Here is a 137,439-nt window from a genome sequence, read left to right as displayed (position 1 = left end):
AAGGTGGCCATGAAGGTGGGGTTGGGTGGGGAGCTTGAGTTGGGGTGGCCCAAAGCCATCCGAAGGTGGCCATCGAGGTGGGATGGGGCCAGAGCTTGAGTTTCGGTGGCCATGAAGGTGGGGTTGGGTGGGGAGCTTGAGTTGGGGTGGCCCAAAGCCATCCAAAGGTGGCCATGAAGGTGGGGTTGGGTGGGGAGCTTGAGTTGGGGTGGCCCAAAGCCATCTCAAGGTGGCCATCGAGGTGGGATGGGGCCAGAGCTTGAGTTTCGGTGGCCATGAAGGTGGGGTTGGGTGGGGAGCTTGAGTTGGGGTGGCCCAAAGCCATCCGAAGGTGGCCATGAAGGTGGGGTTGGGTGGGGAGCTTGAGTTGGGGTGGCCCAAAGCCACCCGAAGGTGGCCATTGAGGTGGGATGGGGGCAGAGCTTGAGTTTCGGTGGCCATGAAGGTGGGGTTGGGTGGGGAGCTTGAGTTGGGGTGGCCCAAAGCCACCTGAAGGTGGCCGTCGAGGTGGGATGGGGGCAGAGCTTGAGTTTCAGTGGCCATCAAGGTGGGGTTGGGTGGGGAGCTTGAGTTGGGGTGGCCCAAAGCCACCTGAAGGTGGCCGTGGTGGTGAGATGGGGGATGATCTTGAGTTTTGGTGGCCCGGGGGTGGCCGCGGTGGTGAGATGGGGGTGGCCCTTGAGTTTTGGTGGCCCGGGGGTGGCCGTGGTGGTGAGATGGGGGGTGGCCCTTGAGTTTTGGTGGCCCGGGGGTGGCCGTGGTGGTGAGATGGGGGTGGCCCTTGAGTTTTGGTGGCCCGAGGGTGGCCGCGGTGGTGAGATGGGGGTGGCCCTTGAGTTTTGGTGGCCCGGGGGTGGCCGTGGTGGTGAGATGGGGGTGGCCCTTGAGTTTTGGTGGCCCGAGGGTGGCCGCGGTGGTGAGATGTGGGTGGCCCTTGAGTTTTGGTGTCCCGGGGGTGGCCGTGGTGGTGAGGTGGGGGTGGCCCTTGAGTTTTGGTGGCCCTGAGGTGGCCGTGGTGGTGAGATGGGGGTGGCCCTTGAGTTTTGGTGGCCCTGACGTGGCCGTGGTGGTGAGATGGGGGTGGCCCTTGAGTTTTGGTGGCCCGGAGGTGGCCGTGGTGGTGAGATAGGGGATGATCTTGAGTTTTGGTGGCCCGGGGGTGACATTTGGGGGTGTCCCCGCCCCCGCCCCCCCCCGGCTACCTGGCAGGAGTCGATGCGCTGGTCGCGGACGCCGGCGCAGAGCATGTTGGGGGTGACGCGGCGGGGGTAGGCGGCGCGGCAGGTGGAGGCCGGGATGATGTCGACGTAGGCGCAGATGAGGTGACGCGGCAGGGTCACTGCGGGGGTCAAGGGTCGGGGGTCACATCGGGGCCGGGGGGGGAGTGGGGGACACCGGGATGCTCCGCACCCTACTCGGGGGTTACTCGGAGGTTGGGGGGAGGTTACTCGGAGGTTACTCGGAGGTTAAGTGTAGGTTTACGCGTCGGTTACTCGTGGACTACGCGTAGGTTGCGCGGAGGTTACTCGTGGATTGCGCATAGGTTACTCGTGGATTATGTGTAGGTTGCTCGTAGGTTACTCGTGGACTACGTGTAGGTTACTCGTGGACTACGCGTAGGTTGCGCGGAGGTTACTCGTGGATTAAGCGGAGGTTACTCATAGGTTAAGTGTAGGTTACTCCTGGATTGCGCATAGGTTACTCATGGGTTATGTGTAGGTTGCGCGTAGGTTACTCATGGATTACGCGTAGGTTACTCAAGGATCACGTGGAGGTTACTCGGAGGTTACTCAGGGATTACGTGGAGGTTGCTCGTGGGTTACGCATAGGTTACTCATGGATTATGCGTAGGTTACACATGGATTATGTGTAGGTGACTCGTAGGTTACTCGTGGATTACGCGTAGGTTACTCGTGGATTACGCGTAGGCTACTCGTGGATTACGCATAGGTTACGTGTAGGTTGCACCTGGATTACGCGTAGGTTACTCGTGGATTATGTGTAGGTGGCTCGTAGGTTACTCGTGGATTACGCATAGGTTACTCATGGATTACGCATAGGTTACTCAGAGATTATGTGTAGGTTACTTGTAGGTTACTAATGGATTGCTTGTAGGATACTCAAGGATTACGTGTAGGCTACTCTAGGTTACTTGTAGGTTACTCATTGATTACGTGTAGGTTACTCATGGATTATGTGGAAGTTACTTATAAATTACTCATGGATTACATGTAGGTTACCTGTAGGTTATGCATGGGTTACGTGTAGGTTACTTGTAGGTTACTCATGGATTACTGGTAGGTTACTCATAGGTTACTTGTGGGTTACTCAAGGATTACGCGTAGGTTACTCATGGATTACTCCTATGTTAGTCAAGGATTACGTGTGGGTTACTCATGGATTACTGGTAGGTTACTCATGGATTATGCGTAGGTTACTCATAGGTTACTTGGGGGTTTCTCAAGGATTGCACATGGGTTACTCAAGGGTTACTGGTAGGTTACTCATGGATTATGTGCAGGTTACTCGTAGGTTACTTGGGGGTTTCTCAAGGATTACGTGTGGGTTACTCAATGATTACACGTAGGTTACTCATGGATTACTCCTAGGTTAGTCAAGTATTACACGTGGGTTACTTGTATGTTACTCATGGATTACTGGTAGGTTACTCGTGGTTTACTCAAGAATTACGCGTAGGTTACTCAAGGATTATGCATGGGTTACTAATGGATTACTCGTAGGTTGCTCAAGGATTACGTGTGGGTTACTCATAGCTTTCTCATGGATTATACGTAGATTACTCATGGATTACAAGTAGGTTACTCAAGGGGTACTCGTACCTTAGGTGTAGGTTACTCGAAGCTTACCCATAGGTTACTCCAAGCCTAGTCATAGGTTACTCAAAGATTAAGTGTAGGTTACTTGTCGCTTACTCATAGGTTATGCGTAGGTTACTTAAAAGTTAGGCACAGGTTACTCATAGGTTACTTGAAGGCTAGGCATAGGTTCCTTGAAGGTTACTGCAAGGTTACTCGAAGGTTGGGCATAGATTACTCAAAGGTTAGTCATAGGTTACTCAAAGGTTAGGCATAGGTTACTCCAAGGTTACGCCAAGGTTAGTCATAGATCAGGCATAGGTTCCTTGAAGGTTACTCCAAGGTTACTCGAAGGTTGGGCATAGGTTACTCAAAGGTTAGTCATAGGTTACTCGAAGGTTAGGTGAAGGTTACTCCAAGGTTACTCAAAGGTTAGGCATAGGTTACTCAAAGGTTAGGCATAGGTTACTCAAAGGTTACTCCAAGGTTACTTGAAGGTTAGGCATAGATTACTCCAAGGTTAGTCCAAGGTTGCTTGAAGGTTAGGCATAGGTTACTCCAAGGTTACTCCAAGGTTAGTCATAGGTTACTTGAAGGTTACTCGTAGGTTACTCCAAGGTTACTCAAAGGTTAGGCATAGGTTACTCAAAGGTTAGGCATAGGTTCCTCAAAGGTTACTCCAAGGTTACTTGAAGGTTAGGCATAGGTTACTCCAAGGTTACTCCAAGGTTGCTTGAAGGTTAGGCATAGGTTACTCCAAGGTTACTCCAAGGTTAGTCATAGGTTACTTGAAGGTTACTCCAAGGTTACTCGAAGGTTAGGCATAGGTTACTCCAAGGTTACTCGAAGGTTACGCCAAGGTTAGTCATAGATCAGGCATAGGTTCCTTGAAGGTTACTCCAAGGTTACTCGAAGGTTGGGCATAGGTTACTCAAAGGTTAGGCATAGATTACTCAAAGGTTACTCCAAGGTTACTTGAAGGTTAGGCATAGGTTACTCTAAGGTTACTCCAAGGTTAGGCATAGGTTACTTGAAGGTTACTCCAAGGTTACTCGAAGGTTAGGCATAGGTTACTCGAAGGTTACTCGAAGGTTAGGCATAGGTTACTCGAAGGTTACTCAAAGGTTACTCGAAGGTTAGGCATAGGTTACTCCAAGGTTACTCGAAGGTTAGGCATAGGTTACTCGAAGGTTACTTATAGGTTACTCAAAGGTTAGGCGTAGGTTACCCATAGTTTAGGCGTAGGTTACTCAATGGTGGGGTGTAGGTTACTCCAAGGTTACGTCTAGGTTGCGCCAAGGTTCGGCGTAGGTTAGGGGAAGGTTACTCACGGGTTACTCACGGGTTACTCACGGGTTACTCACACGTTACTCAACGCTTAAGTGGAGGTTACCCAGAGGCCCCCCCATAGGTTTGGCGGAGGTTACTCGAAGGTTACTCGAAGGTTACTCAAAGGTTACTCAAAGGTTACTGATAGGGACAAGGCGGGGGGGGGGGGTGACAGGGCAGCGTGTCCCCCCCACCATGGGGGGTGACGAGGGGGGTGACAGGGCCGTGTGTCGTCCCCCCCCCCAGGGCACTGTGTCCCCTCCATGGGGGGGACAGGGGAGGTGACAGGGACGTGTGGGTCCCCCCCCCCCCGGCCATGGGGCGCCGTCTCTCCTCCCCCCGGGGGCGTCCTCTCACCTTGGGGGGTGGTGACGGTCCCCCAGCCCGAGACCAGGCAGGTGGCGCCGGGGGGGGCGCAGGCGCGGGGCAGGGGGATGGGGCGCACGGCCTGGCCCAGGGCCACCGGCCGGTCCAGCTTGAGGAGCATCAGGTCGTTGTCCAGGGTGGTGGGGTCGAAGGCCGGGTGGGGGATGGCCACCGTCACCCGCCGGTCCTGCTCCGTCCCCTCCCGCCGCTGCAGGTCGTTCTCCCCCAGGCGCAGCCGCAGGCCTCTGCGTCGCCACCCGGGGCCGGGGCGGGGGGGGGGGTGGGGACGGGACGCGGGTGGGACGTGGGGATGGGCGTGGAGGGACCGTGGGGACATGGGGACATGGAGGGGACACGGCGGGGACGTTGGTGGGACGTGGGGATGGGCGTGGAGGGACCGTGGGGACATGGGGACACGGTAGGGGACATGGTGGGGACGTTGGTGGGACGTGGGGATGGGTGTGGGGGGACCATGGGGACATGGAGGGGGAGAGGTGGGACGTGGGGACATGGAGGGGACGTTGGTGGGACGTGGGGATGGGCGTGGAGGGACCATGGGGACATGGGGACACGGTAGGGGACATGGTGGGGACGTTGGTGGGACGTGGGGATGGGTGTGGAGAGACCATGGGGACATGGAGGGGGAGAGGTGGGACGTGGGGACATGGAGGGGACGTTGGTGGGACGTGGGGATGGGCGTGGAGGGACCGTGGGGACATGGGGACACGGTAGGGGACATGGTGGGGATGTTGGTGGTACGTGGGGATGGGCATGGAGGGACCGTGGGGACATGGGGACACGGTAGGGGACATGGTGGGGACGTTGGTGGGACGTGGGGATGGGTGTGGGGGGACCATGGGGACATGGAGGGGGAGAGGTGGGACGTGGGGACATGGAGGGGACGTTGGTGGGACGTGGGGATGGGCGTGGAGGGACCGTGGGGACATGGGGACACGGTAGGGGACATGGTGGGGATGTTGGTGGGACGTGGGGATGGGTGTGGAGGGACCGTGGGGACATGGGGACACGGTAGGGGACATGGTGGGGACGTTGGTGGGACGTGGGGATGGGTGTGGGGGGACCATGGGGACATGGAGGGGGAGAGGTGGGACGTGGGGACATGGAGGGGGACAAGGATGGGACACGGAGGGGACATTGGTGGGACGTGGGGATGGGTGTGGAGGGACCGTGGGGACATGGGGACACGGAGGGGACATGGCAGGGACATTGGTGGGACGTGGGGATGGGTGTGGAGGGACCATGGGGACATGGGGACGTTGGTGGGACGTGGGGATGGGTGTGGAGAGGGATGGGGACATGGGGACACGGAGGGGACATGGTGGGGACGTTGGTGGGACGTGGGGATGGGTGTGGAGGGACCATGGGGACATGGAGGGGGAGAGGTGGGACGTGGGGACAAGGAAGGGACATTGGTGGGACGTGGGGATGGGTGTGGAGGGACCATGGGGACACGGAGGGGACGTTGGTGGGACGTGGGGATGGGTGTGGAGGGACCGTGGGGACATGGGGACACGGAGGGGACATGGCAGGGACATTGGTGGGACGTGGGGATGGGTGTGGAGGGACCATGGGGACATGGAGGGGACGTTGGTGGGACGTGGGGATGGGTGTGGAGGGACCATGGGGACATGGAGGGGACGTTGGTGGGACGTGGCGATGGGTGTGGAGAGGGATGGGGACATGGGGACACGGAGGGGACATGGCAGGGACATTGGTGGGACGTGGGGATGGGTGTGGAGGGACCATGGGGACATGGAGGGGACGTTGGTGGGACGTGGGGATGGGTGTGGAGGGACCATGGGGACACGGAGGGAACGTTGGTGGGACGTGGGGATGGGTGTGGAGGGACCATGGGGACATGGGTGGGACGTTGGTGGGACGTGGGGATGGGTGTGGAGGGACCATGGGGACATGGGGACGTTGGTGGGACGTGGGGATGGGTGTGGAGGGACCATGGGGACATGGAGGGGGAGAGGTGGGACGTGGGGACATGGAGGGGGACAAGGATGGGACACGGAGGGGACATGGGTGGGACGTGGGGATGGGTGTGGAGGGACAATGGGGACATGGGCACACGGAGGGGGACACGGGTGGGACACGTGGGGGTGGAGAGTCCCTCGTCCCCCGGCCGTGTCCCTCCAGCCACGCGTGTCCCCTCGTCACGTCCCTGTTGTCTATGTCCCCTTCCCCGTGGGGTGTCCCCTTCCCCTTGGGACGTCTCCTTCTCCATGGGGTGTCCCCGTCCCCGTGGGGTGTCCCCGTGGGGTGTCCCCTTCCCCATCAGGTGTCCCCTTCCCCTTGGGATGTCCCCTTCTCCCTGGAGTGTCCCCATGGGTTGTCCCCTTCCCTTTGAGCTGTCCCCTTCCCGTTGGGATGTCCCCGTGAGGTGTCCCCTTCCCCTTGAGATATCTCCTTCCCCATGGGTTGTCCCTGTCCCCGTGGGGTGTCCCCTTCCCCTTGGGACGTCTCCTTCTCCATGGGTTGTCCCCGTCCCCGTGGGGTGTCCCCTTCCCCTTGGGACGTCTCCTCCATGGGGTGTCCCCTTCCCCGTGGGGTGTCCCCATCCCCATGAGGTGTCCCCTTCCCCTTGGGACATCTCCTTCTCCATGGGGTGTCCCCATGGGGTGTCCCCTTCCCCTTGAGATATCTCCTTCCCCATGGGTTGTCCCTGTCCCCGTGGGGTGTCCCCTTCCCCTTGGGACGTCTCCTCCATGGGGTGTTCCCGTCCCCATGGGATGTCCCCTTCCCCTTGGGACGTCTCCTTCTCCATGGGGTGTCCCCGTCCCCGTGGGGTGTCCCCGTGGGGTGTCCCTTTCCCCATCAGGTGTCCCCTTCCCCATCAGGTGTCCCCTTCCCCTTGAGTTGTCCCCTTCCCGTTGGGATGTCCCCATGGGTTGTCCCCTTCCCCTTGAGATATCTCCTTCCCCATGGGTTGTCCCTGTCTTCATGGGGTGTCCCCCTCCCCGTGGGGTGTCCCCGTCCCCGTGGGGTGTCCCCCGGCGGGGTGTCCCCACCTGCTGTTGCAGTGGGCGGCCGTGAGCACCCAGTTGGCCCTCAGCAGGATGCCACCGCAGAGGACGGGCCGGTAGATGTAGACCTGCCATGGCTGGGAGAAGGGGCGGCAGGGGTAGCCCCCGATGATCCTGTCCTCGTCCCTCGTGGCCCGCGCCTCCGGCAGGGACACGGGGACGCAGATCGGCTCCGTCCCTTCCCCGACGTCCTTCTGGTCATGAGGACAAGGGCCACCAGATGGGGTCTGGCCCCAGGCTTCTCCTGCCGGGAGGACGTGGGTCACCAGACGTCCTCACCCCTGGGTTCCTTCCGTGGGGACGTGGGCCACCAGACGTGTCCCCTCCCCAGGTTCCTTCCATGGGGACAGGAGCCACCAGACGTGTCCCCTCCCCAGGTTCCTTCCATGGGGACGTGGGCCACCAGACGCGTCCCCACCCCAGGTTCCTTCCATGGGGACAGGAGCCACCAGACGCGTCCCCTCCCCAGGTTCCTTCCATGGGGACGTGGGCCACCAGATGTGTCCCCTCCCCAGGTTCCTTCCATGGGGACGTGGGCCACCAGAAGTGTCTCCTCCCCAGGTTCCCTCCATGGGGACGTGGGCCACCAGACGTGTCCCCTCCCCAGGTTCCTTCCATGGGGACAGGGGCCACCAGATGCGTCCCCTGACCAGGTTCCTTCCATGGGGACGTGGGCCACCAGACGTGTCCCCTCCCCAGGTTCCTTCCATGGGGACGTGGGCCACCAGATGTGTCCCCTCCCCAGGTTCCTTCCATGGGGACAGGAGCCACCAGACGCGTCCCCACCCCAGGTTCCTTCCATGGGGACAGGAGCCACCAGAAGTGTCCCCTCCCCAGGTTCCTTCCATGGGGACGTGGGCCACCAGACGCGTCCCCACCCCAGGTTCCTTCCATGGGGACAGGAGCCACCAGAAGTGTCCCCTCCCCAGGTTCCTTCCATGGAGATGTGGGCCACCAGACGCGTCCCCTCCCCAGGTTCCTTCCGTGGGGACAGGGGCCACCAGACGCGTCCCCTCCCCAGGTTCCTTCCGTGGGGACAGGGGCCACCAGATGCGTCCCCTCCCCAGGTTCCTTCCATGGAGACGTGGGCCACCAGATGCGTCCCCTGCCCAGGTTCCTTCCGTGGGGACAGGGGCCACCAGATGCGTCCCCTCCCCAGGTTCCCTCCATGGGGACAGGAGCCACCAGATGTGTCCCCTCCCCAGGTGCCCTCTATGGGGACGTGGGGAAGGCATGGAGGGGACACGGGGGGACGTGAGGGGACACATGGGGACGTGGGCCACCAGACGCGTCCCTTCCCCAGGTTCCTTCCGTGGGGACAGGGGCCACCAGACGCGTCCCCTCCCCAGGTTCCTTCCATGGAGACATGGGCCATCAGACGCGTCCCTTCCCCAGGTTTCCTCCATGGGGACAGGAGCCACCAGACGCGTCCCCTCCCCAGGTTCCTCCCGTGGGGACAGGAGCCACCAGATGTGTCCCCTCCCCAGGTTCCTTCCATGGGGACAGGAGCCACCAGATGTGTCCCCTCCCCAGGTTCCTTCCATGGAGACATGGGCCATCAGACGCGTCCCTTCCCCAGGTTTCCTCCATGGGGACAGGGGCCACCAGAAGTGTCCCCTCCCCAGGTTCCCTCCATGGGGACGTGGGCCACCAGACGCGTCCCCTCCCCAGGTTCCTTCCATGGGGACGTGGGCCACCAGACGTGTCCCCTCCCCAGGTTCCTTCCATGGAGATGTGGGCCACCAGACGTGTCCCCTCCCCAGGTTCCTTCCATGGGGACGTGGGCCACCAGATGTGTCCCCTCCCCAGGTTCCTTCCATGGGGACAGGAGCCACCAGATGCGTCCCCTCCCCAGGTTCCTTCCATGGAGATGTGGGCCACCAGACGTGTCCCCTCCCCAGGTTCCTTCCATGGGGACAGGAGCCACCAGACGCGTCCCCTCCCCAGGTTCCCTCCATGGGGACGTGGGCCACCAGATGCGTCCCCTCCCCAGGTTCCTTCCGTGGGGACAGGGGCCACCAGACGCGTCCCCTCCCCAGGTTCCTTCCGTGGGGACGTGGGCCACCAGACGTGTCCCCTCCCCAGGTTCCTTCCGTGGGGACAGGGGCCACCAGACGCGTCCCCTCCCCAGGTTTCCTCCATGGGGACAGGGGCCACCAGAAGTGTCCCCTCCCCAGGTTCCTTCCATGGGGACAGGAGCCATCAGAAGTGTCCCCTCCCCAGGTTCCTTCCATGGGGACAGGGGCCACCAGATGCGTCCCCTGCCCAGGTTCCTTCCATGGAGATGTGGGCCACCAGACGTGTCCCCTCCCCAGGTTTCCTCCATGGGGACGTGGGCCACCAGACGCGTCCCCTCCCCAGGTTCCTTCCATGGGGACGTGGGCCACCAGACGCGTCCCCTCCCCAGGTTCCTTCCATGGGGACGTGGGCCACCAGACGCATCCCCTCCCCAGGTTCCTTCCATGGGGACGTGGGCCACCAGACGCGTCCCTTCCCCAGGTTTCCTCCATGGGGACGTGGGCCACCAGACGCGTCCCCTTGCCAGTCTCCTTCCACAGGGACATGGGGAGGTCACTGAGGGGACACGGGGGGGACGCGGGGGGAGGTGGAACCCCACATACCCGTCAGCAGGAGGAGCACCGTGATGGGCAGCAGCTCCATGGCCCTGAGGGGGACGCGGAGGAGGGTCAGTGGGGCCACCGGCCTGTCCCTGTCCCCTCCCTCTGTCCCCGCGTCCCCCCTTCCCTCCCATCTTCCTTCCCTCCTCCCTCCGTCCCCCTTCCTTCCTCCTTCCCATCCCTTCTTCCGTCCTTCCTCCTCCTCCTCCCCTCCTTCCCTCCTCCTTCCCTCCGTCTTTCCTCCTTCCATCCCCCTTCCTTCCCCCTTCCCTCCCTCCATCCCCCCCTTCCATCTCCCCTTCCGTCCCCCTCCTTCCGTCCCCCTTCCGTCTCTCCTTCCTTCCTCCTTCCGTCCTCTTCCCTCCTGCCATCCTCCTTCCATCCCCCCGTCCCCCTCCTCCCAGCTCCCGCCTTCCATCCACCTTCCGTGTCTTTCCTCCTTCCACCCTCCTCCTGTCTCTCCTTCCATCCTCCTTCCATCTCTCCTCCTTCTATCCCTCCTTCCATCCACCTTCCGTGTCTTTCCTTCTTCCATCCCTCCTTCCACCTTCTTCCATCCCTCCTTCCATCTCCCTCCTTCCATCCTCCTCCCATCTCCCTCTTTCCGTCTCCCCTTTCATCCCTCCTTCCATCTCTTCCCCCTCCTTCCATCTCCCTCCTTCCATCTCCCTCCTTCCATGTCTCCTTCCATCCCTCCTTCCATCTCCCTCCTTCCATCCTCCTCCCATCCCCTTCCTTCCATCTCTCTTTCCTCCTTCCATCTCCTCCCTTCCATCTCCCTCCTTCCATCTCGCTCCTTCCATCTCCCGCCTTCCATCCACCTTCCGTGTCTTTCCTCCTTCCATCATCTTCCTGTCTCTCCTTCCATCCCCCCTTCCATCTCCCCCCTTCCATCTCCCCCTTCCATCTCTCTTCCCTCCTTCCATCCCTCCTTCCATCTCCCTCCTTCCATCTCTCCCTCTTTCCTCCTTCCATCCCCTTCCCTCCATCCTTCCCCTCTTCCATCCCCCTCCATCATTCCCCTCTTCCATCCCCCTCCTTCCATCCCCCCTTCCGTCCCTCCTCCCGTCTCTCCTCCCATCCCCTTCCCTCCCTCCTTCCCCTCTTCCATCTCCCCTCCGTCTCCCCCCCCGTGTCCCCCGCTGTCCCCTGCCTGTCGTTGCGCGTCCGTCCCTCCGTCCGTCCGTCCGTGCGTCCGTCCCCGCCCGTGGGTGCGTGTGGCTGTGGGCGCCCAGGGGTGCGGTTGGGGCATGGAGGGCGGGGGTGGATTTGGCGGATTTTGGGAAGGGTTGGGAGGGGCCGGGTCACCGAAAAGGTGGGGGGAAAGGGTGGGGGGGACAGGAGGGAGGGAGGGAGGGACGGGGGGATGGAAAGAGGGATGGAGGGAGGGATGGGGGGATGGAAAGAGGGATGGAGGGACGGGGGGATGGATGGGGGGATGGAGGGAGGGACGGGGGGATGGAAAGAGGGATGGAGGGATGGAGGGACGGGGGGATGGAAAGGGGGATGGAGGGATGGGGGGATGGAGGGATGGGGGGATGGAAAGGGGGATGGAGGGACGGGGGGATGGATGGGGGGATGGAGGGAGGGACGGGGGGATGGAAAGAGGGATGGGTGGGGAGATGGAAAGGGGGATGGAGGGATGGGGGGATGGAAAGGGGGATGGAGGGATGGATGAGGGGATGGAAAGGGGGATGGAGGGACGGGGGGATGGATGGGGGGATGGAGGGATGGATGGGGGGATGGAAAGGGGGATGGGGGAGGGAGAGGGAGGGATGGGGGATGGGAAGAGGGATGGATGGGGGGGATGGAGGGGGATGGGGGAGGGATGGAAGGAGCGATGGGGGGCGGGAAGGAGAGAGGGGTTGGAAGGAGGGTTGGGGCAGGGATGAGGGACGGGGGGGGGGGGGGACGGAAGGAGAGGTGGCCGTGGGGAGGAGATGCTCCCAGGGGTCTGGTGTCCCCGCCCTGTGTCACCCCAGATGCTCCCAGGGGTCTGGTGTCCCCGCCCTGTGTCACCCCAGATGCTCCCGGGGTCCATGTCCCCCCTGTGTCACCCCAGATGCTCCCAGGGGACCCAGGGGTCCGTGTCCCCCCCCATGTCACCCCAGATGCTCCTAGGGGTCCCTGTCCCCCCCGTGTCACCCCAGATGCTCCTAGGGGTCCATGTCCCCCCTGTGTCACCCCAGATGCTCCCAGGGGTCTGGTGTCCCCCCCCTGTGTCACCCCAGATGCTCCCAGGGGACCCAGGTGTCTGGGGTCCCCCCCCATGTCACCCCAGGTGCTCCCAGGGGACCTGGGATCCCCCCCGCCTCCCCCGGCCCCCGACGCCACCCCGGATGCTCCCAGTATCCCCCAGTTGGACTCGAAGGCATCTCCCCAGTTTAAGACCGGCCGGGACGGGGGGAGGATGCGATTCGCGGGCGCCCGGGGGGAGACGCCGCCCTGCGTTTGTGGGTGCCGGGACGCCGGGGCTCCCCTCCCTCCCTCCCGCTGCGGTTTGGCAAAGCTCAACCCCGGCTCCTCCACCGCGACCTCCCTTCACCCCCCCCCCAACCCCCCCCCCACCGCCTCTCCGCCATTCCCTGCTCCGGCCTCAGTTTCCCTCCGGCCTCGTTATCTGCCCTAATTACCCCCTCCCCGTAACGCGGCCGGGGCGGGGTGGCGATTCGCCCCGTGACTCACCGCCGCCTTTCCCTCCCGCTGACTCAACCGTCGCGGGGTTGGTTTTTTTTTTTTTTTGGGGTGCTCCCCAAAAAAAGCGGGAGGAAGGCGGGGGGGGGCGGGAGGGGGGGGAAGGGGTGTCCATCCCTCCCGTCCCCGCAAAAAAACCCCAAAAAACCAAACCAAACCAAACAAAATCGGCCCGCTTTTTAGCTTGCTTTTGCCCGGTTCCGCCCCCTCATCCAGGCTCGCTTCTGCTCGGTTTTGCCCGTTTTCGCCCGCTTTGGCTTCGTTCCTGCCCGATTTGGCCCATTTTCGCCTGCCTTCGCCCAGTTCTGCCCCAGTTAACCCGCTTCGGCCCAATAGCACCCATTTTTGCCCCGTTTTTCACTCCCTTCTGCCTGATTTTGTCCATTTCTGCCCATTTCTGCCTCACTTCTGCCCAATTTTGCCCATTTCTGCCTGATTTTTGCCCGGTTCTCCTCAGTATGACCGACTTCGGCCCAATATCACCGATTTTTGCCCCGTTTTTCGCTCCCTTCTGCCTGATTTTGTCCATTTCTGCCCATTTCTGCCTGATTTTTGCCCGGTTCTGCTCAGTATGACCCGCTTCGGCCCAATATCACCCATTTTTGCCCCGTTTTTCACTCCCTTCTGCCTGATTTTGTCCATTTCTGCCCATTTCTGCCTCACTTCTGCCCAATTTTGCCCATTTCTGCCTGATTTTTGCCCGGTTCTGCTCAGTATGACCCGCTTTGGCTCAATATCACCCATTTTTGCCCCATTTTTCGCTCCCTTCTGCCTGATTTTGTCCATTTCTGCCCATTTCTGCCTCACTTCTGCCCAATTTTGCCCATTTCTGCCTGATTTTTGCCCGGTTCTCCTCAGTATGACCGACTTTGGCCCAATATCACCCGTTTTTGCCCCGTTTTTCACTCCCTTCTGCCTGATTTTGTCCATTTCTGCCCATTTCTGCCTGATTTTTGCCCGGTTCTCCTCAGTATGACCGACTTTGGCCCAACATCACCCATTTTTGCCCCGTTTTTCGCTCCCTTCTGCCTGATTTTGTCCATTTCTGCCCATTTCTGCCTGATTTTTGCTCGGTTCTGCTCAGTATGACCCGCTTTGGCCCAATATCACCCATTTTTGCCCGTTTTTTTGCTCCCTTCTGCCTAATTTTGTCCATTTCTGCCTCACTTCTGCCCGATTTTGCCCATTTCTGCCTGATTTTTGCCCGGTTCTCCCCAGTATGACCCGCTTTGCCCCAACATCACCCACTTCTGCCCAATTTCGGCTCAATTCCGACTGTTTTTGTCTTACTTCCGCCTGATGTTGCCCCAGTTTTCTCCGCCTTTGCCCAGTTCGGCCCAGTTTGGCCCAGTTCTGCCCAATTTGACCAGCTTTTGCCCGACTTTGACCCAGTTCTGCTCCGTTTGACCCCGCTTGGCACCTCCCCAGGTGGCCCCCAAGAGGTCAAGAGATGCCGTGGAGATGCGAGGGGGGGGTTTATTGAGGGTTGAAGGTGGGTCTGGGGTGGGGTTGGAGGTCTGGGGTGGGCTCGGTCCATCCATGGTGGGATCTCTGGTGGGCTCGGTCCATCCACGGTGGGCTTGGTCCATCCATGGTGGGATCTCTGATGGGGTCGGTCCATCCACGGTGGGCTTGGTCCATCCATGGTGGGATCTCTGGTGGGCTCGGTCCATCCACGGTGGGCTTGGTCCATCCATGGTGGGATCTCTGATGGGGTCGGTCCATCCACGGTGGGCTTGGTCCATCCATGGTGGGATCTCTGGTGGGCTCGGTCCATCCACGGTGGGCTTGGTCCATCCATGGTGGGATCTCTGATGGGGTCAGTCCATCCACGGTGGGCTTGGTCCATCCATGGTGGGATCTCTGATGGGGTCGGTCCATCCACGGTGGGCTCGGTCCATCCATGGTGGGATCTCTGGTGGGGTCAGTCCATCCACGGTGGGCTCGGTCCATCCATGGTAGGGTCAGACCATCCATGGTGGGGTCGGTCCATCCGTGGTGGGATCTCTGGTGGGGTCGGTCCATCCACGGTGGGCTCGGTCCACCCATGGTGGGGTCGGTCCATCCGTGGTGGGGTCGGTCCATCCACGATGGGATCGGTTCACTCATGGTGGGGTCTGTGGTGGGGTCAGTCCGGTCATTGTGGGGTTGGGGGTAGGTTCAGTCCATTCATGGTGGCATCAGGTTGTCCATGATGGGATTCATGATGGATCCGAGTGTCCATGGTGGGGGTCAATCCAGCCGTGGTGGGGTCAGCCCAGCTGTGGTGGGGTCAGCCCGTCCACAATGGGGTCAGACCAGTCATGGGGGGGGTCCATGGTGGGTTTGGAGTGTCGGTGGTGAGGTCAACCCAACCACGGTGGAGTCCATGGTTGGGCCAACCCGCCCATGTCAGAGTCAACCCAACCACGGTGGGGGTCCACGGTGGGGTAGGTGAGTCCATGGTGGGGTTCTTTGGTCCTTGATGGGGTCAACCCAACCATGGTGGGATCCATGGCGGGGGTCAGTCCATCCATGATGGTGTTGGTGGATCTGCGGTGGGGTTGATCCTTTCTCGGTGGGGTCGGGGGGGGGGTCCTCGGTGGGTTCCATGGTGGGGTTGGCGGGGCTGTGGTGGGGTCGGCGGGTCCGTGGTGGGCCAAGGAAGACTCAGTCCTTCCCCATTGTCTCCAGGATCCAGGGCAGGTAGTTGTAGACCTGGCTGTAGACCCCCGGCTTCCCCGCCTGCCCACAGGGGTGGTCGCCCCACGAGACGATGCCTTGCAGGACCCCGTTGCAGATGAGGGGTCCCCCTGAGTCACCCTGGGGACAAAAGGGACCATGACAGGACCCGGGGCAAGGGAGGACACCAGGACGGAGGTGGCCACGGCGGGGGGGGCGAAACGTGGCCATCGATGGGGATGGCGGCTCTTGGGACCCAGAGCTGTGGGACCAGGCGCGGCGAGGGTGGGGTGGCAGGGACTGAAGAGAGGTGGCCACGGGAGACGAGGAGGTGGCCATGGGGCGTGGTCATGTCTCGAATCCCAGGGGACAAGGGGAGCAAAGGGACGCGGTGGCAAAGGGGGACACGGGGACAGAGCCACATCTCAAAGCCGAGGGGACGGGGGGACAAAGGCACGTGGCCACGGGAGATGGGTACGTAGGGACGGGACATGGAGATGTGTCCACATTCCAAAGCCCAAGGGACAAGGGGGAGGTGGCTGTGGGACACGGGGACAAGGCGACGGGACGTGGGGACAAGGCGACGGGAGACAGGGGCAAGGCGACGGGACGCGGGGACAAGGCGACGGGACAGGGGGACACAGCTACATCTCAAAGGCCAGGAGATGAGGAGGACCAGCCATGGTGGGACACGGGGGCACGGTTGCGTGACATAAGGACGAGGTGATGGGACATGGGGACAGAGCTACACCTCAAAGGCCACGGGATAAAGGGGACCAAAAGGACGTGGCTGTGGGACAGGGGGACGAGGCGGTGGGACACGGAGTTGTGACCCTTCAAAGCCTGGGGACGAAGAGGACCGAAAAGAGGGGACGGTGGGACAAAGGGATGAGGCCGCAGGACACGGGGTGGTCGCCCCACCATGGGACAGGAGGAGGTGACCCCGGGGACGAAGTGATGGGACACGGGGACGCAAAGCCAATGGGACAAGGGGGGGACCAAAGGGATGGGGCTGTGGGACGTGGTGGTGGGACAGGAGGCCGTGGGGAGGGGACAGGAGGCCGTGGGGAGGGGACGTGGGGACGTGGGGAGGGGACGTGGGGACCTGGAGGTACCTGGCAGGAGTCCTTGCCCCCCGCAGCCACGCCGGCGCACAACATGTCCTCGGTGACTTTGCTGCCGTAGACCTTCTGGCAGTCGTTGTCCCCCACCACGGTGACGTTCACGCACTGGGGGGTGTCAGGGTAGGTCTCTGGCGGGGGGGGAAGGGGCGACATGTGTCCAACGGAGCCCTGGACATCTGGGACCCTTCTCTGCAGAGATGCCACCACCCAACCCAACCCAACCCAAGGCAGGTGGAGGTGTCCACCCCTTAGACACCTGGGTCCTGTCGTCTGAGATGCCACCACCCAACCCAGCACAGGTGGAGGTGTCCATCCCTTGGACATCTGGGTCCTGTTGTCCGAGATGCCACCACCCAACCCAACCCAACGCAGGTGGAGGTGTCCATCCCTTGGACACCTGAGTCTTGTCTTCAGAGATTCCACCACCCAACCCAATGCAGGTGGAGGTGTCCATCCCTTGGACACCTGGGTCCTGTTGTCCGAGATGCCACCACCCAACCCAACCCAAGGCAGGTGGAGGCGTCCATCCCTTGGACATCTGGGTCCTGTCATCAGAGATGCCACCACCCAACCCAACCCAACCCAACGCAGGTGGAGGTGTCCACCCCTTGGACATCTGGGTCCTGTTGTCCGAGATGCCACCACCCAACCCAACGCAGGCGGAGGTGTCCATCCCTTGGACATCTGGGTCCTGTTGTCCGAGATGCCACCACCCAACCCAACCCAACGCAGGTGGAGGTGTCCATCCCTTGGACATCTGGGTCCTGTTGTCCGAGATGCCACCACCCAACCCAACCCAACGCAGGTGGAGGTGTCCATCCCTTGGACATCTGGGTCCTGTCATCCGAGATGCCACCACCCAACCCAATGCAGGTGGAGGTGTCCATCCCTTGGACACCTCAGTCTTGTCGTCAGAGATGCCACCACCCAACCCAACCCAAGGCAGGTGGAGGTGTCCATCCCTTGGACATCTGGGTCCCTTCTCTGCAGAGGTGCCACCACCCAACCCAACCCAACGCAGGTGGAGGTGTCCATCCCTTGGACATCTGGGTCCGTTCTCTGCAGAGATGCCACCACCCAACCCAACCCAACCCAACGCAGGTGGAGGTGTCCATCCCTTGGACATCTGGGTCCTGTTGTCCGAGATGCCACCACCCAACCCAACCCAACGCAGGTGGAGGTGTCCATCCCTTGGACACCTGAGTCTTGTCTTCAGAGATGCCACCACCCAACCCAACCCAACGCAGGTGGAGGCGTCCATCCCTTGGACACCTGGGTCCTGTTGTCCGAGATGCCACCACCCAACCCAATGCAGGTGGAGGTGTCCATCCCTTGGACATCTGGGTCCTGTTGTCTGAGATGCCACCACCCAACCCAACCCAACCCAACGCAGGTGGAGGTGTCCATCCCTTGGACATCTGGGTCCTGTTTGAGATGCCACCACCCAACCCAACCCAACCCAACGGAGGTGGAGGTGTCCACCCCTTGGACATCTGGGTCCCTTCTCTGCAGAGATGCCACCACCCAACCCAACCCAACCCAACCCAACCCAATGCAGGTGGAGGTGTCCATCCCTTGGACATCTGGGTCCCTTCTCTGCAGAGATGCCACCACCCAACCCAACCCAACCCAACCCAACCCAACGCAGGTGGAGGCGTCCATCCCTTGGACATCTGGGTCCTGTCTTCAGAGATGCCACCACCCAACCCAACCCAACCCAACCCAACCCAAGGCAGGTGGAGGTGTCCATCCCTTGGACATCTGGGTCCTGTTGTCCGAGATGCCACCACCCAACCCAATGCAGGTGGAGGTGTCCATCCCTTGGACATCTGGGTCCTGTTGTCCGAGATGCCACCACCCAACCCAATGCAGGTGGAGGTGTCCATCCCTTGGACATCTGGGTCCTGTTGTCTGAGATGCCACCACCCAACCCAACCCAAGGCAGGTGGAGGTGTCCATCCCTTGGACATCTGGGTCCCTTCTCTGCAGAGATGCCACCACCCAACCCAACCCAAGGCAGGTGGAGGCGTCCACCCCTTGGACACCTGGGTCCTGTTGTCCGAGATGCCACCACCCAACCCAACCCAAGGCAGGTGGAGGTGTCCATCCCTTGGACATCTGGGTCCCTTCTCTGCAGAGATGCCACCACCCAACCCAACGGAGGTGGAGGCGTCCATCCCTTGGACATCTGGGTCCTGTCGTCCGAGATGCCACCACCCAACCCAATGCAGGTGGAGGTGTCCATCCCTTGGACACCTGAGTCTTGTCTTCAGAGATGCCACCACCCAACCCAAGGCAGGTGGAGGTGTCCATCCCTTGGACATCTGGGTCCTGTCGTCCGAGATGCCACCACCCAACCCAACCCAACCCAACGCAGGTGGAGGCGTCCACCCCTTGGACATCTGGGTCCTGTCATCTGAGATGCCACCACCCAACCCAACCCAACGCAGGTGGAGGTGTCCATCCCTTGGACACCTGAGTCTTGTCTTCAGAGATGCCACCACCCAACCCAACCCAATGCAGGTGGAGGCGTCCATCCCTTGGACATTGGGGTCCTGTCGTCTGAGATGCCACCACCCAACCCAACGGAGGTGGAGGCGTCCATCCCTTGGACATCTGGGTCCTGTTGTCCGAGATGCCACCACCCAACCCAACCCAAGGCAGGTGGAGGTGTCCATCCCTTGGACATCTGGGTCCTGTCATCTGAGATGCCACCACCCAACCCAACCCAACCCAACGCAGGTGGAGGTGTCCATCCCTTGGACATCTGGGTCCTGTCGTCCGAGATGCCACCACCCAACCTAACGCAGGTGGAGGTGTCCATCCCTTGGACACCTGAGTCTTGTCATCAGAGATGCCACCACCCAGCCCAATGCAGGTGGAGGTGTCCATCCCTTGGACACCTGAGTCTTGTCATCAGAGATGCCACCACCCAACCCAACCCAATGCAGGTGGAGGTGTCCATCCCTTGGACATCTGGGTCCTGTTGTCCGAGATGCCACCACCCAACCCAACCCAAGGCAGGTGGAGGTGTCCATCCCTTGGACATCTGGGTCCGTTCTCTGCAGAGATGCCACCACCCAACCCAACCCAACCCAACGGAGGTGGAGGTGTCCATCCCTTGGACATCTGGGTCCTGTTGTCCGAGATGCCACCACCCAACCCAACCCAACGCAGGTGGAGGTGTCCATCCCTTGGACACCTGAGTCTTGTCTTCAGAGATGCCACCACCCAACCCAACCCAACGCAGGTGGAGGCGTCCATCCCTTGGACACCTGGGTCCTGTTGTCCGAGATGCCACCACCCAACCCAACCCAACGCAGGTGGAGGTGTCCATCCCTTGGACATCTGGGTCCTGTTGTCTGAGATGCCACCACCCAACCCAACCCAACCCAACGCAGGTGGAGGTGTCCATCCCTTGGACATCTGGGTCCTGTTTGAGATGCCACCACCCAACCCAACCCAACCCAACGGAGGTGGAGGTGTCCATCCCTTGGACATCTGGGTCCCTTCTCTGCAGAGATGCCACCACCCAACCCAACCCAACCCAACCCAACCCAATGCAGGTGGAGGTGTCCATCCCTTGGACATCTGGGTCCCTTCTCTGCAGAGATGCCACCACCCAACCCAACCCAACCCAACCCAACGCAGGTGGAGGCGTCCATCCCTTGGACATCTGGGTCCTGTCATCAGAGATGCCACCACCCAACCCAACCCAACCCAACCCAACCCAACCCAACCCAACCCAACCCAAGGCAGGTGGAGGTGTCCATCCCTTGGACACCTGAGTCTTGTCTTCAGATATGCCACCACCCAACCCAACCCAACCCAACGCAGGTGGAGGCGTCCATCCCTTGGACATCTGGGTCCTGTTGTCCGAGATGCCACCACCCAACCCAATGCAGGTGGAGGTGTCCATCCCTTGGACATCTGGGTCCTGTTGTCTGAGATGCCACCACCCAACCCAACCCAAGGCAGGTGGAGGTGTCCATCCCTTGGACATCTGGGTCCCTTCTCTGCAGAGATGCCACCACCCAACCCAACCCAAGGCAGGTGGAGGCGTCCACCCCTTGGACACCTGGGTCCTGTTGTCCGAGATGCCACCACCCAACCCAACCCAAGGCAGGTGGAGGTGTCCATCCCTTGGACATCTGGGTCCCTTCTCTGCAGAGATGCCACCACCCAACCCAACGGAGGTGGAGGCGTCCATCCCTTGGACATCTGGGTCCTGTCGTCCGAGATGCCACCACCCAACCCAATGCAGGTGGAGGTGTCCATCCCTTGGACACCTGAGTCTTGTCTTCAGAGATGCCACCACCCAACCCGAGGCAGGTGGAGGTGTCCATCCCTTGGACATCTGGGTCCTGTCGTCCGAGATGCCACCACCCAACCCAACCCAACCCAAGGCAGGTGGAGGCGTCCACCCCTTGGACATCTGGGTCCTGTCATCTGAGATGCCACCACCCAACCCAACCCAACCCAACGCAGGTGGAGGCGTCCACCCCTTGGACACCTGGGTCCTGTTGTCCGAGATGCCACCACCCAACCCAACCCAAGGCAGGTGGAGGTGTCCATCCCTTGGACATCTGGGTCCCTTCTCTGCAGAGATGCCACCACCCAACCCAACCCAACCCAACGCAGGTGGAGGTGTCCATCCCTTGGACATCTGGGTCCTGTCATCAGAGATGCCACCACCCAACCCAACCCAACCCAACGCAGGTGGAGGTGTCCATCCCTTGGACATCTGGGTCCTGTCATCAGAGATGCCACCACCCAACCCAACGCAGGTGGAGGTGTCCATCCCTTGGATACCTGAGTCTTGTCTTCAGAGATGCCACCACCCAGCCCAATGCAGGTGGAGGTGTCCATCCCTTGGACACCTTGCCCAGCGCCCCCCAACCCAGCCCGAACGTCTGGGTCCCCCCCTTACCCTGGGGGCTGGTGGTGGTGCCCCATCCCATGACGGTGCAGTTGGTGCCGGTGGCCGGGGGACTTTTGGGCAGGGCCAAGGGCTGGACGTAGGGGGTGACTTTGAAGGGGGGTTCAACGCGCAGCAGCATGAGGTCGTGGGCGTAGGAGCCGTCCCCGTCCCCGCCGTCGAAGTCGGGGTGGACCACGATGTCCACGGCCGTGGCGAACTGCTCCTGCCCCGTCACCTCCGCCAGGCTGCGCTCCCCGGCCCGTACCTGGATGTGTCTGGGGGACAAGGAGGGGAGGGGGGGACACGTGTGGGGACGGGGCACCACCTCGGGGACGCGGTCAGGGTGGGACACGCCCGTGGAGGGGCACTGTCACGAGGGACAAGGGCGTGGTGGGACGTGGCCATGGTGAAGGCGCGGTCATGGTGGGATGGGGTTGGGGACACGGGGGACGTGGCCGTGGTGGGACGTGGTCATGGAGAAGGCGCGGTCATGGTGGGATGGGGTTGGGGACACGGGGGACGTGGCCATGGGGGGACATGGCCAGGAGGGGACGCCACCATGGAGGGACACGGTCATGGTGGGACGGGGACGTTGGAGGGCGTGGTTGGGGACACGGGGGACGTGGCCATGGGGGACATGGCCAGAAGGGGACGCCACCATGGAGGGACATGGTCATGGTGGGACGGGGATGTTGGAGGGCGTGGTTGGGGACACGGGGGACACGGCCATGGAGGGGTGGGGACAAAAGGGATGGGGACAAGAAGGATGGGGACACGAGGGACACGGCCATGGAGGGGTGGGGACACAAGGGATGGGGACACGGGGGACACGGCCATGGAGGGGTGGGGACACAAGGGATGGGGACAAGAAGGATGGGGACACGAGGGACAAGGCCATGGAGGGGTGGGACAGGACGGATGGGGACAAGAGGGATGGGGACACGAGTGACACGGCCATGGAGGGGTGGGGACACAAGGGATGGGGACAAGAAGGATGGGGACAGGAGGGACATGGCCATGGAGGGGTGGGGACAGGAGGGACGTGGCCATGGAGGGGTGGGGACATGAGTGACACGGTCATGGAGGGGTGGGGACACAAGGGATGGGGACAGGAGGGACACGGCCATGGAGGGGTGGGGACAAAAGGGATGGGGACAAGAAGGATGGGGACAGGAGGGACACGGCCATGGAGGGGTGGGACAGGACGGATGGGGACAAGAGGGATGGGGACACGAGTGACATGGCCATGGAGGGGTGGGGACACAAGGGATGGGGACAGGAGGGACACGGCCATGGAGGGGTGGGGACACAAGGGATGGGGACAAGAAGGATGGGGACAGGAGGGACATGGCCATGGAGGGGTGGGGACAGGACGGATGGGGACAGGAGGGACATGGCCATGGAGGGGTGGGGACATGAGTGACACGGCCATGGAGGGGTGGGGACAAAAGGGATGGGGACAAGAAGGATGGGGACAGGAGGGACACGGCCATGGAGGGGTGGGGACATGAGTGTCATGGTCTTGGAGGGATGGGGACACGAGTGACATGGCCATGGAGGGGTGGGGACAGGAGTGACACGGTCATGGAGGGGTGGGGACACAAGGGATGGGGACACGAGTGACATGGCCATGGAGGGGTGGGGACAGGAGGGACGTGGCCATGGAGGGGTGGGGACACAAGGGATGGGGACAGGAGGGACACGGCCAGGGAGGGGTGGGGACAGGAGGGACGGGACGTGAGGGACGTGACCGGGGAGGGAGGGATGTGACACAGGTCGTGATGACCCAGTTCTCTTCCCAGTTCCCCTCCCAGTTCCTCCCAGTTCCCCTCCCAGTGCTTCCGACTTCTCCTCCCAGTTCCTCCCAGTACTTCCTGGAGCCTCTCCCAGTGCCTTCCAGGAACGACCGGCAGCTGTGCCCCATCCAGTGTCCCCAGTGTCCCCAGTAACCCTCCCAGTGTCCCCAGTGCCCATCCCAGTCCTCCCAGTGCCCGTCCCAGTGTCCCCAGTCTCCCTCCCAGTGCTCCCAGTGCCCATCCCAGTGCCCATCCCAGTGCCCATCCCAGTGCTCCCAGTGCCCCCAGTGCCCGTCCCAGTGCCCCCAGTGCCCATCCCAGTGCTCCCAGTGCTCCCAGTGCCTGTCCCAGTGCCCATCCCAGTGCTCCCAGTGCCCCCAGTGCCCGTCCCAGTGCCCCCAGTGCCCATCCCAGTGTCCCCAGTGCCCATCCCAGTGCTCCCAGTGCCCGTCCCAGTGTCCCCAGTCTCCCTCCCAGTGCTCCCAGTGCCTGTCCTAGTGCCGATCCCAGTGCTCCCAGTGCCCGTCCCAGTGCCCCCAGTGCCCATCCCAGTGCCCCCAGTGCCCCCAGTGCCCATCCCAGTGCCTCCCAGTGCCTTCCAGTGTTCCCAGTCTCCCCAGCAGCCCCAGTCCCCCTCCCAGTGTGTCCCAGTGCCCCCAGTGCCCCTCCCAGTGCCCATCCCAGCGTCCCCAGTGCCCCTCCCAGTTCCACCAGTTTCCCTCCCAGTGCTCCCAGTGCCCCCAGTCTCCCTCCCAGTGCCACCAGTCCCCCTCCCAGTGCATCCCAGTCACCCCAGTCTCCCTCCCAGTGCCCCAAGTGCCCATCCCAGTGCCTCCCAGTGCCTTCCAGTGTTTCCAGTGCCCCTCCCAGTGCCTTAAGTGCCCATCCCAGTGCCTCCCAGTGTCCATCCCAGTGCCTTCCAGTGCCTCCCAGTGTTCCAAGTCCCCCTCCCAGTCCCCCAGTGCCCCTCCCAGTGTTCCCAGTCTCCCTCCCAGTGCCTCCCAGTGCCCCCAGTCTCCCTCCCAGTGCCCCCAGTGCCCCTCCCAGTGTCCCCAGTGCCCCCAGTGCCCCTCCCAGTGCCTTCCAGTGCCCCCAGTCTCCCTCCCAGTGCCCCCTGTGCCCCTCCCAGTGCCTCCCAGTGCCCCCAGTCTCCCTCCCAGTGCCCCCTGTGCCCCTCCCAGTGCCTTCCATTGCCCCCAGTCCCCCTCCCAGTGCCCCCTGTGCCCCTCCCAGTACCTTCCAGTGCCCCCAGTCCCCCTCCCAGTGCCCCCAGTGCCCCTCCCAGTGCCCCCAGTCTCCCTCCCAGTGCCCCCTGTGCCCCTCCCAGTGCCCCCTGTGCCCCTCCCAGTGCCTCCCAGTGCCCCCAGTCTCCCTCCCAGTGCCTCCCAGTGCCCCTCCCAGTGCCTCCCAGTGCCCCCAGTGCCCCTCCCAGTGCCTTCCAGTGCCCCCAGTCTCCTTCCCAGTGCCCCCAGTGCCCCTCCCAGTGCCCCCAGTGCCCCTCCCAGTGCCTCCCAGTGCCCCTCCCAGTGACTTCCAGTGCCCCCAGTCTCCCTCCCAGTGCCCCCTGTGCCCCTCCCAGTGCCTTCCAGTGCCCCCAGTCTCCCTCCCAGTGCCCCCTGTGCCCCTCCCAGTGCCTCCCAGTGTCCCCAGTGCCCCTCCCAGTGCCTTCCAGTGTCCCCAGTCTCCCTCCCAGTGCCCCCTGTGCCCCTCTCAGTGCCTTCCAGTGCCCCCAGTCTCCCTCCCAGTGCCCCCAGTGCCCCTCCCAGTGCCTTCCAGTGCCCCCAGTCTCCCTCCCAGTGCCCCCTGTGCCCCTCCCAGTGCCTCCCAGTGCCCCCAGTGCCCCTCCCAGTGCCTTCCAGTGCCCCCTGTCTCCCTCCCAGTGCCCCCAGTGTCCCCCCCAGTGCCTCCCAGTGCCCCCAGTCTCCCTCCCAGTGCCCCCTGTGCCCCTCCCAGTGCCTTCCAGTGCCCCCAGTCTCCCTCCCAGTGCCCCCTGTGCCCCTCCCAGTGCCTTCCAGTGCCCCCAGTCTCCCTCCCAGTGCCCCAGTGCCCCTCCCAGTGCCCCCAGTCTCCCTCCCAGTGCCCCCAGTGCCCCTCCCAGTGCCTCCCAGTGCCCCTCCCAGTGACTTCCAGTGCCCCCAGTCTCCTTCCCAGTGCCCCCAGTGCCCCTCCCAGTGCCCCCAGTCCCCCTCCCAGTGCCTCCCAGTGCCCCTCCCAGTGACTTCCAGTGCCCCCAGTCCCCCTCCCAGTGCCCCCTGTGCCCCTCCCAGTGCCTTCCAGTGCCCCCAGTCTCCCTCCCAGTGCCCCCTGTGCCCCTCCCAGTGCCTCCCAGTGTCCCCAGTGCCCCTCCCAGTGCCTTCCAGTGCCCCCAGTCTCCCTCCCAGTGCCCCCTGTGCCCCTCCCAGTGCCTTCCATTGCCCCCAGTCCCCCTCCCAGTGCCCCCTGTGCCCCTCCCAGTGCCTTCCAGTGCCCCCAGTCTCCCTCCCAGTGCCCCCTGTGCCCCTCCCAGTGCCTCCCAGTGCCCCCAGTCTCCCTCCCAGTGCCCCCTGTGCCCCTCCCAGTGCCTCCCAGTGTCCCCAGTGCCCCTCCCAGTGCCTTCCAGTGCCCCCAGTCTCCCTCCCAGTGCCCCCAGTGCCCCTCCCAGTGCCTTCCAGTGCCCCCAGTCTCCCTCCCAGTGCCCCCTGTGCCCCTCCCAGTGCCTCCCAGTGCCCCCAGTGCCCCTCCCAGTGCCTTCCAGTGCCCCCAGTCTCCCTCCCAGTGCCCCCAGTGTCCCCCCCAGTGCCTCCCAGTGCCCCCAGTCTCCCTCCCAGTGCCCCCTGTGCCCCTCCCAGTGCCTTCCAGTGCCCCCAGTCCCCCTCCCAGTGCCCCCTGTGCCCCTCTCAGTGCCTTCCAGTGCCCCCAGTCTCCCTCCCAGTGCCCCCTGTGCCCCTCCCAGTGCCCCAGTCCCCCTCCCAGTGCCCCCAGTCTCCCTCCCAGTGCCCCCTGTGCCCCTCCCAGTGCCCCAGTCCCCCTCCCAGTGCCCCCAGTCCCCCTCCCAGTGCCCCCTGTGCCCCTCCCAGTGCCTTCCAGTGCCCCCAGTCCCCCTCCCAGTGCCCCCTGTGCCCCTCCCAGTGCCTTCCAGTGCCCCCAGTCTCCCTCCCAGTGCCCCAGTCCCCCTCCCAGTGCCCCCAGTCTCCCTCCCAGTGCCTCCCAGTGCCCCCAGTGCCCCTCCCAGTGCCTTCCAGTGCCCCCAGTCTCCCTCCCAGTGCCCCCAGTGTCCCCCCCAGTGCCTTCCAGTGCCCCCAGTCCCCCTCCCAGTGCCCCCTGTGCCCCTCCCAGTGCCTTCTAGTGCCCCCAGTCTCCCTCCCAGTGCCCCCAGTGCCCCTCCCAGTGCCTTCCATTGCCCCCAGTCTCCCTCCCAGTGCCCCAGTCCCCCTCCCAGTGCCCCCTGTGCCCCTCCCAGTGCCTCCCAGTGCCCCCAGTGCCCCTCCCAGTGCCTTCCATTGCCCCCAGTCTCCCTCCCAGTGCCTCCCAGTGCTCCCCCCCCAGTCCCGACCTGGTCTGGCAGTGGGCGGCCGTGAGCACCCACTGGGTGCTGAGCAGGGCCCCCCCGCACTGGTGCTGGTCGAAGTAGAAGAGGAGGACGAGGCCGGGGTGGGCCGACGTGGGGCACTCGCGGCCCCCCAGGATCCGCTCGCCCCACGGCGAGCCTTGGGGGGGGGGAGGGGAGGGGGGGGGAGAAGAAGAGGGGGGGGGTGGTATGTTGGGGGCTACCCCCTTGTACCACCCCTTGGGACCCCCCCCCTCCCCACACCCCGACCCCCACCTTGGGGACCACCCCCCCCCACCTCCAGACCCCCATGTCCGTGTCGCTCCCCCTCCCTCCCCGAGCTGTCCCCCCCCCAGCAACCCCCCGACCCCCACCTTGGGGACACCCCCCCCCCCCCGGACCCCCTTGTCCCCACCCTGCCCCCCCATGGACACCCCCCCCCCCCGCACCTTGGACCCCCAGAACCCCCTCCCCAGACCCCCTTGTACCACCCCTTGGGACCCCCCCGTACCCCCCCTCCCCGACCCCCTTCACCTCCCCCCCCCCACCCCGGCACCCTGACCCCCACCTTGCCCCCCCCCCCCCCCCCGACCCCTTTCTCCCCATCCTGGGCACCCCCCACCCCCTCCCGAGAATCCCCCCACCCCGCACCCCGACCCCCACCTTAGGACCCCCCCCCCCCCAGCCCCCCATGTCCGTGTCCCCCCTCCCCCCCGAGAGCCCCCCTGCCATGTCCCCCCCCCCCCCAGCAACCCCCCTGCCCCCCCCCCCCCCCGACCCCCATCTTGGAGACCTCCCCCAGACCCCCTTGTTCCCCCCCCGCCTCCAAGAGCGCCCCCCCCCCCCCCCCGCCCCCCCCGGCCCCTCACCGGGGGTCGCCAGCGCCAGGAGGACGAGGAGAAAGCGAGGGGCCGCCATGGTTGCGGGGTGGGGGGGCGGGGGGGGGTCCTGGGCTGTTGTGGGGTGGGTGGGGGGGCTGGGGTGGGGGGGCCCCCTGGTTATCAAAGCTCTTCGTTAATTATTAACGAGGCCTCATTAACCCGCCCCCCCCCCCCCCGGCCCCCCCCGCAAACGACCTTGTTTGCTCCTGACGGGCAGGTGCCACGTTCACACCCCACCCCCCCCAAACACCCCCCCCCCCCCCCCAAGGCTGTGGGGCGGCCGTGGGGCTGAGTTGGGGAGGTGGGGGTTGGGGGGGGGGGGGGGGCCGGATGCCTGGGTGCACTCCCCCCACCCCCCCGGGCGCCGTGGGGCTGAGTCAGGCAGTCACGTTGGGGTGATTGTGTGGGGTGACGTGGGGCAGCCAGGATGCCTGGGTTCCCCGATGGTATCTATGGGGTGATGTGGGTCCCCTACGGTCTCTATGGGGTGAGGTGGGCCCCCTATGCTATATCTATGGGGTGAGGTGGGTCCCCTATGGTCCCTATGGGGTGAAGTTGGTCCCCTATGGTCTCTATGGGGTGGTGTGGGCCCCCTATGCTATATCTATGGGGTGATGTGGGCCCCCTACGCTTTATCTATGGGGTGAGGTGGGTCCCCTATGGTCTCTATGGGGTGATGTGGGCCCCCTACGCTCTCTATGGGGTGATGTGGGCCCCCTACGCTTTATCTATGGGGTGATGTGGGTCCCCTATGCTATACCTATGGGGTGATGTGGGCCCCCTACGCTTTATCTATGGGGTGAGGTGGGTCCCCTGTGGTCTCTATGGGGTGAAGTTGGTCCCCTACAGCCCCTATGGGGTGATGTGGGCCCCCTATGCTTTATCTATGGGGTGAGGTGGGCCCCCTACACTTTATCTATGGGGTGAGGTGGGTCCCTATGGGGTGATGTGGGCCCCCTACGCTTTATCTATGGGGTGAGGTGGGTCCCCTGTGGTCTCTATGGGGTGAAGTTGGTCCCCTACAGCCCCTATGGGGTGATGTGGGCCCCCTATGCTTTATCTATGGGGTGAGGTGGGCCCCCTACGCTTTATCTATGGGGTGAGGTGGGTCCCTATGGGGTGATGTGGGCCCCCTACGCTTTATCTATGGGGTGAGGTGGGTCCCCTATGGTCTCTATGGGGTGATGTGGGCCCCCTACGCTTTATCTATGGGGTGATGTGGGTCCCCTAAGCTATACCTATGGGGTGATGTGGGCCCCCTACGCTTTATCTATGGGGTGAGGTGGGTCCCCTGTGGTCTCTATGGGGTGAAGTTGGTCCCCTACAGCCCCTATGGGGTGATGTGGGCCCCCTATGCTTTATCTATGGGGTGATGTGGGCCCCCTACGCTTTATCTATGGGGTGAGGTGGGTCCCTATGGGGTGATGTGGGCCCCCTACGCTTTATCTATGGGGTGAGGTGGGTCCCCTACGGTCTCTACGGGGCGAGGCGGGTCCCCTGTGCTCTACCTATGGGGCGATGTGGGGCGGGGTGCCCCCCTGCCGGCTTACCGTGGGATTAAAGCAAATCCCGGCGCGACGCGGTGGGAGCGGGGCCGCGCCCTGGGCGTGGGGCGGGCGCCCGAGGTCGTCGGATGGGTCGGCCCTCGTTAACGCTAATTACCCTCCTAAACGATTTTAAGGGCCATAAACGAGGCAACACAACAGCCCGGTTCGCCCGGATTGGGCCCGGGGCTGCCGATTGGTTGCCGGCGGCGGCCACGCCCCATTAGGGGGAGGTGGTGCCCCCTCGTGCAGGCCTCCCGACCAATGGTGTGACCCCATTTTGGGGGTGGGCGGGACTTGGGAAGAGCCCAACCAATGGGATGTCCCCCCTCGAGGGTGGGCGGGACTTGGGAAGAGCCCAACCGATGGGATGTCCCCCCTCGAGGGTGGGCGGGACTTGGGAAGAGCCCAACCAATGGGATGTCCCCCCTCGAGGGTGGGCGGGACTTGGGAAGAGCCCAACCAATGGGATGTCCCCCCTCGAGGGTGGGCGGGACTTGGGAAGAGCCCAACCAATGGGATGTCCCCCCTCGAGGGTGGGCGGGACTTGGGAAGAGCCCAACCAATGGGATGTCCCCCCTCGAGGGTGGGCGGGACTTGGGAAGAGCCCAACCAATGGAGCTTCCCCAACCTGAGGACCCCCAACCAATCGCGTTGCCCCACTTCGGGGTGGGCGGGTCTCGGGAAGAGCCCAACCAATGGGATGTCCCCCCTCGAGGGTGGGCGGGACTTGGGAAGAGCCCAACCAATGGAGCTTCCCCAACCTGAGGACCTCCAACCAATCGCGTTGCCCCACTTCGGGGTGGGTGGGTCTCGGGAAGAGCCCAACCAATGGGATGTCCCCCCTCGAGGGTGGGCGGGACTTGGGAAGAGCCCAACCAATGGGATGTCCCCCCTCGAGGGTGGGCGGGACTTGGGAAGAGCCCAACCAATGGGATGTCCCCCCTCGAGGGTGGGCGGGACTTGGGAAGAGCCCAACCAATGGGATGTCCCCCCTCGAGGGTGGGCGGGACTTGGGAAGAGCCCAACCAATGGAGCTTCCCCAACCTGAGGACCCCCAACCAATCGCGTTGCCCCACTTCGGGGTGGGCGGGTCTCGGGAAGAGCCCAACCAATGGGACGTCCCCCCTCGAGGGTGGGCGGGACTTGGGAAGAGCCCAACCAATGGGATGTCCCCCCTCGAGGGTGGGCGGGACTTGGGAAGAGCCCAACCAATGGGATGTCCCCCCTCGAGGGGGGGTGGGACTTGGGAAGAGCCCAACCAATGGGATGTCCCCCCTTGAGGGTGGGCAGGACTTGGGAAGAGCCCAACCAATGGGATGTCCCCCCTCGAGGGTGGGAGGGACTTGGGAAGAGCCCAACCAATGGGATGTCCCCCCTCGAGGGTGGGCGGGACTTCGGAAGAGCCCAACCAATGGGATGTCCCCCCTTGAGGGTGGGCGGGACTTGGGAAGAGCCCAACCAATGGGATGTCCCCCCTCGAGGGTGGGCGGGTCTCGGGAAGAGCCCAACCAATGGGACGTCCCCCCTCGAGGGTGGGCGGGACTTGGGAAGAGCCCGACCAATGGTTGACCCTGCTTGGGTTGGGTTGGCCAACCAGCGGTGGTTGGGCGACCCCGGTTGGGTTGGCCAACGACCAGCGGCTCGGTTGACCCTTGGGTTGGCCAACCCAACCACGGGTGAAGGGGTGACCTCCGTCGATTGGGCGCCCCTTCGCTTGCGTTGGCTGATGCTCCCGGGCTCCTTCACTCCTATTGGCCGTCGCCTATCGGCGAGGCCATCGCTGGATGCCGACCTCCAGGGTTGTCCCTGGACAACCTCCAGGCGTTGTCCACCAACGTCCTTGACGTCATCGAGAGGCCACCGGGGCCACGGGTCTCGGTCCTCGGGAGGCGACGGGGAGAAGCGAGCGACGGGAAACCGGGTTTCTCTTCGAATAAAACCCATTTCTCCTCCCGGAAAATCAGACGTTTTGGGGAGGGGGGGGGAAATCTGACCTCAAAAATGAAGCCCGTGACCACCAGCGGCCACCGGGCCGGTGGACAACCCTGGAGGAGAGGAGATGTTTGGGTTTCATCTCGACGTCTATTTTTTTTTTTTTTTTTTTTGGGGGGGGGGCAGGTTGAAAGGACCAAATTTCCCACCGAACGTCACAAGGCTTTAATTTCGCGTGTCTTCTTCCCCCCCCCCTCCCCCTCCCCCCCCCACCGTCTCACCGGCTTCACCAGGTGACCCTGGTTCCACCCCCCCCCAACCTCGTCATAGCCTCTCTTCTCCCACCATCCTGCCCCGGCGAGGGGTGGTGGCGGCGCGTGGACGTGGTCCTCTGACCTCCCCCCCGCCCCCCCCTCCCCAGCGGCCCCCCCTCGGCCACTTGGAGGTAGCTGGAGCGTCACTAGTTGTCCTTCATGGTCTTCTGGATCCACTGGGCGTATCTACAGACCTTGGTGTAGACACCAGGTCTCTTGGGTTGCCCACATTTCTCCATGCCCCAGGACACGATACCTTGGAGGGTCCCGTTGCACACCAGAGGTCCTCCGGAGTCACCCTGCGGAAAGACGTGGTGCGAACCCAACGTTCTCCACGGGGTCAACCCAACCCTTCTCGGCTTGGCCAACTCTCCGCCGTTTCCCCCGCCATTGTCGGGCCTCTTTGGGGCGGGCGGCCTCCTCGGGTTGGGTGACCTCCTTGGGTTGGGCGGTCTCTGTGGGTTGGGTGACCTCACTGGGTTGGGTGGTCTCTTTGGGTTGGGTGACCTCACTGGGTTGGGTGGTCTCTTTGGGTTGGGTGACCTCCTTGGGTTGGGTGGTCTCTGTGGGTTGGGTGACCTCCTTGGGTTGGGTGGTCTCTGTGGGTTGGGTGACCTCACTGGGTTGAGTGGTCTCTGTGGGTTGGGTGACCTCCTTGGGTTGGGTGGTCTCTTTGGGTTGGGTGACCTCACTGGGTTGGGTGGTCTCTGTGGGTTGGGTGACCTCCTTGGGTTGGGTGGTCTCTTTGGGTTGGGTGACCTCACTGGGTTGGGTGGTCTCTTTGGGTTGGGTGACCTCCTTGGGTTGGGTGGTCTCTTTGGGTTGGGTGACCTCCTTGGGTTGGGTGGTCTCTGTAGGTTGGGTGACCTCACTGGGTTGGGTGGTCTCTTTGGGTTGGGTGACCTCTTTGGGTTGGGTGGTCTCTTTGGGTTGGGTGACCTCCTTGGGTTGGGTGGTCTCTTTGGGTTGGGTGACCTCACTGGGTTGGGTGGTCTCTTTGGGTTGGGTGACCTCACTGGGTTGAGTGGTCTCTGTGGGTTGGGTGACCTCCTTGGGTTGGGTGACCTCACTGGGTTGGCCATCACTGAGTTGGCCAAACGCCATTGGGTTGGTCACCTCCAACTGGTTTGGTCACCTCTAACTGGTTTGGTCAACCCCCAGTTTTGGGGGGGGGTGGAGGTGGGGGGGGGGGGTGTTGATGATCTACGACTGGGTTCACCAACCCGTGACATTGGCCTGTCCAACCCTTGAGTTGTTCCACCATCGTTGCGTTGGGCGACCACCTCCCCTTGGGTCACCTACTGCTTGGTGGCTTCTTGAACCGCCACTGGGTTGGCCGCCCACCCCAGTAGGTTGCCCACCCACCCCCGGTAGGTTGCCCAAATCTCTCTTTGGCTTTTCCAGCCCTCGCCGCCGTTGGCCAAGTCTACTTGCGTTGGCCAACCCTCGTTGGGTTGAAGAACCAAAATGGGGTTATCCAACTCCTGTCGAGTGGCCTCCTGTTGTTGAATCGGCCAACCTTGGCCAACCCTTGTTGGGTTGAAGAACATCACTGGGTTGGCCGGCCACCCACCCCAGTACGTTGCCCACCCACCCCCGGTAGGTTGCCCAAATCTCTCTTTGGCTTTTCCAGCCCTCGCCGCCATTGGCCAAGTCTACTTGTGTTGGCCAACCCTCGTTGGGTTGAAGAACCGACACCGCGTTGGCCAACCCTCATCGGGTCCGTGAGCCAACCCGAGGCTGGCCAACAGAGGAAGACCCCCCCCACCCCCCCACCCCCCCCCCACCATGGCGACGCCAAGGGGGACACGTCCCCCTTCTGTCCCCGAGCTCCACCTGGGAGCCAACCCGCCCCCCACCGGTGGGAAAAAAAAGGCTGAAGAGGACATTTTTGGCCCTACCTGGCAGGAGTCCCTACCGCCTTGGAGACTCCCGGCGCACAACATGTTGTCGGTGATGGAACCAGGGTACAACCGCTGGCACTCGGCTGCCGAGAAGATGGTGACGTTGACGCACTGCAAGACGTCCGGGTAAGTGACTGAGACGGGACAACGCAGGGATGGGGCCGGGGTTGAGGGGGGGGGGAAAAAGAAAGAAACCAGAGCAATCGACCCAGGAACCGACAGAAATTCGGGTGCGTGTCCCCGCCCCCCCCTCCCCCCCCCCCTCAATACCCCACCCCCACCCCCAAAAAAACCTCCCCGCCCCCCCCAACCCCACCCCCCCCGCAGAAGAGGGTGTTGTGTCTCCCCCTTCGAATTCCCGCCGGGGCTGTGTCTCCGGCTCGGTTTGGGGGTTTGGGGGGAGAAAAAAAAAAAAGAGCTTTTTTTTTTTCTCTTTTTTTTTGGGGGGGGTGGGGGGGGGTGGGGGGGGGTGTGTGTGTGCGGTGTTTCTAACTCTCCGGCGGAAAAAATCACCCGCGGGAGACACAGCCCCCGGCGGTGGTGGTAGGGGGAAACCTCCTCCCGGGTGGAGGACCCCAGAAATCGCCTCTTTTTTTTTTTTTGGGGGGGGGGGGGAGGGGGGGGGTGCCTTCTCCTAAATTCCGTCTTGTTTCACGTCGCTGCATTTCTCCTTCCCTTTCCCCCCGTTTAATTTCAGGATATCGTTACTTTCATCCAATTTCGACTCTTTTCTTTGTCTCCCGGGGTTTTTTCCCTTTCTCCTTTACTCCGTTATTCGGTTTCGAGGACTTTAGATGTTCCTCCTTATGGCTTTTCGCCGTATTCGCTATAAAATAACCTAATTTCATGATATTCTCTTCCCTTTCCTTCTCTGATGCCCTTTTTTTTTGGTTCCCATTGCTTAGGAGAGGACCCAGGTATCCAGGAGAGGATCCAGGTGTCCAGGAGACCACCCGGATGTCCAGGAGACCATCCAGATGTCCAGGAGAGGACCCAGATGTCCAGGAGACCGTTCAGGCCCGTGAGGGAGGATCCAGGCACTCCTGAGAGGACGCCAGGGCCCAGAAGGGGACTTGAGTGTTCAGGAGAAGACCCAGGTGTCCAGGAGAGGACCCAGGTGTCCACGAGGGGACCAGGATGTCCAGGAGAGGACCTGGGTGTTCAAGAGAAGACCCAGATGATGTCCAGGAGAGGACCTGGGTGTTCAGGAGAAGACCCAGGTGTCCAGGAGAGGACCCAGGTGTCCACGAGGGGACCAGGATGTCCAGGAGAGGACCCAGGTGTTCAAGAGAAGACCCAGATGATGTCCAGGAGAGGACCTGGGTGCTCAGGAGAAGACCCAGGTGTCCAGGAGAGGACCCAGGTGTCCACGAGGGGACGAGGATGTCCAGGAGAGGACCTGGGTGTTCAAGAGAAGACCCAGATGATGTCCAGGAGAGGACCTGGGTGTTCAGGAGAAGACCCAGGTGTCCAGGAGAGGACCCAGGTGTCCACGAGGGGACCAGGATGTCCAGGAGAGGACCTGGGTGTTCAAGAGAAGACCCAGATGATGTCCAGGAGAGGACCTTGGTGCTCAGGAGAAGACCCAGATGATGTCCAGGAGAGGACCTGGGTGCTCAGAAGAAGACCCAGGTGTCCAGGAGAGGACCCAGGTGTCCACGAGGGGACCAGGATGTCCAGGAGAGGACCTGGGTGTTCAAGAGAAGACCCAGATGATGTCCAGGAGAGGACCTGGGTGCTCAGGAGAAGACCCAGGTGTCCAGGAGAGGACCCAGGTGTCCACGAGGGGACCAGGATGTCCAGGAGAGGACCTGGGTGTTCAAGAGAAGACCCAGATGATGTCCAGGAGAGGACCTGGGTGTTCAGGAGAAGACCCAGGTGTCCAGGAGAGGACCCAGGTGTCCACGAGGGGACCAGGATGTCCAGGAGAGGACCCGGGTGTTCAAGAGAAGACCCAGATGATGTCCAGGAGAGGACCTGGGTGTTCAGGAGAAGACCCAGGTGTCCAGGAGAGGACCCAGGTGTCCACAAGGGTACCCAGATGTCCGGGAGAGGATGTAGGTATCCAAGAGGGCACCTGGGTGTCCAGGAGAGGACCCAGATGTCTGTGTGGGGGCCCAGATGCCCAGAAGAGGACAGAGGTGCCCGGGAGGGGACTTGGGTGTTCGGGAGAAGACCCAGGTGTCCAGGAGAGGACCCAGGTGTCCACGAGGGGACCCAGATATCCATGAGGGGACCCAGAAGTTCAGAAGAGGACGTAGGTGCCCAGGAGGGGACTCGGGTGTTGAGGTGACCCAGGCATTTGGGAGGGGACCCAGGTGTCCAGAAGAGGACCCAGGTGTCCAAGAGAGGACCCAGGCGTCCAAGAGAGGACCCAGGCACTCATGAGAGGACCAAGGTGCCAAGGACATGACCCAGATGTCCAGGGCGGGGGGAAACTCAGACCTCCAGGAGAGCACCCACACCTCCAGGAGGGGACCTAGACCTTCAGGAGAGGTTCCAGACCTCCAGAAGGGGACCCAGACCTCCAGAAGAGGCCACGGGTACTGGGTACCTTCTGGGGAGGTGGTGGCCCCCCATCCCGAGGTGATGCAGGTGGTGCCTGGCTCTGGGAGGCAGGAGGCCACGGGGACGGGCTGGATCCTGCTGGTGAGGGTGACGGGCGTCAGGAGCTTGATCATCATGATGTCGTTGTCCTTGGTGGTGGGGTTGTAGTCGGGGTGGGACACCAACTTCTGCACCATCTTCTGCACCTCGCCCCGCTCCCGCGTGTAGAGGTTGTGCTTGCCCAGGCGGATGGTGGTGACCCTACCGCAGGCAGGAGGGGGCGCGTGGGACACGTGGCAAAGGCGGCCGAGGTCACGCGCGGGGCTTGGAGGCCGCGGCGCGGCCGGGCCACTCGTGGGGCACGGCGTGGCTGGGACGCAAGGGGAGAGGGGCGCCCTGGGACAGCTATGGGACGTAGAGACCGGGACGTGGCCACGGCTCCTGTGGGACGTGGCACGGCCAGGACACGTGTGGCACGTGGGGACTGCAGCGTGGCCATGGCATACGTGGGTGGTGGCCAGGACGCCCGTGAGACACGGCCCGGCCCGCGAGGGGAACGCGGAGACCGTGGCGCAGCCATGGCGCGTGGTGAGACACAGCGTGTCCGGGACACGGGTGGGACACGGAGGGCGTAGTCCCACGGGCGGGATTCGGAGGCTGCGACGTGGCCACAGCACTCGTAGGACACGGGTGGGACGTGGGGTCTGCAGGGCGGCCGGGACACGCGTGGGAGGTGACACAGGGACGTCGGGGAAGGGCGCCTGCGTGCCACGCGTGGGGCACGGCCTAGCCAGGACATGCCTAGACCCACGGAGACCACGACCCGTGGGACCGGGGCGCAAGGCAGCAAGGTGGGGTGATCCACCAGGGCGCCCGAGCCCGTGTGGGGCAGGGGACAAAGGGACGAACGTGGGGCTTCAAGCCGTCACCCTTACCCCGGCGTGGTGCAGTGGGCCGCCGTCACCACCCACTGTCTGGCCACCAGGACGCCGCCGCAGTAGAGCTTGTACATGTCCAAGATGGCCACCTGCCAGGGCTGCGAGTGGGGCTCGCAGTCCATGCCCCCCACCACGCGCGTGTCACCCGCCACCGCGGTTGCTGCAAGGGATGAAGGACGGGGTGGGGGGGGGGGAAGCGCGTTAGTGCCACCGCCGTGCGTGTCTTCACCACCCCTGGTGGGACCCTCCACCCTCCTGCTCACCTGCGGATGCCACCAAGAGCAGGGTCCCCAGCAGCTTCACGGTGCCCCATAGCCCGGGGGCCGCCATGGCTCGCCCCTCCGTCGCCGTGGCCGCTGTGGGGCAGAGCCGTTAGTCCCGTGGTGGGGGTTCGGGGGCTTTGCTTGGCCCCGTTGCCCCACTCCAGGAGAAGGTGAGATGGTCCTCGGGGCATCTTAACGGGTGGAGGGAATCGCGGTGGGTCTACACCATTTGGGGGTCTACACCGGTGTGGTGGGGGGTCGACCCCCACCCTTCGGTCCCCTCCGCCCGGGGGTCAGAGCCGCCCAATTCGCCCCGTCATCCCGCGGTTTTTGCAAGGGGGGGTGACGTCACCAGCCCCAGCGCCACGGCGCGGCAATCAACACAGGCGTCGTTAAGGAGAGCCGTAATTACGGGCTCCGCCAACTCCTCCGCCCTCCCCCTCCTTGTCTCGAGGCGATTGACCTCCCAGAACCTCACGCTGCCCTTGGATGCCTCCCTCGGGCTGGGGATGTGGGTCGCAGCCCCCCCCCCCCTCCTGGAGATATGGGTCGCGGACCCCCCTCCCTCCCTCCCCTCCAAGGTTGGGGGCGGGGGCCCGGTTCTTCGAGGCTGTGGGGTGGATGTGGGTCAGTGCTCCCTGTGGATGTGGGTTGTGGGTTGCAAGGACACGGGTCATCGCTCCTGGTGGTTGCGGTGCCCCCCCGGCTGTGGGTCGTGGTTCCCCGTGGGTCACGGTTCCCCATGGCCGTGGGTCACCGTTCCCCATGGTTCTGAGTCATGGTTCCCCATGGCCGTGGGTCGGAGGCACCCATGGCTCTGAGTCATGGTTTCCCATGGCCATGGGTGCCACCAACCCTTGGCCATGGGTCATTGCTCCCCATGAGCGTGGGTCATGGCTCCTCATGGCAGTGGGCCATTTCTCCCCATGGAGGAGGGTTGCGGGCCCCATGGAAGCGGGTCAAGGCTCCACGTGACTGTGGGTCACGGTTCCCATGGCCATGGGTTGGAACCACCCATGGGTGTGGGTCACCACGCCCTGTGGACGTGTGCCAAGGGCCCCACAGATAAAGGAAATGGGTCCCATGGGCACGGGTCATTGCTCCCCATGGACAGAGGTGGTGGGCCCCATGGATAGAGGTGGTGGGCCCCATGGAGAGAGGTGGTGGGCCCCCACGGATGGAGGCGGTGGACCCCACGGACGTGGGTGGAGGTTCCCTGTGGAGAGGTTGGATGAGGATGGGAGGCTGCGGGAGGAAGGCTGAGGATGGAGGAGGGAAGGAGGGATGTGGGGAAGGAGGGACGGGGCCAGGAGGGAGAAGGAGGGAGGGACGGAGACCACGGAGAAAGAAGGATTGGTGGAGGAAGCATGGAGAAGGAGGGATGGAGCGATCATGGAGAAGAAGGGATGGGTCAAGGGATCATCTGGGATCAAGGGATGGAGGAAACATGGAGAAGGAAGGAAAGATGGACATCGGGGATGGGAAGAATGCGGAGAAAGAGGGAAGGATGGAGATCGGGGGTGGAGGAACTGCGGAGAAGGAGGGAAAGATGGAAAAAAAGGTGGAGAAGGAAGGAAAGATGGAGGAGATATGGAGAAGGAAGGAAAGATGGACGTCGGGGATGGAGGAAACGTGGAGAAGGAAGGAAAGATGGAGGAGATATGGAGAAGGAAGGAAAGATGGACGTCGGGGATGGAGGAAACATGGAGAAGGAAGGAAAGATGGAGGAGATATGGAGAAGGAAGGAAAGATGGACGTCGGGGATGGAGGAAACATGGAGAAGGAAGGAAAGATGGAGATCGAGGATGGAGGAAACACGGAGCAGGAAGGAAAGATGGAGATCGGGGATGGACCAAGCAAGAAGATGGGAGGGATGGAGCCCAGGAGCAGCAGGTGGAAGGAAGGACCATGTCCCCATCACACCCCCCCCGCCCCAACCCGTCCCCCCCTCCCACCCCCCCCATCCCAGCAAACCTCTCCGCAGGTCCCCGCTGTGCCCCGCCGGGGGCCGGGGCCGCCCCGGTCCTTCCCAGTCGAGCTCTCCCAGTTCCCGGCCGACGTCCCCTTCCTTCCGGAGACGGGGGCAGGGGGGGAGGGTGGCAAAAATCCTCGCGTCCGTGTCTCTCCCCAACCCTCCCACCCCGCCCCCCCCCCCCCCTCCCCCTTCCTCCCCTCCAAAAAAAATAAAATAAAATAAAATAAAAAAAAATAAAAAAAATAACCCTCAACGTTGCCCCCCCCGGCTAAAAATAATAAAAATAATTAAAAAAAAAAATAAATCTGTCCCAACTGGCCCTGGCGCGTCTTCTCCTCCGTCGCCGACGCTCCGCGCCCGTCCCTCCCACGTGAGCGCCGGGGTTTTTATAACGGCGTCGGGGCCTGTCCCCGTCCCGTCCTGTCTTGTCCCCTCCCGTCCCCTCCCGTCCCACCCCGGGGTTGAGCTGGAGGCGTCCGGTTGGGCCCGAAGCTGCCGCCTCGTCGCCTCCTTCCCTTAATCCCTCGGCGCTTCCTCGGCACCGCCTTGGCCTTGCGTCACCGGCGGGGCGTGCCGATTGGTCGGTCGGTCGGCGGTCGGTCGATTTTGGGTGGTGGCGTTGCGGGGGGGGGGGTCGTTGGTTGGCTGGGAGCCGGGCGACCCCACGCCGCAATTGGACGCTCGGTTGTGGGGATGTGAAAGGTGGCGGGAGGTCAAGAGGCTTTGGGGAAGGCAAGGGAGATGATTGGTTGGTCGGTCAGTTGGTCGGTCGGTCGGTCAGTCGGTTGGTTGGTCGGTTGGTTGGTTGGTCAGTCGGTTGGTCGGTCGGTTGGTTGGTTGGTTGGTTGGTCGGTCAGTCGATTGGTCGGTTGGTCAGTCGGTCGGTCGGTTGGTCGGTCGGTCGGTTGGTCAGTCGGTTGGTTGGTCGGTCGGTTGGTTCATTGGTTGGTCGGTCGGTTGGTCGGTCGGTCGGTTGGTCGGTTGGTTGGTTGGTTGGTTGGTTGGTTGGTTGGTTGGTCGGTTGGTTGGTTGGTTGGTTGGTCAGTCGGTCGGTCGGTTGGTCGGTCGGTTGGTCGATTGGTCGGTTGGTCAGTTGGTCGGTTGGTCAGTCGGTCAGTCGGTTGGTTGGTCGGTTGGTCGGTTGGTCGGTTGGTCAGTCGGTTGGTTGGTCGGTCGGTCGGTTCATTGGTTGGTCGGTCGGTCGGTCGGTCGGTTGGTCGGTCGGTCGGTCGGTTGGTTGGTTGGTTTGTTGGTTGGTTGGTTGGTCGGTCAGTCGGTTGGTTGGTCGGTTGGTCGGTCGGTTGGTCGGTCGGTCAGTCGGTCGGTTAGTTGGTCGGTTGGTTGGTCGGTTGGTCGGTCGGTTGGTCGGTCGGTTGGTCGGTTGGTCGGTCGGTCGGTTAGTTGGTCGGTTGGTTGGTTCGTTGGTTGGTTGGTCAGTTGGTTGGTCGGTTGGTCGGTCGTGGAGGTGCAAACGATGGCGGGAGGTCAAGCGGCTTTGGGGAAGCCAAGGGAGATGATTGGACGATCGTGGCGGAGGCAGACGCACGGGGTTGGCCGGCAGCTTTTGGAGACCAACGTGATCCAATTGGCCAATGACTTTGGCAACTTGGGCACGGCGATGGGCCGGTTGGCTTTGAAGATGTGGACATGTTGATTGGCTAATGGCTTTGGAGATCGGCATGGGCTGGTTGGCCAATCAGCTTTGGAGCCCACCACGTGCTGGTTGGCCAATCAGCTTTGGAGACCTGGACATGCTGGTTGGCCACCTGGCTTTGGAGTCCACACGTCCATGACACACCCCCCCCCCCCCGACACACTTCCACAAGTCCCTGAGAGATGTCCCACGCGTTCCCCAACACGCGTCCCCACATCTGTGACACACGTCCACGTGTCCACACACCCACAACACACGTCCACGTGTCCACGACACACATCCACACACCCACAACACACGTCCACATGTCCACGACACGCGTCTGCACGTCCATATGGCCATGACACATGTCCACACGTCCACAACACGTGTCCACACGTCCATAAGTCCATGATAAATGTCCACTACACACGTCCACACGTCCACAACACATGTCCACACATCCACATGTCCATGGTACATGTCCACACGTCCACGACGCACATCCACAACCTGCGTCCACATGTCCACATGTCTATGACGCACGTCCACAACACACGTCCACACGTCCATATGGCCATGATACATGTCCACATGTCCACAACACACGTCCACAACCTGCGTCCACATGTCCACGACGTGCGTCCACATGGCCACAACTGCGTCCACACGTCCATATGTCCATGATACATGTCCACACGTCCATGACACATGTCCACATGTCCATGACACACATCCACACGTCCACAACACGTGTCCACATGTCCATATGTCCATGATACATGTCCATGACACACATCCACATGTCCACAACACGTGTCCACATGTCCATATGGCCATGATACATGTCCATGACACACATCCACACGTCCACAACACGTGTCCACATGTCCATATGTCCATGATACATGTCCACACGTCCACGACACGCGTCCACACGTCCATATGGCCATGATACATGTCCACATGTCCACAACACACGTCCACGACCTGTGTCCACATGTCCACGATGTGCGTCCACATGGCCACAACTGCGTCCACACGTCCATATGTCCATGATACATGTCCACACGTCCACGACACACATCCACACGTCCACAACACGTGTCCACACGTCCATATGGCCATGATACATGTCCATGACACACATCCACACGTCCACAACACGTGTCCACATGTCCATATGTCCATGATACATGTCCACACGTCCACGACACAAGTCCACACGTCCACAACACGCGTCTACACGTCCACAACACGCGTCCACACGTCCGTATGGCCATGATACATGTCCACAACCCGTGTCCACATGTCCACGACGTGCGTCCACATGGCCACAACTGCGTCCACACGTCCATATGTCCATGACACACGTCCCCACCAGGCACTTCACGCCCATCCCCCCGCACACCCATGTGCTCCCCCTGGCACTGGGGGGCGCCATCGCCCCGTGCCTCTTGCACGTGGGTTGGGGGCGGGGCTTCTGGCCCAGGGAGGGGGCGGGGCCAGGCGGCGGGAGGGGGCGGAGCTTCCTCCTCCTCTTCCTCCTCCTCTGGGTAGATCCCGCCGGGTGTCAGTGGTGTAAACAGGGCGGCGTGGCTTCTCGGGCGGAGCCGCACGCCGCGGCCTTGGCCCGACTGGTTCTCTCGGTGCGGGGGGGGGGACCCTCGTTAGCGGCCGCCTCATTAGCCAGCTCTTAATTGGCGCCGATTAGGGCGCCCACGTGCTCCCAGGAGGAGCCACCAGCTGCCTGCTGCGCTCCTGGGTGACACCAGCCCCGCCGTAACCCCGGGGTTGTGGGGCGTGGGGTGTCACCGACACGTGGTGGTGGGGCCAAGATGGGGTGGTGGTGGGGGGGGGGTTTCACGGTGGGGGGACGACACGTGGCACCATGTGGGGCGGGGACACGCCAGCCGTGGCCACCAGGCTGGACATACGCAGTGGTGGGTCGCCGTCCGTGGCTTCCTGAGCTGCACGTGTGTGTCCTCCAGGCTCGGACACGGGTGTTGTCCTGCTGTGGGACATACGTGGCCTCCAGACGGTGACACGGGATCTCCAGACCTGGACATACGTGTCCTCCAGACCTGGACATACGTGTCCTATAGACGTGGACAGATGTTCTACAACCTGGACATGTATCCTCCAGATCTGGACACACGTGTCCTCCGGACCTCAACATATATCTTCCGGAGCTGGACGCCAGACACGTGGTTGCAGGTAGCCACCATGGCCACCAGCACCAGATACCCACGGTCACGAGTTGTCCGCCGTGGTGGACGGCACCAGATATGTAGTTGGAGGTTGCCACCGTGACCAAAAGCACCAGATACATGCGGCCATGAGTGTCCTACCATGACCACCAGCACCAGATACGTGTGGTTGGAGGTTGCCACCAGATACACGTGGTTGGAGGTTGCCACCATGGCCACCAGCACCAGATACATGTGGTCGCAGGTTGCCACCATAACCACCAGCACCAGATACATGTGGTCGCAGGTTGCCACCATGGCCACCAGCACAAGATACACGTGGTTGGAGGTTGCCACCATGACCACCAGCACCAGACATGTGGTCACAGGTTGCCACCATGACCACCAGCACCAGATACATGTGGTCACAGGTTGCCACCATGGCCACCAGCACCAGATACATGTGGTCACAGGTTGCCACCATGGCCACCAACACTAGATACATGTGGTTGGAGGTTGCCACCATGACCACCAGCACCAGACATGTGGTTGGAGGTTGCCACCATGACCACCAGCACCAGATACATGTGGTCACAGGTTGCCACCATGGCCACCAACACTAGATACATGTGGTTGGAGGTTGCCACCATGACCACCAGCACCAGACATGTGGTTGGAGGTTGCCACCATGACCACCAGCACCAGATACATGTGGTCACAGGTTGCCACCATGGCCACCAGCACCAGATACATGTGGTCACAGGTTGCCACCATAACCACCAGCACCAGATACATGTGGTCGCAGGTTGCCACCATGACCACCAGCACCAGACATGTGGTTGCCACCATTGCCACGGCGCATGGTCCACCACGGCCACCAACTCCAGCCCTCAGAACCGGGGCGATTTCCTCACCATGCTCATGGTGGCCACGATCCTCCCTCAACTTCCCTCCCAGCCCCATGGCCTCGGTGACCACGGGGAAGCCACGGGCCGGTGGAAGGTGGCCACGTTTCACAGGGCTTTATTCCAGGAGCTCTTCCCCAGCCGAGGTGGGGTGGGAGAAGGGAGAAGAAGACCCCTGGTGTTTTTTTGGGGGGGGAGGGGGGACACGGGGTGAGGAGAAGACTCTTCCTTGCGGGGGGGGGCGGTGGCTCAGGCGTGGCTGTTCCTCCTCATGGTGTCTTGGATCCAGGAGGTGAACTCGCAGACGCGGGTGTAGACCCCCGGTTTGCCCCGTTGCCCGCAGACCTGCATGCCCCACGAGACGATGCCCTGCAGCTCGGCCCCACAGACCAGAGGACCTCCCGAGTCGCCCTGCGGGGGGGGGGAGGGGAGAGAAGAACCCCATGAGATGGGCCCAGGGTTGGGTCCCCCAACCTCAGCCCAAACTCCACCCCATGGGGACCCTTCAGGCCCCACGGTTCTCCCTCGAGCGCCACCATGTCCTGTGGGGTCAAGACATGGAGACCCCCATGGCCTATAGGGTTAAGGCATGGAGACCACCATGGCCTATGGGGTCAGGGCAATGGAGACCACCACGTCCTATGGGGTGAGGGAATGGAGGCCACCACGTCCTATGGGGTGAGGGCATGGAGACCACCATGCCCTATGGGGTGAGGGAAAGGAGACCACCATGGCCTATGGGATGAGGGAAAGGAGACAACCATGGCCTATGGGGTCAGGGCAATGGAGACCCCCATGCCCTATGGGGTCAAGACATGGAGACCCCCATGTCCTATAGGGTTAAGGCATGGAGACCCCCTATGCCCTATGGGGTCAGGATATGGAGACCCCCATGCCCTATGGGGCCAGGGCGTGGAGACCTCTATGCCCTGTAGAGCGTTGGAGCTGAGGTCCGGGAGGTCCCCATGGCACTGAGGAGGTCCCTATAGTGGCCGTGGGGTCCCTGTAGCACCCGGGGGGCGGGGCGGGGGTTGTAGAGCTCTTGGGGGTCCCAGGCTTTCCTATAACACCCTGGGGGGGTCCTATAGCACCCAGGAGGGCCCCCGATTGTCTTGGGGGTCCCTAGAGCACCGAGGAGACTGTGCCCGGCCTGGGAGTCCCTATAGCACCCAGAAAGTCTCTCTGGCCCCCAGGGGTGGGCATGGTGCTTGGTGAGGGGGGGTCCCTATAGCACCCCAACGTACCCATGGAACCCCCTTCCCCCCCCATAGCACCCAAGGGTCCCTACAGCAGCCCGTGTCCCCAAGCCCGACCCACCACGGAGTCGGGTTCCTCTTACTGGTCCTCAAGGCCAAGCGGGGAGGGTGCCCTCATCCCGGTTCTCCACTGGGGTGTCTCCTTGGCGGGGGGGGGTGTGGAACCAGCCGGACCCCCCCACCTTGCCCCAACCCCCCCCCCCCCCCTTTCCCCCAAACCTACCTGGCAGGAGTCGGTGCCCCCCGTGGTGACGCCGGCGCAGAGCATGTTCTTGGTGATGCCTTTAGGGTAGAGCTTGCCACACTCTTCGTTGGGCATGGTGTAGACCACGCCGCACTGGAGAACGTCGGGGAAGTACCCTGGGGACAGCGGGACACGGTCACCCACCTCCGCCCCCTCCCCCCGCCCCCGCCCCGGGGTAGGGTCCCAAGGGAGCAGGGAAAGAGTGGGGCCCTCTCCCTCCTAGGGTGACGTGGGTGGGGACAGCCCCACCATGGAAGACGCCCTCAAGATGAGGGGGGAATGGCCACCTTGGAGGAAACTGGAGCCTCCTGTGGTCACGGCGTGGACCTGGTGGAGAATGGAGGCTTCCACAGCCACCCCACGGACCACTGATGGACCCAGGCCTCTCCCCCCAAGGGGACATGTCCCCAAGATGCTGAGATGTCCCCAAGGCAACTGAGATGTCCCCAAAATCCTGAGATGCCCCCAGGTTGCTGAGATGTCCCCGAGAGCCTGAGATTTCCCCAAGAGCCTGAGATGTCACAAAGACGCTGAGATGTCCCCAGGACACTCCCCAAGGACGCTGAGATGTCCCCAAGGACGCTGAGATGTCCCCAAGATGCTGAGAAGTCCCCAGGTTGCTGAGGTGTCCCCAAGAGCCTGAGATGTCACAAAGACACTGAGATGTCCCCAGGACACTCCCCAAGGATGCTGAGATGTCCCCAGGAGCCTGAGATGCCCCCAGGTTGCTGAGATGTCCCCAAGAGCCTGAGATGTCCCCAAGATGCTGAGAAGTCCTCAGGTTGCTGAGATGTCCCCAAGAGCCTGAGATGTCCCCAGGACACTGAGATGTCCCCAAGATGCTGAGATGTCCCCCGAGGACCACCCCGCAACGTGGCTCAAGGAGATGTTTCCACCTACCTTCAGGGCTGCTGGTGCTGCCCCAGCCCGACACGATGCACTCGGTGTTGGGTGGGGGACAACGCTTGGGGAGGGCCACCGGGTGGACGCGCTCGGTGAAGCGGGCCGGCTTCTGGAGCTTCAGGAGCATGATGTCACTGTCATGGCTGCTGGGGTTGTAGTTGGGGTGGACGAAGGCCTTGGCCGAGTTGATGCACTGCTCCGTCCCCTCCTTGGTCTTCAAGCTGTGGTCACCCATGCGGATGGGGATGGGCCTGGGCAACGGGGTTGGGGGGCGGGGTGGAGAAAAGACCGCGGTGAGGTTCCCTGGTGGACGTGACAGGGAAGGTCCACGTGGTGGAGAAAGGACCACGGTGAGGTTCCCCGGTGGACGCGACAGGGAAGGTCCACGGGGTGGAGAAAGGACCACGGTGAGGTTCCCCGGTGGACATTCCAGGGAAGGTCCATGGGGGTGAAGAAAGGACCATGTGGTGGAGAAAGGACCACGGTGAGGTTCCCCGGTGGACGTGCCGTGGAAGGTCCACGTGGTGGAGGGTGGGAGGAGCTCGCCAGAAGCCGGGCAAAAGTCTTCTCCTCTCATGAACGTCTCCAACCAGATGGGGAAACTGAGGCCAGGAACCCGATGTGGCCCAGCCAGAAGAGTTGGCCACCGCCACCCGAGTCCTCCTTGGACCAACCCAAGTTGGAGAAGAACCAAGTCCAACCTGAGGACCCGGATGTCCTGACCACTCTCTGGGTCCTCCCCGCACCCAACTAAAACCTAAAATTGGGATTTTTTTTTTTTTTTTTTTTTTTGTCCCAATTTTTTTTTTTTTTTTTTCTGGCAGGTCCTACCCGGGCGTGGGGAGAAACTCAGACCACCCAAAAAAAATGTCCACATTTCTACCTCGAGAAGGTGGCAGGAGCTACCGTGGTGGAGGGGACGGTGGCCTCTGTGGTCCTCCCGTGGGCTTGGCATGTGAGTGCCCCTGCCCAGGCCAGTCACACCAGTGCCACAGGCTCCTCAAACTGGTTTGCCCCCTCCACCCAACCTGGCCTGTTCCAGGTCCCAGTCCACAGAGCTGGATGGTTGTGGTGGCCAACACGGTGAGATGGTCATTCTGGGAGCCCACCTAGACGGTTGTGGTGGCCAACCCAGTTAGATGGTCATTCTGGGAGCCCACCTAGATGGTTGGTGGTGGTCAACCCAGTTAGACGGTCCTACTGGGAGCCCAGCGAGATGGTTGCGGCGGCCAACCCAGTTAGACGGTCATACTGGGAGCCCACCTAGACCCTCCCCACGATGACCATTGAGGTTCTCCAGCCGCGTTGAGATGAATCCCGACCGGGTCTTCCCATGACCGGGGCCACCTCCAGCTCCTGGTGGACCTCTCCATGGCTCCTCCCAGTAGCCCGTGGCCAAAAAGCAGGGGGGGACCCCACCCCACCCCCACCCCACTGGGTTGGTGGGGGGGGGGGAGTCACCCCCACCTCTTGGTGTCGCAGTGGGCGGCCGTCAGCACCCAGAACTTGTCGATGAGGACCCCACCACAGTGGATGTTCTTCTGGGGGCCCAGGAGGACCACCTGGTAGGGGTGACGTTTCTTCTGGCAGCTCCGGCCCCCCACGATCCGGTTCTCGTCCCCCACGGCAGCTGTGGGAGCGGAGACGGGGTGGGGGGGGAGTCAGCACCCACCAGTCCCTCCCAGTGTCTCCCAGTTCCCTCCCGGTTCCCTCCTACTGGGTCTCCTGGGCCCCCCCAGCACCTCCCCGTGTCGCCTCCCCCGTGTCCCCCCAGCTCTCCCTCTCCCTCCCAGTGCCCCCAGTGACCTACCGCGTCTCACCCACTGCCTCCCAGTGCCTCCCAGTGCCCTCCCAGTTCTTTCCCAACACTGCCTCATTCCCCCGCCGTGGCCCCCAGTGCCTCCCAGTGCCTCCCAGTGTCACACCGTTTCCTCCCGCTGCCTGCCAAGTTTTCCCAGTTGACTCCAGTTCCCTCCTCCTGCCCCCAGCTCCCCCCGCCGCCCCCCCCCGCCCAGTACACCCTCAGCACTTCCCAGTTCCCTCCCAGTACCCCTCAGTGTCTCCCTGGTGCCTCCCATTGCTTCCTCATTCCTTCCCACGTGCTCCCAGTGGCCCCCAGTTCACCTCCAGCTCCTTCCCAGTACCCTCCCAGTGCCCTCCTGCAACCTCCTCATTCCCTTCGACGCTCCAGTGCTCCCAGTGCTTCCCAGTGCCCGCCTCATAGTCTTCCCCAGTACCTTCTCTTTCCCTCTGACCCACACCAGTGCGCTCCCACTGCCTCCCAGTGCCCCCAGTCCACCCACGGCTCCCTCCCAGTACCAGTTCCATGCCATCCCGGCGCTTCCGCTTTCCCTCCCACTCACACCAGTACGCTCCCACTGCCTCCCGGTGTCCCCAGTTCAACTCCAGTTCCTTCCCAGTAGTCCCCAGTGCCCTCCCAGTGCCTCCTGGGGCCTCCCAGTGCCCTCCCAGCACCTTCTGGTGCTCCCCAGTTCCCTTCCAGTGCCCCCCCCCCAGTGCCCTCCCAGCATCCCCAGTGCCCTCCAGTGCCTTCCCAGTGCCCTCCAAGCGCCTCCTAGCTGCCCCCAGCATCCTCCCAGTGCCCCCCGTGCCCTCCCAGTGCCCCCCAGTGTCCCCCAGTGCCCTCCAGGCGCCCCCTGGTGGCCCCCAGCGCCCTCCCAGTGCCCCCCAGCCCCCCTTCCAGTGCCCTCCCAGTGCCTGCCAGTGGCCCTTAGCGTCCTCCCAGTGCCCCCGCAGTGGCCCCCAGCCCCCTTCCAATGCCCTCCCAGTGCCCCCTAGCGTCCTCCCAGTTGCCCCCCCAGTGCCCTCACCAGCAGCCAGGAGCAGCAGCGGCAGGAGGCGCTCCATGGCGGCGGGAGGAAGAGGAGGGTGGCGGGTGCTGGGCCCAGCTCCTTAAATCCCCATCGGGCCCCGCCTGGGCTGGGGCCACCCCGGGAGGGAGTGGGGCCGGTCGGGGCGGTCTCACCCTCCCGCCCCACCCCGGCCCGGGGCGGCGCAGGTGTCAACCAGTGCCTCCCAGTGCTTCCCAGTGCCTCCCAGTGCCTTCCGAGGGTCTTCGCGGTGCTTTCCCAGTGCCTCCCGGGATGTCCCAGTGCCTCCCAGTGGCCTCCAGAGCTCCCCAGTGCCTCCCGGGGCATCCCAGTGTCTCCCAGTGGCCTCCAGAGCTCCCCAGTGCCTCCCATGGCATCCTAGTGCCTCCCGGTGCTTCCCAGTGCCTCCCAGTGTCTCCCAGTGCCTCCTGAGGCCTCCCAGTGCTTCCCAGTGCCTCCTGGGGCATCCCAGTGCCTCCCAGTGACCTCCAGTCCTTCCCAGTGCCTCCCAGTGCCTTCTGAGGGTCTTCGCAGTGCTTTCCCAGTGCCTCCCGGGCCATCCCAGTGCTTCCCAGTGCCTCCCAGTGGCCTCCAGACCTTCCCAGTGCCTCCAGGTCTTCCCAGTGTCTCCCAGTGCCTCCTGGGGCCTCCCAGTGCTTCCCAGTGCCTCACGGGCCATCCCAGTGCCCTTCCCAGTGCCTCCCAGTGGCCTCCAGAGCTCCCCAGTGCCTCCCAGGGTGTCCTAGTGCCTCCCAGTGCCTCCCAGTGGCCTCCAGACCTTCCCAGTGCCTCCCGGGCCACACCAGTGCTTCCCAGTGCCTCCCAGTGCCTCCTGGGGCATCCTAGTGCCTCCCAGCGTCTCCCAGTGTCTCCCAGTGTCTCCCAGTGCTTCCCAGTGCCTCCTGGGGCATCCCAGTGCCTCCCAGTGCTTCCCAGTGCCTCCCAGTGCCTTCCGAGGGTCTTCGCGGTGCTTTCCCAGTGTCTCCCGGGACATCCCAGTGCCTCCCAGTGGCCTCCAGACCTTCCCAGTGCCTCACGGGGCATCCCAGTGCTTCCCAGTGCCTCCCAGTGGCCTCCAGACCTTCCCAGTGCCTCCTGGGGCATCCCAGTGCTTCCCAGTGCTTCCCAGTGCCTCCCGGGCCATCCCAATGCCTCCCAGTGGCCTCCAGATCTTCCCACTGTCTCCCAGTGCCTCCTGGGGCCTCCCAGTGCTTCCTAGTGCCTCCCAGTGGCCTCCAGAGCTTCCCAGTGTCTCCCAGTGCTTCCCAGTGCCTCCCAGTGCCTTCTGGGGCACTCCAGTATCTCCCAGTGCCTCCTGGGCCGTTCCAGTGCTTCCCAGTGCCTCCCAGCGCTTCCCAGTGCCACCCGGTGCCTCCCATTGCATCCTTGTGCCTCCCAGTACAACCCAGTATGCCCCATTGCCTTCCAGAGCATCCCAGTAAATCCCAGTGCCTCCCAGCATTTCCCAGTGTCTCCCAGTCTACCCCAGTGCCTCCTAGAGTGTCCCAGTGCATCCGGGCACCTCCCAGTTCTTGTCCCAGCGTCCCCGGGGCAATGCCCTGCTTCCCTGGGGCCTCCCAGTATATCCCAGTACACCTCAGTGCATCCCAGTGCACCCCTTGAAGCTCCTCTAGGGCCTCCCAGTGCCCCCCAGTGCCCTTCCCAGTGCCTCCCAGTCCATCCCAATGCTTCCCAGTGCCCTCCCTGTCCTTCCCAGTCCTTCCCAGCCCATCCCAGTGCTTCCCAGTGCCCTTCCTGTCCTTCCCAGTACTTCCCAGTGCCTCCCAGTCCATCCCAATGCTTCCCAATGCCCTCCCTGTCCTTCCCAGTGCTTCCCAGTGCCCCCCAGTGCCCTTCCTGTCCTTCCCAGTGCTTCCCAATGCCCTTCCCAGTGCCCTTCCCAGTGCCCCCCAGTCCATCCCAGTGCTTCCCAGTGCCCTTCCCAGTGCCCTTCCCAGTGCCCTTCCCAGTGCCTCCCAGTCCAGCCCAATGCTTCCCAGTGCCTCCCAATCCATCCCAGTGCTTCCCAGTGCTTCCCAGTGCCCTTCCTGTCCATCCCAGTGCTTCCCAGTGCCCTTCCCAGTGCCTCCCGGTCCATCCCAGTGCCTCCCAATGCCTCCCAGTGCCCTTCCCAGTGCCTCCCAGTCCATCCCAATGCTTCCCAGTGCCCTTCCTGTCATTCCCAGTGCTTTCCAGTGCTTCCCAGTGCCCTTCCCAGTGCCTCCCAGTCCATCCCAGTGCTTCCCAGTGCCCTTCCTGTCCATCCCAGTGCTTCCCAGTGCCTCCCAGTGCCCTTCCCAGTGCCTCCCAGTCCATCCCAGTGCCTCCCAGTGCCCTTCCTGTCCTTCCCAGTGCTTTCCAGTGCCTCCCAGTGCCCTTCCCAGTGCCTCCCAGTCCATCCCAATGCTTCCCAGTGCCCTTCCTGTCCTTCCCAGTGCTTCCCAGTGCCTCCCAGTGCCCTTCCCAGTGCCTCCCAGTCCATCCCAGTGCTTCCTAGTGCCCTTCCTGTCCATCCCAGTGCTTCCCAGTGCTTCCCAGTGCCCTTCCCAGTGCCTCCCAGTCCATCCCAATGCTTCCCAGTGCCCTTCCTGTCCTTCCCAGTGCTTTCCAGTGCCTCCCAGTGCCCTTCCCAGTGCCTCCCAGTCCATCCCAGTGCTTCCTAGTGCCCTTCCTGTCCATCCCAGTGCTTCCCAGTGCCTCCCAGTGCCCTTCCTTGGGCCTCCCAGTCCATCCCAGTGCTTCCCAGTGCCCTTCCTGTCCATCCCAGTGCCTCCCAGTGCCCTTCCTTGGGCCTCCCAGTCCATCCCAGTGCTTCCCAGTGCCTCCCAGTGCCCTTCCTTGGGCCTCCCAGTCCATCCCAGTGCTTCCCAGGGCCTCCCAGAACCCCACCGTGCCTCAGTTTCCCCCGTCGCCCTCCCCCACAATCCCGTAATCACAGGGCGGGGCCCGGCCACACCCAGGGTGGGCGGGGGCGGGGGGGGGGGGGGCACCCATGGCGGGGGGGGCTGAGAAATGGGGACCCCAAAATAGGGGCGGGGTTAAGGGGACCCTAAAAAGGGGGGGGGGGGACCCTAAAGGAGGGGGGAATTAAGGGGACCCCCAAGGGGGGGGACAAAGGGGACCCCAAAGTTGGGGGGGGGAGGGGGGGGCAACGCTGGTGACACCGACACCCCCCTCCCCGGTGTCCCCGGGGTTGTCACCTCCCGGTGCCAGTCAACAGGAAGGTCCTGGGGGCCACCGGGGTGGGTCCCCCCCCCCGCCGATGTCCCCACCCTCCCTCTGTCCCTCCGCCCCCGCGGGGTGGCCTCGGTGACACCTCGGTGGCCCCAAATCCCCTGGCGGGGACCTCGGTGGCTCCTGGTTGCCACCGAGGCCACCCGCCGTCACGTGGCACCTCCTGCTTTCACGGCTTTCCGGGGACGGGTGGCCACGTCCTCGTGTCCCACCCCCGTGTCCCCAACCTCAGCTGCGTCGTCATCGTCACCTCCTTTGTCACCTCCTTTCTTGAGCCCCCGCCAGGAACCGGGGTGGCCGGTTTGGGCACCCGGAGGTGGCACCGGGACAACGGGTTGGCTTTGGGGACCCTGGGAAGGGGGTTGGGGACAAGGGACGGGGGATGGGGACGGGTCTGGCGGAGAGCTCAGAGGGATGTCACCCATGGGGACAGTGTCCCCAACGCCAAGGTCAGATGCCACCAGTGGGGACAGACACCCACCACAGGTGCAGATGCCACCCATGGGGACGGTGTCCCCAACGCCAAGGTCAGATGCCACCAGTGGGGACAGACACCCACCACAGGTGAAGATGCCACCCATGGGGACGGTGTCCCCAACACCAAGGTCAGATGCCACCAACGGGGATAGACACCCAACACAGGCGCAGATGTCCCCAACTCCAAGGTCAGATGCCACCAACGGGGACAGACACCCACCACAGGTGAAGATGCCACCCATGGGGACGGGTGTCTGTCCCCAACTCCCAGGTCAGATGCCACCAGCGGGGACAGACACCCACCACAGGTGCAGATGCCACCCATGGGGACGGGCGTCTGTCCCCAACTCCAAGGTCAGATGCCACCAACGGGGACAGACACCCACCACAGGTGAAGATGCCACCCATGGGGATGGGTGTCTGTCCCCAACTCCCAGGTCAGATGCCACCAACGGGGATAGACACCCACCACAGCTGCAGATGTCCCCAACTCCAAGGTCAGATGCCACCAACCGGGACAGACACCCACCACAGGTGAAGATGCCACCCATGGGGACGGACGTCTGTCCCCAACTCCAAGGTCAGATGCCACCAGCGGGGACAGACACCCACCACAGGTGCAGATGCCACCCTTGGATGTTGGCATGTGTCCCCAACGCCAAGGTCAGATGCCACCAACGGGGACAGACACCCACCACGGGTGAAGATGCCACCCATGGGGACACGGTCTGTCCCCAACTCCAAGGTCAGATGCCACCAACCGGGACAGACACCCACCACAGGTGAAGATGCCACCCATGGGGACACGGTCTGTCCCCAACTCCAAGGTCAGATGCCACCAACCGGGACAGACACCCACCACAGGTGAAGATGCCACCCATGGGGACACGGTCTGTCCCCAACTCCAAGGTCAGATGCCACCAACGGGGACAGACACCCACCACGGGTGAAGATGCCACCCATGGATGTTGGCATGTGTCCCCAACTCCAAGGTCAGATGCCACCAGCGGGGACAGACACCCACCACAGGTGAAGATGCCACCCATGGGGACGGGCGTCTGTCCCCAACTCCAAGGTCAGATGCCACCAGCGGGGACAGACACCCACCACGGGTGAAGATGCCACCCATGGATGTTGGCACGTGTCCCCAACACCAAGGTCAGATGCCACCAACGGGGACAGACACCCACCACAGGTGCAGATGCCACCCATGGGGACGGGCGTCTGTCCCCAACTCCAAGGTCAGATGCCACCAACCGGGACAGACACCCACCACGGGTGAAGATGCCACCCATGGATGTTGGCACGTGTCCCCAACACCAAGGTCAGATGCCACCAACGGGGACAGCCACCCACCACAGGTGCAGATGCCACCCATGGGGACGGGCGTCTGTCCCCAACTCCAAGGTCAGATGCCACCAACGGGGACAGACACCCACCACGGGTGAAGATGCCACCCATGGGGACGGGCGTCTGTCCCCAACTCCAAGGTCAGATGCCACCAACGGGGACAGACACCCACCACGGGTGAAGATGCCACCCATGGATGTTGGCACGTGTCCCCAACACCAAGGTCAGATGCCACCAACGGGGACAGCCACCCACCACAGGTGCAGATGCCACCCATGGGGACGGGCGTCTGTCCCCAACTCCAAGGTCAGATGCCACCAACGGGGACAGACACCCACCACAGGTGCAGATGCCACCCATGGGGATGGGTGTCTGTCCCCAGCTCCCAGGTCAGATGCCACCAACGGGGATAGACACCCACCACAGGTGCAGATGTCCCCAACTCCAAGGTCAGATGCCACCAACGGGGACAGCCACCCACCACAGGTGCAGATGCCACCCATGGGGACGGGTGTCTGTCCCCAAATCCAAGGTCAGATGCCACCAGCGGGGACAGACACCCACCACAGGTGAAGATGCCACCCATGGGGACGGGCGTCTGTCCCCAACTCCAAGGTCAGATGCCACCAACGGGGACAGCCACCCACCACAGGTGAAGATGCCACCCATGGGGACGGGTGTCTGTCCCCAACTCCCAGGTCAGATGCCACCAGCGGGGACAGACACCCACCACAGGTGCAGATGTCCCCAACTCCAAGGTCAGATGCCACCAACGGGGACAGACACCCACCACAGGTGAAGATGCCACCCATGGGGACGGGTGTCTGTCCCCAACTCCCAGGTCAGATGCCACCAGCGGGGACAGACACCCACCACAGGTGCAGATGCCACCCATGGGGACGGGCGTCTGTCCCCAACTCCAAGGTCAGATGCCACCAACGGGGACAGACACCCACCACAGGTGCCGATGTCCCCAACTCCAAGGTCAGATGCCACCAACGGGGACAGCCACCCACCACAGGTGAAGATGCCACCCATGGGGACGGGTGTCTGTCCCCAACTCCAAGGTCAGATGCCACCAACGGGGACAGCCACCCACCACAGGTGAAGATGCCACCCATGGGGACATGGTCTGTCCCCAACTCCAAGGTCAGATGCCACCAACGGGGACAGCCACCCACCACAGGTGCCGATGTCCCCAACTCCAAGCTCCGATGCCACCCATGGTGGCGGGCACCCATCCCCGGCACAGAGCATGGTGGCACTGATGGTGACGGCCACCTGCGGCCCTCCTTGTCACCACTTGGCCAACGGTGTCCCCAAGGTGTCCCCAGGGTGTCCCCCTGCCTCCCCCCGGGGTCTCCCGCGAAGTTCTCATGAACGTGTCCCCCAAAGGGACGTGTCCCCCAAGGAGCTGCTGTCCCTCGAGGACTCCATGACCTTGGGGACATCTGGGGACAGTCCCCAGAACAGTCACCTCAAAGGGCTGTTCCCTTCCCGAGCTCCCCCCAGGCCTAATTAAAGGCTTAATTAGTCCTAACGAGGTTCTCCCAGCCCCGGGTGCCCAAGGACCTTCCACGAGGTCCTTGTGTCCCCATGTCCCCAGAGACACCCCCCCACCCCCACCCCCCCCTTCCCTGGGTGACCTTGGCTTTCAACGAGCCTCCTAATTAGCGCTGTTGTCCTTAATTCATTAATTAATTGCCTAATGAATTAGGGCGGGGTCCTAACGAAGCTGCCTCGAGAGTCGGGGAGAAGAAAGCTGCCGGCTCCGGGAGGTGAGCAGGGATTGGGCTGAGGATTAATTAGTCTCATTAATTAGTCTCATTAGTTAGTCTCATTAGTTAGTCTCATTAATTAGCCGTATTAATTAGCCGTATTAATTAGTCCAATTAATTAGTTCCTTTCCCCAGCACAAGGGGGCAGGAGGAAGGACGGGTGTCGGGGCGCAAGCGGAGAGGGGGGGTTCTCGTTAGCGCTAACGAGGGAAATCCCGCCGGGTCGCTAATTAAATGGTTGTGTCCCTCCCCCTCCCCACTCCCCCCCCCCCCCGAAATCCTAAAGCTCCCCCCCCTTCACCCCCAATTCCCACTGCCCCCCCCCAGTGCTCCCAGTGCCCCCAGTTCCCATCGCCCCCCCTCCCCAGTGCTCCCAGTGCCCCCAATTCCCAGTGCCCCCAGTTCCCAGTGCCCCCCCCAGTGCTCCCAGTGCCCCCAGTTCCCCCCCCAGTGCTCCCAGTCACCCCCAGTTCCCAATGGCCCCCCCTCCCCAGTGCTCCCAGTCCCCCCCTAATTCCCACTGCCCCCCCCAGTGCTCCCAGTGCCCCCAGTTCCCCCCCCAGTGCTCCCAGTCACCCCCAGTTCCCATCGCCCCCCCCCCCAGTGCTCCCAGTTCCCCCCCACAGGGCTCCCAGTGCCCCCAATTCCCAGTGCCCCCAGTTCCCATTGCCCCCCCTCCCCAGTGCTCCCAGTCCCCCCCTAATTCCCACTGCCCCCCCCAGTGCTCCCAGTGCCCCCAATTTCCAGTGCCCCCAGTTCCAGTTCCCACTGCCCCTGCCCAGTTCTCCCAGTGTCCCCAGTTCCCCCCCCAGTGCTCCCAGTCACCCCCAGTTCCCAATGGCCCCCCCTCCCCAGTGCTCCCAGTCCCCCCCTAATTCCCACTGCCCCCCCCAGTGCTCCCAGTGCCCCCAGTTCCCCCCCCAGTGCTCCCAGTCACCCCCAGTTCCCATCGCCCCCCCCCCCAGTGCTCCCAGTTCCCCCCCACAGGGCTCCCAGTCACCCCCAATTCCCATCACCCCCCCCAGTGCTCCCAGTGCCCCCAATTCCCAGTGCCCCCAGTTCCCATCGCCCCCCCTCCCCAGTGCTCCCAGTCCCCCCCCAATTCCCACTGCGCCCCCCAGTGCTCCCAGTGCCCCCAATTTCCAGTGCCCCCAGTTCCAGTTCCCACTGCCCCTGCCCAGTTCTCCCAGTGCCCCCAGTTCCCCCCCACAGTGCTCCCAGTCATCCCCAGTTCCCATCGCCCCCCCCCAGTGCTCCCAGTGCCCCCCTAATTCCCACTGCCCCCCCCAGTGCTCCCAGTGCCCCCAGTTCCCCCCCCCAGTGCTCCCAGTCACCCCCAGTTCCCATCGCCCCCCCCCGTGCTCCCAGTCATCCCCAGTTCCCAATGGCGCCCCCTCCCCAGTGCTCCCAGTGCTCCCAGTTCCCCCCGCAGTGCTCCCAGTCCCCCCCTAATTCCCACTGCCCCCCCAGTGCTTCCAGTGCCCCCAGTTCCCCCCACTAGTGCTCCCAGTGCCCCCAGTTCCCAATGGCCCCCCCCAGTGCTCCCAGTCACCCCCAATTCCCGTCGCCCCCCCCCAGTGCTCCCAGTCCCCCCCTAATTCCCACTGCCCCCCCAGTGCTTCCAGTGCCCCCAGTTCCCCCCCCAGTGCTCCCAGTCACCCCCAATTCCTGTCGCCCCCCCCAGTGCTCCCAGTCGCCCCCAGTTCCCAATGCCCCCCCTCCCAGTGCTCCCAGTCCCCCCCTAATTCTCACTGCCCCCCCCAGTGCTGTCACCCCCAATTCCTGTCGACCCCCCCAGTGCTCCCAGTGCCCCCAGTTCCCAATTGCCCCCCCCAGTGCTCCCAGTCACCCCCAATTCCCCCCCCCCAGTGCTCCCAGTCATCCCCAGTTCCCATCGCCCCCCCCCAGTGCTCCCAGTGCCCCCAGTTCCCCTCCCAGTGCTCCCAGTCGCCCCCAGTTCCCAATGGTCCCCCTCCCAGTGCTCCCAGTGCCCCCAATTCCCAGTCCCCCCAGTTCCCATTGCCCCCCCCCACTGCTCCCAGTTCCCATTGCCCCCCCTCTCCAGTGCTCCCAGTCCCCCCCCAATTCCCACTACGCCCCCCAGTGCTCCCAGTGCCCCCAATTCCCAGTGCCCCCAGTTCCCACTGCCCCCCCAGTGCTTCCAGTGCCCCCAGTTCCCCCCCCTAGTGCTCCCAGTGCCCCCAGTTCCCATCGCCCCCCCCTCCCCAGTGCTCCCAGTCCCCCCCTAATTCCCACTGCTTCCCCCAGTGCTCCCAGTGCCCCTAATTCCCATCGCCCCCCCCTCCCCAGTGCTCCCAGTGGCCCCAGTTCCACCCCCAGTGCTCCCAGTCACCCCCAGTTCCCATCGCCCCCCCTCCCCAGTGCTCCCAGTGCCCCTAGTTCCCAATGGCCCCCCCTTCCCAGTGCTCCCAGTGCCCCCAGTTCCCCCCACAGTGCTCCCAGTCGCCCTCAGTTCCCAATGGCCCCCCCTCCCCAGTGCTCCCAGTCCCCCCCTAATTCCCACTGCGCCCCCCAGTGCTCCCAGTGCCCCCAATTCCCAGTGCCCCCAGTTCCCACTGCCCCCCCAGTGCTTCCAGTGCCCCCAGTTCCCCCCCCTAGTGCTCCCAGTGCCCCCAGTTCCCAATGGCCCCCCCTCCCCAGTGCTCCCAGTCCCCCCCTAATTCCTACTGCTTCCCCCAGTGCTCCCAGTGCCCCTAATTCCCATCGCCCCCCCCTCCCCAGTGCTCCCAGTGGCCCCAGTTCCACCCCCAGTGCTCCCAGTCACCCCCAGTTCCCATCGCCCCCCCCCCAGTGCTCCCAGTGGCCCCAGTTCCCCCCCCAGTGCTCCCAGTGGCCCCAGTTCCCATCGCCCCCGCCTCCCCAGTGCTCCCAGTCACCCCCAGTTCCCACCCCCCCATCCAATCTCTCTGCTTTCGCTCTTTTTTTTTTCTTTTTTTTTTTTCTTTTTTTTTTTTCCCCTTTATTTTTCCACCCAAATGCTGTGTGTGTGTGTGTCCCCCCCGCCCCCCCACCCCCCCCCCACCCCCCGCCCGCCTTCCCCAGGGCATTCTGGGAAAAATGGCCATCTCCTGCCCACCCCACCCCAATGGGGTTGGTGGGGGGGGGGGAGGGGGGAAATTTTGGGGGGGTGGGGGGGGGGGGGTGGGGGTTGATGACCCCACCTGGGTGGGGGGGGGGGGGTGAGGGTGGGGGTGGGGCTCAAGGCCTCCCGATGGTTCTGCGGATCCAGGAGGTGGCCCGGCAGACGTTGGAGTAGACGCCGGGTTGCCCCCGGCGCCCGCAGACGGCCATGCCCCAGGAGACCACGCCTTGCAGCACCCCGTTGCACACCAGCGGACCCCCGGAGTCACCCTGTGGGGAGAAGGGACAGCGGTGGGGACTCACCTTGGGTGGGGGGGGGGGGGGCGGGGAGAGACAACGCGGAGACCTCACGTGGGGCCGGCTCCGTAGATTGAGTAGAAGGTCTTTGGTGGGAACCCAAACTACGTATGGGCCCATCCATGACTCAGCCCCGGTTCCGTGGGTTCAGCAGGTCTTGATGGACCCGTCCGTGACCCATCCTCAGCCCCACGGCTCAAGTAGAAGGTCTTTGGTGGGAACCCAAACCTTGTACGGACCCATCCATGACCCAGCCCCAGCTCCATGGGTCCAGCAGAAGGTCGGTGGTGGGAACCCAAACCTTGTACGGACCCATCTATGATGCAGCCCCAGCTCCGTGGGTCCAGCAGAAGGTCTTGGTGAGAACCCAGTCCTCTTATGGGTCTGTCAATGTGCCGTGACCCAGCCCCAGCTCCATGGGTCCAGCAGAAGGTCAGTGGTAGGAACCCATACCTTGTACGGACCCATCCATGACCCAGCCCCAGCTCCGTGGGTCCAGCAGAAGGTCGGTGGTGGGAAACCAAACCTTGTACGGATCCATCCATGACCCAGCCCCAGCTCCATGGGTCCAGCAGAACGTCAGTGGTAGGAACCCAAACCTCGTACGGACCCACCCATGACCCAGCCCCAGCTCCGTGGGTCCAGCAGAACGTCAGTGGTAGGAACCCAAACCTTGTACGGACCCATCCATGACCCAGCCCCATCTCCATGGGTCCAGCAGAAGGTCGTTGGTGGGAACCCAAAGCTTGCGTGGGCCCTTCCACGCGTAACACCTCGTTACAGCGCACGAACCCTTCCCTGATGTTACGGGTTGGAGGTAACGGTGGAGGAACCCAAACCTCGCACGGGTTTGGCCGCATGCCAGGACCCAGCCCCACGGCTGAAGCATGAGGTAGTTGTGGAGAACCTTGACCTGGCATGAACTCGTCCACGTGTGGCCCTTCCCAGATTTTATGGCTTGGGTTGGAGATAACACCTTGAGTTGGAGAGAATGGAGGAACCCAAACCTTATGTGGACTTGTCCACGTGCCAGAGCCCCTCCCCAGCTCCGCCGCTGAAGCATGAGGTAGTTGTGGAGAACCTCAACCTTGCATGGACCCATCCATGTGCTGTGGCCCTTCCCTGGTTTTATGGCTTGGGTTGGAGATAATGGAGGAACCCAAACCTCGCATGGGTTTGTCCGCATGCCAGAGCCCCTCCCCAGCTCTGCGGCTGAAGCATGAGGTAGTTGTGGAGAACCTCGACCTTGCATGGACCCATCCACGTGCCGTGGCCCTTCCCTGATGTTCAGGGTTGGAGATAACAGTGGAGGAACCCAAACCTCGCATGGGTTTGTCCACGTGCCAGAGCCCCTCCCCAGCTCCGTGGCTGAAGCATGAGGTAGTTGTGGAGAACCTCGACCTTGCATGGACCCATCCACGTGCCGTGGCCCTTCCCTGGTTTTATGGCTTGGGTTGGAGATAATGGAGGAACCCAAACCTTGCATGGACTTGTCCATGTGCCAGAGCACATCCCCAGCTCCGCGGCTGAATCATGAGGTAGTTGTGAAGAACCCACACCTTCCATGGACCCATCCACGTGCCGTGGCCCTTCCCTGGTGTTCGGGGTTGGAGATAACGGTGGAAGAACCCAGACCTTGCATGGACCTGTCCATGTGCCGGGACCCACCACCGGCTCCACGGCTGAAGCATGAGGTAGTTTTGGAGAACCTCGACCTTGCATGGACCTGTCCACGCACCAGGACCCACCACCGGCTCCACGGCTGAAGCATGAGGTAGTTTTGGAGAACCTCGACCTTGCATGGACCTGTCCACGCACCAGGACCCACCACCGGCTCCACGGCTGAAGCATGAGGTAGTTTTGGAGAACCAAAACCTTGCATGGACCTGTCCACGCACCAGGACCCACCACCGGCTCCACGGCTGAAGCATGAGGTAGCTGTGGAGAACCCACACCCTTCCATGGACCCACCCACACGTGGTGGCCCTTCCCTGGTTTAAACGGCTTGGGGTGAAGCAACCCAAGACTTCCACGGCTCCAATCCCACCGTGCGTTTCAACTCCAAGCCACACCAAGGCCCTCGGCAGCGAGCTGGGAGGTGGCTGAAGGGATGGCACACCCCACCCCACCCCACCCCACCCCACCCCACCAGCCCTTACCTGGCAGGAATCGATGCCCCCCTGGGGGACGCCGGCGCAGAACATGTTGGGGGTGAGGGCATTCCCGTAGGCCCTGGTGCACTTGTCCCTCCCGAAGGCCTGGATGGCGGCACACTGGAGATTTTTGGGCAGCTTTGCTGGAGAACAAGGCGGGGGTGGGAGAGAAAAGGGGGTGAGAAGGGGCAGCCCCCTCCCGCTGAGGCCTGAGGAGACCTCGTTACACTTCTGGTCGGGTTCTACGGAGAGTGGAGACGCCTCCATCCGAGACGGGTAGGTCAACATCAAGGAAACCCAACCCCAAAGGGAAAACCCGACTCGAAGTCCTTCTCCGTGGGGAGCTGCTCGCTGGGCAGAGTTCGGGTGACATCAAGGAAGCCCTGGTCCCTTTTTCCCAGCTGAGAAGGCCACCAGGTCTCCTTGGTGACCCTTTCCCCTGCCTGCTCGCCTCCCTCCATCCCACCTCTTCCACCGAGGTGTCCATCGCGAGCCGGTACCTCCAGGGGATTTGGTGGTGCCCCAACCGGAGACGCTGCACCTCATCCCGTCCATGGGACACTTCGTGGCCAATCTGATCTTCTTGATGTTGGTGCTGAACTGAACGGGCTTGTTCAACCTCAGGAGCATGAAGTCGTTGTCGTTCCTGCGGGGGTTGTAGGCCGGATGGACCTGGATCCTTGAGATGGACCTCACTTGCCCCGTCCCGTCTCGTAACGTGTCCGTCCCGATTAATACCTTGAGTTCTCTGGATTTGGGGGTGGAGGGAGGGAAAGAAGGACAAGAAATCAGTGTTGGTGCCTCCAGAGGAGACATGGAAAGCCCTGGCCTCAAGGGTTTTCCATCAAGGAGATGACCAAAACCTGTCCATTGAAGCTTCTCCACAGGGTAGAGTTAAGGTGACATGGCCGTGGGACCACCTTATCCCATTTCCCAGGAAAACACGCTCATGCCTTGAGGATTCACGAGCCAGATCTCCTCCGAGAGCTCTTTGAAGGCTCGGGTACCCTGGGGACATCTCCCATCTCCATGGGACACTGTTACGTCTCTTGACTTCAACCCCTTGGCTTCATCTTCCTCCAGGAGAAACATCTCAGCACCGTTGCCCTGAGCCCAACTTCTTGTCAACTTTTCTCCTGCTTTTTCTTGTTTTCCATCATTTCCCTTCCAAAAGGTCCACCTTCCTCTCACAGGACCTTGAGGAGAAGCTGGAGAAACTTGGTTGGGGGGGGGGAACCTGCTCCACTTAGTGTCCTCCCCTGGAAAAAGGGGGCGACTGGACCCCAAAGTGGGGTGGGGTTGGCTCTCTTAGGGGTTCGTAGCTGGGGGTTGTCACCCTGCAAAGGACACAGCAACTCCTCCGGTCTCCACGTGAAGGATGGTGGGGCCTTCGTTGTCCTCTAGGGGTACCACCATCTGGACACCACCATCTGGAGGTGCCCATGGCTGGAACATCAACATCTAGAGCTACTGGCCGTGGGCCACCAGACTCGGGAGGTAACATCTGGGGTACAAACAGATGGACATACCAACATCAGGAGGTGCCCGTCTCTGGAGCTACCAATCTCCGGAGGTACCAGATGCCCAAATCTGGAGATGTTCATGTCTGGAGGCAACGAACTCGGGAGATGCCCACAGCTGGGGCATCTCTCTGGGGATCCCACCACTTGGAGGCCTCACCCTCTGGAGATCCCAACACCTGGGCCCACCTGGAGGTGTCCAACACCTAGAGGACCCACCTCTCACCCTTGGTCGTTAAGGGCGTCCGGGGAAAGGAGACGACGGCTCATAGGAAGCCACGGGGCACACGACCACGGACCTGGGCTTACCTGATTGGTTGCCGGCAGTGGGCGGCTGTCAGCACCCATTGGGCGTCTACCAAGCTTCCCCCACACAGGATTTGACCCCTCTTGGTGAGGGCGACTTGGAAAGGGCGTTGGGTGATGGAGCAGGGTCTCCCGCCGATGATACGGGACTCGTCCTCCTCCGGCACTGGAAGACAAGAGCCCCAAAGGTCACGTGACCGCAGCCAGCCCCCCCAGTTTTCCGAAGAAACAGCCCCCGGTTTGGGTTGAAACACAGGTGAAACGCGGCCCAAAAAAAAAAAAAAAGAGTCTTAAAAGAAGGTGAAACGAAAGAGAAAAGGGGAAAATACCTGTCGTCGGCTTAAACTGCCCATCAGAACACTCAAAATCATCTTAAAAAACTAAAAATAACGTTGTTTTTTTTTTTTTTTTAATTTAACGAGCCACCTATCCACTTACTGGGCTTTTTTGGTTTGTTGGGTTTTTTTGGTTTGGTTTTTTTTTTTTTTTTTTTTTTTGGTAAGAAAACGAGGTGATTTGGGGGGGACAAGTCGAAATCCAACCGTTTGTAGCCGAGACTGAAGCAGCCCTTGAAGGTCTGTGTCCTCCTGGCGCCGTTTGATGGAGCCTGGCACTCCATGACCAGATGGAGGACCGAGGTGGGAGGTCCCACAAGGAGACAACCCCCCCCACCTCCCCCCCCCCCGCCGGCCCCCGGGACCGGTCCGTCATTGCCAGGGTTGTCCCAATGAGCTGTCCTGGAAGTCATCGCGCATCAGGAAGTCACCGAAGGCCACTTATCTCCGCCGGTTTCACCACGTGCCTCTGGGAGGGGCATCCGTTCCACCTCTAAGATTCCTCCCAGCCCAAGATTGGACTCCAAAAAGGAGATGACGCACCCCTAAAAGAGCTGAGCTCTTCATCCTCGCTCCGTGAGGAAGCCTGTAGGACCAGCTCGAAATGCCTCCTACCTCCTGGATGCCTCACGTACCCAGGACTCCTCGTTAGGACCAGGCTAGGAGCCGGTTGCATCAACACAAGTAGGAGAAGTCCTGACGCAAGGAGAAACGATGAGAGGAGTTCACTCAGGAACGCGAGTCCTTCTGTCGCTTCGGAGCTGAGATGTCTTGGTCCCACCAGGGTGGTTGAGAAGAAAGAGAGAGAGCCATCAAACTTGGTTTGAGGGGGTGTCTTTGTCTAGCCATATCGTAGGAAGAGGGTCCCACCACTTGAAGCCCCCACTTCTGACATGGATCTCCCAATCTTCCATAGCTCTGGAGGCATCTCCCTTGGCTTTAGGTGGCCGCAGAAACGTCTCCCTTGGCTTTAGGTGGCTGCAGATGGGTGTCCGCTGGAGTTGGCCAACTTTGATGGGCCTCGGAGAGAGGGAGGGACCATTCTGAGAGGCGATCCAACCCCATCCGACATCCGATGTCTACAAGACGAGGTGCCCTTGGCAGGATATTGACGATGAACGAGGTTTGCAGGGTGACCGTCGTGAGGCCGTGACTGCGCACAGCTCCGCTTGGGTGGCTGCGCAACGGGAGGTCAAAGGCTTGCGATGTGCTCCTGGTGTCCCTCCTGGCCTCCACCTACAGCTGCATGCAGCTGTAGGAACCTCAGGGGCCACCTCTGCCAAGGCCGCTGGAGAAGTTCCCTGATGCTGAGCTTTATCCGAGTGGGAGGAGACAAGGTTTTTTTTTTTTTTTTTTTAAAAAAAAAAGGCCAATCAGCACCAAAAAAAGGTGGGGTTTTTTTCAAGAAAAAGGCCTCCCTCTCACCCCGAAACCCTGCAGTAGGACTTTCAAACGGGAGAGATCGAGTCCTTCTGCTCTGAGGTCTTCTCGTGGGTGCTGGGGCCGAGTCCTCCACCCCGCGGTTTGGGGCAACCCAGACGGTTTGGGCTATTTTGAGGAGAAGTCACGCCTCCAAGCATTGACCACCTTGGCGAAGAGCTCTACGGATGGCGGCGCGGGCTCCGGTCCATGACACCTGGCTCCAATTGCCTTCCACCGAAGGTTGGGACATTGGAATTTACCAGTGGGACTGGTTTGTGCTGGTGGGGATTACAGCCTCTGATGGGTGGCAATGGGAGACGCCCGAGTTTCAAGCCACCTGGAATTCGCCACTATCCGGTCCTGGCAGAGGTGCCAAAGTCGGAGGGTGGGAACCATCCCGTAAATGCTCATCGGAGAAGCATCCCTGGTCAACCCAAGGACCGACCTTGACCCTTTAGAGACCAACCAGCGGGTATAGATTCCCCTTAGCTCCTTGAAGGCATCTCAGCGGCTTCCCTGAGCTCCCAGGGTGGAGGGGTATCCATCAGCCAAGGTCAGTCAGTAGAGATAGATGGAGGCGCTGCGAGATGGTGGATCGTGCCCTGTGGTAGAATCCGTCCCCCTGGATTTCCAGAGGCCACTGGCAACCAAGAGAGCTCCAACCCAGATGACGGTGTCTCCATCCCAACTGATAAACCTGCCCCCCAAGAAAACAGTTCTTGGACAGCCATGGGGCAAATTATCCAGCCATTGGGTCTGGATATGACCTGGTTCCTTCTCCGTAGGACCTGGGGATTTCGGATTCAGCTCCAGAGACACAGGTTTGGGTTAAGAGGCACCGACATGGGGATCAGATCCGAGGTCTTAGCATCCAACAGTCAGAAATCACGGGAATCCTCTTTCCACCCTAACTGAGACTCATCCTTTGGGGTTCTCCTTCAGCAGAGCATCATTTTGGAGGCCAGAAGAAAGGAAGAGGATGTTCCTGTTGGGATGAAGTCTCTCCTTTCTTTCCCTCACCCCTTTTTGTCTCCTTCTTTTTGTGGCTGTGACAGAAATCCCTGTAGGAACTTCCAGAGAAGGGAAAGAAGTTATCCCAGGGGTCCCAGCCCCTCCAACGGGATGTGGGAACGTCCCTCTCCCTCTCTTTCTCCACACCGAGGGGGTTGCTTTACCTCAGCTCAAAACCAAAACAGGTTTCGAAACTGTAGGGCCTTGCCCAAACCTTCCCGTCGGCAAGATTCCCACGAGCCGAGGGAAGGCATCTCCCCATCCCATCCCATCCCATCCCATCAGACACATTTCCCCTACAAGGTGCCCGTAAAACACCCGTGGTGTCTCCATCCCCCTCTCTGTGGCCACCGGTTTGACTTACGCTCATCGCCTTCGTTGCCCGTTGCCTGAGCTCGCGTCGTCAGCGGGGCGGCCAGCAGCAGTCCGGCTGCGAGGATGAAGATGGGGATGAAGCCGAAGGCCCTGTGCCCGTCACAAGCCATTCCTGGGGCAGAGAAACCAAACTGGATCAGCGCCGGGGGCCACAGGAGAACGGCCGGTGCCACCCGGGGGCTCCAGGGGAAGGTCCTCATTGGTGTCCTTCTGCCTCCCGCGTGGGACGGAGGTGATGTCACCGAGATGCTGGTGGTGTTTTGGTGCACCTTCACCCTTATGGACCTCTGGGGGAGGGAGGTCTTGGACCCTCTTCTCCACCATGTGTGGGTTGAGTTCAGCTGGCCGGTGGCATCAAACCCACCCGCACGAGCTCAGGAAGGACCACCTCCCTCCCCAACCCCATGCAACCGGGAGATCCGAAGTAAACCGGGATCCGGAGGGTGTTCCCACCCAACCCATCCAAAACAGAGCCACCACGTGAGCTGAGCGCGCGGGGCTGGCCGGATCCGACCCGTGGGAAAGAGCCACCAAGAGACGGGGAACCCCCGGACGCCTGGTTCCCACCCCACCCCACAGCCTCCGTCCCTCGGAGGGATCTCCATGGTCCTGGCCACGGGGGTGGGATGGACTCACCTGCTGGAGGAGAAGGACGGGGCCGGCTCGGCGCGTCGGGAAGTCGAGAGCCGGTGGCTTGGGCATATTTATACCCGGGATGAAAAGTAGGCCGTGTCTTCGGCGGGGTGAGTCAAGAGCGGTTGGGCGAGCAGTCCGCGGCGGCAGCGGGACGAGCGTGACCCCGTGGGTGTCTCCCCGGGTCCCAGGGGAGGCGGGGGGGGGGGGGGGGAAGGGCGGGGAGGTTGGGGTTGGGGGGGGAGGGTGGTGTGTGATTACCGCTTTGAAGTCCCAGAGGAAACGCCGTCGGGCTCCTGGGCGAAAGGGGAAACGCCCGCTCCTCCCATCGGCAAAAGAGCCGCCCCGGACACGGGGGTGAGGAGTCCCCAAAAAACATCTCGTCCGGGTGGACCGGGTGGTTCACCCCTCGCCGCGTCCCGGAGCGGGGGGGGGCCCAAAGCAGGGGGGGTGGGGTGGGGTGGGGTGTGGGGGGGGTGTGTCCCTTCCCCTCACCCCACCCCAGGGCAGGATGGGGTTGTCGGGGTGTCCGCCCGGCCCCCGGGGGTTGTGAAATGTGATGGTGCTGCCTTCCTGCCCCTCCTGCTGGCTGGCTGGCCGGCCGGCCGGCTGGCCGTAAGTCCGCCCGGCAGGCTGCCCGTCCATCCATCCGTCCATCCATCTGTCCACCCGTCTGTCCATCCACCCATCTCCCCGTCCATCCATCCATCCATCCACCCATCTACCCGTCCATCCATCTACCCATCCATCCATCCACCCATCCATCCATCCGTCCGTCTGCCGATCCAGCTGCCTGTCCGTCCGTCCATCTGTCTGCTGATCCAGCCGTCTATCCATCCGTCCATCCCTCCGTCCGTCCGCCCACCTATCTGCCCATCCCTCCCTCCATCCCTCCATCCATCCGTCTGTCCGTATGGCCGTCTCTCCAGTGAGCTGGATCGCTTTTTGTCTGTCTGTCCTCCTATCGACCCATCCGTCTACCTATTGATCCATCCTTCCTTCCATCCATCCATCCATCCGTCCGTCCGTCCATCCATCCATCCGTCCGTCCGTCCATCTGTCCTCCTGTCCACCTCTCCACCCATCCGTCCATCTCTCCGTCCCTCCATCAACCCACCCCTCTGTCCGTCCGTCCCCTCCTCCATCCGCCCTCCCCGCATCGCACCGACACACTGGAAGCCGGGTAGACATCACGGGACACACACGCGTGCGCACACGCTCCCCCCCCTCCATGCACACACGTGTGCAAGGACCAGGGAGGAGCTGGGGGCGGGGTGGGCTCCCAGCCCAGGATGCCACCTCCAAGGAGGGACCCTCGTGGCTCCAGGGCTGGGGACGCGGCCCCTGGGGGACCACCACGGGACTGGAGGTCCCCAAGGACCTTTCCCCTTTGGCACCCGGCGCCGGTTGCACGTCCCCAATGAGTAACGCCGCGGATGTGGGTGAGCGATGGGCGAGGCCACGTCCCGCTGCCGACCCAGCTGAGCCCTGCGAGTTTGCTTCTGGTGAGTCAAGGGGACACCGGGGACGGGGGTGCCACTTGTCCTTCCACCAGCTGGACACTGTCCCCAAACCCCGGAGGTGTGCCACCTCCCCTTCCTTGCTCCCCCAACCCCAACGTCACCGGAGGGGTTTGGAGGGTCTTCAAGGTGGGAGGTGACCACCCCACACCCAGAGAGGGTGACCCAGGTGCAATCGGTGTCACCCACCGTCCCCAGGGCCACCTGGGGCATCTCTGCCCGGGGATGGTGGCAGCAGTCGGGGACCCTGGCATCTCCCGGCCCTTCTCAGGGTGTGTTTTGGGTGCGTGTCAGGGCGTGAGCCAGGCGCCGCGTGGACGGGGTGGGTGGCCCGAAATTCCTGCTGAGCTCAGCAGTTGTCACCGGCCGCTCTGGCATCTCTTTCCAGGAGGTTCAAGGTGCCTTCACTGATGGTTCTCCTCCCCTGGGAGAACCGGGCTCGAGCTCCGGTATGTCCTGCAGCGAGAAGGTCCCAAAAGGATTTTAGATACCGATGGGTCCTCTAAAGCCACCCCAGCCTGGCCACCCTCGATGCTGGTGGGACCAGAGCTGCAACGTGGGTGCAGGAGCTCCAGGGCTGGTGTGAAGGAACCTCTGTGCCTCTTCAACGGCCCCTTTGGCAGGGCCAGAAGAGGAGCCGAGGCTGGGAGCAGCTCAAGGCAATTAACAACCTGATGAGCAATTAAGGGCGGGGAAGCCCAGGAGCCGAATCCTGACGAAAGGAAAGGACCGGTTGGGATGAATCACAGTTTGGAGATGCTGATCTCGCTCTCTGCTGGTGGCAAGAGGAAGCCCGGGGCTGGGTTTGGTCCTAAAGCTAGAGATGAAGCTGGAGCTCCTGGAAGAGCAACTGTCCCAGCAAACCCATGGAGATCTGGTGTGTGGAGATCCTCAGCGAAGAGGTTGTGGCTTTGGGGAGCTCATCTCTGGAGGCCTGGCCCATGGAGATCTCACCTACCAGGATGGCATCCCCGTGGAGATTCCATTCCATGGAGTTCTGGTCCATGGAGACCTAATCCACCACGGTGATCTCCCCTGGAGATCCGGCACACAAAGATCCCATCCACCAGGATCCTGTCCACAGAGACCCCAGCCCATGGAGGCCTGGTCCAGTAAGATCCCATCCATGGAGATCTGGTCCATAGAAATCCCATCCATGGAGGCCTGATCCGGGTTGATCTCGGCTACGAGGATGCTGTCAGTGGAGATCTTGTCCATGGAGTGGTCAGCTGCAGAGATCACCTGGGGCGATCCCATCTGTGGGGATCCCTTCTACAGGGCTCCTGGGCCATGGTCATCCCTGTGCGGAGATCTCATCCGCTGGGATCCTGTCCATGGAGATGCCACCCATGAAGGGCGAGGACATGGTGATCCCGGACCACGGAGGCCGATTCTGCAAGGCTTCAAACCATGAGGATCCCATCCTTGAGGATCCTGTCTAGGGGGATCCCCCCTACAGATACCATCAGCCGTGGAGATCTGGTCTGCAGAGATCCCACGCACGGGGATCCCGTCCATGGGGATCCCGGCCGTGGGGATCTGCTCCATAGACATCCTCGGCCAAGAAGGTCCACGGGGATCCCACCCATCAGCATCCCTGATCCCCTGGGGACAGCGAGGGGACTGGGGGACTTCGCAAGGTGACACGGGGGCTCCCGAGGGGAACAGAGATCCTGGGTGGGGACAGGGGACGTGTGAGCTCATGGGGGGGGACACGCACTACCCAAGGGGACTTGAAGGGACATTGGCGGGGGGGGACGTGAGGGGACAGGGAGGTCATGAGGGCACGCGGAGCACATGAGGGGACACGGGGGCATGAGAAGACACAAGGGGACATGGGGAACCCATGAGGGAAGATGGGGACACACAAAGGGACGTGAGGGGACTTGAGGAGACCCAAGGGGACATGGGGAGCAGAAGAGGGGACAGGAGGGGACACAGGGGGCACATGGCAGGGACATGAGGGGACACAAAGGATCGTGAAGGGACATAAGGACACATGGAGGGGTCATGAGGGGACAGGGGAACACTTGGGGGGGACAGGAGGGGAGACAAAAGACCATGAAGGGACAGGAGGGCACATGGAGGGGTCATGAGGGGACACAGGGGACCAAGAAGAGACATGAGGGGACCAAGAAGGGACATGAGGCTGCATGGGGGACACATGGGGGTGGTGTCATGAGGGGACAAGGGAGCACATGGGGGGACAGGGGAGCACAAGAGGGGACACGAAGGGACACGAGGGCACATGTTGGGGGGTCGTGAGGAGACAGGGGAGCCGATGAGGGGGACACCGGTACGCACGGGGACATGGTGGGACATAGGGACCACGAGGGGACATAGCGGCAGGCGAAGGGACGTGGGGAGGGATGTGGGGGGGCCCGGGAGACCGCGGTGGGGGTGGCGCAGGACGTGGGGCACAACAAGGGGATAGGAGGTGACATGGAGGGACACGAGGGGAGGTGGGGGACACAGACGAGGACACGTTGGGGACAGGTGGAGACCCGCGGGGTGAGCGCACGAGGGGCCCCAGAGCTCCACGGAGACGGGGGGTGGGGGCGATAACGTCAGCGCAGCGCTGGGGGCTGGGTCCAACCAGTTCCGCCAGTTCCTCAGCTCCCATCTCGGGGGCGTAATTAGCGCTAATTACCTAATTACCCAGCGGCCCCAGGCAGAGCCAGCCTGGGCCTGCCACCCGCTGCCAGGGCCACCCAGGACCTCCTGCTCCCCTCCGCCAGCTTCCAGTGGCAGGGAGGGGACATGCCACCCCCCCCCCCATCCCTGTCCCCTCCCAGATGTCCTCACAGCCCTGGGAGCGCTGTGCCCTGGGTGGCCCTGGGTGACACAAGAGTTGGCAGTGCCCTGGGTGACACGGTAGGTGGCCCTGGTTGACACATGGGGTGGTAGCACCGTGGGTGGCAGCGCCCTGGGTGACCCTGGCTGGGGGGTGGCCCTGGGTGACACACGGGCTGGCAGCAGCGTGGGCGGCAGTGCCCCGGGTGACACAAGGGGGTGGCTCGGGGGACACGGGTGACACGGGAGCGGCGGTGTCGGGTGCCAGCGGTGCCAGTTTCTTGGACGCAGCGGCAATGGCTGCGCTGCAGCTGCTCCTGCCATGGTTCGATGTCACCTCCACGGAGATGGGGACTTAGCAGATCCCATGGACCTGGCTGGGTCATCTACGTCTCTAGGAGCAGCTTGGCTTGTCCCCAAGGGCTCCAAGGCCTCGTTGCATTGACCCCAACAATGTGATGACCATCCCTCCTCCATGGGTACAAGGAGTAGACCTCATTAGACCTCCATAACACGTTAGGTAGACCCCAAGAGATACCTTCACGAACATGTTGCTGGATCCCAGTGGACACGTTGCCCAGACCTCCACGAACACGTTGAGTAGACCCCAACAGCCACATGGACCAGACCTCCACGGACACGTTGAATAGACCTCCACAAACACGTTGAGTAGATCCCAACAGCCACATTGACCAGACCTCCACGGACATGTTGAATAGACCTCCACGGACATGTTGAATAGACCTCCACAAACACGATGACCAGACCTCCACGGATGATGGAGAACCTGGAGCTGCTTGTGCTGAAGCTCAATGTGGCAGCCCACAGCGGCTGATGGCCACCAACACGGGACCCTCCAAGCCAAACCTCTTTCAGGGGCTCCTGAAAGGTGGTTGAACCTTCCCGTCAAGTGCTGAGCAAGAGCTGGAAGTCACCAGTGGCCACCGTTGGCCCCAGCCATGACGGGCAATCACTTTTCCACCTCCCTGGGGATTTGGACCCGGCCCAAAAACCTCTTTCCCCACCGCGGCGGCCAGACAAGGCCCACACCCTCCAACGCACCGGGCTTCAGCCACGTGGGGGAAGAGGGAGGGTGACACCTTGCGCAAGGTGACCGGCGTCGCTCCCTGCCCCGCTGAGCCACGGGGGACAACACGTGACGGCGTGACCTTGCCGGGTCTCCTCTTGCACTGGGGAAGGATCTCGAGGTGGTTTTTGCAGCCCACCAACATCCACCGCGTCCTGCAGCCACGCTGTGGGGAAGCCGGGCACCATTCTCTGGCCCACCCCACCACCAAGATGGGACCATGGTGACCCCATGGAGGGGGAAAATTCCCCCCCTCTGCCCTTTTCTCCTTCAAAATAGAGGCCTCACCTCCGTGCGAGCGGGTAAATTTGGCCTCCAGCGGGTGATTTCTCGCGAGCCAGCGTGGCCTGGGTGGATGCTCCTCACCGGGGAGGCGAAACAGCCCCTGATCTGCTGCCAAGTTACCCCAGGTGGGGAAATTTGGCCCCTTCTGCTCCCGCTGAGTCACGGGGAAATTGCTCCCCTCTGGGATGGAAAGTCCTTCCCCCGGTCGCGCATTGGCCTGTGGAGACGGGGCTGGGATGGAGACACCAAGAAGGAGGGTTTGGCTCCGGGGCATCGCAAGGGTTTGTTGCTCTTTTGGGGGTGGCACCAAGCTGGATTTTGGCCCCCCCCCCCATGACGGTGCAAAGAGCCCTGGGTGATCCTGACACAGCCAACGGGTCTGCCCCATGGTGGGGCCCAACAGATCTACCTGTAGTAGGATGAACAGGTCTGCCCCGTGGTGGGGTCAACAGGTCTACCTGCAGTGGGGTCTACAGGCCTGCCCTATGGTGGGGTCACCAGGTCTACCTGCAGTGGGGTCTACAGGCCTGCCCCATGGTGAGGCCCACAGGTCTACCTGCAGTGGGGTCAACAGGCCTGCCCCATGGTGAGGCCCACAGGTCTACCTGCAGTGGGGTCTACAGGCCTGCCCTATGGTGGGGTCACCAGGTCTACCTGCAGTGGGGTCAAGAGGCCTGCCCCATGGTGAGGCCCACAGGTCTACCTGCAGTGGGGTCACCAAGTCTACCTCCTGGCCAGGGCAATGGGTCTACCCCATGGTGGAGCCAACAAGTCAACCCCATAACAAAGGCCAACAGGTCTACCCCAAAGGGGGTGAACTGGGTCTTCTCCTGCCCCTGTGAGATGGGGGGGGGCAAGTCGGGGCACCTTGACCTGCCAGAGCTTTTTCTCCACCCACGGAAGACATGGTGAAAAGCCACGTCAAAAAAAACTTTATTCACCGCCATCTCAACAGGGTCCCACGGTCAACTCCTGCCCCCCCCTGCCCCACCCCAGGGCATGTGCCCCAGCGCTCGGACCGGCCGGCTCTGGGGACCTTCGTCAGGGAGGAGGAGGAGGAGGAGGAGCTGTGAGGTCCATCCTGTGGCCACGGGGGCGCTGGGGATGGATCGGGGAGGCTGGGGATTCAGTTCCTTCTCATGGTGTCCTGAAGCCACCGGGTGTATTTGCAGAGGTTGACGTAGACACCGGGTTTCTTGGGGTCCCCGCAGATGCCCGGGCCCCAGGAGACGATACCCTGGAGCCGCCCATCGCACATGAGGGGTCCCCCGGAGTCACCCTGACGAGGCAAGAAGGGAGGGGGGGAGGGGGGGCATGTGGGGATCTGGGACTCACCCCAAAGGATCCCCCCCCAAATCTGAGGCTGCTTCAAGGCTCTCCGCCCACAAAATCCCACCACGGAGAAGGCCTCCTCTCCTCCCACCGAGCGAAGCCATCTCCCCTCCCACCCCATGTACCCAAATCCCAGTTAGGTGCCGCCGGCTGCGCCGAATCGTGCCCGTTCTCAGCCCCCAAACCCTTCCCTCGTGGGGTTTTGGGGTCCTTGCACCCACCTGGCAGGAGTCAGCCCGACTGCGGGACTCGCCCGCGCACACCATGTTGGAGGTGATGGAGTCGGGGTAGATGCGCCGGCACTGCTCTTCCGAGACAATGGTCACCTTGGTGCAGTGAAGGTCCTCGGGGAAGTTGACTGTGGGGATGATGGAGGGCACGAGGTCACCTGGGGGAAGGGGGGGACGGACCAAGTGATCCAACTTGGACCCAGCTTGGACCTCTTGTCCTCTTTGCCCATCCCTCCTCTTCCTCTTGGTGGCACCAAGCAGGAGCTCCGAGGCTTCCTGGGGCCCTGAGCAGGTCCCCCAGATGCCTGGGTTCCCTCGGGGGGTCTAACCCTTGTTAGACCAGGACCGGGGTGGGAAGGGGACTTTGGGGGATCCCGGACACCTGGGTCCTTGAGGAGAAGACACACATCTAGGGGTTATTAGTGCACCCCAGATGTCTGGGTGAGAAGCTTCCTACCTTCAGGGCTGGTGGTGGACCCCCAGCCCGAGATCTGGCAGGTCTTGCCGGGCACGGGGCAGTGGGAAGCCAACGGCAACGGTTTCACCTCCTTGTTGATGTGGACGGGCAGGAACAACTTGATGAGCATCAGGTCACCATCCTTGTTGGTCTCGTTGTAGCGCGGGTACCTGAAGACCTTGGCCGAGCGCCGCCGCTGCTCGGTGCTACCCGAGTCCTTGTGGCTCCGGCCCCCCAGCCGCACGTTGATGAAGCTGATGAAGCCGAAGGCATGAGGGTTGGTGGTGGTGGTGGGTCCACGTTGGACATAGCGGGGACCACAGCACCCCACACAAAGCAAGGGGCGGAGGCAGAGCCGTGGTCCCAGAAGGTGGTGACATGGGCAGAAGAAGCAAAAGCAGAAAAGGGCAGAGTTTCGGTTACGCGTGGGTGGAAAAGGGGCAGAGTGAAGCCCTCTGAGATGCCACCAACCCTCCCAGCTCTGCTTGGCTGGAAAGCAGGAGCCCAGGTGTCACCCAGCACCGATTCCTGCTCTGTCTCAGCCCATCGACACCAAACCCAACCGGGCACCGCTGTCCCCGTGGCCTCCTACCCCGAGACGTGGCAGTGGGCGGCCGTCAGCACCCAGTTCTTGTCCACCAACGTCCCCCCGCAGATGAACCTCTCGCCTTTGAAGAGGGCGGCCTGCCAGGGCAGGTCGCAGGAGGTCCCCTCGATCACCCACAGGACGTTCCTCGAGGCTGTTGGGGACAAAGGGACACGGGCACAGGGTAGGTTGGGACCCTCTGGTGTGACATGGTCACCCCTAGTGGCCCCGTCCCCATGTCTCCTAGACAAGGGGGTGAATCGGTGGTGGAAGTGGCCGGTCCAGCGTGGGAGAGACCAGGAGGTCTATGGGGTGGAGAGGGGGCACCTGGGACAGATGGGGGTCCCTGGGATGAATGGTGAGGTGTCCCATGGGTCCTTGGGGCAGACATGGGGCACCCGGGTGGATGTGCAGCTTCTGGGGAAGACATGGCGGGGTGTCACGGGTGGACGTGGGGCCCATGGGGTGGGCATGAGCTCCCCCGGGGAAGATATATGACTGGGGAGCACCCAAGGTGGATGTGGGGCAGCCCCACGAGTAGATGTGGGGTGCCTGGGGTGGTTGGGGGTCCCCAAGGTGGACTTGGTGGTCCCACAGGTAGACGTGGTACCCCTGGGGTGGGCACAGGGGGCCTGCAGAGGGATGTGGGGGTCCCACAGGTGGACAAGTGACACCCAAGGTAGATGTGGGGTGGACATAGAGGTGCCTGAGGCAGTTGTGGGGCCGCTGGGGAGGATACACGGGTCCCACAGGTAGGCGTGGGGCATTCAATGCGGCCACGGGGGTCCCAGGGGTGGACACGGGGCATCCAAGGTGGGCGTGAGGGTCCCATGGGACTCCTTGGGGTGGACGTGGGGGTCCCATGGGTGTTCACGGGGCATCCAAGGTGGAGGACATGGACATCCCACGAGTGGACACGGAGCATCCAAGGTGTGGAGGGGCGTTCCCCAGGTGGACATGGGACCTCCAGGGTGGACACAGGACCCTCCAGGGCAGACATGGGGGTCCCAGGTCCTCTCCTACCTGTGGCTACCAGCGCCAGGAGCATCAGGAGCAGGACCTTCATGCCGGAGGGCTGGGAGCTGTGGGGAGATGGCGAGGGGGTGGCTCCGGCCCTGGGTGGCCCACGGCAGGGTGGGGGGTAAGGGTGGGGACACGGACCTTTGGGGACACGAGGTGTCAGGAGGACAGGAGGGAAATGAGGATAGGGAGGGAGGAGGGAAGGGAGGACGGCAAAGGGGTGAGGGAGGATGGGAAAGGAGGACGGGAAAGGGGTGAGGGAGGACGGGAAAGGAGGACGGGAAAGGGGTGAGGGAGGACGGGAAAGGAGGACGGGAAAGGGGGGAAGGGAGATTGGGAAAGGGAGAAAGGAAAAGGGGGGAAGGGAGGATGGAAAAGGGACGGAAAAGGGGGGACGGAAAAGGGGGAAAGGGAGGACGGGGAAGGGGGGAAGGGAAAGGGGGGAAGGGGGGAAGGAAAAGGGGGAAGGGAGATTGGGAAAGGGGGAAAGGAAAAGGGGGGAAGGGGGGACAGAAAAGGGGGAAAGGAAAGAGGGAAGGGAGGACGGAAAAAGGGGGAAGGAAAAGGGGGGATGGAAAAGGGGGAAGGGAGGATGGAAAAGGGGGGAAGGGAGGACGGGGAAGGGAGGACGGAAAAGGGGGAAGGGAGATTGAGAAAGGGGGAAAGGAAAAGGGGGGAAGGGAGGACGGAAAAAGAGGGAGGGGAAGGGAGGATGGGAAAAGGAAGATGAGAAAGGAGAGAAGGGAGGACAGGAAAGGAGGACGGAAAAGGGGGAAGGGAGGACGGAAAAGGGGGAAGGGAGGACGGAAAAGGGGGAAGGGAGGACGGAAAAGGGGGAAGGGAGGACGGAAAAGGGGGAAGGGAGGACGGAGAAAGAAGGGAAGGGAAGACAGGAAGGGGGGAAAGGAAAGGAGGAAGGGAGGACGGGAAAAGGGAGGACGGGAAAAGGGAGGACGGGAAAAGGGAGGACGGGAAAAGGGAGGACGGGAAAAGGGAGGACGGGAAAAGGGAGGACGGGAAAAGGGAGGACGGGAAAAGGGAGGGGAGGACGGGAAAGCCCAGAGGGCGAGAGGGAGGGCGGGGGGGAAGGAGGAGGGAAGGCCAGGAGCCACCCTGACTACCCCTGGGGGCAACTCCGGGGACACCCCCCCCCCAACCCCCCCCCCCCCAATCCCCCCCCTGCCCCATCCCAACCCCAGGGCCCCCATCTTCCTACCGGGGGCTGGCGCGGGGCCGTTGGGGCCACGGGGAGGGGAGGCTCCACCCGAACTGGTGAAGCGCCGCGGCCGCGTCTTCCTCCTGCCACCGCCAAGGCCGGGTTTTTATCTGGGGCCGGAGGAGGAAACGGCTTCCTCCGCCTTCTCCTCTAATCCGGCCACGGCTCCGGCACCTTCCGCCCGGCTCCAGGAAACTCGTGTCACGGGGTGGCCCCGTGGGGTGGGGGGACAGGGTTGGGAGGAGAATGGGTGGGAAGGCACCGGGATGGGGTTCCGGTGGGGTCAACCCCGAAACGTGGCTCCTTGGTGGTCACCAGGACCTGACGCTGGAGGAGAAGGGTCGAGAGGAAACATCTCCAGTAGGTTCAAGGCCAAAATGTGGCTCCTCGATGGCCGCCAGAACCTGGGGGTGGATGAAGATGGCTGAGAGGACACCAGGACATGTCTCCAGTGAGGTCAACCCCAAAACGTGACTCCTTGATGGCCACCAGAACCTGGGGGTGGATGAAGATGGCTGAGAGGACACCAGGACATGTCTCCAGTGAGGTCAACCCCAAAACGTGACTCCTTGATGGCCACCAGAACCTGGGGGTGGATGAAGATGGCTGAGAGGACACCAGGGCACATCTCCAGTAGGGTCAACCCCAAAACGTGGCTCCTTGATGGCTACCAGAACCTGAGGCTGGAGGAGAAGGGTTGAGAGGACACGTCTCCAGTGGGGTGAACCCCAAAACGTGGCTCCTTGATGGCCACCAGGACCTGGGGGTGGATGAAGATGGTTGAGAGGACACCAGGACATGTCTCCAGTGGGGTGAACCCCAAAACGTGGCTCTTCATTGGGTGCAGGGCCAAGGTTGGCCAAGAGGTGTTGGGACGTGTCTCCTGGGGGTCAACCTTGAAGCGTGGCTCCTCCTGGTCGGCTGGAGAACGTGGGGTTGGCCAAGTGGTGCCGGGACGTGTCTTTGATGGTCAACCTTGAACTGCGGCTCCTCGTTGGATGCAGAAGATGGGGTTGGCCAAGAGGTGACGGGACATGTCTCCTGGGGCTCAACCTTGGACCGTGGCTCCTGGATGAAGAACATGGGGTTGGCCAAGAGGTGACGGGACGTGTCTTTGATGGTCAACCTTGAACTGCGGCTCCTCGTTGGATGCAGAAGATGGGGTTGGCCAAGAGGTGACGGGACGTGTCTCCTGGGGCTCAACCTTGGACCGTGGCTCCTGGATGAAGAACATGGGGTTGGCCAAGAGGTGATGGGATGTGTCTTTGATGGTCAACCTTGAACTGCGGCTCCTCGTTGGATGCAGAAGATGGGGTTGGCCAAGAGGTGACGGGACGTGTCTCCTGGGGCTCAACCTTGGACCGTGGCTCCTGGATGAAGAACATGGGGTTGGCCAAGAGGTGACGGGACGTGTCTTTGATGGTCAACCTTGAACTGCGGCTCCTCGTTGGATGCAGAAGATGGGGTTGGCCAAGAGGTGACGGGACGTGTCTCCTGGGGCTCAACCTTGGACCGTGGCTCCTGGATGAAGAACATGGGGTTGGCCAAGAGGTGACGGGACGTGTCTCCTGGGGGGGGGTCAACCTTGAACTGCGGCTCCTCGTTGGATGCAGAAGATGGGGTTGGCCAAGGGGTGACGGGACATGTCTCCTGGGGCTCAACCTTGGACCGTGGCTCCTGGATGAAGAACATGGGGTTGGCCAAGAGGTGACGGGATGTGTCTCCTGGGGGGTCAGCCTTGAAGCATGGCTCCTCCTGGTTGGCTGGAGAACGTGGGCTTGGCCAAGGACGGTTGAGAAGGTCCAAGACGTGGCCTCCCGGTCCCTCAGCCTTTCTCCTTCTGGTCATCCTCGCCTTCGTTCCCGGCTACCTCTGAACCCCCTCCGCGGACGTCACCTGGTCCCCTCTGTGTCCCATGGTCAAGGGTGGGCGACACGGTGACCCCACGGTGGTGGTCACCAGCCCCCCCCCTCCCATTTCCCCTCGGTCCCTCCAGAAGACGAGCAGATGTTCCCACATCTCTCCTCCTCTTCCTCCACGTCCCCCCCCTCCCCCCCGCCAGGCGGCGGGGACCCTCCCAGTTCCTCCCAGTTGAACCCCAGTGAGAACCTTCCCAGGTCAGGTGACGACGCCTCCAGGGCAGGGAGCCACCGAGCCGGGAAGCGGGTCCTTCCAGTTTTTTGGAAATCCCAGTTGAACCCTGCCCCGTCAACTGGGTTGGACTGGGATGGGCCGGGCTGACTCAGCCCCTCCTGGATGCTCTTGACTCGCCCCGGGGCGGGGGGGGGGGTGGGGGGGGTGGGCCTCGTTACCCAATCAGCTCTGGGCTCTTAATTAGCCCAGGTGTTAATTGAGCTCCAGGCAAGTCGTCAAGGGTCGTAATTAGCCGGCTCTCATTAACCCGGGGAGCTCCCATGATGCTTTGCGGCTTTGGGGGGGGGAGGGAGGGGGGCGGGGCGATTAATTGGGGCTGAGATTAATTGGGGGGGGGCGGGTAATTAATTATCAATTAATATGTATACGGCCTTAACTCCACACCCCCCCCCCCGCATATACCTTTAACCCTGCTCCCAGTTGCCCCCAGTCCCTCCCAGTTGCCCCCCCCCATCCGAACGCTCCCAGTTACCCCCAGTTGACCCCCAGTTGCCCCCCCCCCCAATGTCCCCAACACCCCAGTGCTCCCAGTTGCCCCCCAGTCCCTCCCAGTTGCCCCCAATGGCCCCCCCATCCCAACACTCCCAGTTACCCCCAGTTGCCTCCAGTGCTCCCAGTTGCCCCCCAGTCCCTCCCAGTTGCCCCCAATGGCCCCCCCATCCCAACACTCCCAGTTACCCCCAGTTGCCTCCAGCGCTCCCAGTTGCCCCCCAGTCCCTCCCAGTTGCCCCCCCTCAATGTCCCCAACACCCCAGTGCTCCCACTTCCCCACAGCTCCTCCCAGTTGCCCCCAGTCCCTCCCAGTTGCCCCCAATGCCCCCCCCACCATCCCAACACTCCCAGTTACCCCCAGTTGCTTCCAGTGCTCCCAGTTGCCCCCCAGTCCCTCCCAGTTGCCCCCAATGGCCCCCCCATCCCAACACTCCCAGTTACCCCCAGTTGCCTCCAGTGCTCCCAGTTCCTCCCAGTTACCCCAGTGCCCCCAGCCCCTCCCAGTTGCCCCCAATGGCCCCCCCCCCATCCCAACACTCCCAGTTACCCCCAGTTGCCTCCAGTGCTCCCAGTTGCCCCCCAGTTCCTTCCAGTTGCCCCCACAAGCCACCGTTCCCGGCTCCTCCCAGTTACCCCAGTCGCACCCAGCCCCTCCCAGTTGCCCCCAGTTGCCCCCCAGTTGCCCCCGCTCTTCTCAATATCCCCCCACAACCCAGTTGCTCCCAGCCCCCCCCAGTTCTCTGGGGGGGCTATAGGGGGGTATACAGAGGCTCGGGGGGGGGGGAGGCGGGGGCAGACCCTATAGGGAACCTCCCAGGCCCTATAGGTCCCCTCACCCCCCACCCTATGGGCTCCCCCCCATCCCTATAGGCCCCCCCTGACCCTATAGGGGGTTCCCCGGTCCCTACAGCTCCCCCGGCCCCTGTATGATCCCCCCCAGGCCCTATAGCTCCCCTATACCCTATAGGGCGCCCCCCAGGCCCTATACATCCCCTATACCCCCCCCCCCCATACCCCTTACACCCTACAGATCCACCCCCCGGGCCCTATAGCTCCCCCCATGCCCCCCTGTACCCTATAGAATCCCCTCCCTGGTTCCTACAGCCCCCCCCCATGGGGCCCTATACCCTAGAGATCCCCCCCCCCCATAGAGCCCTATAGACTATAGAGCCCTCCCCGGTCCCTAAAGCTCCCCTCTATAGGGCCCTACACCCTATAGCCCCCCCCATACCTTATAGACCCCCCTATACCCTATAGGTCCCCCCCGGTCCCTACAGCTCCCCTTATACCTTATAGACCCCCCTATACCCTATAGATCCCCCCCGGTCCCTATAGCCCCCCCCATAGTGCTCTACACCCTATAGAACACCCCCCCCCCGCCCCGGTCCCTATAGCCCCCCTACACCCTATAGAACCTCCCCCGGTCCCTATAGACCCCCTCTATAGGACCCTACACCCTATAGAACACCCCCCCCTCCCCGGTCCCTAAAGGCCCCCTCCGGTCCCTATAGCCCCCCTACACCCTATAGAACCTCCCCCGGTCCCTATAGACCCCCCCTATAGGGCCCTACACCCTATAGAACCCCCCCCCCCTCCCCGGTCCCTATAGGTCCCCTCCGGTCCCTATAGCCCCCCTACATCCTATAGAACCTCCCCCAGTCCCTATAGACCCCCCCCCATAGGGCCCTACACCCTATAGAACACCCCCCCCCCCCCGGTCCCTATAGCCCCCCTACACCCTATAGAACCTCCCTCGGTCCCTATAGACCCCCTCTATAGGACCCTACACCCTATAGAACCCCCCCCCTCCCCAGTCCCTATAGGCCCCCTCCGGTCCCTATAGCCCCCCTACATCCTATAGAACCTCCCCCAGTCCCTATAGACCCCCCCCCCATAGGGCCCTACACCCTATAGAACACCCCCCCCCCCCCCCCCCGGTCCCTATAGCCCCCCTACACCCTATAGAACCTCCCCGGTCCCTATAGACCCCCCCTATAAGGCCCTACACCCTATAGAAACCCCCCCAGTCCCTATAGACCCCCCCATAGGGCCCTACACCCTATAGAACACCCTGCCCTCCCTGGTCCCTATAGCCCCCCTACACCCTATAGAACCTCCCCCAGTCCCTATAGACCCCCCCCATAGGGCCCCTACACCCTATAGAACACCCCCCCTCCCCGGTCCCTATAGACCCCTCCCCGGTCCCTAGAGCCCCCCCACTCCCCCCCCCACCCTATAGACTGCCCCTATAGGGCCCTACACCCTACAGAACACCCCCCCCGGTCCCTATAGACTCCCCCCCCCCGACCCTATAGACCCTATAGCCCCCCCCACCCCCCCCCCCCCCCCCCCAATGGCCGCAGCAGTGAGGGGGACCCGCGGGTGCCGCTGTCACCAGTTTATTCACCGCCCCCCCCCCCCCCCCGGGGGACATCCCCCCCCCCCCGGGGCAGAGTGTGGGTATGGGGGGGGGGGGGCACCCATGGGTGGGGGTGGGGGGCACCCATTGCGGGGGGGGGGGCAGCACCCATGGGGGGGGGCACCCTCTTTGGTACAATGAATTAATGACAAAAACCGGCCCGGGGTGACTGGGGGGGGGGGGGTGGGGTGGGTTGAGGGGGGGGGCGGGACCCCCCACCCATGGGTGGCACTTTGAGGAGGGGGGGGGGGAGTGGGGCTGAGAAACCCCCCCCTCCCCTCAAAATGGGTGCCCCCCCCCCCCCCAAGAGGTGGGTGTTAACCCCCCCCACCTCGAGAGGCAGCAGCACCCCCAAAATAGGTGGGTGCCCCCCCCCCCAAAAGAGGTGCCCCCACCCATGGGTGCCCCCCCCCCCGCCCCCCGCCCTCTGAAAATGACTGGGTGCCCCCCCCAGAGCTGGGTGCCCCCACCTAGAGAGGCGACCCCCGCCCCCCCCCCCCCCCAAAATGGGAGGCTGCCCCCCTCTTCAAGAGGCAGAAACCCCCCCCAAAAAGGGGGGGGGGGGGGGCACCTCCCCAAATGGGTGGGGGCCCCCCTCCCAAAAAACAACAACTGGGTGCCCCCCCCCCCATTTTGGGCCGTTTTCCCTCTTCTTCTTCCCCCCCCCCCCCCCAATATTTCCTACCCCCAGCAATAATTAATAATAATTAATAATAACAATAATAATAATAATAAAGCGCCGCGGGGGGGGGGGGGGGGGGCGGGGAACGGGACAAGGGACACAAGGGGGGGGGGGGGGAAGGGGGGGGGGAGACGACGTCAAGAGCTGGCGGCGGTACTTTGGGGGACGCACCCCCCCAAAATGGCCGAGTCCTCGTGATCGGGGCGTCCCCGTAAATGGGGAGCCCCAAAATGGGGGGGGGACACGACGTTTTCCAGGGGGTGTCCCCCTCCCCCCGTCGTCGTTGTCCCCCCCCCTCCTCCTCCTCCTCCTCCTCCTCCTCCTCCGGTTGTTGTCCCCCCCCACCTCCTCCTCCTCCTCCTCCTCCGGTGACCCCCCCTCGAGTCCGGAATGCCGTGGGGACAAAGGGGTGACAGTCCGGGTGGTGACGAGGAGGAGGGGGGGCGGTGGCGGTGGGGGGGAGGAGGAGGAGGAGGAGGAGGAGGGGGCGGGGGGGGCGGCGGGGGAGGGGGGGGCCCCCCCAAATCCATGGCGGTGGGGGGGGGAACCGGGGGGGCCGGCGGCGGGTGGTGCTGGTGTTGCTGGTGGTGGTGCTGGTGGTGGTGCTGGTGGTGGTGGTGTTGGTGGTGGTGTGGTGTTGGTGGTGGTGGTGGGGCGGGGGGGGGCGTGGGAAAGGAGGGGCCCCCCCGCCTCCTCCTCCTCCTCCTCTCCTCCTCTCCTGTCCCTACCCCCGGGGGGGGTTTGGGGGCTCCCAAGGGGACGAAGGCGTCGGTGACGGTGGCAGCCGGGTCCCCCAAGGGCCAAGGTCGGGGTGGTTGCGTTGGGGGGGCCTGGGGGGAGAGAGAGAGAGAGAGAGGAGTTAGGGGGGCGGGGGGGGGAGCGGGGGTGGTGGCCATGGTGTCCCCAAGGTCACCACATCATGGCGATGGCATGGCCAAGGTCCCCACGTCATGGCCATGGTGTCCCCAAGGTCCCTGTGTTATGGCCATGAGGTTCTCAAGATCCTCGTGTTACGGCCAGGAGGTCCTCAAGGTCCCCACCTTGTGGTCACAGTGTCCCAAGGTCCTCAAGTCACGGACACGGTGTCCCCAAGGGTCACCACTTCATGGCCATGGTGTCCCAAAGGTCCCCGTGTTATGGCCATGAGGTTCTCAAGATCCTCGTGTTACGGCCAGGAGGTCCTCAAGGTCCCCACCTTGTGGTCACACTGTCCCAAAGGTCCTCAAGTCACGGACACGGTGTCCCCAAGGGTCACCACGTCATGGCCATGGTGTCCCAAAGGTCCCCGTGTTATGGCCATGAGGTTCTCAAGATCCTCGTGTTACGGCCAGGAGGTCCTCAAGGTCCCCACCTTGTGGTCACAGTGTCCCAAAGGTCCTCAAGTCACGGACACGGTGTCCCCAAGGGTCACCACGTCATGGCCATGGTGTCCCAAAGGTCCCCACCTTATGGCCATGAGGTTCTCAAGATCCTCGTGTTACGGCCAGGAGGTCCTCAAGGTCCCCACCTTGTGGTCACGGTGTCCCAAAGGTCCTCAAGTCACGGACACGGTGTCCCCAAGGGTCACCATGTCATGGCCATGGTGTCCCAAAGGTCCCCGTGTTATGGCCATGAGGTTCTCAAGATCCTCGTGTTACGGCCAGGAGGTCCTCAAGGTCCCCACCTTGTGGTCACAGCGTCCCAAAGGTCCCCAGGTCACGGACATGGTGTCCCCAAGGGTCACCACGTCATGGCCATGGTGTCCCAAAGGCCCCCGTGTTATGGTCATAAGGTTCTCAAGATCCTCATGTTACGGCCAGGAGGTCCTCAAGGTCCCCACCTTGTGGTCACGGTGTCCCAAAGGTCCTCAAGTCACGGACACGGTGTCCCCAAGGGTCACCACGTCATGGCCATGGTGTCCCAAAGGTCCCCGTGTTATGGCCATGAGGTCCTCAAGATTCTCATGTTACGGCCATGAGGTCCTCAAGGTCCCCACCTTGTGGTCACGGTGTCCCAAAGGTCCTCAAGTCACGGACACGGTGTCCCCAAGGGTCACCACGTCATGGCCATGGTGTCCCCAAGGTCCCCACCTTACGGCCATGAGGTTCTCAAGATCCTCGTGTTACGGCCATGAGGTCCTCAAGGTCCCCACCTTGTGGTCACGGTGTCCCAAAGGTCCCCAAGTCACAGACATGGTGTCCCCAAGGGTCACCACGTCATGGCCATGGTGTCCTCAAGGTCACCACATCATGGTCATGGTGTCCCCAAGGTCCATGTGTCCCACCCAGTGTCACTAGAAGAATCCTGAGGGTCCCCAAGGTCCATGCCTCCCGCTGGTTGTGACCAGGTTGTCCCCAAGGCCCATGTCTCCCACACAGTGTCCCCAGGGTCCCCATCTCATGACCAGTACATTCTCATCTTCTGCTGTCCCCAAGGTCCGTATCACCCTCCTGGTGTCACTAGAGGGGACCCAAGGGTCCCCAAGGTCCATGTCACCCACCTGCCATGGCCAGGGAGGGTGACCAAGGTCCCCATCTCACTGCCAAGGCAACCTCAAGGTCTCTGGTGTCCCCAAGCTCCGGGTCACCCTCCCAGTGTCGCTACAGGGATCCTGAGGGTCCCCAAGGTCCATGTCTCCCACCCGCTGTGACCAGGGTGCCCCCAAGGACCACGGGTGTCCCCGGGGGTGGGGTGGGGACATCCACGGGTGCCACCGGCAGTACCTGGGGACTCTGCATCTCGTAGTCGGCGTGCGGCGGGGCCGCGCTCCCGTAGTAGCGGTTGCTGTAGCGGTAGCTGCGGTTGTCATTGGAAGAGCCACTGGAGCCACCTGCCAGGGGACAACGGGGACATCAGCGGTGGTGGCATGGGACGGGGAGGTCCCCAAAGGGATTGGGGGGGGCAGGGGGGAAAGCCTGGGGAGATGTCACCCAGCAGGACACCGGAACTGGAAGGGCTGGGGTTGGGGATGGGATGGGAAGCAGAGCCACGGTGGGGTTTCAAGGCACGGTGGTGGCCCAAGGAGATGTCACCCAGCAAGACATGGAGCCTGGAGGGACAGGGATGGGACAAGATGAGGCGTGGTGGTGGCCTTGGAAGCCACCATCCAGCACAAGATGGAGCATGGTGGGACAGGAACAGGAATGGCACAGGACTGAGAATGTGGACACGTTCTGGAGCTCATGGTGGCCTGGGGTGCCACCATCCAGCAGGACATGGAGCCTGGAGGGACAGGGATGGGACAGGACCAGGTGTGGTGGTGGCCTGGCGTGCCACCGGCCAGCAGGACATGGAGCCTGGAGGGACAGGGAAGGGACAGGACCAGGTGTGCTGATGGTGGCCTGGGGCACCACCGTCCAGCAGGACATGGAGCCTGGAGGGACAGTGACACATCTGGGACAGGTTCAAGCCCCACGGCCACATTTTGGGCCGCCATCGTGACCCACAACACCAAAACCCATCGAGATCCACCACCCAGAAGCCCAGGACTGGGTTTGGTGGCCCTACCCGAACTGGAGATGGAACTGGTGGTGCTGGTGCTGTGCTCCATGGCACAAGATTGAGCCCCACAGCCACGTTTTGGGGCCACCATCGTGACCCACAACACCAAAACCCATCGAGATCCACCACCCAGAAGCCCAGGACTGGGTTTGGTGGCCCTACCCGAACTGGAGATGGAACTGGTGGTGCTGGTGCTGTGGCTGTGCTCCATGGCGGGACTGGTGGAGGTGCTGTTGCTGGTGTTGGTACCTTCGTCGTTGGTCTTCTTGAAGAAGTTGTGTTGGAGAGCGTAGAAGGGGGTGATGCGACTCCGGGGTTCGTAGTCCAACATCCGTAAGACCAAGTCCTTGAACTTCAGGTAGTCGGAGGGCGCGTGGCCCTGCTCCCCCGCCCGGCGGCCACCGGGGCCACCGCTCTCCACCCCCAGCACCTCGTGGAGTCGCCGTGTCCCCGGCACCTTGTATTCCTGTAGGACACGGAGGTGGGATGGGGTGGTTTGGGGGATCCGTGTGAGAAGATCTGATGGTTGGGGGGGATCCCTGATGGAGATCTGATGGTTTGGGAGAAGATCTGATGGCTTGGGGTTCCTCGATGAAGATCTGATGATTTGGGGGGTCCCTGGGTGGAGATCTGATGGTTTTAGGGTCTCCTTGATGGAGATCTGATGGTTTGGGAGAAGATCTGATGGTTTGGGGGGGTCCCTGATGGAGATCTCATGGTTTGGGGGGTCCTTGATGGAGATCTGGTGGGCTTGGAGGGTCCATGGGAGAAGATCTGATGGTTTGGGGGGTCCCTGATGGAGATCTCATGATCTGGGGGGTCCTTTGATGGAGATCTGGCAGGTTTGGAGGGTCCATGGGAGAAGATCTGATGGTTTGGGGGGGGGTCCCTGATGGAGATCTCATGGTTTGGGGGGTCCTTGGGAGAAGATCTGATGGTTTGGGGGATCCTTGGGGGGCACCTGATGGTTTCGGGGGGGTCCCCAAGGCCAAGGAAGGAGATTTAGGGAGGTATTAAGGGAGATCCAGGGGGTTTGGGGAAGTCCTTGGAGGCTCTGGAGGGATACCAAGCCATACTGGGAGGCCCTGAAAGGCAACTGGGCCATACTGGGAGGCACTGGGATACACTGGTGTGGCACTGGGACATCCCGGGAGGCAGCTAGGAGGAACCGAGCGGATCTAGAGAGGTTCTGAAGGTCTCCTGGGCCATACTGGGAGGCCCGAAAGGGTTACTGGGCCATAGTGGGATGCTCTGAAAGACTACTGGGCCATACTGGGAGGTCCTAAAGGGTTACTGGGCCATACTGGGAGGAACTGCGAGATAATTCAGAGCCATTGGGACATGCTGGGAGGCACCTGGGAGCAAGTGAATGGATCTTAGGAAGTTCTGAAGGTCTCCTGGGCCACACTGGGAGGTTCTGAAGGCCTTACTGGGCCATACTGGTCTATACTGGGAGCGTCCCACTCACCTTTTTGCTCTCCTTGTTCCTCTTGAGGGCCCACCCCCCTTCCGGAAGCTTCTCGAAGTATTTACGGGCTTTGGGGGCCTGTTCCAGCATGTGGGGGGGGGGCAGCCCCAGCACCTCCACGATCCGGTTCATCTGGTCGGCCTGGGGACAGGGAAGGGGACACGGGGGGATGTCACCGCTGTCCCCAAGGCCACCGTTGTCCCTAAGGCCACCCCCCACCCCGGCCCTGCCAGTGTCCCCAAGGCCACCCCAGGACCTGGGTAATGAGGGAAGCGGAAAGGGGATGTGGCAGCCTTGATGCCACCGTGGTGTTCCTCAACGTGGTTTGGGGACAGAGATGTCCCCAAGGCCACCCTGGCCTTGTCAGAATGTCCCCAGAGTCCCCGATGCCACCCTGACCCTGTTGCGGACATCTCTGGGGTCCCCAAGGCCACCCTGACCCTGTTACGGAATCGTCCCCAGGGTCCCCAAGGCCACCTTGGCCCACCTGGGGGATGTCCCCAAGGTCCCCAAGGCCACCTTGACCCCACTGGGGACACCTCCGTGGTCCCCAAGGCCACCCCGACTCTGTTACGGACGTCCCCAGGATCCCCAGGGCCACCTTGGCCCAGCTGGGGGATGTCCCCAAGGTCACCCTGACCCCGTTGGGGACATCTCTGAGGTCCCCAAGGCCACCCTGACTCTGTTACGGACATCCCCAGGGTCCCCAAGGCCACCTTGGCCCAGCTGGGGGATGTCCCCAAGGCCACCCTGACCCCACTGGGGACACCTCTGGGGTCCCCAAGGCCACCCTGACTCTGTTACGGAGGTCCCCAGGGTCCCCAAGGCCACCCTGACCCTGTTGGGGACATCTCCGTGGTCCCCAAGGCCACCCTGACCCTGTTACGGACGTCCCCAGGGTCCCCGAGGCCACTTTGGCCCAGCTGGGGGATGTCCCCAAGGCCACCCTGACCCTGTTATGGACGTCCCCAGGGTCCCCAAGGCCACCTTGGCCCAGCTGGGGGATGTGCCTAAGGTCCCCAAGGCCACCCTGACCCCGTTGGGGACATCTCTGGGGTCCCCAAGGCTACCCCGACCCTGTTACGGACGTCCCCAGGGTCCCCAAGGCCACCTTGGCCCAGCTGGGGGATGTCCCCAAGGTCCCCAAGGCCACCCTGACCCTGTCAGGTCTGTTGTTCAACTCCCCCAGGTCTGGCCTCGCCCCTTCCTCCCGAGCCCCGCCCCTTTCTCCCAGGACACGCCCCCCCAAAAGACCACGCCCCTTCCCCCAAGCCCCGCCCACCTCATTAGAACCACTGGAAAGGGGCTCCCTATTGTTCACACACCCCCCCCCCCAAGCTGTGGTCCGGCCCCGCCTCCCCTTCCCCCAAGCCACGCCCCCTCTCCAAGACCACGCCCCCTCCCCAAGCCCCACCCACCTCATTGACACCATGGAAGAGGGGCTCCCAGGTACGGCACTCCCCCCCCCCAACCTGACCCCGCCTCCTCCGCCCCGAGCCCCGCCCCTCGCTCCCAAACCACGCCCCCTCATCCAGACGACCACGCCCCCTCCCCAAGCCCCGCCCACCTCATTGACACCACCAAAGAGGGGCTCGGAGGTACGGCACTCCCCCCCAAACCTGACCCCGCCTCCTCTGCCCCAAGCCCCGCCCCTCGCTCCCAAACCACGCCCCTCCCCTGAAAGGCCCCGCCCCCTCCCCAGGCCCCGCCCACCTCATTGACCCCACCAAAGAGGGGCTCGCAGGTACGGCACTCCCCTCCCCAACCTGACCCCGCCTCCTCCGCCCCGAGCCCCGCCCCTCGCTCCCAGGCCCCGCCCCTCGCCCAAGAGGCCCCGCCCACCTCGTTGGCCCCGCTGAAGAGGGGCTCGCCCGTGTGCATCTCCACCAGGATGCAGCCCAGGGACCACATGTCGATGGCCAGGTCGTAGGGCAGCCCCAGCAGCACCTCGGGGGAGCGGTAGAAGCGGCTCTGGATGTACTGATAGATCTAGGGGGGGGGCGGGGGGGGGGGCTTCAGTTAGGGGCGGGGCCACTCCTGGGGGCGTGGCCACGCCGCCAGGGGGCGGGGCTTAGCACCCAGGGGGTCTGGAAGAGCCCTTTATGGGGGACGGGAGAGGGTATGTGGCTTTAAAAAGGGGCGGGAGCACACCTAAGGGGGCGTGGCTTCATCAAATGAGGCGTGGCTAAGCCAGAAGGGGGCGTGGCTTAGCGCCCCCCCCCCCCCCGGAGTATAACAGTGGGGCAGGGGGAGCTGGAGGGGGTGGGGCTACAGGAAGGGGGTGGGGCCAGCTCGGGGGGGCGTGGTTTTACCTGGGGGCGGGACCAAGACAAAGAGGTGTAGGGGGTGTGGTATTAGGACATGTGGGCGGGGCTTAGACGTTTGGGGGCGGGGCTTAGGCTCTCAGGGGGTGGAGCTTAGCCCTTGGGGGCGGGGCTTAGTGGTCCATAGCCCCTCAAACAGGCCATGGGTGGGAGTCAGCATCCCGGGGGCGGGGCTTACTGGCCCAGGGGGCGGAGCCAAGGCAGGGGGCATGGCCGTGTGACAAGTGGGCGGGGCTTAGACCTTCGGGGGCGGGGCTTAGACCTTCGGGGGCGGGGCTTAGTGGTCCATAGCCCCTCAAACAGGCCATGGGTGGGAGTCAGCATCCCGGGGGCGGGACTTACTGGCCCAGGGGGCGGAGCCAAGGCAGGGGGCATGGCCGTGTGACAAGTGGGCGGGGCTTAGACCTTCGGGGGCGGGGCTTAGACCTTCGGGGGCGGGGCTTAGTGGTCCATAGCCCCTCAAACAGGCCATGGGTGGGACTCAGCATCCCAGGGGTGGGTCTTCCCGACCCAGGAGGTGGATATAAATGACATGGGCGTGTCCCTGGGCGTGTCCCCGCCCCCTTTCCCCCACCCCCTTTCCCCTCACCCTCTGGCCCAGCTGGCAGGAGCTGCCGAAGTCGACGATCTTGACGGCCGAGCGCTTGGGGTTGCAGAGGAGGATGTTCTCGGGCTTGAGGTCGCAGTGGATGATGCTGAGCTCGGGGGTGGCGAGGAAGAGGAGGGCGGCGCAGAGCTGCTGGGCGAACTTGCGGGTGAGGTTGAGGGAGACGCCGCGGAAGTTGGTGTTGCGGAGGAGGTCATAGAGGTTGTAGGAGAGGAGCTCGAAGGCCAGGCAGAGGTGGTTGCGGAACATGAAGTGGCGCTTGAGGTGGACTGTGGTGGAGGGGGAGGGATGGAGAGAGAAATGGGGGGCAGTTAGGGGGCGTGGGGGGAGAAATGGGGGGTGGGGAGGGGGCTTGGGGGGTAGTTAGGGGGTGGGGAGGGGGTTTAGAGGGGAAATGGGGGTAGGGAGGGGGTTTTGGGGGGTAGTTAGGGGGTGGGGAGGGGGTGGAGAGGGGGGTTGGGGGTGAGAAGGGGGGTTAGGGGGTGGTTAGGGGGTGGGAAGGGGAAATAGGGGGTGGGGAGGTTGGTTAGGAGGGGAAAACAAGGGGTGGGGAGGCAGTTTGGGGGGGAAATAGGGGGTGGGGATGGGGAGGTTGGGGGTGCCAACAGCCCCCTCTCAAAGGGGCTCCAGCATTTTTTCCCCCCAGGACACCGGCGCCGTGAGGCGAGCCCCCCAAGTGCCTGCCCCCCAAGTGCCCACCCCACTGACCGATGTAGTCCAGAACTTCCCTCCCAGCAAGATTTTCCCCATAACTGGCCCCAAATCCCTGCCCCACTGTGAGCTCTGACCTTCTCCCTGCCCCACAACTGCCCCCCCCAACCACATCTACCCCATTTCCCTGCCCCACAAGCCCACTCCTCCTCTCCCTGCCCCACATCTGCCCCCAACGACCCCCCTGCAGCCAGCCCCATCACTGCCTGCACCCCACGGATCGACACCAAACCCCTCCCCAAAAGGGGCTCCAGCTCTTTTCCCCTGGGATACGGGTGCCGTGGGGCGAGCCGCCCAGGTTCCTGCCCCCCAAGCGCCTGCCCCACTGACCGATGTAGTATTTCATCTCGGTGTGGTGCTGGTTCATGAGCTGGAGCAGCCGCAGCTCGATCTGGGCCTGGTTGAGAAACGCCTTCTTGTTCTTGATGATCTTGATGGCCACCCACTCCTGGGCTTGGTGGTCATAGGCCTTCACCACCTGGGGACAAAAAAAGGGGGCAGTGAGGGTGGCAGGGGGACCCCCAGATTCTGGGGGGGGTCCCCAAGATTCGGGGGGGGACACCCCAAAACTGTTGGGGGGGAACCCAAGATGCTGGAGGGACACCAAGGATGAACCTGGAGGGAGATGGAGGACGTGGGGACACCTTGGGGACATTGTGGGGGGACCCTGAGGGGACGTGGGGGACCCCCAGGGTGGCAGGGGGACCTCGACATTCTGGGGGGGACCCCAAGATTCGGGGGGGGACACCCCAAAAGTGTTGGGGGGGACCCCAAGATGCTGGAGGGACCCCAAGGGTGAACCTGGAGGGAGATGGAGGATTTGAGGGACAGTGGGGACACCTTGGGGACAGCACGGGGGGACCCTGAGGGGACATGGGGGACCCCCAGGGTGCCAGAGGGACCCCCAGATTCTGGGGGGGGTCCCCAAGATTCGTGGGGGACACCCCAAAACTGTTGGGGGGACCCCAAGATGCTGGAGGGACCCCAAGGGTGAACCTGGAGGGAGATGGAGGACGTGGGGACACCTTGGGGACATTGTGGGGGGACCCTGAGGGGACGTGGGGGACCCCCAGGGTGGCAGGGGGACCTCGACATTCTGGGGGGGACCCCAAGATTCGGGGGGGGACACCCCAAAAGTGTTGGGGGGGACCCCAAGATGCTGGAGGGACCCCAAGGATGAACCTGGAGGGAGATGGAGGACGTGGGGGACAGTGGGGACACCTTGGGGACAGCACGGGGGGACCCCGAGGGGACATGGGGGACCCCCAGGGTGCCAGAGGGACCCCCAGATTCTGGGGGGACCCCGGAAGTGCTCTGGGGACCCCAAGGATGCCAGGAGGACCCCAGGGACGCCAGGAGGACCCTGGGGGATGCCATAGGGATGAATCTGGAGGGAGATGGAGGACTGGGGGTGACGGTGACACCCCGGTGACACCCTGGGGACCCTGAGGTGACCCTGAGGGGACTCCAGGACTGTGCGGGGACCCCAAGATTCTGAGAGGACCCCAGAAGTGCTCTGGGGACCCCAAGGATACCAGGAGGACCCCAGGGACGCCAGGAGGACCCTGGGGGATGCCATAGGGATGAACCTGGAGGGAGATGGAGGACGGGGGGTGACGGTGACACCCCGGAGACCCCCGTGCCCCCCCCGCCCCCAGCCCGGTGGCCCCCCACCTGTCCGAAGGAGCCCTTGCCGATGAGGGAGTCGATCTCGTAGCGGTCGAGCCAGCGCTCGCCGCTGCGGACGATGTAGTCGTGGTTGTCGTCGTCGTAGCCCTCGTTGCAGAGCCGTCGCTCCTTCTTGGTGCCGGCGGCTTCGGGGGGGCCCTGCTGCGCCCGGCGCTTCTTCTTGGCATAGTAAACCTGGGGGGGGGGGGGCGCAAAAAAGCGATTGGGGGGCGAAGTTGGGGGTTTTGGGGGGATTTGGGGGGTTTTGGGGGGTCAGTAGGGGTGGGTTTGGGGGGATGTGAGGGGATTTGGGGGGGGTGTGGGGGAATTTCGGGGGGGGATGTGGGGCAGGAGGGGGGGTTTGGGCAGGCACGTGGGGATCTGGGGAGGTTTGGGGGGGACGTGGGGGCGATTTGGGAAGGGTTAGGGGGCAGTAGGGGGGGATTTAGGGGGGCGGTGGGGGGATGTGGGGAGGTTGGGGGGCAGTAGGGGGAGATTTGGGGGGATGAGGGGGGACGTGGGGGCGTTTGGGGGGATTTGGGGGGGGATGTGGGGGAATTTGGGGGGGTTGGGGTTCAGTAGGTGTAGGTTTGGGGGGACATGAAGGGATTTGGGGGGGGATTTGGGGGGGATGTGGGGCAGGAGGGGGGGTTTGGGCAGGCACGTGGGGATTTGGGGAGGTTTGGGGGGGACGTGGGGGGATTTGGGGGGGTTTGGGGGGGATTTGGGAAGGGTTAGGGGGCAGTAGGGGGGGATTTAGGGGGGCGGTGGGGGGATGTGGGGAGGTTGGGGGGCGGTAGGGGGAGATTTGGGGGGATGAGGGGGGACGTGGGGGCGTTTGGGGGGATTTGGGGGGGGATGTGGGGGAATTTGGGGGGGTTGGGGTTCAGTAGGTGTAGGTTTGGGGGGACATGAAGGGATTTGGGGGGGGGATTTGGGGGGGATGTGGGGCAGGAGGGGGGGTTTGGGCAGGCACGTGGGGATTTGGGGAGGTTTGGGGGGGACGTGGGGGGATTTGGGGGGGGTTTGGGGGGGATTTGGGAAGGGTTAGGGGGCAGTAGGGGGGGATTTAGGGGGGCGGTGGGGGGATGTGGGGAGGTTGGGGGGTGTTAGGGGGAGATTTGGGGGGATGAGGGGGGACGTGGGGGGGGTTTGGGGGGGGTTAGGGGTCAGTAGGGGGGGATGTGGGGGGGGGTTGGGGAGATGGGGGGAATTTGGGGGGATAAGGGGGGACGTGGGGGGGATTTGGGGGGGGGGTGGGGCACCGTAGGGCGGACAGGGCCTGACCTTGACCTGTTCCAGGCCCCCCCCGCCCCCGCAGCACCCATGGGTGACAGAAGTCCCCTCCCACCCCTCCTGGAGCACCCATAGGTGACAGAAGCTCCTCTGGAGCACCCATGGGTGCCCAAACCCCCCCTCAGATCCCCAGGACTGACCCGAGGGGGTGTCACCCATGGGTGCCAGACCCCCCCCAGCACCCATAGGTGCCAGAAGATCCCCTAAAAGGGGGATCTCCCACTCCTGGAGCACCCATGGGTGCCGGAAGCCCCCCTCAGATCCCCAGGACTGACCCCAGGGGGTGTCACCCATGGGTGCCAGACGCCCCCCCCAGCCTCCCCCCAGCACCCATGGGTGCCAGATCCCCTAAAAGTGGGATCTCCCACTCCTGGAGCACCCATGGGTGCCCAAAGCCCCCCCAGATCCCTGGGGCTGACCCTGGGGGGGTGTCACCCGTGGATGGCAGAGCCCCCCCTAAGCCCCCCCAGCACCCATGGGTGCCAGAAGATCCCCTAAAAGGGGGATCTCCCACTCCTGGAGCACCCATGGGTGCGAGACCCTCCCCCCCAGCCTCCCCCCAGCACCCATGGGTGCCAGAAGCCCCCCCAAAAAGGGGGATCTCCCACTCCTGGAGCACCCATGGGTGCCGGAAGCCCCCCTTAGATCCCCAGGACTGACCCCAGGGGGTGTCATCCATGGGTGCCAGACGCCCCCCAGCCTCCCCCCAGCACCCATGGGTGCCAGAAGCCCCCCCAAAAAGGGGGATCTCCCACTCCTGGAGCACCCATGGGTGCGAGACCCTCCTCTCCCCAGCCTCCCCCCAGCACCCATGGGTGCCAGAAGCCCCCCCAAAAAGGGGGATCTCCCACTCCTGGAGCACCCATGGGTGCCGGAAGCCCCCCTCAGATTCCCAGGACTGACCCTAGGGGGTGTCACCCATGGGTGCCAGACCCCCCCCAGCACCCATAGGTGCCAGAAGATCCCCTAAAAGGGGGATCTCCCACTCCTGGAGCACCCATGGGTGCCCAAAGCCCCCCCAGATCCCTGGGGCTGACCCTGGGGGGGTGTCACCCGTGGATGGCAGAGCCCCCCCTAAGCCCCCCCAGCACCCATGGGTGCCAGAAGATCCCCTAAAAGGGGGATCTCCCACTCCTGGAGCACCCATGGGTGCGAGACCCTCCCCCCCAGCCTCCCCCCAGCACCCATGGGTGCCAGAAGCCCCCCCAAAAAGGGGGATCTCCCACTCCTGGAGCACCCATGGGTGCCGGAAGCCCCCCCAGATCCCCAGGACTGACCCCAGGGGGTGTCATCCATGGGTGCCAGACGCCCCCCCCAGCCTCCCCCCAGCACCCATGGGTGCCAGATCCCCTAAAAGTGGGATCTCCCACTCCTGGAGCACCCATGGGTGCCAGAAGCCCCCCCAGATCCCCGGGGCTGACCCTGGGGGGGTGTCACCCGTGGATGGCAGAGCCCCCCCTAAGCCCCCCCAGCACCCATGGGTGCCAGCACCCACAACTGACCTCATTGATGTGCTTGTAGGTCTTGATGAGGTCGACGGAGAGTTTGCGCAGGGGGGCACTGCCCGCGTCCCGGAAGCTGCGTGGCACCCGCCGGGGCAGCAGCCCCAGTTCCGGCAGCAACTGGGGAGACTGGGTGAACTGGGAGTCCCAGTAAGCTCGGGAAGGGGGGGAAGTGGGGAGGACTGGGGGTGCTGGGGGACTCTGAGGGGGGAAACCGGGGGTCCCGGTGGGCTATGAAGGGGGGGGGAACTGGGGTGTCCTGCGGGTCCCGGTTGCTCTGGGGGGGAACTGGGTTGAACTGGGGGTCCCAGTAAGCTCGGGGGGGGGCAGAACTGGGGGGGGTCTGGGGGGGTCCCAGAATTGGGGGTCCCAGTGGGCTCAGAGCAAGGGAACTGGGGGGCTCTGGGAGAACTGGGGGTCCCATTGGCTCTGGAGGGGAACTGGGGTGAACTGGGGGTCCCAGTAAGCTCGGGGGGGGCAGAACTGGGGGGGGTCTGGGGGGGTCCCAGAATTGGGGGTCCCAGTGGGCTCAGAGCAAGGGAACTGGGGGGCTCTGGGAGAACTGGGGGTCCCATTGGCTCTGGAGGGGAACTGGGGTGAACTGGGGCCCCCAGTAAGCTTGGAGCGGGGCAGAACTGGGGGGGTCCCAGAATTGGGGGTCCCAGTGGGCTCAGAGCAAGGGAACTGGGGGGCTCTGGAGGGGAACTGGGGTGAACTGGGGCTCCCAGTAAGCTCGGGGCGGGGCCGGGGGGGGAACTAGGAGGGATGGTAGGCTCCATAGGGGGAATTGGGGGTCCCAGGGGTCCTAGTGCCCCCCCTCCATTCCAGGGGTCCCAGGGGTCCTAGTGCCCCCCCCTCCCCTTTCCAGGGGTCCCAGAGGTCCTAGTGCCCCCCATCCCATTCCAGACATCCCAGGGGTGTTCCCCCCTCCCCTGGGGTGCCCACTCCTTGATTTGAGGGGGTACCTGGGGGGGCTCGGCCATGGGCTGGAGGCTGGCGAAGGGGGGGGCATGGCCGGGCTGGCCCGACATGGTGGGCTCAGAGCGGAACCAAACGCCCGGCCAGGCCGGCCCCGGGCATCCTGCGCTGCAGCCGCAGCTGCCGCCACCTGTGGGGAGAGAGTGTGGGGTGGGTGGGTGAGGGTGGGGGCCCCCTCAATCGGCCCCGGGTCCCCACCCAAACCCCCCCACAGCCACCCAAGGAAGGAGGGAGCTGTGGGTTGGGGTTTACCATCAGTAAGGCCCAGAGTGAACGAGCACAGGTGGCCCAATCTCATCTCTTGGGGTGGAAAAAAGCCCAGTCCCAGCCCTTAGTAGGGCCCAGAGTGAACAGGGTGGGGCCCTCAGCCTGGCCCCGCCCCCTGGGAGGCTGCACGCGCGCGCACACACACACACATGTGCCCTGGCCATCAGTAGGGCCCAGAGTGAACACACACAAGAACCGGCCCTATCTCATCCCTTAGGGCGGAAAAACCCGTGTCAGACATCAGTAGGGCCCAGAGTGAACAGGGTGGGGCCTCCAGACTAGCCCCACCCCCTGGAAGGCCACACCCCACCTGACCCTGCCCCTTGATAGGCCACAGCCCCACCTGGCCCTGCCCCTTGAGAGGCCACACTCCCCCGGGGCCATCAGTAGGGCCCAGAGTGAACATGGGAAGTGGGGGAGGCTGATCCTGCCATGGCAACAGGCTTCCCATTGGCTGCCCATCCTCTTCAGCAGCCAATAGCGAGCCGGCAGCACTGGTGCTGGGCGGGGCCATGGCTGTGAGCAGGGGTGGAGCTTAAATACTGCCCCTTCCCCAGGTGAAACCAGTATGGACCAGTATGGTGGGGGGGAAGTGGGAGGTAGCACTAGGGGGGGGGTTCTGTGCCCCAGTTTACCTGAGGGGGGATGACTGGGGGAACTGGGACGGGGCTGGGGCAACTGGGATGGGGCTGGGATAGAACTGGAGGGAACTGGGATGGGACCGGGGGAATTAGGACGGGGCTGGGAGGAACTGGGATGGGACTGGGATGCTGGGGGGAGAGGAAACTGGGATGGGGCTGGGGCAAACTAGGATTGAACTGGGAGGAACTGGGATGGGACTGGGGGGAACTGGGATTGGGCAAGAAGGAACTGGGACGCGGCTGGGGGGAACTGGGATTGGGTGGGACGGAACTGGGATGTTGGTGGGGAAACGAATTGTGGGGGAGGGAACTGGGACGGGACTGGGATGCTGGGAGAGGAACTGGGATTGGGTGGGAGGGAACTGGGACGTGGCTGGGAGGAACTGGGGGGAACTGGGATGGGACTGGGGGAACTGGGATTGGGGAGGTAACTGGGACGTGGCTGGCATGCTGGGGTGGAGGGAACTGGGATGGGGTAGGGCTGTACTGGGAAGAACTGGTCTGGAACTGGTACCGGGGGGGCCATACTGGCACTGGGGGAGTCAGACCTGTACTGGGGGATCTATACTGGTGCTGGGAGGATCCATACTGGTACTAGATCTGTGCTGGTACTAGGGGGTCCATACCGGTAATGGGAAGGGCCATACTGGTCCCAGGAGGGCCACACTGGTCCTGGGAGGGCCATACTGGTCCCAGGAGGGTCCATACTGGTACTGGGAAAGTCCATACTGGTACTGGGAAAGTCCATACAGGTACTAAGGTCTCTATACTGGTCCCAGGATGGGCCATACTGGTCCTGGGAGATCTATACTGGTACCGGGAGGGTCCATACTGGTACTGGTGGATCTATACTGGTATTGGGACTGATATATACTGATACTGGGGGGGATCCATACTGCTACTGGGAGGGACATACCAGTACTAGGGGTCCATACTGGTACTGAAAGGGTCGATACTGGTACTAGGAGGGTCCATACTGGTCCCGGGAAGGTCCATACTGGTCCCAGAGGGGGCATACTGATACTGGGAGAGTCAGACCTGTACTGGGGGATCTATACTGGTACCGGGAAGGGTCCATACTAGTCCCGGGGGATCTATACTGGTATCGTGGGGGCCATACTGGTAGAGGGGGGATCCATTCTGGTAACAGTCATATTGATACTGGGGGGATCCATACTGGTACTGGGAAGGTCAGACCTGTACTGGGGGGATCCATACTGGTACTGGGGATCCATGCTGGGGGGTCCATACTCATGCTGGGAGAGTCATACTGGTACTGGGGGGGGGCCACACTGGTACTGGGGAGGTTCATACTGGTCCCGGGGGATCCATACTGGTCCCAGGGAGGTCCATACTGGTACTGGGTGGGTCATACTGGTACTGGGGGATCTATACTGGTCCTGGGATAGGCCATACTGGTACCGGGAGGGTCCATACTGGTCCCAGTACCAGTTATGGCCCATCCCAGTCCAGTCACTGACCGAGACCAGAGGGGGCGGAGCCTGGACGGGGAGGGGGCGGGGCCTGTCCGGAGGGCGGGGCCTGTCACAGAGGGGGCGTGGTCTTCACCGAGGGGGGCGTGTCTTGTCGCGAGGGGGCGGGGCCTGTCCCTGTGAGGAGAAGCCGGTGCCGGGGCGGGGGAGGCCCGTGATGGAGCGGCCCCGGGGGGGGAAGGGGACCCGGGGGTTAGCGGTAGCGGTACCCGATGCCAGCGGAAGGACTCACCTGAGGCGGCGGCGGCGCTGCCCGGGGCGGAGGCGGCGGCGGGGCCGGGGCCGGGGCCGGGAGCGGCGGCGGCGACCGGGGATTTCCCAGTAATGCCCGGGGAAAATGGCGGCCACAACAAACCGCCCGCTGCCGCCGCCGCGCATGCGCCGCCCCGCCCCTTTCTCCCTCGGCCAATCCGACGCCGGGACGCCCTCCCGTTTCGACCAATAGGCTTGCAGCTTCCCCCACAGCCCCCCCACCTCCCGCCGTGGCCCCGCCCAGCCGGCGCTGTCGCGCGTGCGCGTTGCAATCCCGCCGCCCGCCCCGCCCCACAGGGAAAGGGCGCTGCGCGCGCGCGCGGGGACTCGTCGTGGCACCGCCCACAAAAGGGCGGGGCTTCGTAAAACCACGCCCCTTCTAGCCACGCCCCCTCGGTGCGGGTTGAGGCCCCTCCCAAGGAGCTTAATTACCCCCCCCCCGACCCCCCCGGTGATTAATTACCCCCCACGGAGGTTAATTACCCCTCCCAGGGGTTAATTAACGCCCCCCAGGCAGTTAATTACACCCCCCCCCCCTCCCCCCCCCGTATCCAATCTGCCCCCCCCCAAGAGGGCTTAACTATCCCCCCCCCCCCATGGTAATTAATTAACACCCCCCCCCCAGGAGCTAATTACCCTCCCTGGGCTTAATTGCTCCCCCCCACGAGCCAAACCACACCATCGGGGATTAATTAACCCCCCAAGGGTTACTTAACCACCTCCCCCCACCCCCCCCACCCCCCCCACCCCACCTCCCACCCCCCCCCCCCCCCCCCCCGAGAACCAATCTGCCCCCCCGGGGATTAATTACCCCCCCCCAAGGTTAATTATTCCCCCAAGGACTAATTATTCCCCCCCCCAAGGACTAATTACCCCTACCCCAAGGATTAATTACCCCCTCCCCCAGGACTTACTACCCCCGAGGGCTTAATTACCCCCCTCCAAGGACTAATTACCCCCCCCCCGAGGACTAATTACCCTCCCATTAATTACCCTCCCATTAATTACCAATTAATTAGCAGGATTTTCCCGTTTATTACAAAACCCCCCTTCTTTCCCCCCCCTCCCCCCCTCCCCCCCCCGCTGCGGTGACGTCACTTCTGCTTGGGGGGGGGCCTGGGGAGAGAGAGGGGGCTCGGTCACGTGATCTGCCCAGTATGGACCAGTATAGCCCAGTTATACCCCTCCAGCTCCCCCCCGCCTCCCAGCATATCCCAGACCCTTCCAGTATGTCCCAGTCCCTCCCAGTATGTACCAGTCCCTCCCAGTCCCACCTATAGACGCCCACCACCACGGCGTGGTCCCTCCCAGTACGTCCCAGTACCCCCTAGTCCCCTCCCAGTCCCCTCCCAGTACATCCCAGTCTATACCAGTCCTCTCCCATCCCACCCCAGTCCCCCCGTGTCCCCTCCCAGTCCCCCCGAGTCCCCTCCCAGTACATCCCAGTCCCCACTCATCCTCCCCCAGTCTATCCCAGTCCTCTCCCAGCTCCTCCCAGTACATCCCAGTCTATTCCAGTCCCTCCCCAGTACATCCCAGTCCCCTCCCAGTGCTCCCAGTCCCACCTGTAGATGCCCACCACCACGGCGTGGTCCCTCCCAGTCCCCCACAGTCTCCTCCCAGTACATCCCAGTCCCCTCTAGTCCCCTCCCAGTCCATCCCAGTCCCCTCTAGTCCCCTCCCATGCCCTCCCAGTCCATCCCAGTCCCTTCCCAGTGCTCCCAATCCCACCAGTAGATGCCCACCACCGTGGCATGGTCCCTCCCAGTCCCCTCCCAGTCCATCCCAGTCCCCCCTAGTCCCCCCCCAGTCCATCCCAGTCCCCCCTAATCCCTCCCAGTCCCCTCCCAGTCCCTCCCACTCCCCCCTAGTCCCCTCCCATCCCTTCCCAGTCCCCTCCCAGTGCTCCCAATCCCACCAGTAGATGCCCACCACCATGGCATGGTCCCTCCCAGTCCCCTCCTGCTCCATCCCAGTCCCCCATAGTCTCCTCCCAGTCCATCCCAGTCTGTCCCAGTCCTCTCTAGTCTCCTCCCAGTACATCCCAGTCCCCTCCCAGTGCTCCCAGTCCCACCTGTAGACACCCACGACCATGGCATGACCCCTCCCAGTCCCCCATAGTCACCTCCCAGTACATCCCAGTCCCCTCTAGTCCCCTCCCAGTCCATCCCAGTCCCTTCCCAGTGCTCCCAGTCCCACCGGTAGACGCCCACCACCACGGCATGGTCCCTCCCAGTCCATCCCAGTCCCCCCTAGTCCCCTCCTATCCCCTTCCAGTCCCCCCCCACTCCATCCCAGTCCCCCCTAATCCTCTCCCATTCCCCCCACAGTCCATCCCAGTCCCCCCATGTCCCCTCCCATCCCCTCCCAGTCCCTCCCAGTCCCACTGGTAGACGCCCACCATCACAGCGTGGTCCCTCCCAGTCCCCTCCTGGTCCATCCTAGTCCCCCCTAATCCTCTCCCATTCCCCCCCCAGTCCATCCCAGTCCCCCCTAGTCCCCTCCCAGTCCATCCCAGTCCCTTCCCAGTGCTCCCAGTCCCACCTGTAGACGCCCACCACCACGGTGTGGTCCCTCCCAGTCTCCTCCCGGTCCATCCCAGTCCCCCCTAGTCCCCTCCCAGTCCATCCCAGTCCCCTCCTGGTCCCTCCCAGTCCCCCCTAGTCCCCTCCCATCCCTTCCCAGTCCCCTCCCAGTGCTCCCAATCCCACCAGTAGATGCCCACCACCATGGCATGGTCCCTCCCAGTCCCCTCCTGCTCCATCCCAGTCCCCCATAGTCTCCTCCCAGTCCATCCCAGTCCCTTCTAGTCCCCTCCCAGTCCATCCCAGTCCCTTCCCAGTGCTCCCAGTCCCACCTGTAGATGCCCACCACCATGGCGTGGTCCCTCCCAGTCCATCCCAGTCTCCTCCTATCCCCTTCCAGTCCCCCCCCACTCCATCCCAGTCCCCCCTAATCCTCTCCCAGTCCCCCCCCAGTCCATCCCAGTCCCCTCTAGTCCCCTCCCAGTCCATCCCAGTCCCTTCCCAGTGCTCCCAGTCCCACCGGTAGACGCCCACCACCACGGCGTGGTCCCTCCCAGTCCACCCCAGTCCCCCCTAGTCCCCTCCTATCCCCTTCCAGTCCCCCCCACTCCATCCCAGTCCCCCCTAATCCTCTCCCATTCCCCCCCCAGTCCATCCCAGTCCCCCCTAATCCTCTCCCATTCCCCCCCCAGTCCATCCCAGTCCCCCCATGTCCCCTCCCATCCCCTCCCAGTCCCTCCCAGTGCTCCCAGTCCCACTGGTAGACGCCCACCATCACAGCGTGGTCCCTCCCAGTCCCCTCCTGGTCCATCCCAGTCCCCCCTAATCCTCTCCCAGTCCCCCCCCAGTCCATCCCAGTCCCCTCTAGTCCCCTCCCAGTCCATCCCAGTCCCTTCCCAGTGCTCCCAGTCCCACCTGTAGACGCCCACCACCACGGCGTGGTCCCTCCCAGTCCACCCCAGTCCCCCCTAGTCCCCTCCTATCCCCTTCCAGTCCCCCCCCACTCCATCCCAGTCCCCCCTAATCCTCTCCCATTCCCCCCCCAGTCCATCCCAGTCCCCCCATGTCCCCTCCCATCCCCTCCCAGTCCCTCCCAGTGCTCCCAGTCCCACTGGTAGACGCCCACCATCACAGCGTGGTCCCTCCCAGTCCCCCCTAATCCTCTCCCAGTCCCCCCCCAGTCCATCCCAGTCCCCCCTAGTCCCCTCCCAGTCCATCCCAGTCCCTTCCCAGTGCTCCCAGTCCCACCTGTAGACGCCCACCACCACGGCGTGGTCCCTCTCGTAGGGCTCCAGCGTCAGCTGCTCCTGGGGCTTCATCTGCTCCCCCGCCATCTTCCGCACCTCCCCCGCGAACACCGCCTCGGGGGGGGCCGTCGAGTCGATGCAGTTCGCCTGGGGGGGGGGGGGGGACACGGACGACGACACGGGGTCAGGGGACCCCCCCTCTAACCCCCCCTTCCCCCCCCCCCCGGGGGGAGATTTGGGGAGGGGGGGGGAGGGATTTGCCCCGACTTGGGGCAGTTTTAGGGTGGGGGGGAGGGAGAAATGGGGGGGGGGGGGGGGGAGGAAAGAGGGGCAGAAGAGGGAGGAGGGGGGAGAATTTAGGGGGGGGGGGGGGGCGTAAGGATCAGGGGACACCCCCCCCGGGGGAGATTTGTGGGGGATTTGCCCCGACTTGGGGCAGTTTTAGGGTGGGGGGGAGGCAGAAATGGGGGGGGGGGGGGGGGGAGGAAAGAGGGGCAGAAGAGGGAGGAGGGGGGAGAATTTTGGGGGGGGGGGGGGAGGGGGGAGGGGGTAAGGATCAGGGGACACCCCCCCCGGGGGAGATTTGTGGGGGATTTGCCCTGACTTGGGGCAGTTTTAGGGTGGGGGGGAGGCAGAAATGGGGGGGGGGAGGAAAGAGGGGCAGAAGAGGGAGGAGGGGGGAGAATTTAGGGGGGGGGGGGGGGGCGTAAGGATCAGGGGACACCCCCCCCGGGGGAGATTTGTGGGGGATTTGCCCCGACTTGGGGCAGTTTTGGGGCAGGGGGGGGAGGCAGAAATGGGGGAGGGGGGGGGGAGGAGGGAGGGGCAGAAGGGGGGAGAATTTGGGGGGGCGGGAGGGGGAGGGGGTAAGGATCAGGGGACACCCCCCCCTTACCCCCCCCGGGGGAGATTTGGGGGGGGATTTGCCCTGACTTGGGGCAGTTTTGGGGCGGGGGGGGGGTGCAGAAATGGGGGGGGGAGGGGGCAGAGAGGGGCTGAAGGTGGGGGGGAACCATACTGGGAGGAACTGGTGAGCACTGGGGACATACTGGTGGGTACTGGGGGGGACACTGCGGGATACTGGCGGGGTACTGGGAGGAACTGGTGAGCACTGGGGGCGTACTGGTGGGTACTGGGGGGGACACTGCGGGATACTGGGAGGAACTGGTGAGCACTGGGGGTGTACTGGGGGGAACTGGGGGATACTGGTGGGGTACTGGGAGGAACTGGTGAGCACTGGGGGCGTACTGGTGGGGTACTGGGAGGAACTGGTGAGCACTGGGGACGTACTGGTGGGGTACTGGGAGGAACTGGTGAGCACTGGGGACGTACTGGTGGGTACCGGGGGGAACACTGAGGGATACTGGTGGGTACTGGGGGCGTACTGGTGGGTACTGGGGCGACACTGGTGGGGTACTGGAAGGAACTGGTGAGCACTGGGGGGAACTGGGGGATACTGATGGGATACTGGGAGGAACTGGTGAGCACTGGGGGCGCACTGGTGGGTACTGGGGGATACTGGTGGGGTACTGGGAGGAACTGGTGAGCAGTGGGGGCGCACTGGTGGGTACTGGGAGGAACTGGGGGGGACACTGGGGGGAACCGGTGAGCACTGGAGGACACTGTGGAAACTGGGGAGGGCACCCAGGGATACTGGCCGGGTACTGGGGGGAACTGGGGGGTACTGGGAGGAACTGGAGGGGGATACTGGTGGGAACTGGTGAGCCCTGAAAGGAAACTGGGGGACGACACTGGGAGTTACCAGGGGTAACTGGTGACCGCTGAGGGGAACTGTGAGGAATGCGGGGGATACTGGGGAGGTACTGGGGGATACTGGGAGGGTACTGGGGGATACTGGGAGGGTCACCTTGATGGAGATGACGAAGTGGCCGCCGTTGCGCAAGAAGTTGTGGGCGTTGAGGGCCACGATCCGGGTCTGGTCCGGTTGCGCCACGTCGGCGAAGATGACGTCCACCATGCCTGGGGTGGGGGGGGAGGACACCCCGACATTGGGGACACCCCAAAACCACCCCCACCCCACACCCCGCCCCCCCCACGGAACACCCCGAGACCCACCGCAAATGGCCACAGCACCCAAAACTACATCGAAACCCACCCGGAGATACCTCCAGGTGCCTCCAGACCTTCTCCCAAACTTCCAAACCACCTTGAGGAACCCCAAAACCTTCTCCTAGACCTTCCCAAGACCTCCAAGGTCTTCTCCAGGACCACCCAAAGACCCTAAGACCCACCACAAATGGCCACAGCACCCAAAACTACGTCGAAACCCACCCGGAGATACCTCCAGGTGCCTCCAAGACCTTCTCCCGAACTTCCAAACCAACTTGAGGGAACCCCAAAATGTTCTCCAGAACCTTCCCAACACCCCAAAATTCTTCTCCGAGACCACCAGAAGATCCCAAAACACACCAAAAATGCCCACAGCACCCAAAAACGTGTCAAACACCACCCGGAGATACCTCCAGGTGCCTCCAGACCTTCTCCCAAACCTACAAACCACCTTGAGGAACCCCAAAACCTTCTCCTAGATCTTCCCAAGACCTCCAAGGTCTTCTTCAGGACCACCCAAAGACCCTGAGACCCACCGCAAATGGCCACAGCACCCAAAACTACGTCGAAACCCACCCGGAGATACCCCCAGGTGCCTCCAGACCTTCTCCCAAACCTACAAACCACCTTGAGGAACCCCAAAACCTTCTCCTAGACCTTCCCAAGACCTCCAAGATCTTCTCCAGGACCACCCAAAGACCCTGAGACCCACCGCAAATGGCCACAGCACCCAAAACTACGTCGAAACCCACCCTGAGATACCCCCAGGTGCCTCCAGACCTTCTCCCAAACCTACAAACCACCTTGAAGAACCCCCCAAACCTTCTCCTAGACCTTCTCGAGACCCCCACGGTCTTCTCCAGGACCACCCAAAGACCCTAAGACCCACCACAAATGGCCACAGCACCCAAAACTACGTCGAAATCCACCCTGAGATACCCCCAGGTGCCTCCAGACCTTCTCCCAAACTTCCAAACCACTCTGAAGACCACCAAAACCTTCTCCTAGACCTTCCCGACACCGCAAAATTCTACTCAAATGCCCACAGCACCCAAAACGACGTCAAAAACCACCCTGAGATACCTCCAGACCTCCTCCCAAACCTACCAACCAACTTGAAGGGCACCAAAACCTTCTCCTACACCTTCTCAAGACACCAAGACCTTCTCCAGGACCACCAAAAGACCCCAAGACCCACCTTAGATCTTCTCAACAGCCAAAGGTACCTCAGAAACCTCTGTGAGATACCTCCAGGTGTCTCCGGACCTTCTCCCAAACCTACAAACCACCTTGAAGAACCCCCCCAAACCTTCTCCTAGACCTTCTCGAGACCCCCACGGTCTTCTCCAAGACCTCCAAGATCTTCTCCAGGTCTCCAAAGCCACCCCGGTTGGGACCTCCTGGACCACCCGCGTCTCACCGATGAGCATGCGGTACTTGTGGGGGTGACGCGCGTCTTCGATGACGGGGATGACGTTGGTGCGTTTCTTGGCCACATTGATGAGGTCCCGGCCTGAGCGGTGGGAGAACTCCACGGCGTAGACCAGCCCCTCCTGGGGGGGGGACGGGGACGGACGGGGACAGGGAGGTCACCCCACTCTGGGGACAGTCGTGGGGACCCCCCCCCCCCCCGAGGTGGGGGTCGTGGAGCCACCACCCATGGGGACCTCCTTGGTGACCCCAAGGTGAAGAAGACCTCAAGGAACGTGATGCCGCCACCCATGGGGACATCTCTGGGGTCCCCAAGGTGGGGGACAACTCTGAGGACAAAGATCTGCCACCCACAGGGACACGTCCCCAAGGGGTCACGGTGCCACCTCCACGTCCCCTTGGCCCATCACCCCCCCCCGGTGACATCCCCCAAAGGACCTCAAAGATGTCCCCAAGCCCGTGGAGATGCCACCTCCAAGCTGGCCCCGAGGGGTTGGTGACCCCATCCTGCCGTCCCCTCACCCCGGGACCCCACGGTGACGTCCCCATGGGGGCGGTGGCCCCGTGTCCTCACCGGTCCCACGATGTCGGAGACGTGTGACACCGTTGTCCCCGAGGCGGCGCCCAAGTAAAGGACCTTTGACCCCGGCCGGATGTGGATCTGGTCGATGCCACCCAAGATGGCGGCTGCCAACTTGGAGCGAAAGGGGTTCCAGGCGCGATACTCCACCTTGGTGTCACCGTCCTGGGGACAGGGACGCGCGGGGACACGTCACCCACCGGCTGGGACATCCCACGGACACCCCCGCCCTCCCAGTGCCACCTCCCAGTGCTCCCAGTATGGACCTTGAGAAGGTCCTGGTGATGCCCTCAACTTTGGCGTCACCACTATGGGGACAAGGTCCCGGTGACATTCTCCACCTCAGTGTCACCGTCATAGGGACGGGGACACGTCACCCACCAGCTGTGACACCCCACAGACACCCTGCCACCCCCCCAGTGCCACCAGTGCCACCTCCCAGTGCTCCCAGTATGGACCTCGAGAAAGTCCTGGTGATGCCCTCAGCTTTGGCATCACCACTGTGGGGACAAGGTCCCGGTGACGTTCTCCACCTCGGTGTCACCGTCATAGGGACGGGGACACGTCACCCACCAGCTGGGACACCCCACAGACACCCTGCCACCCCCCCAGTGCCACCAGTGCCACCTCCCAGTGCTCCCAGTATGGACCTCGAGAAAGTCCTGGTGATGCCCTCAGCTTTGGCGTCACCACTGTGGGGACAAGGTCCCGGTGACATTCTCCACCTCAGTGTCACCGTCATAGGGACGGGGACACGTCACCCACCAGCTGTGACACCCCACAGACACCCTGCCACCCCCCCAGTGCCACCAGTGCCACCTCCCAGTGCTCCCAGTATGGACCTCGAGAAAGTCCTGGTGATGCCCTCAGCTTTGGCGTCACCACTGTGGGGACAAGGTCCCGGTGACGTTCTCCACCTCGGTGTCACCGTCATAGGGACGGGGACACGTCACCCACCAGCTGGGACACCCCACAGACACCCCCGCCCTCCCAGTGCCACCTCCCAGTGCTCCCAGTATGGACCTCGAGAAGGTCCTGGTGATGCCCTCAACTTTGGCGTCACCACCATGGGGACAAGGTCCCGGTGACATTCTCCACCTCGGTGTCACCGTCATAGGGATGGGGACACACGGGGACACGTCACCCACCGGCTGGGACACCCCACGGACACCCTCACCCCCCCAGTGCCACCAGTGCCACCTCCCAGTGCTCCCAGTATGGACTTTGAGAAGGTCCTGGTGATGCTCTCAACTTTGGTGTCACCACCATGGGGACAAGGTCCTGGTGACGTTCTCCACCTCGGTGTCACCGTCATAGGGACGGGGACACACGGGGACACGTCACCCACCGGCTGGGACATCCCACGGACTCCCCTGCCCTCCCAGTGCCACCTCCCAGTGCTCCCAGTATGGACCTCGAGAAGGTCCTGGTGATGCCCTCAGCTTTGGTGTCGCCACCATGGGGACAAGGTCCCGGTGACGTTCTCCACCTCGGTGTCACCGTCATAGGGACGGGGACACGTCACCCACCAGCTGGGACACCCCACGGACACCCCCCCCCTCCCAGTGCCACCTCCCAGTGCTCCCAGTATGGACCTCGAGAAGGTCCTGGTGATGCCCTCAGCTTTGGTGTCGCCACCATGGGGACAAGGTCCCAGTGACGTTCTCCACCTCAGTGTCACCGTCATAGGGATGGGGACGTGGGGGGACACGTCACCCACCAGCTGTGACACCCCACAGACACCCTGCCACCCTCCCAGTGCCACCTCCCAGTATGGACCTCGACAAAGTCCTGGTGATGCCCTCAACTTTGGTGTCGCCACCGTGGGGACAAGGTCCCGGTGACGTTCTCCACCTCGGTGTCACCGTCATAGGGACGGGGACACACGGGGACACGTCACCCACCAGCTGGGACACCCCACAGACACCCCCCCCTCCCAGTGCCACCAGTGCCACCTCCCAGTGCTCCCAGTATGGACCTCGAGAAGGTCCTGGTGGCCTCCTCCACCTCTCCCAGTTGCTCCCAGTCCCTCCCAGTGCCTCCTTACCCCCTTCCCAGTCCCTCCCAGTTGCCCCTTACCCCCTCCCGCTCCCCCCAACCCCCTCCCAGTCCCTCCCAGTTGCTCCCAGTCCCTCCCAGTACCTCTACCGAGATCCTCTTCTCCCCGTAGACCGACTCCCCCGGCACCAGGTTGCGGGTGACGAGCGCGTCCTCCTTCCCCCGGCAGATGAACACGCCTGGGGGGCGCAGGGACCCACGGCTGCCCCATAGATCCCCCCGGCACCGCCCCATAGATCCCCCCCCCGCACACCCACACCCCCCCCCACTGCCCCACAACTGCTCCACGAGACCCACAGCTGTCCCCCGGCTCCCCCCAACCTGTCCCCCAGCCCCCTAAACTGCCCCCCCAACCACCCCCCCAATTGCCCCATAGCGCCCCCCCCAACCTGCCCCACAGCCCCCTAAACTGCCCCCCCAACCCTCCCCAATTGCCCCATAGCCCCCCCCCCCCCCCCAACTGCCCCATAGACCACCCCAACCTGCCCCACAGGCCCCTCAACTGCCCCCCAACTGCCTCAGAGCCCCCCCACCATTTGCCCCACGGCCCCCCCCCCTGCCCCATAAAGCCCCCCAACCGCCCCACAGAGCCCCCCACGGGCCCCTAAACTGCCCCCCAACTGCCCCAGAGCCGTGCCCCACGGCCCCCCCCTCCCCCATAGAGCCCCCCAACCGCCCCGCAGAGCCCCCCAGTCACCCCACAGCCCACCTCATCTGCCCCACGGGCCCCTAAACTGCCCCCCAACTGCCCCAGAGCCCCCCCACCATTTGCCCCACAGCCGTGCCCCACGGCCCCCCCTGCCCCATAGAGCCCCCCAACTACCCCACAGAGCCCCTCATCTGCCCCACGGGCCCCTAAACTGCCCCCCAACTGCCCCAGAGCCGTGCCCCACGGCCCCCCCCTGCCCCATAGAGCCCCCCAACCACCCCACAGAGCCCTTCATCTGCCCCACGGGCCCCTAAACTGCCCCCCAACTGCCCCAGAGCTGTGCCCCATGGCCCCCCCTGCCCCACAGAGCCCCCCAGTCACCCCATAACCCCGCCCCACAGCCCCCCCCAGCTGCCCCATGGGACCCCTAAACCGTCCCACAGACCCCCCCCAAACTTGCCCCATATCCCTGCCCCATAGAGCCCCCCCCGTACCTTCGTGCCGATGCGGCTCCACCGTCACCTTCTTGCCCCCTCTGAAGCCGCCGCGGCCCCCCCGACCCCCCCGGGCGGAGCCTCCCCGGGGGGGGCCCCCTCGGCCTCGCCCCCCGGCCCCGCCCCCCCGGGCCCCGCCCCGGGGCTGGAAACCCCCACCTGTGGGAGAGAAACTGGGGGTACTGGGAGCACTGGGAATGGGGACTGGGAGCACTGGGAATGCTGGGGAGGGGAACTGGGAGCACTGGGAATCACGGGGGGGCACTGGGAGAGGGGACGGAGTATACTGGGGGCACTGGGAATGAGAACTGGGAGCACTGGGAATCACGGGGGGGCACTGGGAGAGGGGACTGGGAGTACTGGGGGCACTGGGAGCACTGGGAATCATGGGGGGGCACTGGGAGAGAGCACTGGGAGTACTGGGGGCACTGGGAATGAGAACTGGGAGCACTGGGAATCATGGGGGGGCACTGGGAGAGAGCACTGGGAGTACTGGGGGCACTGGGAATGGGGACTGGGAGCACTGGGAATCATGGGGGGACACTGGGAGAGAGGACGGGGTGTACTGGGGGCACTGGGAATGCTGGGGAGGGGAACTGGGAGCACTGGGAATCACGGGGGGGCACTGGGAGAGGGGACGGAGTATACTGGGGGCACTGGGTATGAGAACTGGGAGCACTGGGAATCATGGGGGGGCACTGGGAGAGGGGACCGGGAGTACTGGGGGCACTGGGAATCATGGGGGGGCACTGGGAGAGGGGACTGGGAATCATGGGGGGGCACTGGGAGAGGGGACTGGGAGTACTGGGGGCACTGGGAATGAGAACTGGGAGCACTGGGAACCATGGGGGGACACTGGGAGAGAGGACTGGGTGTACTGGGGGCACTGGGAATGAGAACTGGAAGCACTGGGAATCATGGGGGGGCACTGGGAGAGAGGACGGGGTGTACTGGGGGCACTGGGAATGCTGGGGAGGGGAACTGGGAGCACTGGGAATCACGGGGGGGCACTGGGAGAGGGGACGGAGTATACTGGGGGCACTGGGTATGAGAACTGGGAGCACTGGGAATCATGGGGGGCACTGGGAGAGGGGACTGGGAGTACTGGGGGCACTGGGAATCATGGGGGGGCACTGGGAGAGGGGACTGGGAGTACTGGGGGCACTGGGAATGAGAACTGGGAGCACTGGGAACCATGGGGGGACACTGGGAGAGAGCACTGGGAGTACTGGGGGCACTGGGAACGAGAACTGGGAGCACTGGGAATCATGGGGGGGCACTGGGAGAGAGGACGGGGTGTACTGGGGGCACTGGGAATGCTGGGGAGGGGAACTGGGAGCACTGGGAATCATGGGGGGGCACTGGGAGAGGGGACGGAGTATACTGGGGGCACTGGGTATGAGAACTGGGAGCACTGGGAATCATGGGGGGGCACTGGGAGAGGGGACTGGGAGTACTGGGGGCACTGGGAATGAGAACTGGGAGCACTGGGAATCATGGGGGGGCACTGAGAGAGAGCACTGGGAGTACTGGGGGCACTGGGAATGGGGACTGGGAGCACTGGGAATCATGGGGGGGCACTGGGAGAGGGGACTGGATGTACTGGGGGCACCGGGAACACTGGGGGGCGGGGAACTGGGAGCACTGGGAATGCTGTGGGGGCGGGGGGGGGGGAACTGGGGGGCAGCCGGCCATACTGGGAGGGAAACAGGGGGGCAAACTGGGCGGACTGGGAAGGGCGCGGGGCTCCCAGTAGGGCCGGGCCCGGCCTTACTGGGAGCACTGGGAGGGGTCACTCACCTCGGCCCCCTCGGAAGCCGCCGCCGCGGCCGCCCCGCCCCCCCCGGGGGCTGAAACCTGCCGGGAGCCGCCGTCAAACTGGGGCAACTGGGAGCACTGGGGCGGACTGGGACGGGGCCCAGTAACCTCCCCCCGGGGTTCCCAGTATTCCCAGTTTGGCCCAAACACCCTCCCGCCACATCCCTCCCAGTCCCCCGCCCCCCCCCACTACATCCCTGCCCTTCCCAGTCCCTCCCAGTCCATCCCAGTCCTGCCCCCCAGTCCCGTACCAGTCCACTCCACCCCCCCCAGCCCCCTCCCAGTATATCCCAGTCCATCCCAGTCCCCTCCCACTATACTCTAATTCATCCCAGCTCCTCCCAGTCTCTCCCAGTATAACCCAGTTCATCCCACATGCTCCCAATACCCTCCCCGTACACCCCAGCCCCTCCCAGTCCACCCCAGTCCCCTCCCAGTCCACCCCAGTCCCCTCCCAGTATAACCCAGTCCATCCCAGATCCCCCCCAGTTGCCCCCCCAATACCCTCCCAGTCCCTCCCAATACACCCCAGTTCCTCCCAGTCCCCTCCCGATCCCATAACACTCCCCCCAATACGCTCCCAGTCCCCCCCAGTCCACCCCAGTTCCTCCCAGTACCTCCCAGTACCTCCCCAGTCCCCCCCCAATCCCCTCCCCAGTCCATCCCAGTTCCCTCGCAGTACATCCCAATCGCCTCCCAGTCCCCCCCCAATCCCCTTCCAATCCCTTCCAGTCCATCCCAGTCCCCTCCCAGTCCCTCCCAGTATATCCCAGTTCCCACCTGGCCTCATCCCGCCACGGACTCCACGCGGGACCGCACGCGCCGCTCTCAACGCCCGTCCCTCCCCCGGAACCGGAAGTGCCGCCACGCGGAGGGGACCCGACCCCTTTTCCGGGTGGATCCCGCGCATGCGCCGCGCCGCGGCCGACGCCACGGCCCCGCCCACAGCCGGGCGGAAGTGAGCCGCGGAGGGAGGGAGCGAGAGGGGCTGCCCCGGGTCCTAGTGTCCGACGCCGGGGCCGGGGGGAATTTGGGGACAAAAATAGGGGTTTTGGGGTTTCTGGGTGGGATATGGGGACAGCAGTGGGGCTTTTTTGGGTCCTGCGTGAGGATTTGGCGACAAAAACGAGGATTTGGGGGTTCGGGGGTGGGGATTTGGGGACAGAAATTGGTCTTTTGGGGCCCTATATGGGGTTTTGGGGACAGAAATGGGGGTTTGGAGGGGATTTGGGACGGGAAATAGAGTAGTTTCGGTCCTGAAGGGGATTTGGGGAAAGAATGGGGATTTTTGGGGTCCTGGGTGGTCCTTTGGGGACAGAAATGGGGTTTTGGGGGGTCCTTGGGAGACATTTGGGGACAAAACCGGAGTTTTGGGGGGTCCTCGGGAGACATTTAGAGACAGAAATGGGGATTTGGGGGCTAGGGGGGGATTTGGGGACAGAAATCGGAGGCTTGGGGTGATTTGGGGACAAAAATTGGGCTTTTTGGGGTCTTGGGGGGGATTTGGGGACATAAATGGGTTTTGGGGGGGGTCCTGAGGGAGGATCTGGAGACAGAAATGGGGCTTTTGGGGGTCCTGGAGGGGGATTTAGGAACAGAAATGGGCTTTTGGGGATCCTGAGGGGAACTTGAGGACAGAAATGGGCTTTTGGGGATTCCGGTTGGGATCTGGGGACATTTGGGGGGAATTCGGGGGCATATTACAGCCCTGGTGGCCATTTTGGGCTGTTTTGGGGTCCCTGAGGGATATTTTGGGGCAAAACCAGGGTATTTGGTGGATCCGAGGGCTATTTGCGTGTACGAGGAGGCTTTTAATGCGAAATTGGTTTTCTTGAGGGTACTTTTGAGTCATTTTGGGGCCGTTTCGGGGTATTTAGGGGGGCACTTCCGCGTAGGCCCCAGGTGACGCTCAGTCCTCCCGCCTCCCTCTCCATGGCCGCCGCGGTCCTCCGAGCGCCGGCCCCTCCCTGTGGGTGGGCCGCTCTACCCGCCGCGTCTCGATGGTTACTCCCCTTTGATTGCCTGGGGAGGGCGGGGAGAAAGGGCGCGTCACTTTTGGGCGGCGCTCTGCGCTTCCGGTTTGTCTCGTTGGTTCCGGCGGGCGGGCGGCGGTGAAAGTCACTTTGAGCCCAGTCGGCGGTACCGGGTGAGGGGGGGGAACTGGGAGGGACTGGGAGCACTGGGAGGTCACCGGGGGGGTTACTGGGAGCACTGGGAGGGGTCTGGAGGGGTTACTGGGAGCACTGGGTGTTACTAGGAGCACTGGGGAGGGCCCGGGGTGGGGAACTGGGAGCACTGGGAGAGCACCGGGGGGGGGGTTACTGGGAGCGCTGGGAGGGTACTGGAGGCGCTGGGGGGGTTATTTGGAGCACGGGGGCTTGTTAATTAGTCCGCGGGGGGTTAATTAGGCCCATTAATTACCCCCAGCTGGGGCACCCTCCCCAATTTGCCCCCCCCCTCCCCCGCCGCTTTACCACCCCCCTTCTCCTTCCCGGGGGGATTAATTATTCCCGGGGGATTAATTAGCCGGGGGGGGGGGGGGGATGTTAATTAGCCTCGTGGGGTTGTTAATTAGGCGTGGGGGGGTTAATTAGGCCTGTTAATTACCCCTTACTAGGGTGCCCCCCAGCCCGTTACCATCCCCTTTGTTCTTCTTAGGGGGAATTAATTATTCCAAAGAGAAATTAATCATTTCCGGGGGGGATTATTTATTCTGAGGGGGGTTAATTAATCAGAGAGGAGGGGTTAATTAATCTGCTGGGTTAATCAGCTTTGTTAATTACCCCCCTGCGGTGTCCCCCTCCCCAACACCCCCCCATTACCATCTCTTCTTGTGTTCCCAGGGGGATTAATTCTTTAGGGGGGGACTAATTATTCCCGGGGGTGTGTTAATTAGCCCCAGGGGGTGTTAATTAGTCTGGGGGGTGTTAATTAGCCTTGTTAATTACTTCCTTGGGGTCTCCCCTTCCCCAACAACCCCCCGTTACCATCCCTTTCTTTATTCCAACAGGCGTTCGTTTTTCCTAGGGGTGGGTTAATTATTCCACGAGGGGGGTTAATTATTCTGGGGGCTTATTAATTAGTTCCAGGGGGTATTAATTAGTCTGGGGCAGGGGTTAATTAGCCCTGTTAATTATTCCTTTGGGGTACCCCCCCCCGTTCCCCAAGAACCCACTTTACCGCCCCTTCCTTTTATTCGCGCGGGTCTTAATACTTCCCGGAGACGGGTTAATTATTCCGGAGGATCGTTAATTAGTCCGGAGTGATTAATTACCCCTTATTAATTACCTCCTACAGCCATGGCGGAGGACATCAAGGCCAAGCTGCAGCGCTACAAAACGGCGCCGTTCGACAGCCGTTTCCCCAACCAGAACCAGACCAAGAACTGCTGGCAAAACTACCTGGGTACGGGTCCCTCTTGTCCCCCCCTGTCCCCCCCTGTCCCCTCCTGTCCCCTCACGTCCCCTCTTGTCCCCTCTTGTCCCCTCCCTGCCAGATTTCCACCGCTGCGAGAAGGCGATGGCGGCCAAGGGAGCGGACGCCAGTCCCTGCCAGTGGTACTATCGCGTCTACAAGTCCCTCTGTCCCACCTCCTGGGTGAGTGTCACCTCCCTTGTCCCCAAGGTGGTCCCCAAGGTGTCCCCGCGGTCTTCAGGTCCCCTGCAGTGTCCCCATGACCTCCCCTCGGTGTCCTCAGGGTCCCGACAGCGTCCCCGTGGGGGGTCCTCAGGGTCCCCACAGGCCTCAGGATCCCCAGGGTGTCCCCGCAGCGTCCCCGTGGCCCTCAGGGTCCCCACAATGTCCCCTCTGTGTCCTCACGGTGTCCCCATGGGCCTCAGGACCCCACAGTGTCTCCTTAGTGTCCCCATGGCCCTCAGGTCCCCCCCCCCGATGTCCCCACGGTGTCCCCATGGCCTTCAGGGTCCCCTCAGTGTCCCCATGGCCCTCAGGTCCCCCCCGATGTCCCCTCAGTGTCCCCATGGCCCTCAGGTCCCCCCCCGATGTCCCCACGGTGTCCCCATGGCCTTCAGGGTCCCCTTAGTGTCCCCATGGTCCTCGGGTCCCCCCCGATGTCCCCTCAGTGTCCCCATGGCCCTCAGGTCCCCCCCCTCGATGTCCCCACGGTGTCCCCATGGCCTTCAGGGTCCCCTTAGTGTCCCCATGGTCCTCGGGTCCCCCGCAGTGTCCCCACAGCCCTCAGGTCCCCCACGTTGTCCCCCCGCTGTCCCCGTGGCCCTCAAGAGTCCCCACAAGTGTCCCCAGGGTCCTCAGGATTGCCAGGGTGTCCCCCTTGGTGTCCCCAGGTCCCCCACGATGTCCCCCTTGGTGTCCCCGTGGCCCTCAGGGTCCCCCTTGGGTGTCACCTGCCTGGCCCCTCAGTCCCCATAGGGTCCCTTCCATGTCCCCGTGGTGTCCCCACGATGTCCCCCTTGTCCTCAGGATTGCCAGGGTGTCCCCATGGTCACAGTCCCTGGCACGGTGTCTCCTTGGTGTCCCCACCGTATCCCCATGTCCCCTGCAGTGTCCCCCCGTGGTGTCACCGTGGTCCCTGTGTCCCCATGTCACCCGCCCTGTCACCGTGTCACCCCGCAGGTGACAACGTGGGACGAGTACCGCGAGGAGGGGACCTTCCCTGGCAAGATCTGAGCTTCACCCGCCGCCCCCGGGGAGGGGACATCTGCGTCACCCAGTGGCGGGGGGGGAGAAAAGGTGACATGGCCGCCACCACGGGGAGGGGGGTGACACAGCCAATCCCCACCCCGGGAGAGGGGACACCCGGCTGTCACCTGGGCAGGGGAGGGGACACCGCTGTCACCGGGTTGGTGGCAAGGCCAATAAAGGGTTGAACTGGTCCTGGGTATGGTTTTTGGTGGGGCGGGGGGCGGGGGGGGGGAGGAATGTTCCCAAGGCGGCGGTGAGGTGTCCCCAAGGTGGGTGGGGGGATGTCCCCAAGGGGGTGAGGTGTCCCCAAGGCGGGTGGGGGGGATGTCCCCGAGATGGAGGGGGTGACGCCTGGGTCCCCTGCTTGGGGAGGGGACGGATCGGAGACTTCTCCAGAGTTGGAACCAGAAGGTTTTTAATTAATTAAAAAGGCGGGGGCTGGGGGCAGGGGGGGACACGGGACAACCCCCTCCCCAGACGCCGGGGGTCCCCCCCCCTGCCCCACCTCCTCCTTGGGGCCAGAGGCATTATGGGACCACGGGGAGGCCCTGCAGGGGCCGGAGGCCCAAGGGCAAAGCCAGGATCTGACCCACGGCGTCCCCGGGGGCCACCAAGGGCTGGCCGAGGCCTCGCAGCGGCAACGCTCCCAGCAGCTGACCTGGGGGAGGACACGGGGTCAGGGGCTTCTCCGTCCCCCCCGTCCCCACCCCCCGTCCGTCCCACCGTCCATCTCCTCATCCCTCCTGTCCGCCCTCCCGTTTCTTCATCCGTATCTCCCAGCTCTTCCTCCTCTTGCAGCCATCCATCCGTCCTCGGTGGGTTCTTCTTCCTTCCATCCATCTTCAGGGGGTTCTTCTTCCATCCATCTTCAGTGGGGGGTTTTTCCTTCCATCCATCCATCCATCCATCCATCCATCCATCCATCTATCTATCTTCGGGGGGTTCCTCTTCCATCCGTCCATCTTCGGGGGGTTCCTCTTCCATCTGTCGCATCTTCAGGGGCTTCTCCAGCTCTCCGTCCCTCTTCGTGGTTTCTCCGTCCCTCTTCGTGGTTTCTCCGTCCATTTCTCCATCCATCTTCAATGGTTTCTCCATCTACGCGCCCGTCTCTGTCCTTCCTCACTGGCCGTCTACTTCTCCGTCCATTCTTGAATCGTTTCTCCGTCCATCTTCATCTTTACTGGTTTCTCCGTCCGTGTCTCCACAAACCCATGGAGAAACCCTTGAAACAGCTCCTTGATTGGTTCATCTAAAGGTTCCTCCTTCAGTGGTTTCTTCATCTCCTCACCCTTCCCTTCCTCCTCTCTTCTCCTGGTGGGGTTTCTCCATCCCCATCATGTGCCCTCACCTGGAGGTCCTCCCATCCCCTGTCCCCATGGTGTCCCCTGACCTGGAGGTCCCTTCCCCCCCCGATCCCTCTCCTTGTCCCCACGGTGTCCCCTCACCTGTAAGCAGGTCCCGCCGCAGCAGCGTTCGGTGGGGGACGCAGGTGTCACCGGGCCGGCAGCGAGAGTCCTCGGGGCACCACGGGGCTGTAGGTGACATAGGGGTTGGGTGGGGACATGGGGACATGTGACACCTCGTGGAGGGATGGGTAGAGAAGTTATGGGTGGACAGAGAGATGGAGCACATCACAGAGGCATTGGGGACATCGTGGACATGTGGGGATGTCACCAGTGGACAGAGGTGGAGAGCATCATGGGAGGTCACGTAGGGATGTCACAGTTAAAGAGGGGCCACCAGAGATGGACAGAGAGATGGAGAACATCATGGAGACATGGGTAGAAGACAAGGTGGACACGTAGGGATGGACACCTGGAGGTCATCATGGCCACGTAAAGGTGTCACAGATGGCCAGTCACAGAGGGGACGCTGTGGAGGGACACATGTCACAGGTGGAGGACATCATGGATGGCCCCGTAGAGATGTCACAGGTGGACACACACCATGATGACACCGTGGAGGGACAGGCAGGGATGTCACCGGTGGACAGAGAGCTGGAGAACGTCAGGGATAGACACACGGAGGTCATCATGGACACACGGGGATGTCATGGGTGGACAGAGAGCTGGAGAACATGGATGGACACACAAAGGTCATGGACACGGGATGTCACGGATGGACAGAGCTGGAGAAATCTTGGATGGACACACAAAGGTCATCATGGACATGGGATGTTGTGGATGGAAAGAGCTGGAGAACATCATGGATGGACATCGTGGATGGCCGCGTAGGAGCCCCACAAGTCCTCTAAAGGCCTCACCAGCCCCATGTCCACCTCCCACCCCGTGTCCCCACGGTCCCCAACTCACGGCAGACGTTGGGGGCGCTCCAGGGTCCCACCCGCGCCCCAGCTTGGTGGCAGGCGGCCTCGTAGGCACCCAGGACCTCGCTGAGGACCTCTTTGTCCCCAGGGGCCTCGCAGAGCTCCTGGAGGCAGATGTCGTAGAAGATCCCGGGGTGGACCAAGGCGTGACAGTCCCCAAAGGGACCTCGGGGGGCCCGGAGGACACCACAGAGCTGGGTGTGGACGAAGGCCTTCTTGGGGGGCTGGCGACACGGGGGACACGTGGGACCGGGACAAGGACGATGACACGTGGCCCCGGTGGTGACCTGGTGGAGGTGGTCGTTGTAGGGGTGGCCATCAAAGTTGCCGCAGAGGCCGCAGGTGACATTGCGGTAGCGCAGGGACAGGGTGATGGCCACCGCAGCCCCGGGGCCGGCGGTGACGCGGAGGCCGAAGTTGGTGAGGAGGAGGAGGGCGGTGGCACCTCGGGGGGTCACGCAGACGGCCCGGTCCTGCAGGCAGAAGGGCAGCGGCACCGCGGCACCATCCACCTGGGTGGGGTGGGGTGGGGTAAGTGGGGGGGGGGACCTGGTTGGCTGCTCCGCGTGGTCCTCCGCCGCCTTCTAGCCAGCCACCTGTCCTTCATCCAGCCTTCTCCATTCTTCTAACCTTCTCCATCCATCCATCCACGCTTCTAGGCTTCTCCTTCCAAGCTTCTCCATCCATCCATATCCAACCTTCTGCATCCATCTCCATCCAGCCTTCTCCGTCCATCCAACCTTCTCCATCTCTCTGTCTCCAGCCATCCTTCTTCATCGTTCTCCATCCATATCCAACCTTCTCCATCCATCCATCGTTCTTCATCCTTCTCCATCCATCCATATGCAACCTTCTCCATCCATATGCAACCTTCTCCATCCATCGTTCTTCATCCTTCTCCATCCATATGCAACCTTCTCCATCCATCCATCCATATCCAGCCTTCTCCATCCATCGTTCTTCATCCTTCTCCATCCATCCATATCCAACCTTCTCCATCCATATCCAACCTTCTCCATCCATCTATCATTCTTCATCCTTCTCCATCCATATCCAACTTTCTCTATCCATATCCAAGTTTCTCCATCCATCCTTCTTCATCCTTCTCCATCCATGCATATCCAACCGTCTCCATCCATCCATCCATCGTTCTTCAGCCTTCTCCATCCATCGTTCTTCAGCCTTCTCCATCCATCCTTATTCAGCCTTCTGCATCTATCCTTCTCCATCCATATCCAACCTCCATCCATCCATATCCAACCTTCTTCGTGCTTCCATCCAACCTTCTCCAACCTTCTTCATCCATTCATCCATACAGCTTTCTCCATCCAGCCTTCTCCATCCATCTCCATCCAGCCTTCATCCATCCATCCATCAAATCTTCTCCAACCTTCTCCATCCATCTCCATCCATCCAACCTTCTCCATCCATCTCCATTTCCCCCCACTGTTGCCCACCCCCCCACTTCCTCCCCCTCACCTCCACCACGCCGGGTCTCCCACCCTGCAGCACCCAGCGCCGCTGCTCCACGGTCACCGTCACCCTCCGGCCTCCGCTGTCCCCCCGGGGCGGGTCGGTGACGGTGACATCGAAGGCGGGGTGACCCCCTGGGGGGCCGCAGCTCTGGGCCACCACGTAGGAGCAGTTGTCCCCCACAGCCACCGTCACCCCATCGAAGCTCACGTAGTGATGGGTCCCCACGGCCCGGCAGGTCCCCGGGGGGCCGGTGGCACCCATCGCTGTCTGAGGACCCTCTGAGCACCCCTGGGTGTCCCCGGCACTGGGGGGGGACACGCAGCCCTCCCGGCACCCAGGGGTGCAACCGGGGGTGCAGAGGGCGTAGCGGGTGCCCGTGGGGCAGGTGGGTGCTGGGGGGAGATGGAGAGAGGGGGACATTGGGGGTCCAGCCTGGATGCCTGGGTCCCCTGGGTGCTCTATGGGGCTGGTGTCCCCCCACCCAAACACCTGGGTCCCTCCTGGGTGCTCTATGGGGCTGGTGTCCCCAACCCAACACCTGGGTCCCCTGGGTGCTCTATGGGGCTGGTGTCCCCAACCCAACCCAATACCTGGGTCCCCTGGGTGTTCTGTGGGTCTGGTGTCCCCTCCCACATGGCTGCTGGGGTCCCCTGGGTGCTCTATGGGGCTGGTGTCCCCAACCCAACCCAACACCTGGGTCCCCTGGGTGCTCTATGGGGCTGGTGTCCCCTCCCACATGGCTGCTGGGGTCCCCTGGGTGCTCTATGGGGCTGGTGTCCCCAACCCAACACCTGGGTCCCCTGGGTGCTCTGTGGGGCTGGTGTCCCCTCCCACATGGCTGCTGGGGTCCCCTGGGTGCTCTATGGGGCTGGTGTCCCCAACCCAACCCAACACCTGGGTCCCCTGGATGCTCTGTGGGGCTGGTGTCCCCAACCCAACCCAACACCTGGGTCCCCTGGGTGCTCTATGGGGCTGGTGTACCTAACCCAACCCCTGGGTCCCCTGGGTGCTCTATGGGGCTGGTACCCCCAACCCAACCCAACACCTGGGTCCCCAACCCAACCCCTGGGTCCCCTGGGTCCTCTGTGGGGCTGGTGTCCCCAACCCAACCCAATACCTGGGTCCTCTGGGTGCTCTATGGGGCTGGTGTCCCCAACCCAACCCAACACCTGGGTCCCCTGGGTGCTCTATGGGGCTGGTGTCCCCAACCCAACCCAACACCTGGGTCCCCTGGATGCTCTGTGGGGCTGGTGTCCCCAACCCAACCCAACCCCTGGGTCCCCTGGGTGCTCTATGGGGCTGGTGTCCCCAACCCAACCCAACCCAATACCTGGGTCCCCTGGGTCCTCTGTGGGGCTGGTGTCCCCAACCCAACCCAATACCTGGGTCCTCTGGGTGCTCTATGGGGCTGGTGTCCCCAACCCAACCCAATACCTGGGTCCTCTGGGTGCTCTATGGGGCTGGTGTCCCCAACCCAACCCAATACCTGGGTCCTCTATGGGGCTGGTGTCCCCAGCCTAGCCCAACACCTGGGTCCCCTGGGTGTTCTATGGGGCAGGTCCCCCCTCCCACCCGACGCTGGGGTGCGCTGGGGGTGGGTGACTTACGGCAGAAGCCCTGGGAGCGCCATCCCAGCACCCTCCTCCCGGCCTCCTGGCAGGCGGCGGCGTAGGCGGCGATGACGCGACACGCGCCCTCGCGGTGACAGCGGTCGGCGACGCAGTCCCGGTAGTAGGTTTCAGGGTGAACGGTCCCGTGGCAGAGCCGGAAGGGTCCGTCCTTCCTCGTCACCACCCCACACTCTTCCTCGTCCCCCTTCCCTGGCCCCCCACACCCCAAAACTTCCCCATCGCACCCCCCTTCCGCCTGCCCCCCCGCCGGTGCCACGTCGTTACGGGGGTCCCCGTCCCCGTCCCCGCAGATCCCGCAGAGCCGCCCCCCGTAAATGCCCGGCACCCGGACGCTCACCCGACCGTGGTGCCCGTCGAAAGCCACCATCACCCCCTGGGGGGTCTTCAGTGTCACCTCCCACCCCCGGGGCTCCAGGGTGACCGAGGAGGTCCCCAGGGTGTGGGGCAGGCGGGTGGCGACGCCATTCACCTGGTGGGCAGAGGGAAAACGGGGGTCACAGGGGGGAAAATGGGGGTCACGGAGGGGGCGGAATCAGTTTTCGGCCGCCCTGGAGCCCATTTCTTTGTTACTCGGGGTTTACTCGCTCGTTACTCATCATTTACTTGTTACTTGGGGTTTACTACCTCATTACTCGAGGCTTACTGGCTTGTTATTTGTCATTTACTCATTACTTGGGGTTTACTCGCCTGTTACTCATAATTTACTTGTGACTCGGAGTTTTCTCGCTTGTTACTCAGAGTTTACTCGCTCGTTCTTCATAATTTACCCGTTACTCAGGGTTTACTCCCTCGTTACTTGTGGTTTACTCACACATTATGGTTTCCTCTGTAGTTACTCGTGGTTTATTCATGCGTTACTTGGTTTACTCACTTGTTACTCAGGGTTTCCTCGTTCCTCATGGTTTAGTCACTTGCTGCTCGTGGTTTACTCAGTCGCTAGCCCTGGTTTACTAATTCTCTAGTCGGGGTTTACTCGCTTGTTACTCGTGGTTTACTCCCTCGCTACTCATCGTTTTCTTACTCCCCACTCGTGGTTTATTCACGGTTTGGAGTTTTCTCACTCACCACTCATGGTTTACCAACTCTGCTCATGGTTTACTCCCTCTTTACTCAGGGCTTATTCACGCGTTACTCGTGGTTTCCTCTTTCACTACTCACGGTTTACTCATAAGCTGCTCACTTACTGCTCACCCCTTCATCCCAGCCCTCCAAGGCCCTCCTTACTGCCTCCTTACCCCATCCTTCCTTACCCCATCCTTACTCCCTTCTTACTCTTTCCTTACCCCATCTTAATTCCACCCTTACTCCTTCCTTACCCCACCCTTACCCCCTTCCTACTCCCTCCTTACCCCATCCCTACTCCATCCCTAATCCAGCCTTCCTCCCTCCTTATCCTCTCCTTACCCCACTCACTCCCTCCTTACTCCCTCCTTACTCCCTCCTTACTCCCTCCTTACTCCCTCCTTGCCCCATCCTTCCTTACTCCTTCCTTACCCCATCATTACTCCCTCCTTATCCCCTCCTTACTCTATCATTGCCCCATCATTACCCCATTGTTACCCCCTCCTTACTCCATCCTTCATCCCTCCTTGCCCCATCCTTCCTTACTCCCTCCTTACTCCATCATTACTCCCTCCTTATCCCCTCCTTACTCTATCATTGCCCCATCGTTACCCCATTGTTACCCCCTTCTTACTCCATCCTTCGTCCCTCCTTGCCCCATCCTTCCTTACTCCCTCCTTACCCCATCATTACTCCCTCCTTATCCCCTCCTTACTCTATCATTGCCCCATCGTTACCCCATTGTTACCCCCTCCTTACTCCATCCTTACGCCCTCCTTACCCCATCCTTCCTCCCTCCTTATCCCCTCCTTACTCTATTGTTGCCCCATCGTTACCCCGTTGTTACCCCCTCCTTACTCCATCCTTCCTCCCTCCTTACCCCATCCTTCCTCCCTCCTTTCTCCCCTGTTCTTCCCTCCTTCCTCCGTCCTTACCCCGTCTTTACTCCACCCTTACCCCATCGTTACTCCACCCTTACCCCCTCCTCGCACCTCGTACTCTCTCCCCGCCCTCCCGCCGCCCTCCTCCTGCCCTCCTCCCCCCTACAGAGCTACTCACCGTCACCCGCCCGGCCTCCAGCCCCACGCGCGTGCGATGCACGAGGACCTCCACGCCACTGATGCCACCGGGGCCACCACGCAGCAGGACGCGGAAGGGCTCGGCCCCCCCGGCGCCGGGGCAGAGACCGGCCAAGAGGTAGAGGCAGGAGACGGGGAAGTCGCGGTGGAGGCGGTCGAAGGTACGGAGGTGGCCCATGCCCAGGGCGGAGCAGGTGGCGGAGGCGGGGACAGGGTTGGGGACGGGGTTGGGGGCACAGGGCTCCTGGGGGTGTTTGGATGAGCAGGATGGAGCTGTGAGGACAGGGGGAGTAGTGGTTAGTACGGATGTTCTTCTGGAAGGGTTCTTCATCCATCCCTCCCTCCATCTATCTATCCATTCTTCTGGAAGGGTTCTCCATCCCTCCATCCATCCATCCATCCATCCCTCCATCCATCCATCCATCCTTCTGGAAGGGTTCTCCATCCATCCCTTCATCCTTCTGGAAGGGTTCTCCATCCGTTCCTCCATCCATCCCTCCATCCTTCTGGAAGGGTTCTTGATCTATCCCTCCATCCTTCTGGAAGGGTTCTTCATCCATCCCTCCCTCCATCCATCCGTCCTTCTGGAAGGGTTCTCCATCCATCCCTCCATCCCTCCATCTGGAAGGGTTCTCCATCCATCCCTTCATCCTTCTGGAAGGGTTCTTCATCCATCCCTCCCTCCCTTCGTCCATCCATCCTTCTGGAAGGGTTCTTCATCCATCCCTCCTTCATCCTTCTTCACCCATTTCTTGATCCTTCCATCCCTTTATCCTTTTTCCACTGTTTCTCCATCCGTCCGTCCATCCATCCATCCGTCCTTCATCCTCCTCTACCTCTCCCTCCATCCCACCATCCTCATCTCCCTTCCTCCCACCGCTTCCCCCCCCATCCCCACCCCTGCCCCCACTCACGGCACTGCAGCCCCTGTCCCCCGTTGTCCCCTTCCTCAGGCTGGGCACAGACCCCGCAGAGTTGTCCCCGGAGCGTTGCCAGCGCCGTCACCGTCACCGCACCGTCCCCGCCGAAGGCCACCCGCAGGCCCGTGGCTGTTGTCACCCGCCGCTGGCCCCCCCGACGCTCTACACGCACCCGGCCCTCTGCCAGCGAGAGGGGCAGACGGACCTGCCGCCCGGCCACCTGCGGGGAGGGGACACCGGCTGGGACACCTGGGTCCCCTCCCCAGTTATGGGGTCTGGGGGGTGAGGGAATGGGGTGGGAAGCCCCAGATGCCTGGGGCCCCTCCTGAAGAAGACCCGACCCCCCCACTGCCTCCCATTGTCCGCCTGGGGCCGTGTCCTTACCCTGGCCATCGTCTCTTCTCCTCGCAGCAGGACCACCTCGTAACCATCGCCGCGGAGCGTGACGTGGCTGAAGGTGGCACCCGGTCCCCTGCCCACCTGGCCACTCGCCGTGACCTGGAGGGTGGGCAACTGGGCACTGCAGGTGGTCACCAAGGTCTGGGTACAAGCTCCGGCCAAGCCGTAGTTCTTCCCGTCAAAGGCCCGGTAGCGCCAACGCCCCAAAATGTGGCAGATGAGTGGGGGGTGCGAGACGGGGAGGCATCTGGGTGAGGTTTCCACCATCTTGCACCTTGTCCCCTTGGGACAATCCACATCGTTGCAAGACGGGTTGATGGGGACGCATCTAGGGGAGGTTTCCACCATCTTGCACGTCGTTCCAGATGGACAATGCAGATCGTTGCACGACAGCTTGTTGGCCACGCATTTGGGCCAACCCTCTACCATCTGGCATGTCGTCCCCTTCAGGCAACGCAGGTCTTTGCACGAGGGCTTGTTGGGGAGGCATCTGGGGGAGGTTTCCACCATCTGGCAGGTGGTTCCAGCCGGACAATGCACATCGTTGCAGGATGGCTTCTTGGGCACGCATTTGGGCCAGTCCTCCACCATCTGGCAGCTGGTCCCAGGTGGACAATGCACGTCGTTGCAGGATGGCTTGTTGGGCACGCAGGTGGGCCAGTCCTCCACCATCTGGCAGGTTGTCCCCACCGGGCAATGCACCTGGGTGCAAGACGGCTTGTTGGGCACGCATTTGGGCCAGTCCTCCACCATCTGGCAGGTGGTCCCAGCCGGGCAGCGGACGGTGTCACAAGAGGGTTTGTTGGGGACGCAGGTGGGCCAACCTCCCGCCGTCTGGCAGGTGGTGCCCGTGGGGCAGCGGACGGTGCTGCAGGTGGGTTGGTTGGGGACACATTTGGGCCACCCCTCCACCACGTGGCAGGTGGCACCTTCCAAGCACTGCACGGTGGCGCAGGTGGGCTGGGGGGGGACACAGCGGGGGACGCCCTCCACCACACGACACACGGTGCCGGATTTGCAGGAGAGGTCGGCGCAGGAGGTGGCGGGGACGTTCCTGGTCATCCGCATGCACTTGGGCCACCCTTGCACCACCCGGCACGTCGTGTGGCTGGGGCACCGCAGGTCACCGCAGGAAGGGACGCGGAGGCAGCGGGGCCACCCGTTGAGGACCTTGCAGCCCATGCCCGCCTTGCAGTGGAGGTTCTGGCAGGAAGGGCGGGAGACGCAAGTGGGATGGCCGTGTACCACCAGGCAGGCGGTGCCGGGCTTGCAGGCAACGTGCTGGCAGGAGCCAGGGACGGTGACACAGTGGACGCCGACGCAGGACAAGGCAGGTGACGAGATCCCAGGGGAAAATGAGGGGACGGAAGCAGAGTGGCCCCAGGAGCCAGATGGGAAGAAGGGATGGCTGGGAAGACATCGGGGCCACCCATCTGTCACGGTACAGGTTGTGCCCTTGGGACAGTGGACATCACTGCAGGAGGGTTGGAGGTGGACACACCTGGGCCACCCATCTGTCACCTTGCATGTGGTCCCCTTGGGACACTGGATGTTGCTGCAAGAAGGTCTCCTCATGGACGTCTTGGCTTGGACACACCGTGGCCAGCCATCAACCATCTGACATGCGGTTCCCTTCTGGCACTGGACATCATGACAGGAGGGATGATTTTGGACACACTGGGGCCACCCGTTGACCATGTTGCACGTGGTCCCCTTGGGACAGTGGACATCAGTGCAGGAGGGTTGGCTGTGGACACACTGAGGCCATCCGTCCATCATCTTACACGTGGTCCCCTTGGGACACTGGATGTTGTTGCAAGAAGGTCTCCTCATGGAGGTCTTGGTTTGGATGCAGCGTGGCCAACCATCAACCATCTGACATGCAGTTCCCTTCTGGCACTGGACATCATGACAGGAGGGGTGATTTTGGACACACCGGGGCCACCCATTGACCATGTTGCACGTGGTCCCCTTGGGACAGTGGACATCATGACAAGAGGGTTGGCTGTGGACGCACTGGGGCCACCCATCTGTCATCTTACACGTGGTCCCCTTGGGACACTGGATGTTGTTGCAAGAAGGTCTCCTCATGGAGGTCTTGGTTTGGATGCAGCGTGGCCAACCATCAACCATCTGGCACACGGTTCCCTTCTGGCACTGGATGTCACGGCAGGAGGGACGATTTTGGACACACTGGGGCCACCCGTTGACCATGTTGCACATGGTCCCTTGGGGACAGTGGACATCATGACAAGAGGGTTGGGTGTGGACACACTGGGGCCACCCATCCGTCATCTTACACGTGGTCCCCTTGGGGCACTGGATGTCTCTGCAAGAAGGTCTCCTCATGGACGTCTTGGTTTGGATGCACTGTGGCCAACCATCAACCGTCTGGCACGTAGTTCCTTGGGGACAGTGGACATCATGGCAGGAGGGACGATTTTGGACACACTGGGGCCACCCATGTAGCATCTTGCACGTGGTGGCTTTGGGACAGTGGACATCATTGCAAGAAGGTCTCCTCATGGAGGTCTTGGTTTGGATGCAGCGTGGCCAACCATCAACCATCTGGCACACGGTTCCCTTCTGGCACTGGATGTCACGGCAGGAGGGACGATTTTGGACACACTGGGGCCACCCGTTGACCATGTTGCATGTGGTCCCTTGGGGACAGTGAACATCATGACAAGAGGGTTGGGTGTGGACGCACTGGGGCCACCCATGTAGCATCTTGCACGTGGTGGCTTTGGGACAGTGGACATCGTTGCAAGAAGGTCTCCTAATGGCGGTTTTGGCTTGGACACACCGTGGCCAACCATCAACCATCTGACACGCAGTTCCCTTCTGGCACTGGACATCGTGACAGGAGGGTTGATTTTGGACACACCGGGGCCACCCGTTGACCATGTTGCATGTGGTCCCCTTGGGACAGTGGACATCACTGCAGGAGGGTTGGCTGTGGACGCACTGAGGCCATCCATCCATCATCTTGCAAGTGGTCCCCTTGGGACACTGGATGTCTCTGCAAGAAGGTCTCCTCATGGAGGTCTTGGTTTGGATGCAGCGTGGCCAACCATCAACCATCTGACACGTGGTTCCCTTCTGGCACTGGACATCGTGGCAGGAGGGACGATTTTGGACACACTGGGGCCACCCGCTGACCGTGTTGCACGTGGTCCCCTTGGGACAGTGGACATCAGTGCAGGAGGGTTGGCTGTGGACGCACTGGGGCCACCCATCCGTCATCTTACATGTGGTCCCCTTGGGGCACTGGATGTCTCTGCAAGAAGGTCTCCTCATGGAGGTCTTGGTTTGGATGCACTGTGGCCAACCATCAACCGTCTGGCACGTGGTTCCTTGGGGACAGTGGACATCACTGCAGGAGGGCTGGACATGGACACACTGGGGCCACCCATGTAGCATCTTGCACGTGGTGGCTTTGGGACAGTGGACATCATTGCAAGAAGGTCTCTTCATGGAGGTCTTGGTTTGGATGCAGCGTGGCCAACCATCAACCATCTGACACGTGGTTCCCTTCTGGCAATGGACATCATGGCAGGAGGGACTATTTTGGACACACTGGGGCCACCCATTGACCATGTTGCACGTGGTCCCCTTGGGACAGTGGACATCATGACAAGAGGGTTGGGTGTGGACACACTGGGGCCACCCATCCGTCATCTTACACATGGTCCCCTTGGGGCACTGGATGTGTCTGCAAGAAGGTCTCCTCATGGAGGTCTTGGTTTGGATGCACCGTGGCCAACCATCAACCATCTGGCACACGGTTCCCTTCTGGCACTGGATGTCACGGCAGGAGGGACGATTTTGGACACACCGGGGCCACCCGTTGACCATGTTGCACATGGTCCCTTGGGGACAGTGGACATCATGACAAGAGGGTTGGGTGTGGACACACTGGGGCCACCCATCCGTCATCTTACACGTGGTCCCCTTGGGGCACTGGATGTCTCTGCAAGAAGGTCTCCTCATGGACGTCTTGGTTTGGATGCACTGTGGCCAACCATCAACCGTCTGGCACGTAGTTCCTTGGGGACAGTGGACATCATGGCAGGAGGGGCGATTTTGGACACACCGGGGCCACCCATTGACCATGTTGCACATGGTTCCTTGGGGACAGTGGACATCACTGCAGGAGGGCTGTACATGGACACACTGGGGCCACCCATGTAGCATCTTGCATGTGGTGGCTTTGGGACAGTGGACATCATTGCAAGAAGGTCTCCTCATGGAGGTCTTGGTTTGGATGCAGCGTGGCCAACCATCAACCATCTGGCACGCGGTTCCCTTCTGGCACTGGATGTCACGGCAGGAGGGACGATTTTGGACACACTGGGGCCACCCGTTGACCATGTTGCATGTGGTCCCCTTGGGACAGTGGACATCATGACAAGAGGGTTGGCTGTGGACGCACTGGGGCCACCCATGTAGCACCTTGCACGTGGTGGCTTTGGGACAGTGGACATCGTTGCAAGAAGGTCTCCTAATGGTGGTCTTGGCTTGGACGCACCGTGGCCAACCATCAACGACGTGGCACATAGTTCCCTTCTGGCACTGGATGTCATTGCAAGAAGGTGGGTTTTGGACACACAGCGGCCAACCGTCCATCATCTTGCACGTGGTCCCTTTGGGACATTGGATGTCCCTGCAAGTAGGTCGCCTTGGGGACATCTTAGTTTGGACACACTGAGGCCAACCATCAACCATCTGGCACCTGGTTCCCTTCTGGCATTGGACGTCCTGGCAGGAGGGCGGGTTGTGGACACACTGAGGCCACCCATTGGTCACTTTGCACGTGGTCCCCTTGGGACATTGGATGTCGCTACAAGAAGGTCTCCTGAGGGATGTCTTGGTTTGGACACAGCGTGGCCAACCATCAACCACCTGACACGCGGTTCCCTTCTGGCAGTGGACATCATCGCAGGAAGGTCGAGTTTGGACACATTGGGGCCAACCACCTGTCATCTGACACATGGTCCCTTGGGGACAGGTGACATCGTGACAGGAGGGTTGGCTGTGGACACACTGGGGCCACCCATGTAGCATCTTGCAGGTGGTGCCTTTAGGACATCTGATGTCCCCACAAGAAGGTTGCCTCAATATGGTCTTGGTTTGGAGGCACCGCGGCCAACCATCGACCATCTGACACGCGGTTCCCTTCTGGCAGTGGACATCATCGCAGGAAGGTCGAGTTTGGACACAGTGGGGCCAGCCATTTCTCATCTGGCATGTGGTCCCTTTGGGACACGGGATGTCCCTGCAAGAGGGTTTCCTTGGGGACATCTTGATTTGGACACACCGGGGCCAACCATCAACCATCTGGCACGTGGTTCCCTTCTGGCATTGGATGTCATGGCAGGAAGGCGGGTCATGGACACAGTGGGGCCAACCATCTGTCATCTGACACGAGGTCCCTTTAGGACACTGGATGGCCCTACAAGAAGGTCTCCTTGGGGACACCGTGGTTTGGACACACCGTGGCCAACCATCAACCACCTGGCACGTGGATCCCTTCTGGCACTGGATGTCCTGGCAGGAGGGTTGGTTGTGGACACACTGTGGTTGACCATCGATCAAGTGGCATGTGGTCCCTTGGGGACACTGGACATCATTGCAGGAAGGTTTCCTGAGAGACATCTTGGTTTGGACACAGCGTGGCCAACCATCAACCATCTGGCACATGGTTCCTTTCTCACACTGGATGTCCTGGCAGGAAGGTGGGTTGTGGACACACTGTGGTTGACCATCCATCATCTTGCACGTAGTCCCTTGGGGACAGTGGACGTCATTGCAGGAAGGTCGCCTGAGGGATGTCTTGATTTGGACACAGCGTGGCCAACCATCAACCACCTGACACGTGGATCCCTTCTGGCACTGGATGTCACTGCAGGAGGGTGGGTTGTGGACACACCGTGGTTGACTGTCCATCATCTTGCATGTGGTCCCCTGGGGACAGTGGACGTCATTGCAGGAAGGTCGCCTGAGGGATGTCTTGGTTTGGACACATCGTGGCCAACCATCAACCATCTGGCACGTGGTTCCTTTCTCACACTGGATGTCACTGCAGGAGGGTTGGTTTTGGACACACTGTGGTTGACCATCCATCATCTTGCACGTGGTCCCTTGGGGACAGTGGACGTCACTACAAGAAGGTTTCCTGAGGAATGTCTTGGTTTGGACACACCGTGGCCAACCATCAACCACCTGGCACGTGGATCCCTTCTGGCATTGGATGTCACTGCAGGAGGGTGGGTTGTGGACACACCGTGGTTGGCCATCGATCGAGTGGCACGTGGTCCCTTGGGGACACTGGACATCATTGCAGGAAGGTTTCCTGAGGGACGTCTTGGTTTGGACACACCGTGGCCAACCATCAACCTTTTGGCACATGGTTCCTTTCTCACACTGGATGTCCTGGCAGGAAGGTGGGTTGTGGACACACTGTGGTTGACCGTCCATCATCTTGCACGTAGTCCCTTGGGGACAGTGGACGTCATTGCAGGAAGGTCGCCTGAGGGATGTCTTGATTTGGACACAGCGTGGCCAACCATCAACCACCTGACACGTGGATCCCTTCTGGCATTGGATGTCACTGCAGGAGGGTGGGTTGTGGACACACCGTGGTTGACTGTCCATCATCTTGCATGTGGTCCCCTGGGGACAGTGGATGTCATTGCAGGAAGGTTGCCTGAGGGATGTCTTGGTTTGGACACATCGTGGCCAACCATCAACCATCTGGCACGTGGTTCCTTTCTCACACTGGATGTCACTGCAGGAGGGTTGGTTTTGGACACACTGTGGTTGACCATCCATCATCTTGCACGTGGTCCCTTGGGGACAGTGGACGTCATTGCAGGAAGGTCGCCTGAGGGATGTCTTGGTTTGGACACACCGTGGCCAACCATCAACCACCTGACACGTGGATCCCTTCTGGCACTGGATGTCACTGCAGGAGGGTGGGTTGTGGACACACCGGGGTTGACCATCCATCGTCTTGCACGTGGTCCCTTGGGGACACTGGACGTCACTACAAGAAAGTGGCCTCAGGGCCGTCTTGGTTTGGACACAGCGTGGCCAACCATCAACCACCTGACACGTGGATCCCTTCTGGCATTGGATGTCACTGCAGGAGGGTGGGTTGTGGACACACCGGGGTTGACCATCCATCGTCTTGCACGTGGTCCCTTGGGGACACTGGACGTCACTACAAGAAAGTGGCCTCAGGGCCGTCTTGGTTTGGACACAGCGTGGCCAACCATCAACCACCTGACACGTGGATCCCTTCTGGCACTGGATATCCTGGCAGGAGGGTTGGTTGTGGACACACCGTAGTTGGCCATCGATCGAGTGGCACGTGGTCCCTTGGGGACACTGGACATCATTGCAGGAAGGTTTCCTGAGGGACGTCTTGGTTTGGACACACCGTGGCCAACCATCAACCATTTGGCACGTGGTTCCTTTCTCACACTGGATGTCACCGCAGGAGGGTGGGTTGTGGACACACCGTGGTTGACCATCCATCATCTTGCACATGGTCCCTTGGGGACAGTGGACGTCATTGCAAGAAGGTCGCCTGAGGGATGTCTTGGTTTGGACACAGCGTGGCCAACCATCAGCCATCTGGCAGGTAGATCCCTTTTGGCACTGGATGTCACTGCAGGAGGGTGGGTCGTGGACACACCGTGGTTGGCCATCGATCAAGTGGCACATGGTCCCTTTGGGACACTGGATGTCACTACAAGAAGGTGGCCTTGGAGAAGTCTTGATTTGGACACAGCGTGGCCAACCATCAGCCACCTGACACGTGGATCCCTTTTGGCACTGGATGTCCTGGCAGGAGGGTGGGTTGTGGACACACCGTGGTTGACCATCAATCAAGTGGCATGTGGTCCCTTGGGGACAGTGGACGTCATTGCAGGAAGGTTGCCTGAGGGATGTCTTGGTTTGGACACAGCGTGGCCAACCATCAACCACCTGACACGTGGATCCCTTCTGGCACTGGATGTCCTGGCAGGAGGGTTGGTTGTGGACACACCGTGGTTGGCCATCGATCGAGTGGCACGTGGTCCCTTGGGGACACTGGACATCATTGCAGGAAGGTTTCCTGAGGGACGTCTTGGTTTGGACACACCGTGGCCAACCATCAGCCATCTGGCAGGTAGATCCCTTTTGGCACTGGATGTCACTGCAGGAGGGTGGGTCGTGGACACACCGTGGTTGGCCATCGATCAAGTGGCACATGGTCCCTTTGGGACACTGGATGTCACTACAAGAAGGTGGCCTTGGAGAAGTCTTGATTTGGACACAGCGTGGCCAACCATCAGCCACCTGACACGTGGATCCCTTTTGGCACTGGATGTCCTGGCAGGAGGGTGGGTTGTGGACACACCGTGGTTGACCATCAATCAAGTGGCATGTGGTCCCTTGGGGACAGTGGACGTCATTGCAGGAAGGTCGCCTGAGGGATGTCTTGGTTTGGACACAGCGTGGCCAACCATCAACCATCTGGCAGGTGGATCCCTTTTGGCACTGGATGTCACTGCAGGAGGGCGGGTTGTGGACACACCGTGGTTGACCATCCATCGTCTTGCACGTGGTCCCTTGGGGACACTGGACGTCACTACAAGAAGGTGGTCTCGGGACCGTCTTGGTTTGGACACAGCGTGGCCAACCATCAACCATTTGGCAGGTGGATCTCTTTTGGCACTGGATGTCCTGGCAGGAGGGTGGGTTGTGGACACACCGTGGTTGACCATCCACCATCTTGCAGGTGGTCCCTTGTGGACACCGGGCTTTGGCGCAGGATGGTGGCCCACTGGCCGGTGGTTTCGGGGTGGGATGGGAGTAGGAAGATTTCCTGGTTGCCACCCAAGCGGGAGAAGCTGGTTGGTGGTGGGACGCCCGTCTCTGCACGCAACGGGGCCAACCACGGGCCATGAGGCACACGGTCCCCTTTGGACACGGGAAGTTGCTGCAGGAGGGCGGGTTGTGGATGCATTTGGGCCAATCGCTGATCATCTTGCACACGGTGCCTTGGGGACACTGGATGTCACCGCAGGAGGGCAGGGGACCAACGCATTTGGGCCACCCGGCCAGCATCTTGCACACCGTCCCCTTTTGGCAATGGATGTCCTCACACGTCGGGCTTTTGTGGCTGGGTGGCGAGTGGGAGGTCCTCATTGGCCCACACCAAGGCCACCCATCGACCACGTGACACACGGTTCCCTTCTGGCATTGGACGTCATGGCAGGAGGGGGGGTTGTGGAGGCAGCGCGGTTGGCCGTCGATCGTCTTGCAGGAGGTCCCTTTGGGACACTGGAAATCGTGGCAAGGTCCTCTTGGGGCCGTGGCGGGTTGGACGCACCGTGGCCAACCATCAACCACGTGACACGTGGTCCCCTTCTGACATTGGATGTCGTGGCAGGAGGCTTGGTTTTGGACGCAGTGGGGCCACCCCTCCGCCATCTTGCACGTGGTCCCTTGGGGACAGCGGACGTCACCGCAAGAAGCTCGTCTCGGGGACACCTTGGTGGGGACGCAGCGGGGCCAACCATCTACCACCTTGCAGGTGGCCTCGCTGGGACAAGGGTGGTGGCGACACGAGGGCGGGCCGCGGAGAGCTGGAGGCGGTGGCGCCTCCCTCTGGAAGAGCTGCTTGCGCACGCATTTGGGCCACCCGGCCACCATCTTGCATTGGGTCCCCTGCGGGCAGCGAATGGCGTGGCAGGAGGGCGGGAGGTGGACGCACTTCGGCCAACCCCCCACCATCTCGCACCTCATGCCCTGGCCGCAGCGGAACCGGTGACACGAGGGTGTGGGGACACATTTGGGTCTCCCGGCCACCAGCTGGCATCGCGTCCCTCCCTTGCAGGGGAAGCCACGACAGGAGGGCGTGGGGACGCACTTGGGCCACCCGGCCACCATCTTGCACTGGGTTCCTGCCCCACATCGGAAGTTCTTGCATGACGGCAGCGGGACACACTTGGGCCACCCGTCCACCATCTTGCACTGGGTTCCTTCTTCACAGTGGAAGTTCTGACACGATGGCAGTGGGACACACTTGGGCGTCCCGTCCACCATCTTGCACTGGGTTCCTGCCCCACATCGGATATTGTTACATGACGGTTTTGGGACGCATTTTGGCCACCCGTCCACCATCTTGCACTGGGTTCCTGCCCCACATCGGAAGTTCTTGCATGATGGCAGTGGGACGCATTTTGGCCACCCGTCCACCATCTTGCACTGGGTTCCGGTTTCACAGTGGAAGTTCTGACACGATGGCAGTGGGACACACTTGGGCCACCCGTCCACCATCTTGCACTGGGTTCCAGCTTCACAACGGAAGTTCTTGCATGACGGCAGCGGGACGCATTTGGGCCACCCGTCCACCATCTTGCACTGAGTTCCGGTTTCACAGTGGAAGTTCTGACACGATGGCAGTGGGACACACTTGGGCGTCCCGTCCACCATCTTGCACTGGGTTCCTGCCCCACATCGGATATTGTTACATGACGGTTTTGGGACGCATTTTGGCCACCCGTCCACCATCTTGCACTGGGTTCCTGCCCCACATCGGAAGTTCTTGCATGATGGCAGTGGGACGCATTTTGGCCACCCGTCCACCATCTTGCACTGGGTTCCGGTTTCACAGTGGAAGTTCTGACACGATGGCAGTGGGACACACTTGGGCCACCCGTCCACCATCTTGCACTGGGTTCCAGCTTCACAACGGAAGTTCTTGCATGACGGCAGCGGGACGCATTTGGGCCACCCGTCCACCATCTTGCACTGAGTTCCGGTTTCACAGTGGAAGTTCTGACACGATGGCAGTGGGACACACTTGGGCGTCCCGTCCACCATCTTGCACTGGGTTCC

General features: G+C 62.7%; 7 protein-coding genes across 9 annotated transcripts in view; 1 reads left to right on the top strand and 6 right to left on the bottom strand.

Annotated features, from left to right (window-relative positions):
- Nucleotides 1-10,222, bottom strand: part of LOC141735019 (trypsin-like) — a 12,125-nt gene extending 1,903 nt beyond the window's left edge. Inside the window, exons 1-4 of the mRNA XM_074567434.1 lie at nucleotides 10,183-10,222; nucleotides 7,550-7,805; nucleotides 4,503-4,804; nucleotides 1,203-1,339 (exon numbers count right to left, since the gene is read on the bottom strand). Of these exons, the coding sequence (XP_074423535.1) occupies nucleotides 1,203-1,339; nucleotides 4,503-4,804; nucleotides 7,550-7,805; nucleotides 10,183-10,222 (735 nt within the window). The remainder of the gene's footprint in view (nucleotides 1-1,202; nucleotides 1,340-4,502; nucleotides 4,805-7,549; nucleotides 7,806-10,182) is intronic.
- A 33,956-nt stretch (nucleotides 10,223-44,178) lies between these two features.
- Nucleotides 44,179-49,200, bottom strand: LOC141735017 (trypsin-like). The gene is made up of 5 exons (XM_074567433.1): nucleotides 49,164-49,200; nucleotides 47,800-47,962; nucleotides 46,330-46,583; nucleotides 45,409-45,545; nucleotides 44,179-44,340 (listed from the first exon to the last, which is right to left on the bottom strand). The coding sequence occupies exons 1-5, from the start codon at nucleotides 49,198-49,200 to the stop codon at nucleotides 44,179-44,181; spliced, it is 753 nt and encodes a 250-aa protein (XP_074423534.1).
- Nucleotides 49,201-59,221: 10,021 nt separating this feature from the next.
- LOC141735016 (kallikrein-14-like) lies at nucleotides 59,222-64,128 on the bottom strand. The gene is made up of 5 exons (XM_074567432.1): nucleotides 64,053-64,128; nucleotides 63,384-63,669; nucleotides 62,055-62,302; nucleotides 61,561-61,697; nucleotides 59,222-59,374 (listed from the first exon to the last, which is right to left on the bottom strand). The coding sequence occupies exons 1-5, from the start codon at nucleotides 64,126-64,128 to the stop codon at nucleotides 59,222-59,224; spliced, it is 900 nt and encodes a 299-aa protein (XP_074423533.1).
- A 9,630-nt stretch (nucleotides 64,129-73,758) lies between these two features.
- LOC141735020 (kallikrein-8-like) lies at nucleotides 73,759-77,859 on the bottom strand. 2 transcript variants are annotated; one of them, XM_074567436.1, is made up of 6 exons: nucleotides 77,683-77,859; nucleotides 76,470-76,528; nucleotides 75,453-75,600; nucleotides 74,861-75,114; nucleotides 74,395-74,531; nucleotides 73,759-74,120 (listed from the first exon to the last, which is right to left on the bottom strand). In XM_074567436.1, exons 2-6 carry the CDS (start codon nucleotides 76,510-76,512, stop codon nucleotides 73,968-73,970), a joined length of 735 nt encoding a protein of 244 aa, XP_074423537.1. In that variant the 5' UTR covers nucleotides 76,513-76,528; nucleotides 77,683-77,859; the 3' UTR covers nucleotides 73,759-73,967. The 2 variants fall into 2 exon arrangements, with proteins under 2 accessions (XP_074423537.1, XP_074423536.1); XM_074567435.1 differs by having other exon boundaries at nucleotides 74,395-74,561; nucleotides 77,683-77,812.
- A 5,526-nt stretch (nucleotides 77,860-83,385) lies between these two features.
- Nucleotides 83,386-100,224, bottom strand: LOC141735028 (dual specificity tyrosine-phosphorylation-regulated kinase 1B-like). Of its 2 annotated transcripts, none has more exons than XM_074567452.1 (11): nucleotides 100,097-100,224; nucleotides 97,451-97,593; nucleotides 96,486-96,623; nucleotides 93,694-93,882; nucleotides 92,350-92,497; nucleotides 91,291-91,577; nucleotides 90,220-90,366; nucleotides 88,378-88,518; nucleotides 87,072-87,375; nucleotides 86,132-86,238; nucleotides 83,386-84,259 (listed from the first exon to the last, which is right to left on the bottom strand). In XM_074567452.1, the coding sequence occupies exons 2-11, from the start codon at nucleotides 97,514-97,516 to the stop codon at nucleotides 83,567-83,569; spliced, it is 2,220 nt and encodes a 739-aa protein (XP_074423553.1). In that variant the 5' UTR covers nucleotides 97,517-97,593; nucleotides 100,097-100,224; the 3' UTR covers nucleotides 83,386-83,566. The 2 variants fall into 2 exon arrangements, with proteins under 2 accessions (XP_074423553.1, XP_074423554.1); XM_074567453.1 differs by having other exon boundaries at nucleotides 96,486-96,605.
- Nucleotides 100,225-101,131: 907 nt separating this feature from the next.
- FBL (fibrillarin) lies at nucleotides 101,132-113,793 on the bottom strand. Its single transcript, XM_074567443.1, has 9 exons — nucleotides 113,769-113,793; nucleotides 112,971-113,027; nucleotides 111,171-111,329; nucleotides 110,112-110,206; nucleotides 107,964-108,134; nucleotides 107,379-107,511; nucleotides 105,756-105,868; nucleotides 103,890-104,035; nucleotides 101,132-101,232 (listed from the first exon to the last, which is right to left on the bottom strand). The coding sequence occupies exons 1-9, from the start codon at nucleotides 113,776-113,778 to the stop codon at nucleotides 101,211-101,213; spliced, it is 906 nt and encodes a 301-aa protein (XP_074423544.1). The 5' UTR covers nucleotides 113,779-113,793; the 3' UTR covers nucleotides 101,132-101,210.
- Nucleotides 113,794-113,948: 155 nt separating this feature from the next.
- Nucleotides 113,949-117,841, top strand: COX6B1 (cytochrome c oxidase subunit 6B1). The gene is made up of 4 exons (XM_074567444.1): nucleotides 113,949-115,134; nucleotides 116,286-116,393; nucleotides 116,485-116,585; nucleotides 117,582-117,841. The coding sequence occupies exons 2-4, from the start codon at nucleotides 116,288-116,290 to the stop codon at nucleotides 117,633-117,635; spliced, it is 261 nt and encodes an 86-aa protein (XP_074423545.1). The 5' UTR covers nucleotides 113,949-115,134; nucleotides 116,286-116,287; the 3' UTR covers nucleotides 117,636-117,841.
- The last annotated feature ends 19,598 nt before the right edge of the window (nucleotides 117,842-137,439 follow it).

The sequence above is a fragment of the Larus michahellis genome, chromosome 27 (genome assembly GCF_964199755.1).
Source record: "Larus michahellis chromosome 27, bLarMic1.1, whole genome shotgun sequence".
Classification (NCBI taxonomy): domain Eukaryota; kingdom Metazoa; phylum Chordata; class Aves; order Charadriiformes; family Laridae; genus Larus; species Larus michahellis.
Note: the sequence above shows the minus strand (reverse complement) of the source record. Positions and strands in the feature narration are given on the sequence as shown.

Coding starts and splice junctions, on each gene's coding strand:
- LOC141735028 (XM_074567452.1), bottom strand. CDS start 97,516: ATGTCGGGCCAGCCCGGCCATGCCCCCCCCTTCGCCAGCCTCCAGCCC. Junction 88,519..90,219: donor TCTTCAGCGGGGCCAACGAG/GTGGGCGGGGCC, acceptor CCCTGTCCCCAG/GCCGACCAGATGAACCGGAT. Junction 84,260..86,131: donor ACGAGATGCAGAGTCCCCAG/GTACTGCCGGTG, acceptor CTCTCCCCCCAG/GCCCCCCCAACGCAACCACC.
- FBL (XM_074567443.1), bottom strand. Junction 110,207..111,170: donor GGAGCCGCATCGGCACGAAG/GTACGGGGGGGG, acceptor TGCGCCCCCCAG/GCGTGTTCATCTGCCGGGGG. Junction 105,869..107,378: donor CAAGTACCGCATGCTCATCG/GTGAGACGCGGG, acceptor CCCCCACCCCAG/GCATGGTGGACGTCATCTTC.
- LOC141735016 (XM_074567432.1), bottom strand. CDS start 64,128: ATGACTTCCAGGACAGCTCATTGGGACAACCCTGGCAATGACGGACCG. Junction 62,303..63,383: donor CACTGCCGGCAACCAATCAG/GTAAGCCCAGGT, acceptor CCCCAAATCCAG/AGAACTCAAGGTATTAATCG. Junction 59,375..61,560: donor GGGGCATCGATTCCTGCCAG/GTAAGGGCTGGT, acceptor TTCTCCCCACAG/GGTGACTCCGGGGGTCCGCT.
- LOC141735017 (XM_074567433.1), bottom strand. CDS start 49,200: ATGGAGCGCCTCCTGCCGCTGCTGCTCCTGGCTGCTG. Junction 47,963..49,163: donor GCTGCTGCTCCTGGCTGCTG/GTGAGGGCACTG, acceptor CCGCTCCCACAG/CTGCCGTGGGGGACGAGAAC. Junction 45,546..46,329: donor CAGCACCAGCAGCCCTGAAG/GTAGGTGGAAAC, acceptor CGCTGTCCCCAG/GGTACTTCCCCGACGTTCTC.
- LOC141735020 (XM_074567435.1), bottom strand. CDS start 76,512: ATGAAGGTCCTGCTCCTGATGCTCCTGGCGCTGGTAGCCACAG. Junction 75,601..76,469: donor CCTGGCGCTGGTAGCCACAG/GTAGGAGAGGAC, acceptor TGTCCCCAACAG/CCTCGAGGAACGTCCTGTGG. Junction 74,121..74,394: donor GTCGGGCTGACTCCTGCCAG/GTGGGTGCAAGG, acceptor TTGCCTCGTCAG/GGTGACTCCGGGGGACCCCT.
- COX6B1 (XM_074567444.1), top strand. CDS start 116,288: ATGGCGGAGGACATCAAGGCCAAGCTGCAGCGCTACAAAACGGCGCCG. Junction 116,394..116,484: donor CTGCTGGCAAAACTACCTGG/GTACGGGTCCCT, acceptor CCTCCCTGCCAG/ATTTCCACCGCTGCGAGAAG. Junction 116,586..117,581: donor CCCTCTGTCCCACCTCCTGG/GTGAGTGTCACC, acceptor GTCACCCCGCAG/GTGACAACGTGGGACGAGTA.